The 144,179-nt window shown below is 32.8% G+C and overlaps 1 protein-coding gene across 1 annotated transcript; it reads left to right on the top strand.

Moving 5' to 3' along the window:
• The first annotated feature begins 47,189 nt into the window (after positions 1-47,189).
• LOC138340243 (uncharacterized) lies at positions 47,190-116,709 on the top strand. Its single transcript, XM_069291955.1, has 2 exons — positions 47,190-47,382; positions 116,453-116,709. Exons 1-2 carry the CDS (start codon positions 47,190-47,192, stop codon positions 116,707-116,709), a joined length of 450 nt encoding a protein of 149 aa, XP_069148056.1.
• The last annotated feature ends 27,470 nt before the right edge of the window (positions 116,710-144,179 follow it).

Below are 144,179 nucleotides of genomic sequence, written 5' to 3'. Positions count from 1 at the left end.
ACCCAGACGTTTCAAACATTATTATATACCTTAAACAGTGTTAGACCTTACACATAAATATAATCCAAAAAAAACACCTACAAGACGTCCAAGTAGGCCAAGCCCCAACAAGATACATGTTTAAAGTCTTAAGAGCTATCTTTCGAATGCCTTGAACGTCTTAAGGGATATAATTATAACTCATTTAGAGGGTTAAAAAGATCATGAAAAAAAATATAAGAATACATAGACACCTGAGGAACATAGGTGACTAGTCGTCGAACTTTTTAGTCGTCCCTTGATGTTCGACTTCCAAATCACTTCAAACTTTACACATTGCCTCGAAACCATATTATAAGTTATTTCAGGATCTTATAACCTTAATACAATAATTTTAGGATCTATAAACCCTATATAAATTAATGGTATTACAACCACACCCCATAAGTGGGCTTACGCTTATGTCCCTTTATTGATGTATATATGATTATGAATATGTTATATATTGAATTAGGTGTTAAAAATGAAGTATTTGGTGTCTTGACTTGGTTCACTTGTGTCCCTTTATTGATGTATATATGATTATGAATATGTTATATATTGAATTAGGTGTTAAAAATCTTAGAGTTTAATGTATGAGTAACATGTGACCTTAATGAACTTAGGAGAGTCTTTTATGTGAAAACCTTTACTTAGTGAAAATGTTGAGATTGTTAAAGTTGTAAGCCGTAATGGTATCCTCAAAGTAAAGGAATGATAGAATTAAGGTTTATCGGATTGAACGGTATCATATTATTCTTTTGGAAATTCATCATGAGCTTCTTATCGCCATTGTGAGGTAGCCCTAGTGGACCTTCTTTTTGGGGTAAATGTGATTGGTTTATGAATTTGTTATGGAACCCATTTATGTGAACCTAATGTGTGAACTACTCTATCAGAAAGAAGGCTAGCACCGAGTTAGTATGGTAAGGCAAGTAGATCTTGTTAAGTATGATACTAGAATACAAATAAGCCTCTCGTATTCCATAACATTATTACTATAGGGATATGTCTAGGTTCTACCCTTGGCATGTAGAACAACCTCATCTGATTTCGATAAAACTCCGGATTCCTTGTCTTTCTATCATTTTCTATATCGGTTATTGCCTATCTCATAATATTGAATACTCATTATCATTTGAGAAGTTTATGAGGTTTAGATGTTTGTAAGAGACGCTATCTAGACATCGCATAATAGACTTTGAAGATGTTATTGTGAGTTTCTAGGTCTTGTCCAAGACCATTATTTTCATGTCCTTTATGTGATGTATGATCCTTAATGAACTAAAACTAATGAATTATGTTAAGAAGTAGGTAAATGAATAATTACCTAATCTAATGTGACTTAAGGATTCCATAGCTAAAGTGTGAAGAGAGCATAAGAGATGATCTTTTCATGTATTATCTTTGGAAGTTATTATGATGAATCCAGTTAGGGAAGCTGTTTGGTTTTGTGGATATTATCCAAGCCTTCGGTAATCTTAAGGCCTATATAGGTAATCTTGAAGAGGTAACTATGACGTTAAGTTCTTGATTTACTTATGTAGGTATTTTGATAGCCTTTGCAAGGAGAATGTCATCTCATCTATGTGTTGGTCTGTTAAGTGAGAATGATTCTATTCTGAGGAGTCTATAGAATCTCATAAGTGTATGTGTAAGAAATTATATCTGCGCTCGCTTCAAATCTCACTCATGTGACCCTTAGAGTCACCTTTAGTAGAGGAATCTTACATTAACGTTCTAATACTTTTAAGTGTGTATAATATTCATTATAATTAATCTTAAGAGTAGTTTAGGCACATCTAGAGAGGGTGTATGGGAAGTCTCTCTTTGTGTGACTTAAGTTAATCTTAGGATAACATTTAGTGAGGGAATCACATGCTAAATGTAAGTTAAGAAGAAGGTATAGTATTTCACTATAATAGTGAATTAATTCATTGTACAGTAAATATAGCTTACTTGAAAGTGAGTTATAAAAATGTGATATTTTGTTTAATAAATTTCATATGTGTTTCTCAGTTTTTAAATGTTGTTCTTATGATTATAATATGATTTTTAAATGAAAAGATGCATATTTCCAATTAAAGTTTGTTTTCATGATTTTTATGCATAATGTCATACTTAAAACATGTGGTGGTACTAACCCCATGCTTTTATTTATCTATATATTTCTTGGTGGTGAAGAGCTTTTTGCAGACTACTTGGACTTAGAATATTGTTCAAGAGAAGTTGAAGTATGTCCTCACTTGACTAGAGGGTATATATGTCTTTTATGTGTTCATTCAGAGTATTGTAAAATACTAACTATTTCTATGATCGTATTTTAAAGTATGGGCCGTGTCCCAAATATTGTTATGTGATAAGATTATGAGATTGAGATTTAGAACTTCCTATTACTTTTACATGAAAGACATTTTTAAAACTACATTATGTTTTTGAAAACATTTATTTCCACACTACTTTTCACTATGTTTATGTGATGAATTATATGAAAGAACTTGTCTAAGACCTCCGAGAGGTCGAATATGCTTGTTACAATATGAGATTGTACCCTATATTCTAGGGTGTGGTTTTGGGATGTGAAATCTATAATCTTGTAAAAATAATAAATAAGTTTTTTAAAACATATATGATTGATTTTAAGTCATTTGGAAGTAAAACCTCCAAGAAAGTCCACGATGTTTGAAACTTATTCCTTGAGACGTGCATATGTGTCGTGGGGTGTCTTTACATCTTTTACGTGTTTGTTTTTGTTGAAACTGAGCTGGAAGGTCTCTTACTTGGTAATGAGTATATTATATTGGAAATATCCTGGTGTAACTCCCCAAGGGCCCCGCAAAAGGCCATCTAGGCGGCTCAAATAGCTGCCTAGATAGTTCCTTTACAATGTCAATTTATGAGCCTAGAACAACGCCTCCTAAGTGCTTCTACGCCCCGACGATGGGGTGGAGCGTCCTACACTTACCCTGCGAGCCTAATCACCCAAAATTGCAGCTACAGTTGCAAACAACTGAGGTGAATGAAAGGTTGTCGTTGCACCAAAGTTACGTCGACTACTGTTCGTCGATGTACTTTGCAAACTTAGGGCACACACTGTTTGATTGAAGGAGTGAATGGGAAATTCACCCATGACCGTAAATTTATATAGAATGTTTATTTTGCTATTGTTAGTTATATTTAGTTTGTTATTAAGATAAAATACCCATTCCCAAATTCATTGCTTCAAAATTAGACTTCCCTCCAAAAATATCCTCTCTATGAACCTTCATTAGGGATGGAGCTAAAGAACATCTTGGAACTTGGATTCTCATGGATTATTCATTAAATTTTGGTGGCTTTCTTCAACAATGAGGTATGGTGATCCTTAATCTCTTTGTAACCTTTCATCTATAGAGCTCTTTTGAAAGATTTCTAAGAGAATTCATGATGAATTTACCTATCTTTAAATCTAGCCATGGTTCTTTATCATATTGATTTCAAAAGCATGCTTATTATTAAATTATGATTATATGTTTATTCCAAAGTAAATTTTAATCCAATTCCATGTTAAACCCATGATCCCTCCTAATCTCGGTTTATCCTCAGTATTGGTTACTATGGTATTAATGTTAGGAGAATTTTAATATGATTTAATTATGTTAAATTGATGGTTAGTTACTACCTATGATCAAATGTTATGATTAATTATGTGTTTTTGATCCAATGTAGATTGAGGGTTGAGGATTTAATAAGGCTTAGCCTATATTACTCTATAATCTATAGGTTAGTAGTTTCAATGTGATCTCGATTCTATGGCTAATTGAACTAGAATTTCGTTAGGTTATGATCTATTTAGCTACTGCCTCATCTTGATATTATTTATGAATTGTGTGTATTGATGTGATATTCCAAAAAATTACATTCCTAGTGAAGAGCCCAATAGGTCTTTAAGAATGCGTATTCGGGATAAATAGGCATTCCAACGGCCAATATTGAGAAATATTGGGCATAGTTTAGAAAAGTGGCTAAGGGGTATTAGCCACTTTTTATATAATACCTAAATATTCAAAATGTTGGGCATACTAGAAAATATTGGATTATTTTTCTATGTATTAATGAGCTTGTTTAAGAAATGTACTTGCAATAAAGATCCTAAGCTAAAAACATATGTTTCATTGTATATGCATTATATATATGAGGCATCCATGTGTTCAGACTTTTCATCAGAGAACATAACGACTTAAAATTGTCAGTTAGTTAGGAAAGTACAAGCAACACATGTGCTAGCACACATGAAGGAATGGCCAAGAGAGGGAACCACCCTAACTGAATTCAGTTACGGTAGTTAGGGGGCAAGCATGTGCTAGGGTCCCCGCATGTGGGGCCTAAATCTCTAACCAGCTGTAGACTCTGACAATCTGACCTAACCATATAACTAACCTAGGAAAAACAAATATAAACCATCTAGTGTACCAGAAAACCTAAGATTTATTTGGATGACACTAACCTACTAAATAGTGAAAGAGACAACCTAGTACTTAACCTAGGATGGTCCAAAAGGATAAGTTATGGTACCAAAGATATAGGGGTAATCACCCTAGGTTCCTTAATTAATTAAATTAAGCAAATAATTAATTAAAAGAAAAATTCACTAGCTAGGACGAGACACTTAGGAAAAATTTCGGTATTGTTTTAATCAAATTATGTCTAGTCAATTTAGGAAGGGATTTTAATAATTAGCTAATAAATTTATTTAATTTACTTAATTAGACTTATTTGAATGAGTCAATATCAAGTCCTACAACTTAGACTAACGTTCAAACACGAAGAAAGTCACAACATAAAACTAAAAAGGAACGAGACAAAAAAAGGAAAGTTTGTCTTGATTTCTCTTAAACGATTTCAAGGTTTTCTTCAAGGTTTCGTTCAAGGTGATATTTAAAGATTTCATTAAACATAAGGTATGGGTTTTATTTCATAAAAAACATTGTCCAAGACACCTTTCATACGTTTGAATTTATGAATTTCGAAACTAGGGTTGTTCCGCAATGATATTGTTGAACGTCCATCTCCGTAGTTATCCTTGTTCTCGATCCTTAAAGTATATCGATGTAATCATGAGCATGTTGTTGGTATGTGGTGCTAACGGATGATTAAATATAGGTTCTTGATTGCTTAATCACTAATGAGGCATGTATATACTTGATTAATGTGATTAAGGTATTAGTTATATGAAATAATGAATGACGTAATTCTTAATTGTGCTCGAGAACATGAAGTGTGTTAAAAGTCGACTATAAAAATATGTTGAATTCCACTTTCTGAATATTTTAGAGATTTTTATAATACATTTATGTGATTAATTTATGTGGTTAGTGATAAAATAATGAAATTTTTTGAAGTTAAAGTTTGGTTTATGCCAATAAAATTGTTAACAATGTCTTGTCCAAAAAGATGAATGAAATTTGTTTACAATATTGCTTTAAAAGTATGATAGGAAGATTGGATAATGGTTAATGTTAACCTAATTAAGCATGACTAGTGTAATTTTTAATTCATACCAATGGTATGTCAATCATTTGTGCAAGTACCAACATACCCTTCCAAAATGAATTATGAACATAGTGACTACATTGAACAAAGTTCTTAACGTTTATAAAGAATGGTATAAATCTACCAAAAGATAATGAAATGAGTTAAGGTGAGTAAAAACATAATTAAAATTGTATAAATTATGAAGGCGACCAGAATTCAGTTTTAAAGGAAGTGATACAAGTTTCACCTACACCTAAGACAACTATGTTAAAGATACTCACAAAAGATGGGTTAATATTCGTGAGACAATTCTTATTAACACCAAGATGATACTGTAAGTTTAAAATTTAAAATTTAATCAAGTAAAGAAAGGGATGACCGGTTATCCGAATAGTTAAGTAAACCTCATAACTAGAAGCAAGCTTCCATAATGTTTGAGATAACTATAAAATATGTAAAGAAAAAGAACTTGAGCAAAGCACCGATAAACTAGCAATGAGCTTGTTCCAGAACATGTAAGCCTCATGAGTTGACGCTACCACTAAGGTGAATAAGTAGTCTCCTTATCTCTCCAAGTCTTCAAAATATGTTGCCAGGATAGGAACTAGCCAGCGGATTTCACCTAACCGAGCTAGGTATGAAGCTATTTCACTTTCCCCGGTGATTCCAACTTTTTTTGGTGTGGGGAAGACATCAAATTTAATTATTAGATCACATGATCTATGTCGGTTAAATGTTCAAAGAAAGTATTCAGTTCACTTTAGCCATGAACCACCTCTTTTTAGTGTGGGGAGAACACTGAACTTGGTTTGACTTTAGCCGATGAACTACCCCTTTTCAGTGTGGGGCAGACACTAGATTTCTTGTTAGCTCACATGATCTATATTAACTTTTATCGGTTAATAACCCCTTTTCGGTGTGGGGCAGACACTGGATTTCATGTTAGCTTGCACGATCTTAATTCTAAAGATGTTCTTAAGAAAGCAATAAAGAAAGAAGAAGAGATGTATTTTCAATGTGAGCTACTAAAGTAAGAGACTAAGAATATCAATCATCAGTGTTTGATAAGAATGAAGTTTTCAGCAAATAATAAGCATAGCCAACAATGACTTCTTTTGTCATAAAAATGGGCATATCCAAATAAAATTATATTCTAATAACTTCTTATATTATGCCAATAAAGGAGAGCAAAATGTAAAGGAAAATCAATGGCACACAATCGCCATGGTGTGAAATTATGAATTAACTTGTCTAGCAATTAAATATTGGCTTATGAAGATTCAACACCAAATCTAACAAGAATGGAAAGAATAACTTGTTGTAAGGATTGACATATGATTTCCTTAGTATTTTGTATTACTTACTTAATTCATTGTAGGTATGGTACTACAATGAATCAATGCACTTGCAAGTAAAATATATGATCAAAGGTGATAATTAAATTACACTACAACAAGAAGAAAAAGAATGAAAAAAAAACTAAGTCAAAAAATGAGCTCTCGGGTTAGGGAGTATCAAATTTAATAATTTTAGCTTGACTAATTCGAAAATTATGTTCATGAATCTAAAGTATTGTGTTCATATAGAAAATGAGTTGTGTGCTTTTACTGCATTAAAATAAGTCATATTCATACCAAATTCACAAAAAACGAATTAGGAAAGTCTAGTGATGTCACTTTTCAAAAATGACATGTTATAGGAAGTAGTTTCCTTGATCATGCATAGTCCTAATGTGCATGTGTGAATACACCCATACTTATTACAAGTGTATACTAACCCTATACTTTTATTATATTTATAGTAGCATGTCAAAGACAAGGTTGAAGACTCATCGAAGCTCTTTGGATTGTCGATCTCCAGTCTTTCGTAGGTCCTCTTGATGTTCAAGGATGCTACATTTATCATCTATTTTAGTTGTTTATACATAAAAAGTGAGTTGACGCTTTGTATTTAGACCATTATGGCAAACTATTACATTATATATTGATCTTTGATTTGAATTGATTCATCAATTGTAGATTGTTCTTTTAATTTGATCTTTGTTGAATATTAATCTATGTAGATAATATATGGATTCTATGCAAACTTCATTAGGTTTTATAAGTTATAAATTTTCCGTAAATTTACCTATATGAATGTGATGAAAGCTAAGAGGAGGCTTGTTTGCGACCTCTGGGTGTGACAATTGATAATTGATGATCATGCATTAGTTATTGGTAAGTAATATATAGTTCTTTACACTATGGAATTATTGACGTAGTGTACATGTTAGTATCATGATCTTGTTGTGGTTCATATATGATGTCATCCATGTTAATATACTTTTAGCTAATGTCGTATATATTATTTTTTGATGATAAAAGATTATTTATTAATAATGATCAAAGGTTGAGAAATTGGTAAGATTGCCTATCTTCTTTACTTTTTTATATATTGTTTATAGAATTTTCCTTGTATGGCATTGTGTGGTATGGTCCACTTACGGTGCCTGTTTTTACTTTATTGTCATTCTATATGGGATGTGATATTGGACTTGAAGGAAATTTTATAATGAATGTGTGGTGGTGATGATTACCCAATGGTGAAGTCGCATACCTAGTGTCCTGTCTAGTTTATGGCCTAAGTTGTGTTACCAATCTTATGAGTATGTGGGAGTGTTAGGCGTACTCTATTCTTAAAATGATGAAGTATAAATTATGAGTTAGCCCTTACCTACACACACCTATATGAAATTTTTTTTAGCTACTATTAGGTGTCTTAAATGCAGGTGCTGTAGTTACCTTGTCTCCTGTTATAGTATTTGTTCTGTTGTCTATCTTGGTTGTACATTGTGTTCCTAAGATTGTGGATGCCTTAAGGTGATGTTAATAGCAATTATGTGATCATTTTTACCAATGTACTCACACCCACTCTTCATTCATGCTTACAAGTAGTATAGCTGCATGGTGTATAAAGAAAGGACATTCTCATATCCACTTGTGTCTGCTCTTTTGCATGTAAAGTTTATGTCCATTAAGTGTGTTATGTATCCTTTAACTAGGATTACTTGATTGGTGTACTAGTATGGAAAAATGTATTTTAGACCTTCTCCATGCATTGCACATTTGTGCCTTGATAGGATAGTCCCTAGGTTTTTCATCTATTTACGTGAACATGAATGTATGAGTATGTTATGAATATGCGTTGTGTCTAAATGTAATTATGTGAAAGGATTGCTAATGTAGTTACATATATACCCTTATGCATGAATAAAATAAAGTATGAATATGTGTTGTAGAAAGAAGTTATGTAAAAGGTTTGCTCACATGTATGTACACACATGTATGATGATCTATTTAATCGATTGGACATTAAAGGTATTCTTAAGTGTACCCTAAAGTACATGGTGCTTTATATATTCTATGTCCATGTGAAATGACTCATCACATGATATAGGTTGATGAACTATCATCTATGATCTACGAGCTAAGAATATGAATATTAAAATATTCTTATCCTACATTTTATAAAGTAGGTATAATAATGAATTTTCAATAATGGGGACTTAGATTAGAACCAAATGAACTTGAAGATGATGCATGTCCCTTCCTATGGTATGAAGGTAGGTTCATCATAGTCCTCACAAAGTGGTTAGACTCATAGTCAAAAGGGCATAAAGTGATGTTTCTATAAGAGGATCTAGCAAGTGATATGACTTAGTATGCTAGCATGTGTTAATGTTCTACTTAGTATAAGAAGAGAAACTTCCCTTGGTGTAAGTTTCCACAAAATAAAATTCCATTTTAGCACCAATGATCTTAGAGCCAGTTAAGGATATAGTTTCCCTATAGTAAAATGAAAACAAAAGTAAATCTAGGACCCTAACTAGTATATTGTAAGATCCTTAAAATTATTTATGTGAAGCTAGAGCCTTACATCGTTATAATGATGGTATAAAGTCCTAAAATAGTCTATAACGTGGTTTAGAAGGCAGTTTCTAAGAGTGTAGGTGCATTGGAAGTCAAATGTCAAGGGACGACCAAGACGTTCTATGACTAAGTCACCTATCTTCCTCCTATGTGGTTTTATGTGTTTATGTGTCATTAATGAGGTTATAAGGTCCTTTAATTATTTATCATTTTGTATGTAGGCAGTGTGTCATATTTCATGAAGTTTGGAGGTAAAATGTCCAAGAACATCCATGACGTTAGAAAAAGGTTGACCTTGAAATGACCTTGTGTGTCTATGCATGTTTTGTCGAGTTTTACGTGTTTGTTTTGGATGAAACTCTTATGGTAGGTCCTAAAATTTTATACAAATATATTTAGGTTGGAAAAATCGAGGTACGACTCCACATAAGACCCACAAGCGGCCGTGGAAGAGGACCCCAACTTAGAGCTCAACACTTCTATGCAGTGCCAAACTATGACCCAAACGACGGTTAGTCGACCAGGCGATGACCTGTTGATGAATCCACAAATATCAAAGGTTGAGGAGCATTAGGATCAAACCACGACACCCCATTGACGGGGCATGGTCTCACCCATGAATTATTGATGGTAGAACGTCTATGGTGCTGTGAAGTTTCCTGCCAGTTTTCAGTTAGGACTTGGTGTTTTTTTAAAATTAACCCCAAGTTTTATATAACGTGAGGACGGTTTTTTTTATTTTTATGGGTATTTTATGAGTATATAAGTGATTAGACTCTCAATATAACCCTAAAACCTAAATCAAAACACTTTCCCTCCCAAAGTTTCTTCAAAAACCATCAAAGAGTTCAAGGTGAAGATTGAGCTTGAAGATGGTTCGTCAATGAAGTTTCTTCTTCAATTTTAAATGATTTATCCTAATAAGGTATGAGAATTCATCATATAAGGCTTGATATCACTTTAGAGACAATTTCAAAGAAGATTTTCAAGGATTTAAAAAATATGAAATTTCCAATTTCTACTCTAAGTCTATGGGTTCTTGCATGAAACAATTTCAAATGTTAAGATATGATGTTATTGATGTTTTACAACTAAATTATCCATAGACCCTTAACATTCACAAATCTCTAAATTTGACAAAAATATAAGTTTTATGATCATGGTTTAATATTGATGAGTTCATGTGTAGATCGTTATGGGCTTTTGATTTATGTATAGATTATATTTAATTGGTTTATAGGATTTTTGAATTCGATCAATTCAATATTGTACATTCTTAGATCTTTTGAATATTAGGCTAATTTAAATGATATTGACTTAATGTGTATGAATTCTAATATAGTTTTGTAGAGCCTTTTGATTGATATAATGATTATAATAAATTGATATCGAAGTTACATTAAATTGATGAATATTGACTAAATTGAGATATTTTCATGAATGTTATATTATTATGTTGAATTATTGGTTATGACCATGGGTAAGGGACTTGTGATATCGAATTCGGTGATTTTGCATTGGTTTGAGGTATTAAGAAGGGAGTTGTTGTAAGATTCCCTATTTCTTTATTTTATGTTGATTACACTTCAAATATCTTGTTACTAGTATGTTCCACTTGTGGTAGCGGTGTTATGGGCATTACGTGCAAATGATGTGACCTTGTCGATGTTACTTTATGAAATATGATGAAAATGACCTTGTCCGCACTACTTGAAGCATCATGATGAATTGTGTAGTTGATTTATGTGAATTATAAGCATATATATCTATATGTGAAGTAATGTGAAAGTATATATTCTTTCAATCTATGTTTGGAAATTATGTAGACTATGACCATTTGATTCTTTGTGTAGTCTTAGGGTTGATGCATGGTTGTTACTACTTTACTGTATGAGTCTATAATGGTTATATTGATGATTATATGATAGTGTATAGGATTAATTTCAGATGATAATTGTTATTCCTAAGTGACTTAAAGAATGACTTGTATAATGAGTTAAAGTGAAGTATGAGGTGTCTTGTCTTGGTTGACTTGTGTCCCTTGATTGATGTATATATGAAAGCTAATATGTGATGTCTTGAATTAGGTTGTTTAATGCTTTTAGTGTTCAATGTATGAATGATATGTGACCTTAAATGAAGTTAAGAAGGTCTTTATGTGAAACCATGAACCTAGTGGTAAGGTTATGCATGTTGAAGTCGAAAGTCATAATGGTATCCTTCAAGTAATGAAATGATGGAGTTAAGAATGATTGGCTTGAATTTCATCATATCAAACCTTAGAAAGTCATCATGAGCTTCATGTTTCCGTTGGAAGGTATCCCTACGAGGACCTCTTTTGTAGTGTAAATGTGATTGGATTATGAACTTTATATGGAAACCTTTTATATGAACCTTAAATGTGAATTACTCTATGAGAACAAAGTCTAGCACTGAGTTACTATGGTAATGGAAGTAATTCTAGTTAAAGGATTAGACTAGATTAAAAAGAATGCCCTTTATATTCCTTAACCATGTCCCTACATTAGATGTATCTAAGTTCTACCATTGGAAAGTAGAACACCCTCATATGAGTAGGTTAGAACTCTGGATTCCATGGTTTGCTACCATGGTCTATATCTGTTATTGCCTATTGTCACCATATGTTATATCTAGTAGTATTAGATAAGTTCTATGAAGTTGAGGTGGTGGTATGGGATGCTATCTAGACATTGCAAAATCGTCTTTGAAGGTGTTAATGAGAGTCCCTAGGTATTTTCCAATACCATTTCTTTAGTGCCCTTTATGTGATTTGTGAGTGTTAAATGAACTAATTAGTTAAGTTAAGAAAGTATGTTAAAATGAATAAATACTTATCTAGAGTAGTTAAGGATTGTCTAGTTAAGGATTGTCTAGTTAAGGTGTGAAGGGGGCATACGAATGGTCACTTATTATCTAACCTCGATAAGTCTTAAGAATAACTCTAGTTAGGGAAGACGATTGTTTATGTGGACATGATCCAAACATAGGTATTCCTAAGGATTACTTCGGTAATCTTGTAGAGGTCCATCATCGATGTTATCTTCTTGAATTAATTGAGTAAGTATTTTGATAGCCTTTGGTAGGAGAATGTCACTTTCATATGTTTGATGGCTTATATATGTATGTTGATCTCATTATGGGTGGTCTTAGAGATCATTTTTCTGTGCTTAGAGAGGGTGTGTCAGCAGTCTCTCTTTGTCTTAATTATGTAAGTCTAAGGATAATTTTTAGTAAGGAATTATATGGTAAAAAAGGTGTGCAAATTGAAGTTAAGGAACTTTACTGTAATAGTGAATTGAGTTCACCATACAATGAAGTTAATTCACTGTAATGTTTCACAAAATGTGATCATTTTTTGAAATGATTTCTTATGTGTTTCTAAGTTGTTAAATGTTTTTCTTATGCTTATAGTATAATGGTTTAATTGAAATGCATGAAAATCATGTTATTTACTTAATGTCCCTTTTTCATTGTTTTTGCATGGCTTCCATACTTAGTACATATAATGTGCTAACGCCTTATTTTACCTTTTTGACTAAAGTATAGGTAATTGTAAGTATTGATGTTCCATGGAGGATGGATAGGCTTTTAACGCTTGAAGATTAAGTATTGGTGAGTCTTCATCGAATCGACGACAATATTCACATGTCCTTTATGTCATAGTTCTTATTTTATTGTCTTTAATGTGATTAGTCTCACGTGTTGTATACTCTAAATTTTAAATGATTCAATTAGATGTTGTAAAGATTTAATGTTCTAATGAAAGTCTTTTGCTTGTGTAATGCTTGTGAAAGAGTTCTTCTTGTATGAAGAAAGTTTTAAATTCTTACTGATTTTAGTATGTTTAGTATGCAATGAATGATAGGAGAGGCTTAGATGACACTTCTTGAAGTCTCATTTGCCTTGTGATTACACATGGATACGCTAACTTCTAGGGTATTCTTGTGGGTCGCGACAAGCTTTGTATTAGAGCATAAGGTTTAAGGAGTATCTTAGTTGTCTTATGAACTTTTTTTGTAGTGTCTTTTTTAAAATGTGAAGAGCGACACATTATAAAAAGGAGGCTATTGGGTGCTAGGAAAAGTTTACTTATTCTTTCATCTAATCGTGCCTAAGAGCTTTCTATATGGTTTCTTTACCTTGTTTCCCTTATGTGTTGGTCCTATGAAGGTTATGTTATGAAGGTTGGGTTGAGGAAAAGAAAAAATGTGATGTGACTTGTGAGATGAGGTGTGATAGACAGTCTTTTTACCTTAGATTGGCATGGTTACTTTTTGAAGGGTAGTAATGTTTGAGAAGAATAGTAAGATGTGTTTTTAGAAATGTGAAAGTACGGTTCTTAAGATAAGTTGAAGTTTGTTAAGACCCCAACCATAAAAAAGTAGGTGATGAGATTTAAAAGTGTAACAGTGAGTTCTTTTAATGGGGGGGACATAGAGGTTAGATGATGTGTCCTTTGAGATTCTTTAGTCTGTATGAGGTAGACCTTTCTAAGAATGTATTAGTAAGGTTTGAGGTTCCTTGTGGTAGTTCCTTATAGTAGATTTTATGTTGAACTTATAATGGGTTTCTCCTATGTGGGTAGTATGGTGTAGAGCATTGTTGTGGGTAGTGAAGTACCCTTAACTTTTCTTTGTGTTTATTCAAGCCTAAAACAAAAAGTTCTTAGTAACTTATTTCATATGAGTCTTTTGCTAAAGGTGAGTTCCAAATTTTCTCCTTATGATATGCATGTTGGATTGAAGTTTTGTTGAATGAGAAAATGAGTTTTCATGCATGGTATCTTCCTCCTGATTCATGTCCATCTAGTGAAGGTTGCTAATTGTTTCATTAATTAAATGTTGAGCATGTCTAAATAATTTTATATGATTGAATTTTTTGATCATTTAGAAGGAATTTCTTAAGTGTTGCATTTTTAGATTGTGTAACATTTTCCACTATGAAAATTCTGTTGAATATAAAATGAATTTTAGTTATTTGGAATGAAGCATATGAGTTTTGTAGCATGATGAGTTATAGAATGTTTTCAAATTTCTTGTTGTGTTATGATTCTCTAGGTTATGTGATAATGATGTTCTCTTAGATGTTTGTATTGTATGAGATGTTCTATGGAATGTTAATGAGTTTCTAATTGAGTCTCTGCACTTGGAAGTGTTGAAGAATGGAAAATGTCATTCGCGGATGAATGTTGTCCAAGTGGGTGAGAATGTAAGATCCCGAAAAATGACATAGGTGAATCTACAAAGTAATATGGTTGTCATGATGGTATAAGGTCCTAAAATTTTCTATAATGTTGTCAAGAGGAAATTTCTAAGAGTTTAGGTGTATTGGAATTGAAACGTCAAGGGACGACCATGACGTTCGACGACTAAGTCACCTATGTGCCTCATGTGTGGTTTTATGTTTTTATGTGTGATTCATGAGTTTATGATGTCCTTTAAGGAGTTATTGTAGTGTATATATTCAATTTATCAAGTTTTGTGATGTTTGGAGGTCAAACGTCCATGATGTTCGAAGGATTTACCTTGAAACGACATTGTGTGTATATGCATGTTTCATCGAGTTTTACGTGTTCATTTTTTTATGAATGTTATGTAATTATTAATAAAATCTTTTGCAAACATATTTGGGTTGGAAACATCCAGGTACCACTCCTAATAGGACCCACAAGGGTCCCTGAAAGAGGACCTTAACTTGGAGCTCAACACTGCCAGACAGTGCCAAATGACGACCCAAACGAAGACCAATCAACAACGTGATGGTCTATCTATTATTGGAGTCAATGGATCATGATTTATTGAATATAAAGGAAAAGCATGAGCAAACCATGAGATCCCATCGATCTGTCATGGTCTCACCCACGGAAGTTGCCTTTCAGTTTTCTGTTGGGACTTGGGGTTATTGAGATATTCACCCAAGTCATATAAAATATGAGGACAATTGTTTTGAGTGTTTATGGGTATATTAAGAGTATATAAGTTTTTAGACTCTCATGATAACCCTAACACAAAAAACAAATAACTTTCCCTCCCAATGTGTCTTATAAAAACTCCATGAGGGTTCAAGGTGAAAATGGAGGTTGAAGATTGTTCTTCAATGGAGTTTCTTCTTCAATTTTAATTAGGTTGTTCAACTAAGGTATACGATTTCTTCACCTAATCCTTGCTATCACCTTATAGCCAATTTCATAGATGATTTTCAAAGATTTAAAAAAAGATTAAAAGTCCAATTTCTACTACAAATCTTGAGTTCTTGCATGAGTTGTTTGCAAACGTTAAAACATGATGTTATTGATGTTTATTTGATTTTTTCCAATAAAATTCTCCATGAATCCTTGACATTTACAAATCTCTCAATTTGACAAAAACATGGGTTATATGATCATGCTTTGATATTGATGAATTGATGTGTAGATCGTTATGGGCTTTTGATTCATGTATAGATTATGGGTAACTTGTTTATAGTTTGTTTGAATTTGATCAATTGAATATTGTACATGCTTAAATCTATTGAATATTAGTCCTATTGAATTGGTATTGACTTCAGGTTTATGAATTCTAATGTAGTTTGATAGAGACTTTTGATTAATGTAATGTATATAGTAAATTGATATATAGGTTATATTAGATTGGTTAATATTTAGTAAATTGACATATTTTTGAAAAATGTTGGATGATTATTTTTAATTGATGGTTATGGCCATGGTTATGGTCCTTTTGATATTAAATTATTTGATTTGTTTTGGCTTGAGGTATTGAGAAGGGAGTGATGGTATGATGCCCTATAGAAAATATTGGACATAATACATGTTTAGACTCTAAGTCTCTTTGTCATCATAGACTCAACAACATTAAAATACATTAGGGACACAACCCTTAAAACCAAAAAATAATTACAACCTTATATACTTTACAATAAAGTCATAAGTAGGATATCCTTGTACTTAAGGATTCTTTTCTTTGAGCTTGGGGATCATCTATCAAGATCTTCACCTATAACGTTCCAAAATTAACTAAGCTAAACTAGAGTCTCGTTGTTGTCTGATAAGTTGATTTTAATTTAAATAAGTTATTTCAATTTCCTGTCTGTGAAGTTTAGTTATTTGAGTTCAATCAACCAAGAACGTGCATGATGTTTGGAAGGTATGCCTTAGAATGTACATTTGTGTCTTGTTCTTTTTGGATGAAATTTAATTGTTCATTTTCCTTGAAACTAAGGTGGGATGTTCCTATAACCTTGATGAATTATTAAGGCTTTAATGTATGCCCAACATAGTATCCACAAGGGACCCTAGAGGAAGGGACCAAGACTTGGGAAAAAACTGCAAAAAAAAGTAGTGGCCATCGACGACCTTAAGGACAGTAAGTTGGTCCATCAACAGTCCTTCAACATAGGGCTTCGATAGGAACCTAAGTTTTTGGTGTCCAGGATCCATTTTGGAGCTATCTATACACCCACGAGACCCTACTAATTGTTCGTTGATGCATAGACGGTTTGTTCGTTAATGCCTCGTCTATGACATCCTAAAAGTCTTTTAAGTGGCTGCCTTAGCTTGAGGTGTTTGGTAAATTCACACCAAATCCTTTAAGACTCTAGGAGGATATTTTTTGTGTTTTATGGTTATAATAAATTAGTTTTAAACCCTATACCTAGACAAGAACCTCACATCAAAAATTCAAACTCTATCTAAGGACAAATTTTTTCAAGACACCATTTAAAGCTAGAGGTCAAGGAGGGAAAGGAGGGCTGCTTGGGACGTTTTTATTCACAAAATATAGTGGTTTATTTCTAATAAAGGTATTTTATCCATTTTTAATATCTTTTTATTCAAGTATCCAACTTCAAAAAAGTTTTTCAAAAGAGTCTCTAAACTAAAACTTCTTCAAACTTTGATTTCTAGTATGGGTCTTCCTTTATTTATGTTCTAATGATTTAAATGAATTTATTTTTGGTTGAATGGATGATTTTTATGTTAAAACTTTAATGAAACTCTTTTTTATGCATACTTTAACTTTTGACTTGAAAATGGGTTATATGAGCATGATTTGAGAAGGATATGAGGTTGGGTCTTCTTGTATTTGTCATGTTGGTGTAGGTACTTCCCTAAAGTCCTTAATATTTTTAAATATTGATAAATTCATAATGATTGATGAGGTTTTCATTTGATGTTGAGTTGCTTTAATTATATAGTTAATTTTATGAATTGTATTTAGTGGTATGGTCCATCTTATGGATAGCGGCGCCACCTGATGAACTCGATTTATTTAGTCTGTTTTGAATATATAATCTTCAAGGTCTAATATGTTAAATGAAGAGATTTTGTAAATGGATCTTGTATTGTATTTGGTGTAGCTTTAATTGCATGTTTGACCTAGTTTATGTCTAAATGATGTATATGATTATGAGAAGCATGTAGAGTGTGTAACTTCTCACGTTGAAAGTTTTTTTAGAACTTGATGAGAATGAAATTATTCTAATATTCAAGGTGGTAACATGTAAACACACACACTTTAAAGAATGTTTTATGCTAAGTTGAGTAGAAAGGGGAATGTTGAGGTGGACACACTTCCTGAGTTTAGATATAGTGTCTAGTATCAACCTCTCCATTCCTGGTGAGCTTTCAACTATAGACTATTATGTTGAAAAATCCTTGGGGAGTTTGGTCTAGAACCAAGAGGATATAAAGGGGAGGTGGATTACTCTTTGCAAGTTTAGATGATGTAGTCCAAATTACCTCTTTGGATGAGTAATCCTCGTTAGTAGAGAGTGAGTTACCTAGTATTTATCTCTGTATCCCTTAACTCTTTTCCCACATGTGTTTAGATACTGTAAAAGACATGTAAGCACTAAGAACCATGAGATTACACTAGTCCAGTAAGGATCACTCATCCGATAGGGGTTAATATCGAGATTCCATGTCTACCTTTTATAGTCTTTGTCGTTTAAGATAACTCCCACAAAAGAATTGATTATAAAGTAATTTACTTGTATATCATTTATATTGTGTATGTATGTCATGAAGTGCTAAATTCACATTAGTTTATTGGTAGGAGAACTAAGTAGGAGTAGTATTTGGGATGATATTCTCACATTGCACTAGGTGTGACCTATACCTACTATGGGAGAATAGTATTTTTATGAAATCCATGTAAATGATTATTATAATGTTTTGTTATGGATGATTATTGTGGAGCAATTGAGTAAGTTTAATCCATTCGGAGAACTAAGTGGAAGAGGTGGTATGCGATGCTACGCTCACATTTCACTTAGTGTGAATATATATCCATGAATATTTTGCATATGTTATCCAAGGGAGTGGATACAATCTCCAACAATGTAAGCCTAAGATTTGTGGTTTTAAGGATCACTTTGGTGTGCTTTGAAGGGAGGTTTAATGAAGATCCCTTCTTGTCTCACCTTAAGGAGTCTTAGGATAACCTTAGGTTATGGAAACTCTTCAAAGGAAAAAGAGTTCATATAAATTTGACCGTGCCATTTACTATAAAGTCTTCGTTGTTAAAAATCAAAATGTTCACTTTAATGCCTATTAAATTTTACAGTATGTTTTTGTAGGTTCACTCTAATGCCCTTTTTAGTTTACTATATGTTTTGGTAAAGTTATTGTAAAGTGTTCTGTGGTTCAAAATTATGTGAGCTATTCCTTTAGTGCCAAATGGTGGTACTTATGTTGATTTGCTTCTAAATTTATAAATGTTATATTTAAATTGTATGGAAGGTTATTTTACAAAATGTCCCTTTTTGCATGTTTTTATAAATTCCATATTTAGTACATTGTTGTACTAACCCCATAGTTTAATATACCTTATGAGTATACGTTGGAAGCCTTTTGGAGGATCAGAGTTGAAGCTTGGGAATTCTATCTCTCAAGAATTGGGTATGTCCTCATATATTCGAGATCATAGTTTATGTTTCCTAGTTTCTTTATCTACACTTAATTTGTATATCCCCTTTATTTTAGAGGGTCGTGTCCCTGAGATTCTAAGTGGTGTCTTTAAGTTAACTTGAAACAATACGATTTCCTAGTATTTATGAAAGACTTATTTTATTATTATTATCGTGAAAAGTTATAATTCTTCACTAATTTTCATGCATTATGTTATGAATTCTATTTAGAAGGTTTGTACAAGACCCCAAAGGGTCAAGTACACCATGTCAGGATTCGAAGGTTTTTCCTAACTTCTATAGGGTTCTCTCGTGTCATGACGGATTTGGTATGGCAGCATAAGATTTTAGGAAATATTTTAAGGTCTAAAAGTCTTACAAGACACATCTAGAAGTATATTGGTCATTAGTGTGAGTCGCGACACATCCATGGAAAAGAGGCCATACGATGCTAGAAGTTTAACTTTCTTATCTATCCTAGTATTGTTCCTTAAAGTTGAGTTTATAAGGTGTATTTTCTTATTATCTTCTCTTTGTGTTTTTAGGACATGAATACAATGAGATCGACCGCTAGAACGAAGGAGCGTTGTGCAGCTAATAAGAAGATCCCTCTCCGTTACCAAGTTCTTATTGTTGGCCTAGAAGAGGAAGAAAATGTGGAGGTTCCTCTTCAAGAACCTCAAGTATCTCTGAAACCTCCAAGACATCAAGTGCCTCCTATGCGTGAAGATCCTTTTATTGAGGGTGATATAACTAAGGCGGATTTGAGGGCTACCCTAATGAACATGACCCAACTTATGACGGCTTAAGATCATGTTGTCAACAATGACTTTGTGGGCAAAGCTAACAATGGATATAGGCCCCAACCAAATGCCGATAAACTGGCCTCTAGAATTCAGTATTTCATGAGGATGAACCCTCCAACCATTCATGGACCTAAGGTTGATAAAGATCCACAAGGCCTCATTGATGAGGTTTTCAAGGTTGTACATGTTATGGGTGTGACTCCTAGGGAAAAAGCGGAGTTAGTTGCTTACCAACTAAAACAGATGGCTCAATTATTGTATGAGAAATGGAGGGGTAAGATACCCTTAGAAAGAGGTCCGGATGATAAGGAGGAATTCAAAGAGTCTAGCATTATTTAGAGTAGAGTAAGATGAAGATGGTTGAATCATGAACCTTCGTCAAGTGGGAATGATTGTGCAAGAGTATTGTCTCGAATTCACTCTCTCTTAGTATGCCCCAACCATAGTACCCAACCGTAGGGCTAGGATGAACAAGTTTGTGATGGGAGTGTCTAGCATTATGAATAAGGAGTGTCGTACGACAATTCTTCTTAATGATATGGATATCTATATGTTCATGGTTTATGCACAACAATTTGAGGAGTCCAAAATTAGAGAGATAAGTGAAAAGGTAAGAGACCAAGGTCGAATGAAATTTATTTAGTATCGAGTTCTAAGTCGATACCAAAGTAAATCCGTCAAGCAGGAGGAACTCCACGCAAATAATCAAGATATACATAAGGTAATATCTAAAAATCTGAGAGCAAGAAAAGGAGTTGCAAAGGAAAGCATACACCAGGAACATGTAAAACATATACATATGTTTAGAGTACTTGCAGCATACCAGTGAGAACATCAGCGGACTTCTCCTGCTACTCCCTGCCCTTCAAGTCATAGAACTTGTTCCTTTAAGGAGGCTCGGCTGCTGCTGAACCCTATGAATTAGGCCTAGGCTGAGCATTACCTCCAGTCTTACCTCTTTTCTATGTGTAGTCTCTAACCATGTCGCACTCTTACCACAACCGAAGGAGGCATTAGTGCCCTATCTGCACTCTCCACTATGAGCACAGCCGCAATTAGAAGAGTCCTTTTTGGGACGCTGCATCTCACCTCCATTTCCCTATTTGGGATAAGGTATGCCTCCTTTAGGGTTTTTACTCTTTTGAGAATTCAATTTCCATGTAGTCTATTTCCCTTTTATAAATCTTGGCTGCTCACGGACACCAGAATTTTTTCTGTGGCCTCTATGTTTGGGACCTGCCTGATATTGAGGCTTAGGCCTCCTAGCATCACGAATGCCTCATTTCTTGCGGCTATCCTCTACGTGTTGTACATGCACCATAAACCTTGAGAGGTCCATGTTATCATGGATCATTGCAGACATACACTCCTCCTCTAGGTCTTTGTTAATACCTTTGAGGAACATGCTCATTTCATCAATGCTAGTTGATACAAGGGAAGTAGTATACCTAGATTTTTTAACAAACTTTAGGGAATATTCCCTGAATATAATTGATCCATGCTTAAGATGGATAAGCTCCTCAATCGTTGCTTCCCTCTCCCTAGAAGAGAATCTCTTAAGGAAGGCTATCTTAAATAGCTACCAAGTGATCCGTACTTCGCCAATTGCTCGGCTATCCTGCCACATCTTACACCAAGTCTGTGCAACATCCTTGAGTTCATAGGAAGTCAACTCTTCTTTCTCAGTATCTATGGACCCCATAGCCACAAAAATCTTATGCACCTCATCCACAAACTCCTGAGGATCCTCTACATTATTAGAGATTCTGCATATAAGAGTATTCATACTCGTGAAGTCTCTAAGCCTATAAGTCATACTCGTGAAGTATCTCCCTCTAAACATTTTCTCTCTTGACCTTTGAGTCATGGCCGGGGCCTGCATAGTGATGGCCTATGCAATCTTCACCAGTCAACCCTACAGGGTTAACCGGCATAGAAACTTCTTCAACTAGAGACTGTGGTGGAACCTGATTATCCCAGGCATATGCTACTTCTCTCATCTGGCCAATCGTTCTCGTAGTATTCATTTTTTAAAACAACAAGAATTGATGTTAAACACGCTCATAACAACAAGAAATCAAACATTAGGAAAAGTCACGATGAGATCAAAATAAGGAAATTTTCCTACGCATAATGCAGTCTGTAATTAAGGATAGTGGTGCAATTAACTACCATGACTTAGACACTACTCAATGTTGTTGGTAGGAACTTATTATCCTTAGAATTTAACCTAGTTCTTTGATACCATCTTTGTCACGACTGGAGTCTAGACGCTAGATGATATCGGCGTCGTTGACCTCTTAATGGTCGCAAACAAGCCTACTTACGTCATTCTTACATCATATAGGTTAATCTTATAAAAACATTTGAAACTTTTGTTTCTTAACATGCATAAAGGTCATTCTACTTACATTCATAAAGTTCAAAATCAACCATATATGATAAAGATTAGCAACTAAAAGAAATATTTCAATACTCCATTAAATGTATAATTGCCAAAATTGCACCAATAAAATGTCTTGAAATATAAAACGGAAATAAGTACTAGTAGAACATACTACACTAGCTCAATCCTATAATTAATCTAGATTATAATGGTCAATCATCCTCTAGAGAATAAGGGCCTACCATATCCGGAATAATGTTCCACGTCCGGATAGTTTCAGCGTCAACCTTTAGCTCTACCGTCCACCTGTACCTTTACCTAAAATTGTTGAGTTGTGTAGGGTTAGTACACATTTGTACGAAGTAGGGGAATACTCAATCACATACAAAGGATATGCATGAGTAATAATATATATTGTCTAACAACATGATTATGAAATGTCAAGTCGCTCGACTTTCCAAGTTGGGATTAGGAAAGTTGGTAAGTTTTCCAAATTTGGATTAGGAAAATCATGCCATGAAAGTAACATACAACATCATACTAATATTATTCCACAAATCACATAACATTTTGCATGTCATTAGTTCATATGCCATTAGACCTTGGAATCAGTGACTTGACATCAAGACTTACCAAAAATGAGGGCTCAACATATGTAACCTCAACTAGGGAGCGTTCGTTCACAAACACAAAGTCTGGTTCATTCATACATACGTACATCATTTCATTTCATTCATGGGATAGTATAAAAACCAGCTATACCTACGATGTAGTTTAACACTTTCATTTGGTTCGTTGTACAATGATGAAGAATGACCTAGTGTCATTACTTAAGTCTAGCTCACCTCCTAATTATCCTATCCTAACACATTTGGTATTATTCATTTCATTATGTGCAACATTTGAAGCTGGCTTCAATCATTCATGGGGAACTTTAACTTTAACCGATATAGATGATCTAAGAATCTTGAAATCCAGTGTCTCCTCAACACTAAAAATGGGTGGAATAACCGACAAAACTGACCCAAAACATGCTAGCGTAAATGGGAATTAAATCCCGCCAGATCCCTATATTAGAAGTATAGGTTCGAAGACTAGGAGATATGAGGAGACCCATACCCGTCATGCTGTACAGTCTCATCTCATGACAGTTATGTGAACCTCCACCTTCTTGAAAGAAGGAATCACCGCTAATAGCTAGTCTATCGGTGCTCAGTATAAAGTTCCATTACATTGAACTCATACGTCATAGAAGTTGGCTTCTAGTATGAGGACATCACATCTAAATAGATGATTTCTAATCTCATCATTAGTATTAAGTGTGTTAATCTAAATAATTTCATTAGAGTGTTCATGGAGACTGGTCTCGTCATTAATTTTACACTTTCATAGGAGAGTACGTTTTGGTAACATTTACTTAGGCTCATTTTTTCATTAACCTCATATCATATCGTCACCACATTCATTAACATTAGAATATATGTTCTTCATAATTAGTTACCCCTTTATACATGAACGTTAATTTCATCATATGCCAATGCTCTAAGACATTTAGTGTGTTTCACACTCTTACTCAACCCTTCTAGGGCTTCATCATTTCATTGTTCATTTCATTATTTATTTGTTCATTTCATAGTTCATTTCATCATTTCATTGATCATTTCATCATGTGCCATGCAATTAGACATTTAGTGTGTTTTACACTTTTACTTAACCATTCTAGGGTTACATCATTTCATTAAATACATCTTAGTTTCACTTATTTTTAAACGTAATCTAGACTTATTGGTCTATACAAACCCGCCAAGAGGATTCATTCATCATACATTTAAGCGATTCATATATTCCTAAGAATATGGGCTACAAGAATTATGCATCTTGTATGTATGCCAAAATCTTGATTTTGATCTAAGTAGGGAGCATTATTATTGAATACTTAATTCACGTATGTCTTATGTATCATTACGAAATTTGGGCAAGGGAACCCAATTTCAAATACCTTAGACAACACTAACATTTTTTTTTCTATTATTGTATTTTGGTGCACACGGCTTGGGGACCCAAGATTGAGCCCCAAGACCTTTATTTTAATTTTCCCTTGGTTTTTCTCTTCATTTTTTCTCCAATGGGATTGATAGTATGTTTGATCAAACCCCCACAACTTCATTTTCTTTTAATTTCTTTTCTTTAAACTCTCTCGTTCTTGGGCGAGAGATTTTGGGTTCGAACCCCCAAGCCTCTCTTTAATTTCTTTTAAATTTTATCCCTTTAATTTGTCTAGGAGGTTGTGAGTTCAATTCCCACCCTCCCATTTCATTATATATCATTTTTTCTTTGCCTCTCATTCGCTGCTAGAGGTCATGGGTTCAATTCCCACACCTCAAATTTCTTTTTATTAATTATTTTTTTTGTACTTTACTTTTCAGGGAGCACTGCTGAGATCGAACCCCCTTGACCTCCATTCCCCTTTTTCGATTTTATGACATTATACAGTTGAGATCGCGTATTCGAATCCTTGTGTCTTCACCTCATTTTTAACTCAATTTATTTTCCAGATTTTTTAATATACCTTTCGCCTTTTTAAACTTGTAAGTTGCTGGATATTTGGTAACATTTTAGCTCACTTTCATCAATATTTTCTCTTGAACTCATAAAGTAATTCATAGACCATTTAACACATTTTGGATGCATTGTTTATTTATTCGTTTATCCAGGAGATTGTTACCTAAATTTTCTCGAATTTATTCGTTTATGAACATCACGATTTACATAGATTTATGCACGAAAATAACAACCATAACGTTACACATTTTGGATCCTCAAGCCGAGACCCTAGTCATAGTTACATTTCTGCACATACATGCACATAGTTGTGAAAACACATAGGTTGTCATTCATACGATTTTCAAATACAAAAACATAAATATATTATTTACAAAAACACAACAAACCCCGAAATCTACCAACAATCATACCCAACCTATGAATCATTGTGAGCTAGTGACAGGGATATGCAAGAGGGAACAACGCTAGTTTTTGGACTGAATAAGTTTAAACTTAAGGGGTCTCTTAGGAAAGGGACCAAGAGAGAAGACCACCCAAAGCTTTTTGACGTTAAACCTTCGGCTTGCTTCTAAAAATCTTCACCCAAGATCACGTCCATGTCCCCTCTATGTCAACACCACTCGACGGACAACCTCTCTTTGCCATAAGTGTTATTAACATTTGTTTTCTTGTGAGTTTGTTTGAGTTCTTCATGTTTGAAGAACTTTGTTTATTTTTCTGTTCTTGAAAGTTACTTTGACAGAGAGAGATCGTGAATAAGAGTGATAGAGATGAGAGAAAGAGAGATGAGCATGGGAGAGAAGAGTTTTCTAAGGCTTAGCTGTCTAGTTTAGAACCTAGTCAAATAAGGATTTACATAATTATTCAAAATATAATTTCGTTTTATTTTAAATCAGATAGTAAACAATAAATATAAATAATTTCGTTAATTTACCAACTTAAATTAAAAACAAATTTATTTCATTGCTTCGACCTAGGTTTCAGCCCGGGTGAAGCAATACTTCACTTCAAGGGACAATATACCCCTACACCTTATTAATTAAATAATTAACTATATATGTAGGTTAATTACGATACTACCCTTATCCTGAAAAATACCATTAAACACCTAGACCCTCCAAACCTAAGATTTTACCTTGTTATGTTCAGAAAGACTTATTCGGGTAAATCTTCGTATTCGAGGGCCCTACATGGCTGGACCCAACCTTTTCTAGCTCAACTAACTCCCGAAGTTAGTTGTCTTTGCTGTAGCAAGGGTTCAGAGGTCTGGTTCTTTGTCATTAATCCTTGTTAGCCTGGTCTAATCATAGACATTTTGGATACATTAAGCATTACTTATCTTAAACACTTTTAGGGTTGATACATTATACTCCCCTTAGGAATATTCGTCCCCAAATGACACTACTAACTATTTCGCGTAATTACAAAAGAATCATAACATAGTTACTACACACAATCAAGCAATAGCAACAAAGAATGAAGGGATAAGGATACGTAGACTTAAGAGTAGGGAGTCTAACCTCATGTTAAACCCTATATGGCTGGACCAAACCTTTTCTACCTCAAATAACACCCCATGTTAGATGGCTTAGCGGTAGAAAGGTTTCAATGGTATGGTTCTACGCGCATCCATCCATGTGAACACGGTCTAATTGTAGGCATTCTAGACACATTAATCATTAATTATCTTATACATTTTTAGGATGGTTACAGCCACCCAGTTTTGGGAAGCGGTTGTGCATCGTGCAGCAGACACTGTCACATCCCTAAACCACACCCTAGAAGATATGACATTTTGTAGAATGCAACCGACCTATTTGACCTCTCGCACGTCTTGTACATATTCCATATCGTTCATCGCATATAACATATGAAGAGTAGTGCGGAATAAAAACTTTTCACACAAATATCTTAAAACATCTTTTCATAGTAAAAGCATAGAAATTCTGAGTCTCAACATATTCCATTCTTAGACTCAAGAATGCTTGGTACACAACCCATACAATACAAACATAAAAATACTTAGTCTATTACAATATTTTTATTAAAAGACATATATAACCCCTCGAGTCAGTTGAGGACATACTTCAACTTTTCGTGAACAACTCTAGAATCCAAGATTTCCTTTACGATCCTTCTCATTTTCACCTACACATTTTGAGATAATAATATGTATGAAATTCGTAAAAAAAACTTGTACTTAGTATGGATTAATGCATAAAATCATGAAAACGTACATTTACTAGAAACATGATCTATTTCATTAATACATCATATCATAATCATAAGAATAACATTTAACACCATAGAAACACATAAGAAATCAAATAGCAGTTATACTCTTTTTTAGGAGGCATTAAATTATGTTCATGTCACTTTACAACGACAAATTCTTACTGTTACTGTGAAGCTTCCCAACTCCACAAGTAACACCCTCTAGGACCACCTAAATGGTCCTTAAGACCACATATAATGAGACATATACATTTACAATACATAAAACACATGAACATGAGATCTTCCTGTCAAAGGTGATTCTATATCTCGCTTGAGTGGGTTGTGAAGAGACCGCCCATACGATTCCTTTCACACACACTTGAAATATCCTTTAATCAACCTAAGATAAAACCATTTTCACTTAATACAACATATATAAATAATATGACATTCTCTTTCCAATGGCTATCGAAAGTCATACTTAAGTAAATAAAGAAGATAATGTCCATGATTGACCTCTTCAAGGTTACCTAAATAACTCTTTAGACTACCTAAGACTTAGATCATTTCTACATAATGAACCCTCATCCCTAACTAGATTCATTCTTAGGACTTTTCTAGGTATGATAGGGACTCGAACTAACATATTAAAAGACCATGTGCAATGTGTAGACAGTGTCTCATACCACCAACTAAACTTCATATAATTTATCTAATGCTAGTAGGTATCCCATATGATGAGAATATGCAATAACTGACATAGACCATAAAAGCTAAACATGAAATCGGTATTTATAACCTACTCCAATAAGGGTTTTCTACATGCCAAGGATAGAACAAGGACACATCCCATGCAGGCACATGTTTAACGAATATAAGGGATTTGATGAACTATAGTATTATTCTCAAGTAGAGATACATTATACTCTAGTCTCCTTCTCTAGTAGAGATAATTCCCATTATACAATCACTCAGCGATAGCTTTACTCTTATAGAGTATTTAACATTAAATGATCACATGAAGAGGTTCCATATCTAGTTCATAACCCATTCATATTAACCCTACCGAAGAGGTCCACTAGGCTAACTTTACTAAGGACGATATGATGTCGTTTTAGCCAATCAACCCTCCATCATTAATAAAAAGAAGGATACCATTATGACTCTAGACAACGGGTTCGTAATATCACCTTAAAACTAGGTTTAAGGTTCCACGTACATGATATAATGTAAGGCCCACAACTCTACCAAAAATAGGACACAACATACCTTACTTTATAGCATATAACATATCATTCTTTGAAGAACTTAGGAATAACTCTCATCACCTTTATATCATCGTATTAATAACTTTAACATATCAATTTAACCTTCATAGAATCACATTGTAAGTAGGGATAATCATGCATCAACTCTAAGACTAGACACATAAGGCATAGTCATAATCGAACGTGATCACCTAACAACAATAAAAGAAATCATACCTTCACTTAATCATATGTAGATAGATATTGTCATACTATACATAAATCAACTACACAAATCATGATACTACTTCAAGTAGTACCAACAAGGCCATGATCATCATAATGTGTATAGTAACGCCGACAAGGCCACATCAATCGTAGGTAAAGAACATAGCACTGCCACCATAAGTGGACCATACCAATCGCAATATAATTCAAGTCTAATTAAAATGAAATAAATCGAATAAGAGTAGTGTACCATCAATCCATTCTCATTACTTTATTCCATAGCCAAATAGTCTAATTCAATATAATAATGCCCTTACCCATGACTAAGAAAATCAATTCAATACATCAAAGTATAATACTCAATGAATTTACGTCAGCTCAATATAGAATTATAAATCTAAGACCAATTATACATCAATTAAATATAATTATTACGTCATTCAATAATCCATAGAAAACAACACTAGAATTCGTAAGCATTAAATCAATATCACTTAGCCCATAAAGTAGTCAAAAACTAGGGTTCATCAATTACATGGTTGATAGGTTAATTGTGTTAGAATTATAAAATTAATACCAATTTGGTAAATATTCAATGCTTTAAAACATTTAATAGGAGAACCCATGGGTAGATTATACTTTTAAAAACTCGTCTTTTTATTAACCTTTTAAAAACACGTTGAATATTAATGCCCTGAAAGGATAAAAAATCATACCTTATTGAAGATAATCCACGATATTTGAGAGAAATTGGTGGAGAAATAAACCTTAAAGTTTCAATGGAGTTCTATAGAGATCTTTAGAGGTTTTAGTATATCATTTTTGAAGAATGAATTCTCCTTAGTGTTTAACACTCATAAACAAAAAAATACCAAAAAGAACCTTAGGAAACCTCCCAAACTCTTATTTGGATATGGAGTGAATTTACACAATTTACCCCTTGAACTTGTATTGAATTATGCAGGAACACAACTTCATAGACGAATACCACTCATTGTGGCGTTATTCCACAAATGGAATGTCATGTCCTTGGTCAATGGGTTCAGAGAAAGAAAATGGGATATTAGCTCCCTGTTCTAATTACTCATTGAATCCCTCCACCTACGGGGCATCGACTAGGGCACGAGCCATTAATGTCCATTCGTAGGTGGGACTGCCTTGAATAGTTTTGGCCACTAACATGGGCTCTTCCTCGAGACCCTTAGATGGTCCTTGGGATGTTTGACCTGACTTTTTAAACCCAAATATGTTAGTATGTGAGTTTAGAACATCCCACATGAATTACATCAAAACAAACACGTAAAACTCGACGAACAATGCCAAGACATAGAAGGTCATCTCAAAGAAAACCTTTCGAAAGTCATGGACATTCTTTGATGTTCCACCTCTAAACCTCATAAAACTGAACACACTAACTATAAACACTATAATAAATCATATAAGAGTCTCATAAGCTCATTAAACACACAATTAGGCACATTACCTAACATGAGGAACATGTGTAACTTAATCATCGAACGTCTTAGTCTTCCCTTGACGTTTTACTTAAAAATCACCTAATACTCTAGAAACTGCTTTAGTAGCACATTATAAACTATTTTTGGATATTATAACCTTATTAAGAACATGTTATGCTCTAGATTAATCTACGTCATTTTTGAGGTATTACAATATCCCCCACATGGACAACATTTGTCCCCGAATGACACTTGCCACTCTCCGAATACTTCCAGGAATGAAGACTAAATTTGAAGATCATGACCATACCATATAAAACTTTATAAAATACAAAAAATCTAGTAAAATATCAATTTCATATAATCAAGAGCATCACAACATAACAAGAAACTGGAATAAATTCTACAACCCATTATGTCATACAACTCACATTCATCATTGCAAATAGAAAAAACACATTTTATATTCAGTAAAATTCTCATATAAATCATTTCTAATAACCATAAAAAAATTTTAGTCCAAAGAATGAAATAGTAAATTTTTTAAAAATCTCACGGTAAGCCAATATATTAAAAAATGCACCTTTTGGGAACTTCATGATGGAAACATGCTAATATGAAAGATAAGACCATATAAACAAACTTTACAATGTAATCATAACTTTATTAAATAAAATTCTGTTTCAACTGGACTTCTAAACATCAAGAACATGCAACATGCTTCTAGGAATTTCTACTCTCAAGATTGAGTTCAATAGAAGGTATGAGACAATCAATCAAGTCTCCTTTAGTCACCATACTTACCCACTTAGAAGGAACTGATACTACTAAATATGTAAAGGACTTACAAACATCATCCTCATACAGCTTTGCTCCTCTAGTTTGGAGTGCATTGAAACGCCTATTATTTGGAAGATTATCTTTTGGAACATTAGGAGCAACTTGTTTACCCTCTTTTACTATAGAATAAATGGTAGGACAATCTCTCACCTTGTGATCATCCTTCTAACAACAAAACCAACCACTATTATCGGCTATACACTTCCCATAAGGGTTCTTTTCATAAGTAGCACAATTAGGCTTGTCATCTTGAGAACCACCTCCCTTCTAAATTTCACCTTAGGAGAACTAGGTCCATCTTATGTTTGAGCCCTCTTCTTAACCTTGGTTGATCTTGCTCACTTTGTCCTTTCCTCTTCAACTTTCTATAAATCCTCTTAAGTTTGTACTCATCTAAGTATTGAGCATACACCATAAGCACAGAAAAGGTCATAACATCATGTATCATGGCCGTAAGACATTATTCATTCACAAGCTTTGCAACACCCATCAAAAACCTACCTTTATTATTCATATGGTTACACAGCAAGGATGGAGCATATTTAGACAACATAGTGATCTTCAAAGAACACTCTTCCATACTCATTTTGTGTTGTTTGAGATTAAGGAATTCTTAATCTTTTACTTCCCTCCTCTTATAGAGAAAGTACTTTCCCATGAAAGCCTCCTTGAATTCCTCCCACACTATAGGACTCAACCCAACAAGCTTATTGCCTTTCCATTGTTTGTATCGCACTTGAGCAATGTCTTTCAGTTTATACGAAACCAACTCCGCTTTATCGTTACAAGTCAGTCCGGTAGAATGTTCTATATTATACACCTCATCTACGAACTATTGGAGATCCTCCCACCTTAGAGACACGAAAGATAGTAGGATTCATCCTCACAAAATCTCTCAATCTAGCTGTCATATTTTTCTCCACAAGATCACTTGAGGTGAAATACCCATATTAACAAGGGTAATCAAAGATTAGTCTATAGAAAGTAAAACCTATCTAATCTCACCATTGATAATCTCTCACGGAACCAGCGGAATGTTATTACCTTGACCTGCATTAGGGACTTGATCACCTTAATAACCATGAGCACCTTTAGCAACTTGCTCAACTTGAGGAGGCACTTCCATTTCTACCCTTCCTTATCCCCACCTTTTAGCAGCAATTCTTGTAGTATTAATCTCCTATAAACACAAGAGAGATATTAAGAAAGACTCTAACAAAATAAACTCTATAGGCACGATACAAGATCAATGAAGAATGTGAAACTCTATCGTCCTATATCTTCACGGCTATAGATGTGTTGGGATTCACACCGATGGTCAAGTCTCTAAAAGACGTGGATTTTATGAGACTTTTTGATTCCTAGGACCACATTCATAAACTATGCTCTGATACTAAGCTTTTCGAATCTCGAAAGCACACCATTATAGATATGGTATTCTCGGAATTATTCCGGCATACTTCACCTCTCGAATGTGTTTTACAATCCCTTACATATCATTTATCGCATATAAACATATCAAAAGTAGTGTGGAAATTAAAATTTTTCACATGAATATCTTAAAATTTCATTTCGTATTAAAATCATAGAAATGCTAAGTCTCCATATATGCCATTCTTAGACTCATGAATTCTTGGGACACCGCCCATACATTACGAATATAGAGATACTTAGTCTATTACAATAATTAGATATAAAAAACATTTATGCCCTCGAGTAAACTGAGGACATACTTCAACATTGCTTGAATGACTCTAGAATCTAAGATTTCCTTCACGATCTTTCTGACCTTTCACGTACACCTTTAGAGTTAATAAAATGTATGGAATTAGTACAAATAGTTGTACGAAGCATGTCTTAATGTATAAAATTATGAAAACAGACATTTATACGAAATATGATATTTGTCATTAAAAAACATATAATCATCATAAGAATAACATTAACACCTTAGAAACACATAAGAAATGACATAAGCAATTATTCACATTTTTAGAAAACATTATAGTGCGTTCATGTCACATTAAAGGGACTAATTCTCACTTTCACGTTGAAGTTTCTCAGCTTCACAAGGAACACCTTCTAGCTTGCAATCCTCTCACTAAAAGCTATCCTAAGACCCACTTAATAAGACAAAGAGAGATCCCACATACACCCTCTCCAGACACACCTAAATGATCCTTAAGACCACCTATAATGAGATATATACACTTACAATACATCATACACATTAATATTATAGCCTCCTATCAAAGGTGATTCTAAGGATCACTTAAGTATGTTGTGAAGCGACCGCCCATAAAATTCCTTTCACAAACACTTAAGAGATCCTTTAGACTACCAAAGATAGAATCATTCTCACTTAATACAACAACATATAGATAATGTTACATTCTCTTTCCAAAGACTATCAAAAGACTTACTTTAGTAAATCAAGAAGATAACGTCAATGATTGACCTCTTCAACATAACCTAAATAATCCTTAAGACTACCAAAGGCTTAGATCATGTATAATAATAAACTATATTCCATAACTAGGGTAATTTTTAAGACTTATTTAATTAAGATACGAAGTGACCATTTCTATCCCCCCCTTTACACCTTTACTAGACAACCCTTAACTACTGTAAATAAGTACTTATTCATTTAACATGCTCTCGAAAGTAGGTTATTATATCAATTAGTTCATTTAATATTCATTCATCACATAAGGACATTCAAGAAATGGTCTTGGATAAGTCTTAGGGGCTCTATCTAGCACCTTCAAAGCCTATTGTGCAGTGTCTAGATAGCGTCCCATACAACCACCTAAACTTCATATAATTTTTGTATGGTTCGAAGGTATCCCGTGTTATGAGAATAGGCTATATCCGACATAGACCATGATAGCTAAACATGGAATCCAGAGTTTTAACCTACTCCGATAATGGTGTTCTACTTATAAAGGGTAGAACAAGGACAGATCTGATGTAGGCACATAGTTAAGTAATATTATAAGCTTTTATTTACTCTAGTCTTATTCTCAAGTAGAGTGACATTGTACTCTAGTCGCATTCTTAAGTCTCGCTACTTCCCTTATAATAATCACTCTGTGTTAGCCTTTGTTCACATAGACTATTTGACATTTAAGGATCACACGAAGAGGTTACTTATCTTGTGCATAACCCAATCACATTCATCCTACCAAAGAGGTCCACTCTTCTGCCTTTTAATGTAGAGTAAGATTAATTTTTAATAATATTCTAAGGATCATATGATGATTTTAAATTCAACTACCCTATGTCCATCATTCATTCCAAGAAGGATACCATTACGGCTCTTGACTCCAAGTTCATAATAGAACCTTACAACTAGGTTTAAGGTTCCACGTACATGACCTTCTTAACATCATTTAAGGTCTCACATATCATTTATTCATATATGACAACGGTGCAGTAAGCCTACCAAGTCGAGACATCTAATATCCACATGTTATTCAAACATGTATTAAAGTAAAGGACACAAGTAAACCAAAAATAAGGCACAACATACTTTACGATATCACATAAAGAATATTATTATTTGAAGCACTTAGGAATAACCCTTATCATCTTTATGTCATCCTATACATTACTATAATAACATCATCGATATAACCTTCATACACTCATATAGTAAAATTGACAAAATCATGCATCATCTCTAAGATTACACACATAAGATATAGTCATAGTCTTACATGATCACCTTACGACAATAGAAGAACTCATACCTTAACTTAATCACATGTAGATAGATATGCTTATACTCCACATAGATCAACTACACAAATAATCATAATATTTCAAGTAGTGCCAGCAAGGTCATGATCATCATAATACATAAAGTAACGCCGACAACGACACATCTATTACAAGTAAAGCACATAGCACCACCACCATAAGTGGACCATACCAATCACAACATAATGAAAGTGAAATTAACTTGAAATAAAGAGAATTAGGGCAGTGTACCACCAATCCATTGTCAGCACTTTATTCGATAGCTAAATCATCCAACTAAATATCATAAGGACCTTATCCATGGCCATGAACATCAATTCAATATATAAACTATAATACTCAATGAATATAGGTCAATTCGACATAAACTTATCAATCAATGACCAATTACACATGAATTGAATATAATTATTACATTATTCAATAGACCATAAAAAATTACAATAGAATTCATAAGCATTAAGTAAATATCACTTAACCGATAAAGTAGTCGAAAATTAGGGTTCATCAATTATATAGATTCATTTGTTAATTGAGTTAAAGTCATCAAATTAACAACAATTCAACAAATATTCAATGCTTTAAAACCTTAATGCAAGAACCCACGGGTATATTTCTATTTAGAAAACTCATATTTTTATTAACCTTTGAAAATTACTTTGAATATCGGATCCTTGATGAATAGAGTTTCAAGGATAAACAACAATGCCTTATTGAAATTAATCCACGAAATTTGAGAGAAATTGGTGGAGAAATAAACCTTCAAGATTAAATCTCACTTTGAGCTTGAATGGAGTTGTGGAGAGATCTTTAGAGGTTTTGGGTTTTTTATTTTTGAATGATAAATTATCCTTAGTGTTTAAGTCTTATTAAAAACATTTAAAATACCCAAAAGACCGTTAGGTCGCCGAAACTCTTGCAAGATGTATTTTTTGTAAACTTGTGTACATAGGAAAATTTAAGAATAATATTAGTTCATACGCATCATATAGACATGCATACTACTCATAATAGCACATAAAGTTATTTATCACACATTGAGGCATATTAAATCCATACAATATATTACTACTCTTTTATGTTATTTCTTTCCTAATTAAACCCTCAAGTGTACTTAGTACAATGCATTACCTTGAGGTCCCCTTACAATAGTCTATCATAGATATTCATCAAAAACATAACGACACATATTCACAAGTTATAAGCACATCATACACATCAACATCACATAAGGACCATCACCTAAGAAAACTACTACATAAGACTAGTGCAATGTCTAGGTAGAATCCCATTATACTATTTTAACCAAGTGTACCAACGTAGTCACCATAGGCTAGGCATAACATAATCAACAAGTCATAAAACCTTCATTTATATTTATTCAAAAGGCCACGTACTTCATAACATCATATAAGGACTCTTTCATTTACTTCTGTCTTAGTGATAATTCACTTAATTTATACCATAGGTAAACCATCATCATAACCCCTTCACAAGCTTACTTTTGCAATGTACACAAGGAGTCCCATATCCCCACATAAACTAAGTAAACTCATTTAGAACCCATAAATGCAAGTCACACACATACACATATATCATGTCTTCAAGTATCAAAGTCACTTAACAATGCATTCATTCAAATAAAACTTACATGCATAACATAAGACTTACTTTCATACATGCACTGATCTTATCCTTTATTTATACTCACTTGAGCAATGAATGGGTAAGGGTCATAATCCTATTAATATTAGTAATCCTCTCAAGGAGTTTTGATTAAAGTCCATAATCTTATCCTATTTGATTTATTACTTTGGAGACTTAACTATAACAATCATAGACTATGGGAGCTACGGGGAATAGACTGTTTAAGTGAGAGTTAACACTTGCCAAAGGTGTAACCAATCCTACATGGTTATATCAGTGGATATCCAAAAGCTATAACTTTTGGGGGAATGTAGTTATCGAACATGGAGATTGTTTTTAGAAACCTTAACTTACTATCATGGAGGTTTCCATGTCATTAGACAACATCTATGTTGGGAACCCAGACTTGCTAAACGTGAAACTTCTCTTTACGGGAAGCAAGATTTTCTAACGTGAAGACCCCACTTTAATTTGGCATGTTCACTCAATGGTGTATCTAAATTCCATTTTAGATATCATTTAATGAATTAGTTTGTAATGAAGGATTTAGGAGCTTGATTGTTCATAATTCATATTGCTTCAAGGATTCTAAGATAAGCATGTACTTTCATAATAGTCCCTACTTCATGTGAGCATGTCCTTTCATCTATTCATACAGTCATACATCATGTGTATTTTCAAATAACATTCTCAAACCTAAACAATACTGAAGGGCATTTACTAGTTCAATTGTATTAGTTTATATACGTCGTATCTTGATGTTTAGGGTATAATACTTCCTACATAATTTCAATACATTATTTTAGGCTTAGAAACACTTTTTAAGTCTTTCTTAATCATATGACACTCTAGAGTAAGTCATGAACTTCCGGAGTGTTAAATTCATAAACCTTAGGCAACATGACATGATTGTTGAAGACAATTCATTGAATTTTCTCTTGTTTTATAGGTATTCTCCATCCTTTTGTCTAACCCAAGGGATGATATGAGTAGGTTTGTGACCAGTGTTGCCGACCTAGTAAAAGAAGAATGCTTTAATAGAACACCTCTAAAATGACTTAGGTGAAACTCGAGGCTAACATGTTTTACAAGAAGTTTTAAAGTCATAAAATGGATTATAATTATGTATTGATTCCAATTATAAAGTTTTGTGATGTTTGGAGTTCAAACGTTCAAGAACGTTCATGACATTCAAAAGATTTGCCTTGACACATGATTTTAGGATTAGGTGTTCCTTTGCATGTTTTGCTTGTTCGTTTTTGTTGAAATTGATGTGAGAAGTATCTAACATGTTTAATACATTATTTGTCTTGAAAACTTGTGGGAAAAACTCCCGCATGAAAAACCAAAGGGTTCATCAAGAGAACCCAACCAACAGAGACAATCGACGCCTAGTAGGTTAGTCGACCCGCCGTCGTTCATGGTTGTAGGTTGACACTTTGTGACACAATCATGATATCCCAAAATTTTTACTCTGATACCATTGATTACTTTCAAGTACGTCCCATCGATGGAACAATGTCACATTATTAGGGAACTATAGATGGCCCTGCAATTCCCTCTAGAGCCTCGTCCAACTCAAGGGTAGTTTAGGTAAATCACCTAGATTTATAAAAATTACTTAGGTGGTTTATTAAGGGTATATTGACTGGTGTAATTGGGTTTATAAGTCTTGAACACTTATATGAATTCATTATTTAAAAATCAAAACCCAAGACATCTAAAGAACTATCTAGAACACCATTGAAGCTTGGGAGGAGATTTAATCTTGGATTTTAATTTCTCATATAAATATTCTAAAATTTTGTTGTTAATTATCAATTAAGGTATGGTTTTATCATTGGATATTTGTTCTTCAACCAGCCAAACATCAAAATTGTTTTCCAAGACTTTCTCAAAATATGGATCTCTAAATTGAAATCTAGCCATAAAACGTTTTAAATCATTGTATTATTATTTAATTGACCTTAATTTAATGATTTTATTCTAAAAACTCCATAAACCCATGGAAACCAAGCAATCCTAGTTTGACCTTATTATGGGTGAATTGATCATGTCTCTATTTTATTGAATTCTTGTGTAGTCCACTTTGGGCTATTGAATTATTAAAGAATCATGTAAGAATTATATGTAAGCTGTCTAAAATTGATAAATCTCATATTGTATTGTCTTGTACCATTGTACATTGTGATGATTCTATGGAATTGGTGACAATGACTATTGGCAAGCCTTCATGTATTGGATTGGTTGAATTGTCTATGCATTGGAATTTTGAGATTGGAATGGTGGTATGTTGACCTAACCTTCTGCATATTTTGTAGTAAAGGTCTTGAATTATTATGATTGTTTATATGGTTCACTTATGGTAGCGGTGAGTAGGTTCTATACTTGTGAATAATGTAGCCTCATCGGCATTACTTTAAGAATTGAGAAACAATGTGTCCTTGTATACATTACCTTATGAATTATGATATTGTCATGTTTTAAATATAATATGTGATTATTGTAAAGGTCTATAGTGTTTATTTGAATATGTGAAGTCAAAGTATGTGTTCTCTAAGGGATGATATGCGATCATCATAGGCTATAGTGATGCCTTATATATGAACATTATAATGAGTTATGTTGATAATTATATATGAGGCTATAGGGGGAGCTACAATATGCTTAGTTGACCTATATGCTACTTGAATGATATGGTACATGTGATTTGATGATAATTAAGTGATTTATTTTTGTAGACATATCTCTCTTACTTGATACATGAATAATGTGAATATAAATCCATGAAATAGTAGGCTAAAACACCTTTTCCAGGAAAGTATTTGTATAGTTTTTAAATTATCTTGAATTTAGTTAAGAAGATCATTTTTGTGGAACTTTTAGAATGAAGGTTATGAAATCCTTTAAATCAAAAGTCGTAATAGTATCGTTTTTGTGGGAATGGTGGTCTTAGGGGTGGTTGATAATAATTGCATGAAATTATACTTAGGAAGGTCATAGATCTATCCTCTGAACAATTTTAAGTAGCCCTAATGGTCCCTCCTTTGTAAGGTGTATTATAATTTTTTATGAGTAATATAGGGTACTTCTTCATATGCTCCTTTATTGAATTACTCTACGATAAAAAAGGCTAGCACTCACTATGTATACATAGGGAGTATCTCTAGTTTAGATGGAGACTAGAGTACAAAGAAACCTTTGACATTCCTTAATTATTTCCTACGTGGATCTTCCTAGTTCTACCATAGGCAAGTAGAATACCCTCCATCGGAGTAGGGAAAACTCTAAATTTCATGCCTACTTTTTATGGTCTATGTCATTTATTTTATGTTCTGATCATGTGGGATACACGTTAGTGTTGGATAAGTTTTACGAACTTTAGCTAGTGGAATGAGATGTTATCTAGACATTGCACGAGTAGACTTTGAAGATGTTGGTATGTAGGTTCCATAGGTCTTCTCCAAGACCATTATGTGAAGGTCCTTAATAGTTGAATGTCTCATAAATGGTCTGATGAACATTGTGACCTAAGATATATGCATTTTAATTAAAAGGTACTAATCTAAGCTAGCTTAGTGAGGCTTGGAGGGTTTATATGTGTGTTCTCTTTATTTCTTACTTGGGTGAGACTTAGATTAATTCTAAGTAGGGCGTCTTATTAATAAAATTAGAATAACGTTTGGTCGGAGGTTCACATGGTATGTGTTTTCAAGTGTTCTAGATATTATATTGTGGATTGTGACTTATATGTGGTGTTGGTTTTATATGTGGTTCTTATACATATGTCATGAAGTTTTACCGAAAAAGTGCATGTTTTATACAAATATCCTTTTATCATGATTTAATGAATTATTCCATACTTAATACATTCTATTGTACTATTCCATATACTTTTTCTATCTCTAAAGGTGTAGGACTCATTTGAGAGGATTACTTGAATGAAGACTAGCTACTAGCATTCCAGTAAAGCAAGTGTTTGTATGTTCTCACTAGATCCGAGTATAATTACCCAAAAGTAGCCCATCGAAGTTAGGGAGAACCCTTGGATCGTTACAAGGCGTAATTGACCCTTTAGGGTCTTGTACAAGCCTTTTAACTATTGTTTATTACATTTGAAATGAAAAGTAGTGCGGAATTTAAAGTTTTCACGAATAAATCTGTAAAAGAAACACCGTTCATAAAATATTAAGGAAGTCTCATTGTCACAATTGAAACATAAGGACAGGACATAATATCTTAGGGACATGATCCTTTTCATTGAATAAAAATACATAACAAGTCATTAAATAACCAAACTAATAAAATAGGACTATGCCCTCGGACATATGAGGACAAACTTTGTCTTGAGAGAATAATTCCCAAGCTTTGGCTTTTAGACTTTAACTTAGTATGGCATATGCATGAATATGCAAAAAGGGACATTTTAGTGTAAATACTTTTTCATGCTAACAAAGTAAAATCCGCATGAATATATAAGTAAAATTACATAAGAATCATCATTTCACACTTAGAAAAAGGATATCTTTAATTTTATCAAAAAGGAAAATTTTACAGTAAGCTCTCAAAAATTACAGGGAGTTCATTTTAACCTTACAGTGAACTATGTTAATCCCAAAACAGTGAACTCCCAAGAAAAGCCAAGAGGAAGTGAACTCATCTCCATAGGAGTTTCCCAATATAAGGTTATCCTAAGAATCATCAAGGTAAGAAATGAAGGAAATACCCATACACCTCCTTCAATATACACCTAGGTGATCCCCAACCTACCCCTTCTAGGCTTACTCGCCTCGGCAGAACAAGTCCCCACTCAATGACAAGACATTAGAAGAACAATCAAATAATACACTAACACTTCCTTTTTGGAATGCCTACCTAGTGCAATGAGTAGATGCCATCCCATTCCACCCCTTACCCTAATCAATACACTCTTTTAGAAGACATACCTCATTCAATTCATACAAGACACACAAAGACTTCCCTTTTAGAATATCTACATAGTGCAATGGATATAGAGAATCCCATACCACCAACTACCCTATGTAGTACGTTCTTTTAGGATACTTAGTTGATAAACTTCATATAAAACACACCAAGACTCCCCTTTCTGAACGTCTAGTTAGTGAAATGGATAGATGTCATCCTATTCCACCACCTACCCTAAGTAGTATGTCTTTTAGGAGACTTAGTTCATTCATTCTTTTGTAGGGGTTTTCTTAACAGATATAGACCATGAGATCTGAACATGGTATCCCAATATTAACCTTTATTAGATGAGGGATCCTCACTTTCATACAAGAAGGTCATTCTCTTTGCGTTTACATAGCTTTCCCTATAGCTACACCTGTGCGGGCGCATAGTTAAGGTATAAGGAGATTCCTACTAAGTAATTTATTCTCTATGAACGAGCATTAGTCATATCAAGAGGTACATTGGAATACATCATCTCAACTCATGAAGTTTAACCACGTCGAAAACAGAATACAAATATGTTCGCTATTTGAAAAAACAATATGGACAAAGAAATTTATAAACAACAATTAATAGAAAAAATAACGGAAAAAATAGCTGAAAAAGAACAAGAATTACAACATAGAAAAAGAAGGATAGAAGAAAATATATTAGCAGGAGCATGTAATAAATCAATACTAGCACAAAGAAAAAATATATTTATGTTAGAATGGGAATTAGATTGTCTTGAATATGAGTTACAACATAATATAATACATAAATTATAATGAATAAAGAAGAATTTGCAGTAGACGAAAAAACATATGAAAATCAAGACGGAATGATAATAAAAATAATATTTTCAAATCTAGGAAGAAGATATAAAAAAATAGGAAATAATCTATACTTGATGTTAGAAAAAGAAACAGCAAAATTAGAGGATAGTTTAACAGCTATGATAAGAATAACAAAAGAAAATGAAGAAATAGACAAATCAAAAGAAATTGAAAAAATAAAAATACAAGCAAAACAAGAAGTATAACAATTAGAAGAAATAAAAAATACAAGAATAAGTGAATTAGAAAAAGAATTAGCTAGGTTAAAATTATTATATGAAAATAAGCAAAAACAAAAGGAAAAAGATAAAGAGCTTAAATTAACTAATGAAATAAAAGAAATGGAACAAAAATTAAATGAAGATATTGAGGTAAATGAAGTAAATGAAATAGATGAAAATGAAAATGACCAAAAATCAGAAATAAGTGACATAAGTGAAACATATACAGAAATCTTAAAACAGACAAATAAAATAAATAAATTGGAAATAAACACAGGAGATATGAATAGACCTAGTACGTCAAGAGTAAAAACCCCAGATAATAGTCCCAGAAATAGTCCTAGAAGTAGTCCTAGGTGGACACCACCAACTCATTATACAGAAAGTTATCAACAATTAGACAGAAATAATGCAATATGGAACAGTGGATTAAATAAAAATTGGATACCGAAACCAATAAGTGAACAATATAATTTCTTAGATTTAGATTGCGTCACAGACATAAATAAAACAATATTACTATGGAAAGGAAATATATCCAAGCAGTTAATAGATAACAAAATAGAAACAACAAAAACACCAAGATATATAGAAAGAACATTCATAGGAACGGCAAAATTATGGATAGAAAATCTACCCCCAGAAAGTTTAGAAGTACTTAGAAATGATAAGAAAATGGATGGATCCCCATCAGCAACAAATATAGATATACTACACAAATATGAATCAACAATAAGAAATGAATTTGGAGGTATGACCACGGATATAAGAGAACAAAATAAGGAAAAAATAATAAATAGACAACTTATGACAAAATTAGCTATATGTAAAATGTGTTATATAGAAGAATATACTTGTGCATTCAAAGAATACTATTACAAAACTAAATACAATTTAGACGAAGCAAAAGAAATAAGAAAACAATATTTTAAAAAATTACCAGAACCATTTAGCACAAAAATAATAAAGGATTGGAATAATGAAGGAATGATAGATACTTTAGGAGATAAAATAAAATTTCTATCTCAATGGTTTACACAATTATGTGAGAACCAAAAAGAAAAATTAAAAATGGAAAAAGTACTAAATAAAAATTTATCATGTTGTAAAAATAAAATGGCACCACAGTTTGGATGTACAAATAAAAAACAAAAATCCAGAAGATATAAAAATTATAGAAAAAATAAAACTAAGTATAAATATAAACAACCAAGACGAAGGTATTATGTAAAAAACTATAAAATAAAAAGACCATATAGACCTAAAAGAAAAATATCTCAATGTACATGTTACAATTGCGGAAAGATAGGACACATAGCTAAAGACTGTAAATTACCTAAAAATCCAAAAAGAAAACAGATTGCAGAAATAGTTATAGATGATGACGAATATATGCAAATAGAATACATAGACTATGAATTAAGTGAAAACGATAGTATATATGAAGTATCAGATATAGAAACCGAAAATGGAGAAGAAGATAATGAAATAGAAGAAGAAGAAATATAATGTCTGAAAACGAAATAATATCTAAAGAGAATTATGAAGATGAAGAATCATCACACCAAAAAATTATATTTGATAATACACTTTTTGAACAAATAAAAGGAAAAGAATTAGATTTAAGTGTTGAAAAAATACTTGACATACCTATACTAAAAAACTGGTTTAAAAGACAGAAAGAAGAATACTATGTAATTAGTCAAAAAGAACACATCATAGACGGAAAATATACAAGCGGAAAAGCATATATACCTATAATAAACAAACGAATAATAAATAAAGAAATATAAAACATAAAAAATAAAGAAGCTATAAAATATGTACATTTAGGAGGAACGGAAATACTAATAAAAGCTTGTTTCAGAGAAGGAATAGATACACCTATTGAAATATATTTAGCAGATGATAGAATAAAACATCCTATAGAAAAAAGTGTAATAAGTGCAGTTAAAGAAAATTAATATACCAAAAATTTAAATTTATAATAAGTGCTAATTATACAGTAGCATTAACAGATACAAATATAGATAAATCATTAGTATTATATTGGAAAATGTCAGGAATAGAGTTAGCACCAGGAAGTAAGGTATTCACAGCAAGATGTAAAAATCTATATATATTAACAACAAAACATAAAATAACGGCAAGAAATAAAATTGATAAAATAAAAATAGAAAATCCTTTTGAAAGAATAATTACGGTAATACATAATAATGACTATAGTTATAAAGAAATGGATACAGAAGAAGAATTGGAGATAGTAAAAGAAAGATTAAGCACCTCAAGCGTACCAAATACATTAACAAGAGCTTCCTCATCAAGAATAAGTTCATCTAAAAGAAAATATGAAATATCACAAGATTTAGGAGAAGTAACACTATATCATTATTTTATAACAGGAATAATGGACCAAAGAAAATATAAAATCTTGATAAACACAGGACAAGAAGAAAATCATATAACAAGAGAATTAGTATTAGAAGAAGAAATTATGAAAACAGGACACATATGCCCTGGATTACCTAGTGAAATAATAAATATAAATGAAGAGACAACAGAAAAAGAAATAATTATAGGAGGAATTCCATTGAAAATACAATTTAAGATATATGAAGGAAATCATAATATCACATTAGGAATAAAATAGTTAGAAAAGGTTAAACCATACAGCATAGAAAATGAACAATTAACAATAACTTGTCAAAATAAGAAAATAAATATAAAAAGAACCAAAAATGATTAATGAAAATATTTATACTTGCAAAAATTATTGTAGAAGGATATCACAACAGATATTATACACCTATGATAGATACAGGAGCAGAAGCGAATATACGTAAATATAATTGCTTACCAGAAGATAAATGGGAAAAATTAAAAACACCTATGGTAGTAACAGGATTTAACAATGAAGGAAGTATGATTAAATATAAAGCAAAAAATATAAAAATACAAATATGGGATAAGATACTAACAATAGAAGAAATGTATAATTTTGAATTTACCACAAAAGATATGTTATTAGGAATGCCATTTTTAGATAAGTTTTACCCACACATAATAACAAAAACACACTGGTGGCTTACTACGCCATGTGGATATAAAATAGGAGCAAAAAGAGTAAAAAATAAACAACGAAAATATATAGAATGGATTAGAGGTAGTGAAAAAATAAACCAGGAAATGGAAAATATAAGTGAAAAACAAATATCACAACTAGAAATCATTATATTTGCAATAGACAAAGTTAAAATAATCAATGAACAGCTAGAACAACTATATAATGAAGACCTATTACAAGGATGGGAAAAACATAAAACAAAAGTAAAAATTGAACTAATAGATGAAAATAGTATATTAACACAAAAACCGTTAAAATATAACTTTGATGATTTACAAGAATTTAAAGTACATATAAATGAATTACTAGAAAAAAATTATATACAAGAAAGTAATAGTAAACATACAAGCCTAGCATTTATAGTAATAAAACATAGTGAACAAAAAAGAGGTAAAAGTAGAATGGTTATTGACTACAGAAATTTAAATGCTTAAACTAAAACATATAACTATCCAATACCTAATAAAATACTTAAAATAAGACAAATACAAGGATACAACTATTTTAGCAAATTTCACTGTAAATCAGGATTTTACCATCTAAAACTAGAAGAAGAATCAAAACAATTAACAGCATTTACAGTACCACAAGGATTTTATGAATGGAATGTATTACCATTTGGATATAAAAATGCACAGGTAGATATCAACATTTTATGGATAACTGTTTTAACCAGCTAGAAAATTGTGTTATATATATAGATGATATATTATTATATTCTAAAACTCAAGATGAACATATAAGATTATTAGAAAGATTTATACATATAATTAAACACTCAGGTATAAGTTTAAGTAAAAGTAAAGCAGAAATTATGAAACCACAGATAGAATTTCTAGGAATACAAATAGATAAAAATGGAATAAAAATGAAAACTCACATAGTACAAAAAATAATTACTATGGATGAAAATATAGATACAAAAAAGAAATTACAATCATTCTTAGGATTAGTAAATCAAGTAAGGGAATATATACCGAAATTAGCAGAACATTTAAAACCATTATACAAAAAACTCAAAAAAAGATATTGAATATCATTTTGACAACAAAGATAAAGAACACATAAAAAATATTAAAAAATTATGCAAAAAATTACAAAAATTATATTTTCCTGATGAAAGTAGAACATTCACATATATAATTGAAATAGATTCAAGTGACCATAGTTATGGAGGAGTACTAAAATATAAATATAATAAAGAAAAGGTAGAACACCATTGCATGTATTGCTCAGGATCATATACTGAGGCTTAAACAAAATGGGAAATAAATAGGAAAGAATTATTTGCATTATATAAATGTTTACTAGCATTCGAACCATACATAGTTTACAATAAATTTATTGTAAGAACAGATAATACACAGGTAAAATGGTGGATAACCAAAAAGATAGATGATTCAGTTACAACAAAGGAAATAAGAAGATTGATATTAAATATATTGAATTTTACATTTACAATTGAAATTATAAAAACTGACGAAAATTTAATTGAAGACTACCTCTCAAGAAAAAGATATGATGAAAGATCTACTGGCGATGATGAAAAATCTATGCCAAAGAGTAGAAAAGATAGAAATAGAAGTAAAGGAGCTTAAAGCTAACGGTCAGCAGCATGACCAAAAACATGCGGAGCTACGTCGTACGGTAGATGGAAAACAGCCAGAGATAGAAGGAGATGATGGGAAACTCCGGAAAACCCATAACAATGTTTGTTCAGATACAGCTGCAGGTACAAGTAAAAGAACTAGTGAAAAACCAAAAAACACAAACTTAAACCAGTTATTTGCAAAACCATTTACCCAAAAACCACAAATGCAGATACCAGCAGAACCACAAACATCAACCTATGCAGTAAGCCTACAAAACGACAAAAAAAAGATATAACTATATTACCCAATCTTACATTGAAAACATATACAAAATCCAAACATACCTAAACCTAAACTCAATATCTACACAAACAAAAAATCCCGAAGAAGATTATATAACCCAGAAACTACAAGGATATAACAAACTTATTGCACAACCTAAGACCAACCCCAACCTAGTAAAAACATGTTATAACTACGGACTACTAAATACAGTATACACATATACGGGAGAATAGATAGTAGGAATACCAGAATTACATAGAGCATTTCTAACATATAAAAGAATTACCAAAGGAAATTTATTCTATATAAAAAGTTATACAGCACCAGCATAGATATTATACGAAGAGATAAAATCACCAATACAGGTGGTAAAGATAGGATTAACAATAGATATGATTATTCCAGAAGAGATAGAAAAACAAAATGAGATACCAAAAGTAGAAATACCTAATTTTTATGCAAATAAAAGAATAATTGGTATAGCTACGATTAAACAAGAGCTAGCAAACAATTATTTAAATGACAATGCTATTTGGAGCTATTATGCAAGAGATCAGGTAATGATATATGCAAACTCCAAAGAATTAAGAAAATCAGATATGGACGAAGTTCAAAGATGGATTTTGTCATTGTTACAACCAGAAGAACAACCATCCACGAGAGCTTTGAAGAAAGGATTTATTTCAGAAGAATTATTAGTAATGTATTGCAAACTTATCAGCAACAAATATCCAGACCACAAATGCTCCAAATGAAATGGAGAAGACAATGTGATACCTACAGTTGATTTAGAATAAAGATAAAAAAAAAGTTATTATTGTTGGCTGAATAACAGCCATATGTATAAAGTATTATATGTATTGTTGTGTCGGCTGAATATCAGCCATATGTATAAAATAAGAGTCTTTTTATTTTTGTCGTCTTGCGTTAGCTGAAAAAAGCCAAATGTACAAAAGTCGTAAAGTAAATAGTTTGTCGGCCAATCATGTAAAATGTTTGTCGGCCAATTATGTAAAGTAAATAGTATGACGGTGTAATTTATGTGTATAAATAGAAGAGCTTTCCTCATAAATAAAACACACCTTCATCCTTACATCTCTCATCTTTCTGAATACTCTCTCTTTACGCTTCCACCCCAAAATTGGTATCAGAGCTAGCTCACATCTCAACTCACAAATGGCACTCATTCTCCAAACGATCTTAGAAATCTCTTAGGATGTAGTGAGGTTGCTACTAACCACTTTATGTCAACTTACGAGGAGTGTTCACCCCAAACTCCCCATTGGACTTAACTTAGCTTCATTCATTCATCCAAGTGTGTGTGTGTGTATACATGTGAACACACCTTGCATATAAGAATTATTTTATTTACATTAAATTCTATACCTTATTAGGCATTCATTCATCATATTAACAAACTTTAACATGCTCAACATTTACACTTACTTCAATTAGGCATAATCTATGCAAAATATGCAATTCAAGCTTCATAATAAACATTACATGAACCAACCTCATTGTTACATAATTTCACATATTAGGACATTAAAGGCGCACTTACAATACATATCATGTATATCCAAATTCATCAAGTAAACATTTCCACCAAGAAGGTGGACTATACCACTCAAGAGCATTTCATAATAAAGCTTAATAAACATAACAACCTTACCATTTATACGAGGCTTACAAAACTATTTAAAATTTACTCAAAAAATTATGATAAAATATTTCTTAGGGTAGTATCTAAATTACAACATTAACACAAGGAAACTAAAGCTCAAAGACTACAAAACCATGCTCATTTAACCAATTCCTTAAGGCAAAATTTTATTAAAAGCTTTAACATGTTTCCTTTGATGTTTTAGCATAAATATCACCTAATAACATTAGAAACATCATATTTGAATCATATAAAATGTTTTAATGCAAGACACATATTTAGATTTAAATATAGAGGAGACTAGGGTTGGAAACACTTGTTGATAATCCATTAGAAATGACTCCCTGAATGGAAGAGATATCAAGGATCGATATCATACCTCAAATAATGAAACCCCAATTATTTGTATGAAAAACTTGACCACCAGCAGCCCTCCTAGCTCCTTCTTGACTTCTAGCATCAATGGAGTTTGAAAGAGAGTTCTAAGAGAGAGGCGTTTTGGGTTTTATGAAATAATGTCTAAAATTAAGTCTTAGGTTTTGGAACTCTTTAATATACTTATATAACCCTAAAATTGAGTTCATAGGTTCCTATAATACTTGAGGTGAGTTTACCTAACACCCGAAGCCATAGAAAAATGACAGTTGTTTCAAGCAACACCAACGGCTCCCTACAAGTGGAATGTGTCCCAATAAACGCCCCTTTGGTGGTGTCCCGTTAATTGGGAAAAACATTCCTTCATGTGCAGGCTTTGCTATCCATATACTCAAAGTGGATGGCGAAGGTCGACGAACTATTTTTTACCAACGAACAGTCCCTTGTTGTCGTGGATGGTCACGGCTTAGCAAAATCCTGCCATAGGGATGGGGTCATCTTGTATGGACCTTCGTGGGTCCTAGACTGGGTCATACCGAGAAGTTCAACGTTTAAACATATTTTTATAGTTATTAGGAACAACACACACAGATTCCAAAACAAAATAAGCACGTAAGACTCACTAAAACACATCAACAAACATTAGCACTTTCTAAAATACACCTTTTGAATGTGATGGACGTTCCTAGTTGTTTGACCTCCAAATGTAACCAAACATTACTCACTGCCTAAGTAAATCAAAATTATTCATTTTAACTCAAAATTAACTCATGAAACATTCATGAAGGTGTATTTCCCCTGCATTCATTGAGGGTTTTAATGAGGACATCTCTATGTTTAGTTTCTTGTTGAGTGTATTGTAATAGACTTAGCTATTTCTTTTTTTGATATATGGATCGTGACCCAAGAAATTCATGTTTCTAAGAAGATGACATTGAGACTTTTCCTTTCCTTATGACTTTTTATAAAGAAACGTTTTGAAGTATAATTATTTTGTGTTAAATGATTTAACTCTACATTAATTTTAATACATTTATGCAATTAATGATGTCAAATGTTTTTACAAAATTTCAAAGAGGTCAAGTACACCATGTTACGATATGAAGGAATGTAATATCTTTTACGATGTGCTCTCAGGTCATGATAAAGTTAGTATCAGAGCAAAGTTTATGACGTAGTCTTTAGGAATCCGAAGTCTCATTAACACCACACGTAGTAGAGTCTTTTTCATTGGTGTGAGTCGTAAAACATCTATGTACAAGAGGCTATAGGATGATAGAGTTTAACATTCTTCATCAATCTTGTGATGTGCCTATAGAGTTGAGGTTGTATGTTTCTATTCCTAATCTCTTGTCTTGTGTTTATAAGAGATGACTACTAGAAGAATGGCCCCAAAAAGGTTGGAAGAGGAAGGAGTGAACGATTTAATTCACAAAGGTGGATTAAGTCCACAAATAGTTCAAGATACCCAAGGTGTCCAAGTTCCGCACAAAGTGATGAAGTCCGTATTGGAGGTGAAGGTGATGAGATTATAGTTGTTTCCCCAAACATGAATAACGGGGAGATTAGAGAGGCTTTACTTGCTTTAGCACGAGCCATGGCAATTCATGTGAATAGCAGGGTTGTGGTTAGGATGAATGCTACAAAGAGTACCATGAGCTTTTTGTTGTAGGGATTTATGAGGATGAATCCTCTTATATTTCTAATCTCTAAGGTTGGATAGGATCCCCAAGAGTTTCTTGATGGTGTGTAGAAGTTTTGGAGTGTCATGGGTGTGACTTCTTAGGATAAGGCGAAATTGGCTTCATACGAATTGAGTGAAGTTTCTCAAGTGTGGTATACTAAATGAAAAGATAATAGGCCGGTTGAGTAAGGTCCTATATAGTGGGAAAAGTTTAAGTAGACTTTCTTTGGAAAGTACTTTCCACGTGAGAAGTGGGAGATGAAGGTTGAGGAGTTCATTAACCTTAGACAAATGAAGATGAGTGTTGAATAGTATTTTTTGAAGTTCACGTTATTGTCTTGGTATGCTCCATCCTTCGTGTTTAACCCTAGCGCTGAGATGAGTAGGTGTTTCATAGAATTATGTTGCGTGTTTGATCGTTTTTAGGAGTCTTCTTTCAATGTAATTCATTTATTTCTTTCACTATGCATTTCATGAGGTTATAATTATGTTGTAAAATGATTTTATATGTTTTTTCCCTCGTATTATCATGTTTCCGTTATAAATTGCTTCAGAGTTAATTTTTTTGAATATTCAAGTATATTTCACTGTGAGTTTGGGCAGTTCAGAGTAATGGCTTTGCAAAAGTGATAAAAAATTGTTCTTTTATTAAAAATGGTTACATTGTGTATAAAATTGATGTATATAAGCATGATCATGTTTGTCAAAGTATTTCCTCCTATATGAAATGAAAAATATGAGTTTTATTGAATGACAACTTGTAGAAGTACTTACTATCTTCATCTTGTGTTTTAGTCTCTTGCTTATGTGAAATTGGTACTTATTCAAATTGTGAATTGTGTATTTTTTGAATGAATATGTACTTATCGTGTCGATTTTTTATATCTTGAAAGGTCCTAAATTGTAACAAGTGTCACTTGAGGACGAATGTGGTCCTAGTAGGGGACAATGTAACACATCTAAAATGACTTAGGATAACCTAGAGCCTAACTCGTATGTCATGACTTTTTTAAGTCATAAAATTGTTTGTAACGATATATTTAGGCCATTTATAATATTTGGTAATGTTTGAAGGTCAAAAAATACAAGAACTTCCATGACGTTCTATAGATTAGACTTGAGACCTGCTTGTATGATTAGGTGTTTCTTTGAATGTTTTAGGTGTTTGTTTTAGTGTATATTGACGTGAGAGTTATCTAAAATATGTACGAATGCATTTATATTAGAAATATCTAGGCGAAAGTCCCCAAGGACAACTGAAAGGGTCATTGGACACTATTTCTAGACAAAAACTTGTTAAAACAAGCCAACCCAACGGAGGAAATCGACTCCCAGTAGGTAAGTCGACACACTTTCATTGGTGGGCTTAAGTTGAAACTTAGTAACAGGATCTTAAGATCCCAAAATATGTCCTATGATCCCATCGATGATTTTCCTGTACGGCTCATTGATGGATCGATGCCTTGTTAATGTGAAACTGTCAATAGGCCTGTAATTTCCTGCAGGGCATCGACCAACTCAAGGTTAGTTTAGATAATTCACCTAGCTTTCTAAAAATTAGCTGGGTCATTTACTAAGGGTATATTAGGTATTTTAAGTGGTTTAATAAATATTGAACACTTAAATGAACTCATTAATTCAAAATCAAAACCCAAGACCCCTGAAGAACTTTCTAGCAATCCATTGAAACTTGAAGGGAGCTTGGAGCTTGAAGAATGATTTCTCCATGAATTATTATACAATTTCGTGTTTTATCATTAATAAATATATGGTTTTCATCCTTGAATATCTTTTCTTAAATAATCAAATCTTCAAAGTAGTTTTCCAACATTTTCTCAAAGGATGAACTTCTAAATTAAAATCTAGCGATGAGATCTTTCTTCAAGCATTTTGAATCATTGTATTATTATTGAATTGATCTTAATTTGATGATTTTAGACTAAAAATTCTATGAACCCATGCAAACCAAACAATCCTAGTTTTAACTTTATTATGAGTGAATTCATTATGTCTCTATACTATTGAATTCTTATATAGTTTACATTGGGCAATTAAATTATGAAATAATTATGTTACAATTACATGTAGAAGGTCCTAAATTAATAAATATCATATTGTATTGTCTTGAATAATTGTATATTGTGATTATTGGATTGAATTACTGACTATGTCTATTTGTAAAAGGCTTTGTGCATTGAATTGGTTGAATTTTCTATGCATTACATTGATAGTATGTTGACCTAACCTTATCCAGAATTTCTAGTATAGGTCTTGAATTATTATGATGGTTGGTATGGTTCACTTATGGTGGCGGTGCTTAAGTGTCATACTTGTGAATAACGTGGCCTCGTCGGCGTTATATTAGGAATTGTGAAACATTATGGCCTTGTCTGCATTACATTATGAATTATGATATTGTAATATTTTAAATTGAATATGTGAGTATTGTTAAGGTCTATAAGGTTTATGTGTATATGTGAAATAAAATCATGTGTTCTCTAAGGGATTAATATGCGATCATCATTTGATATAGTTATACCTTATATATGAACATTATAATTAGTTATGATGATGATTATATGGGAGTGTGTAGTGTGATTGCAAATATGCTTAGTTGACCCTATGTGCTATTTGAATGATATGGTACATGTGATAAGATTATAATTGAGTGTGTCTTGTGTTGGTATACCTATGTCTCTTCCTTGATATATGGAAAATGTTTATATGAATCATTTATTTAGTAGATTAAAGAACGTTTATCATGCAAGCATATATATGAGTGGGATATAATATTGAATCTAGTTAAGACGGTCATTTGCGTGGAACCTTTTAAAAAGAATTTTATGATATCCTTGAAGTCAAAAATCGTAATACTGTCCTTGTTGTGTAAATGGTGGACTTAGGGGTTGTTGACTGGACTCACATGAAGTCCTCCTTAGGAAGGTAATAGAGCTATCGTATTAACCATTTTAGGTATCCCTAGTGGACCTTCCTTGGTAAGGTGTATTATGATTTTTTATGAGTAAGATGTGCTACCAATTAAAATACTTCTTTTATTGAATTAGTCTATGATAAAAAAAAGGCTAAAACCGAGCAACTATAGTTGCGGAGTAGCTCTAGTTTTGACAAAGACAAGAGTAAATAGTACCCCCTGATATTCCTTAACCATTTACCCACATGGGATGAATCCTTGTTCTTCCATTGACAAGTACAACACCCTCTATCACATTAAGGAAAACATCAGATTTCATGCTAAGCTAGTATAGTCTATGTCGGTTATTACATATTTTGATCATGTGGCATACATGCTAGTGCTGGATAGTTTCTATGAAGTTTAGGTTGTGGAATGGGACTTTAGAGAAGCATTGCACGAGTAAGCTTTAAAGATATTAGTATGTAGGTTTCCTAGTTCGTCTCCAAGATCATTAAGTGAAGGTCGTTAATTTATAAATTTCTCTTAAATGGTCTATTGAACATAGTGACCTAATCTAGAAATATGTTAATGAAAAGGTTCTTATGAAGAGTACAGTTGAGGATTGTAGGTAGGCATGGAGGTGGTGTATTTGTGTTCACTTTACATCTTACTTAGTTGAGTCTTAAAGAAATTATAATTGGAATGTCTATCTAATGATATTAGAATAACCTTTGGTAGGAGGGTGTCATTTTATGTGCTTTAAAGTGTTCTTGATATCATATTGTAGATTCTGACTTATATGTGGTGTTGGTGTTATATGTGGTTCTTTTACTTATATCATGAAGTTTTACTCTAAAAAGAGCATGTTTTCTTTTATCATGATTTAATGCATTATGTCATACTTTGTACACTCTAATATGTTAATTCCATATATTTTGTCTATCTCTAAAGATGTAGGTTGCATTTGAGAAGACTTCTTGAATGAAAGCTTGTACACTAGCATTCAATTCAAGCAACTGTTGGTACGTCCTTACTAGTTCTGAGGACATATCTATGTTTAGCTTCTTTGTTAGAAGTATTGTAATAGACTAAGATAATTATATTTTTTGATGTATGGTCCTGCGCCATTGAAATTAGTGTGTCTAAGATGGTGATATTGAGACTTACCCTTTCCTTATTATATTCTATAAAGAGACATTTGAAGTATTATTATTTCATGTTAAAAGATTTAATTTTGCACTACTTTTCATACATGTATATAGTGAATTATGTAATCGTCTTGTAAAAGACCTCAGAGAGGTCAAGTACATTTTGTTACGATATGAGTGAATGTCATATCTTCTAGGATATTGTCTCATGTCGTGAAAAAGTTGGTATCTTAGGAAAGGTTATTAAGTATTCTTTAAGAATACAAAGTATCGTTAAACCCGCGCCTAATCTCTTCTCTTGTATTTATAGGAGATTACTACTAGAATGATGGCCGCAAGAAGGTTGGAAGAGGAAATAGTACAAGAGGGAATTCGCCAAGGTTGATTATCTTCACAAAGTTTTAAAGATCCTCAAGATGTCCAAGTTCCTCCACAAGGTGATGAATTCCCTATTAGAGGTGAAGGTCATGAGGTTCTGATGGTTCACCCTAATATGATTAATGGGGAGATTAGAGAGGCTTTAGTTCCTTTTTCCAGAGCCATGACAACTCATTTTAATAGGGGTGTTGAGCATAGGGTGAATGCTATAGAGAGAATGAGGACCTCTAGGATATGGTATTTTGTGAGGATGAATCCTCCTATATTTCTTGTCTCTATTGTTGGATAGGACAACCAAGAGATTCTTGATTTTGTGTACAAGGTATTTAGTGCCGTTGTGGTTACTTTTAAGGAGAAGGAGGCGCTGGCTTTATACCAATTAAGGGAAGTTTCTCAAGTGTGGTACACTAAATTAAAAGATAATAGGTTGGTTGAGTCTTGTCTTATAGAGTTGGAGGAGATTAAGGGCACTTTCATAGGAAATTACTTTCCGTATGATAGGGGGAAGGTGAAGGTTTAGGAGTTCATTAACCTTAGACTAGAGAATAATTTGTGTGGAAGAGTATTCTTTGAAGTTCACCATGTTTTCTAGGTATGCTCCATCCTTTGTTTCTAACCCTATGTATTTGATGAATATGTTTGTGACCGGTGTTGTGGACCTTTTGAAAGAAGTGTATTGTACGACTATGCAGCACGATGATATAAAAGTGTCTAGGCTTATGGTGTATGCACAATCTGTTGAGGAGTCCAAGATTTGTAGGATTTTAAGGAATTTCAAAAGGGGTAGAGTTTACGAGAAAAACCAACCTAGGTTAAGAAGTCTGCTCCAAACCAAGATGTAACTAGTGCTCTTAATGATAAAAGTGAGGGCAGTAGTGGTTCTCAAGAAAGTAACCTACTTTTTCTACTGGTGGGAAGAATCACATTGGGAAATGTCTAGTAGGTACTACTATAGGTTTATGTGGTTGTGGTAAGGATGGTCATAAGGTGAGGGATTTTCACACTATTGTAGGTAAGGGAAAGGATACCCAACAAGCTACTCTAAGTGTTCCAAAAGGTGGTTATCAAAAGAGGATCGCTTCTATGCTCTTTGAACTAAAGCGGTGATTTGGATGATGAGGTTGGTAAGTTAGAGTTTCTCTTTTCTGTAGTAATGAATTCCTTCTACGTTGGATCGTATGTTGAGTAGAAGAGTTGTGATTTTTTTTCTCCTCTCTTCTTTTGAATTCAAGATTGAGAGATGGAAATTCATAGAAACATGTCGCATTTTATATTGTGTATATGAGTCTTGTTGAAATTGAATTTCATTGATTTCTTTCATTGTGTATTTCATGAAGTTAAGTTTATGTTGTAAAATGAGTTTTTGGTTTTATCCCTCATACTTTCATGTTTTAATCATAAATTTCTTAAGAGTTGCTTTTTTGAATATTAATTCATATTTCGCTATAAGGTTGCACCATTTAAAGTTGAGATTTTGCTAAAGTGATTTAATTTTTTTTACTGAAAATTGTTATAATATGTATAGAATTTATTTATATGAGCATGATAATCTGTGGATAATTATTTCCTACTATATGAAATGAAGAATGTGAGCCTTATTGCATGAATAGTTGTAGAAGTAGTTTACATCTTCTTGTTGTGTTTTGAGTCACTTATCTATGTGAAATTGGTACTCCTCCAAATTTTTTATTTTGTATTTGTGTGGAGTGATTATGGGCTGCTATTCATGAGTTTCGTATATCTTGAAAGTACCTAAAGTGGGGGAGAATGTAACACCTCTAAAAAGACTTAGTTGAAACTAGAGTCTAACTCGTGTTTCATATGTGTTTAAAGTCCTAAAATGGTTTATGATGAGGTTTTGATGCAGTTTCTAAAGTTTGGTGTTGTTTTGAGATCAAACGTTCAAAAACGTCTATGACTTTAGAAAGATTTGCCTTGAGACCTGCTTGTACAATTAGGTGTGCCTTTGCATGTTTTATACGTTTGTTTTTGTTGAAATTGATCTAATTGTTGTCTAACATGTGTAAGAGTGCATTTGTGTTGAAATTTTTTTGGAAAAACTCCCCAACGAACAACCAAATAGTCCTTGAGGAGGACTAAACTTCTAGCCATAAAGCTATCAAAACAAGCCCAACCAAAAGAGACAATTGACGCACACTAGGTCAGTCGACGTCGCGACATTGGTGGGCGTAGGTTAAATTTTTTTGGCAAGATCTGAAGTTCCCAAAATATGACCTCTGATATTATCGATGATTTAAAATTATGACTCATCAATGGATCGACTCCCCGTTAGAGAGAAACCATCGATATGCCTGCAATTTCCTGCAGGGCCTAGGCCAACTAAAGGGTAGTTTAGGTAATTCACCTAATTTTCTAAAACAATTTTTGTGGTTCCCTAAAGGTATATTTGTTATTTTAAAAGGTTTCATAACTCTTGAACACTTAAATGAATTCCTTATTTCAAAATCAAAACCCAATACCCCTAAATAACTATCTAGAATTTCATTGAAGCTTGAAGGGAGATTGGAGGTTGGAGCTTGGAGCTTGATTTCTCTATCATATCTGGTCAAATTTAGTGTTTTAGAAAGAATTAAGGTATGGTTTTCATCTTTGAATCTCTTTTCTTTAGGGAGCCAATCTTAAAATTGTCTTTCCAAGACATTCTCAAAAGATGAACTTCTAAATTTAAATTTAGACATGGGTTCTTGCATAAAATGTTCTTAATCATGGTATTATGATTTAATTGATGTTGATTTGATTATTTTCGGGTAAAAAATCCACGAACCCATGCAAAGCAAGCAATTGTAGTTTTAACTATATTATGGGTGAATTAATTAGATTTGTTTACTATTGAATTGTTGTGTAACGTTGGGCTATTTAATTTTGAAATAAACATGTTAGAATTATGTGTAGTATGTATTAGATTGATAAATCTCATATTTTATTGTCTATTATATTGTGGTTATTGGATTGAATTGGTTACTATGGCCATTTGTTAGTGTAAGACCTCTGAAATGAGTAAGGGTGTCTAGAGACTAACATCTTATTCTAAAGATTCTAAGATCCTAAAATGAATTATAATATTTTTTAAAGTCAAAGTATAAAGTTTGAGGCGATTTGGAAGTCAAACTTCAAGGGATGACCAAGACGTTCGACGACTAGTCGCCAAAGGGGCCTTAATAGCTTTTCTGTGTTTTTAATGTGTCATAAGATTATGAAGTATTAAAATGAGTTATAATAATATTTATTGTGATTATATAGAGTTTCATAAAGTTTTGATGTCAAACATCAAAGAATGTCTTCGACATTCGAAACTTAGTCTTTGAGACGCTCAAGAATGTCTTGATGGGCCCTAACATCATTGTAGGTGTTTTATGTGTGCATTTTTGGTGAAACTTTCATGGGAGGTCTAAAACTTATTAATACTAGTATTTAAGTTTAAAAATATGGGGTACAACTTCCCAAGGGACCCACAAAATGGCCTATGAAGAGGAACCAAGGGTTGTTGAGACACAGCCTTGGCTGTGTCAATTGACGAGGCAAAACGATGACCCATTAGGGCAATGAATTCCCGTAAATGGAAAGGCGTTGATGGGTAGTTAGCATGGGTAAGTTTTTGAAACATGACATCCTCAGACCCAATTGATGGAGGGTACAAAACGGCCCTTCGATCGATCAAAGCCCCCTCGTTAGGTCCGTCTATGCAGGCTGGTGCATCACTAACTAACTGCTTATAAAGGTGTGAATGGGTAATTTACCCAATGGACTAAACTGATCCTAATATTTTTATTTTGCTATTTTTGGGTGCATATAAGTGATTAAAAACGTGATCAACCCATTCTCAATCCCATTCACGATAAATAACCTTCCCCTCCAACAATCTTCTCCCTAGAAGCCTCCACTGTTTGTAAAGCTCAACAACAGATTGGAGATTGTATTTTTATGATTTCATAATAATTTTTTTAAGGTTTTAATGAATAAAAGGTATGGTGATCCTTCATCTCTAAGTATCCTTTAACTTGGAGAGTTTATCTCAAAGTTTTCAAAGATATTTCATTATCAAACTTTCAATCTTTTAGTCTAGCTATGAGTTCCTTCTCAAAACATCATCAAATGATTAATCATGATTTATTGATTATAATTTGATGGTTTTAACATGATTTTAATCTAATTGCATTATTAAACCATGTCCATCGCAATATTAATTTGGCCCTTGCATGAGCATTATGATCAGGATTTGTTAAAGGTTGAATGATTATTCTCTTATGTTGAATTGCATATATATACTATTATTATGTTATTTAATGGTGAATTGATGATGAAGGATACATGTGGATCAATATATGACGATTTGAACATGACTAGTATATGCCTTTGTATGATCACTATAATATGAACCTTTTAATAAGTAATAGTGGAATTCAAATATGTTGTGGTTCTTGTAGCTACTTAGTAGTCTTAATATTATGATTAAATTGTAAGTATAAATCTTGTATGAACAAATTAAAGAAGGAAGAATTGATGCTAATTGATCTAGTCTCTTCTATTCTATTGATTGATAATGATTTGTATTTGATGTGATCTCGATTGTAGGTTAGACGAAGCATGATTATTTTTGAGTAGTGATTTAATTATATACTTCCTAACATTTCCATTAATTTTCAAATATGATTTAGGATCAAGACCTTAGGGAATTAGATATATTGCGTATTTCCTGTACTTAGTCTTGAATGGATAGTTTAGTGCTTGTGTTGGTATCTTGATCCTGTAGGGTTTTAAGCATGATTTCGTTATGTTAAGTGTATTATAAGGTACTTTATTTGATTCATTTTATTGATGAAATATGACAAATAATAAATGTAAGTTAAATTGGTTAATGGTCTATGTCCTTCTACATTCTAGCATTTAATAATGGGTTTTACTAGTTTGTAGCATGTCCTTGTAGTATCTTATGCATGACTTCATATATGATTATAATGTTTTAGATACTTCCCTATACATGACTTGTTGATGAAAGATTAGTAATGGTCAATGATTACCAAAGTCTGAAGGATTGGTAAGAATTGCTCTACTCTTCTACTTCTCTACTTCCTTATCGCATCGATTATCATGCTTTTTTATGGAATTATCTGGTATGGTCCACTTATTATGGCGGTTTTTATTTAATTTACATTATATATGTGTTGAAAATGGACTTGAAGGAAAATTGATGAATATCGTGTTATGACAATCACCTTATGTTTAACTTGTGCATAGTCTTCTACTTTAATTATGAATCTATGTTATGTTACTATGGTCATGAGCATGTAACTGTGTATGTTAAAATAATCCATAGGTGCTTCCATTTATGAAGTATTAAGGATTGATGATTCCTATAAATTTACCCCTATGTGAATGTGTAAATATGTAAGGTTGGGAGCCTTGAATATATGTGAAGATTGTCTTGCCTCCTATGCTTATTGTTGTTGTGTGGTCTATTCTTGAAAATGTAATGATTTCTTAAGAGGGTGGCTGCCTCTGTATGTTATTAATACCAATCTGTGATCATTTTTTTTCCTTTTATCCAAAATTTTAGGATTCGGTCATTGAAGTGTTATCGAAGGTGACTTTGACCCTTTGATCATCCATGTAGGGTTGGTCTTCATGTTCCAAGGGCGATTCCAATATCAAGATTATGTTTTTGCTTTCGTTCTAAGACTACTATATTCTATCTCCTTTTATTTGAGTACGGATTGTATAAAGCCTATATGATGGTCTGTTTAAGTTTTTTATGGGCTATGCCCAAATTGCTAATCGTCTTAGATGGTTATAAGATGAGACAATCTTTGCAGACTATGTTCTATCTTATATATAAATTTATGTGCAATAAAAGTACAAAGTTATGTAATCTTCCTATACAGAGGATCTATGTATACTCAATACATACATATATATATATATATACATATATATATATATATATATAATGTGTATGTAGAGGTCTATGTAAACCTCCAAGTAGAAATATTGAAAATCAATAATTTTTTTGGGTTTTTGACCTATTAATTTAATGATGAAAACTACGAGGCTAATGTTAGTCCTAAAAGTGGACGACGATGCCTATTATGTGTAGTGGGTAAACTCAGACGTGACAGTGGTTTCAAAGCATGAGTTTTTAAAATAGTTTGAGGTCCAAGTAGTATCATATTGCCACGTCTAGTAGAGTCTTGTAGCATTGGTGGTGAGTAGCGACACATTAAATGGTGTGGGAGGCTATAGGACGATAGAGTTTGCCTTCTTCAACATTCTCAAATCGTGCCATCTAAGTTAACTCTATAAGATCTCTCTTTGATGATTCTTATGCAATTGTATTTTAGATGGGTTGCTTGGATGAAATTGTTCTCTATGCTTGACGGAGAAAAAAGGTGAGTTTAAATGCTTGTCTTGGTTTTACTATTTGATGAGTATGAATGAAGGTGACTTTTGACATATTTAATGATCTGATTCCGTTCATGGATAAGTATGAGATTTTATATGAAATAGTATGTTATATTGAGAAATTTATGTACGGATAGGATTAAAGAATTCTAGAAGTTATTATTGCTAAAATGAGTTCCTTTTTGAATGATGAGTTACTATATGGTTTTACCAGATGGTAGCCTAATATTATGATTTGATGTTGAATTTATTAGTGACTATCTATGGAAGTATGCTACCCTAAGAATATGTGCTTAAAAGTGTCCAATGTTGCCTTTGTTATATGTGTGAACCTTCAAGATTGCTTTACATGCATTGTACTACTTTGTATAGACTTGATTCTAGGTGTGAAGGTAGTATGCATGTTATATAAGACTAGTTGGTAAAGTTTTTATCTCATATTGTCATGTTTTTCCCATCAATTGCCTAAATTTTGCATTTTTTGAATTTTGAAGCATGTTAACTGTAATGCTTGGCAACTTATTGTAAGATTTTTGGGAAATCAACTAAATTGTTCTTGGATTGGATGTTAGTGAAATGTATATAGAATTGATGCATTTGACAATAATTATGAATGTAAAAAGGAGATTTTCTATTTGGAATTAAGAAGGAGAGTCTAATGGCATGATGAGTCGTAGATTTATTTCTAACTTCTTATTGTGTTTTGAGTCCCTTCATTTTTTGTAACTGTTGTTTCTCCTAAAATTGAGGGTAGTATTCTTGTATTTGTAGGGTTTTGATGTGGTTTTGATTGACCTGGAAGTAACCTTAATTTAATGTTTAAAGAAAAGAAAGAGTCCTTATGGGTAATCTCCTTGTTATTTTCCCCTAATGATGTATGACCTTGGTGTCTATTGTATTATTGAAAAACATAAGTGGTTAAATAGTACGACCTAATTTGATAATTGGGGGATAATTTTCCATAAATGACAAGGTTTGTAATACCTTCGTGTTCCTATGTGTATTTAATATAATCCCTTCTGAAGTGGTAATTACTTTTATGTGATAAAATGAAGGGTGTTAAGTTAATATCCTCTTAAGGATGGGTTAAGTTGCTCAAATTGGGTTTACCCTAAGAGGGAGATGGTGATGAAGTAGTAAGGTTGTAGATACTTTCTACCTTGTCCTTATATTTTTACTTGAGCTTGGCGCTAATGAATTCTTTGTAAGATTGTTCATGAATAGAGTTTTGCATGAAGTATGAACTGTAAGAACTTATATGTTTGGTATGTGTTGATTGACATTACCTTAAGGATAGTATGAAGATTCTAAAGTGTATGAACGAAATTTTTTGATAAAATTGATGTTTTTTCATATGTATTATGAATCTTAACATGGTAATTGTGAATTTAACTTTCTGAAGTAAGATCAGTTTTTTACTTTTGATTTATCAAGTTGAGTCTCTTCATAAGGAGAAGTGTTGAGTCTCTTTGAAAACTATGTGACTTTTATTATTTGGAAAACATGATTGTAAGCTCACCCTTGAAAACAAGAATATTTTAACAAAGTGTTCATGTGTGTGCGTATGATTTGTGTTATTTTTTCCAAATGATGCTTACTGTGAGGGTGACTACTATGTTCAAAATTGACATTTTAAGAAATGGATTCCTATTTTTTGTGATTTTCTTGATGTGACCTATCATTTAGACTTCACTAGGAAGGAAACATGAACATGCGTTGATTTAAAAAGATGAGAATTTCTCATTTGAAAAAGGAAATTGACCTTGTATTTTCCTTAGGTGTGAACTCATGATACATGTAGGTGTGTTGAGGAGAAGGAGATTCCTCCATGGACACCACTAAGAATGGTATGGTTGAGTATTACTTTCATGACACTAGTACTAACTTATAAAGATCTTTGTTGACTCAATCAACTAAAGTCTATGTGCATTGAAGTATAAGTGACTAATTAATTTCTTGAGTTTTGTTGAAATCTGCCTAGGTATGACCTAACGAAGTCTTTATGATTATATCTTAAATAAAATTAAATAGTGACTTAACTATAACTAGGAGAAGGGTGTTCCTCCTTTAAACAAGATAAGAGCTTTTATGTTTGATGCATTAAAGAGAGAATGAATGAAAGCTTTCCTTGCTTGTGTACATTGAGTGATAATATGATTTGAATTTGTGTTCCTTGTATTGTGGTGCATTAAATTCTATTTAATGATGTTATGAATCTGATGAACTTATTTATTATTAAGTGAACTCCTTGTTGTGATTAAAGTATTTAGAGTGTCTTTCGAGGACGAATGTGTTCCTAAAAGGGGGATATTGTAAGACCCACAAAGTGAAGTAGGGTGTCTAGAAACTAACATGTTTCTATTAAGTTTCAAAGATCATAAAATGACTTAAAATATAGTTTAGAGGTTGCGCATAAAGTTTGAGGATATTTTACTATCAAACATCAAGGGACGATCAAGACGTTCGATGACTAGTCGCCAAAGGGGCCTTAGAGGCTTATATGTGTTTCTGAATGTTTCATGAGATTACAAAGTATTAAAATGAGTGATAATGATTTTTAAATGCAGTTTATAGAGTTTCATAAAGTTGGAGGTCAAACATCCAAGAACGTCTAAGACATTTGAAAGTTACCCCTTGAGACATTCAAGAATGTCTTGATGGGTCCTAGCATTTTTGGATGTTTTTGTGTGCGCATTTCGGGTGAAACTATCATGGGAGGTCTAAAACATGTTAGTTCTTGTATTTAAGTTACGAAATCCCGGGAACAACTTCCCAAGGGCCCCATAAAAGGACTCATATGAAGGACCCAAGGGCTGTCGACACACTGCCTTGGAAGTGTCAATAGACTAGCAAAAATGATGCCCCGTTTGTGGACTCACGCCCCGTTGTTGCGGAGGCGGTGTATGATAACTTAAACTGGGTAAGTATTTCCCACGTGATAGCCTCATACCTAATCGACGGAGGGCATAGAACGGCCCATCGATGGTCCAACATCAGTTGTTGTGTGCATCGATGCAAGCTAGTGCATCACTTCTTGTGCACTGCTTATTAAAGGGGTGAATGGTAAATTCACCCCAAATCAAAACCTTACTTTTATAGGTTTATTAATCTATTTTTTGTTTACATAAGTTATAAAAAACGTGATCAAGCCATTCCCCATCCAATTCACACCAAATAAGCTTCCCTTCCAAAAATATTCTCCCTAGAAACATCCATTTTTGGTAAAGCTCAAGATCATCTTGGAGCTTGGATTTCGATGATTTCTTCATCATTTTTTTAAAGGTTTTCATGAATATAAAAGTATGGTTGTACTTCATTTTTAAGAAACCTTGCACTGTGAGAGTTCTTCTCAATGTTTTCAAAGAGATTACATGATTAAACTTTCAAACTAGCCATGAGTACCTTCTCAAAACGTTTTCAAAGGATTAATCATGACTAATTGATGATACTGTGATTGTTTTAATGTGATTTTAATCCAATTTCATTATGAAACCATGTCTTTTCCCAAAAACTATTTAGCCCTTGCATGGGCATTGTTATCATGGTTTTTTAATGGTTGAATTTTAATTCATTTTTATTGAATTATCTATATCTACTGTTATTTACGTGAATTAATGATTAATTGATGATGAATAATCCATGTGGATCAATATGTGACGATTTGAACATTACTAGTATATCCCTTTATATGATCATTGTAATATGGACTTTTTAATAAGTAATAGTGGAATTTCATTATGTTGTAGTTCTTGTAGATATTGCCTTACATTAACATTATGATTGAATTGTAAGTGTAAATCTTCTATGATCAAAGTAAAGAAGGATTTTCACTAATTGATCTAGTTTGTTCTAGTCTATCGATTGATGATACTATGTTTTTGTTGTGATCCTGATTGTAGGTTGGATGAAGTAGGATTCGTTTGAGTAATGATTTAATTTTCCACTGCCTAACATGTACATAACTGTTAATGTAAAGGCCTTAGGGAATTAGTATTATTGCCTATTTCTTGTACTCTCTCTTGAATGGATAGTATAGTGCCTATGTTTGTGTCTTAATCTTGTAGGTTTTTAAGAATAATTTAGTTATGTTAAGTGTATGATTAGCTACTGCCCTAGATTGATATTATTTAGGAAATACTACCTATCATCTATGTAAGTGAAATTGGTTACTAGTTTGTTTGATGGTCTTGTAGTAGCTTATGCAGGACTTCGTATATGATTATTACGTTTTTGATACTGGCCTATACTTTAATTATTGAATAAATATTATTAATGTTCAATGATGATCAAAGGATAGAGGATTGGTATGAATTGCTCTACTATTTTGCTTCTCTACTACCTTGTAGTATTGGTAATGAAGCCTTGTATTCCATTGTGGGGTATGGTCCACTTATGGTAGTGGTGTTTACTTTATTGTAATTACATATGTGTTGACCATAGACTTGAAGGAAAATTGATGAATATGTGGTTATGATGATCACCATATGTGTAACTTGTGCTCAATTTTCTACGTTAATTGTGAATCTAGGTTATGTTACTATTGTCATGAGCATGTAAATGTGTATGTTAAGATGTGTAGATTCTTCCAGTAATAAAGTATTGAGTATTGATGACCCCTACCATGTACCCTTATGTGAATGTATGAATAGCTAACATTGGGAGTATTGAATATAATATGAAGATTGTATTACCTCCTATGCTAAATATTGGTGTGTTGTCTATGGTTGAAACTGTAATGTGGTCTTAAGAGGGTGGCTGCCTCAATACGTTTTTATTAGCCATTATGTGTGTCACGACCCGAAAGTAACCCCTAGAAGTTCGAGAGAATCCTTGGTTCTTGGAAAGGAGAACTTGACCTTTCGGGTCATCTACAAGCCCTTTAACAATCGTTCATTACATAAGACATGAAAAGAAGTGCAGATTTAAAAATTTTCAATACATTTAAGAAGAACTATTCTTTCATAAATATTTAGAGAGTCTCATCTTCACATGCTAACTTAAAGACACAACATAATACCTCTGGGACACAACCTTTTTATATTGGAAGAAAATACATAATAAGTCTTTATCATAAAACAGCGAACATAGACTATGTCCTCTAATATATGAGGACATACCAAATCTTGAGATAGTAGAGTTCCAATGCTTCATCTTCAATCCTTGAAAATCTTCCAACCTATACTTATAGAGTATAGAAAAGTATGGGGTTAGTACAAAACAATGTACTAAGTATGGCATATGAAAAAACATGCAAAAAGGGACATTTTAGTAAGATAAGGTTTCACGCCAAATAATTGTAACATTCATGAATGTAGACATGAAATAGTATAAGGATCAGCATTTAACACATGATGTAGAACTTTCACAATTTTAGAAGAAAGGCGCATATTATAGTAACATTGGGACTTTACAATGAACAAGTTAGTACATTACAGTGAATGACATAGTCCAAGCAATGTAAACCTTTTTCCTATGAAGTTTCCCTAAACATATAATACTAAGGTAAGACAACAAAGCACAGCCGATCGACCCTCTTCATGGTACAGAAAGTTGATTCTTAAGAAGACCAACTATATGCTTACCTCGTATGTACCAAACATTCATTAATACAGACTTCATGTAAGGACATTTTAGTAAAAAAAGCTTTCATGGCAAATGATTATAAAAATTCATGAATTAAGAGTTGAAATAATATAAGGAACATCATTTAACACATAAAGTAGAACTTTCACAATTATAGAAGAAAGCCACATATTACAGTAACAATATGACTTTAGAGTGAAATAGTTACGACACTATAGGGAATGGCATAGTACATGTCATATGAACCTTTTCCTTTGAAGTTTCCCTAACCAATTTATCCTAAGACTTCCTCAGGTAAGACAAGAAGGAACCACCTATACACCCCCTAAAGGAACACCAAAGTGATCCGTAAGACAACCAACCATAGTCTTACCTCGTATGGAATCAAGGCACTCTCTTGGATGAACATATTCTAAACATTCATTAATATGGACTTCATGTAAGTACCTTTATCCAATAGTACTTATAGGTAACACTAAGTACAATGTGAAAGTATCATCCTATACTACCACTACAACATAGTGCTCCTACGGATTCACTTGGATTGAGACCTTTACAATAACTTAACAAAAATTACAGTGAATGATGTAAAAAATTAAATTGAACTAAAGAGACTACAAATATAGTGAACTTCCAAGGTATTTCTAATGAGGAAGTGAGCTCATTTCCGTAGAAGTTTTCTAACCGAGGTTATCTTAATACTCTCACAGGTATGACATGAAGGAAACATCTAAGCACATCCTTAAAAACACACACCAAGGAGATTCTTAAGACTACTCACCAAGAGCTTACCCCACTCGGGAGAACATGTCACAACTCAATCACAAGACATTAGAAGAACACCCAAGGACACACCAAAGAGTTCCCATTCAGAATGCCTACTTAGTGCAATGACTAGATGGCGTCCCATACCACCTACCCTTAGTAGTACACTATTTTTGTAGGTTTGTAACCAAGATTTTCCTTTAGGAAGGTTCTACTTAGTGCAATGGATAGATAGCACCCCATACCACCACCTACCCTAAGTAGTACGTTCTTTTAGAAGACTTCATTCAATCAATTCTTTTGTGGACGTTAGCTTAACAGACATAGACAATGAGAGCAAGACATGGAATTCCGATATTAACCCCTATCAAATGAGAGATTCTCACTTTTCTAGAGTAAGGTCATACTTTTTAGCTTTTACATGGCTTTTCCAATAGCTATGCCTATGCGAGCATATGTTAAGAGATAAGGAGATTGATACTTAAGTAACTCATTCTCTAATAACGAAGAGTACTCATCTCACGAGGTACATTGGGATATAACATCTCAACTCACTAAGTGTAACCACCTCTTCTTCATATCCTCTCGGTGCTAGACATAACCTCACGATTTCTAAGCATTCTATACTATAGATTAAGGATAACAAATGAACACCATGTCTCAAATCACGAACGGCATTCACGTACGACCTATCTTATAAATATCTTAGGATGTAGTATGGTGGATACTAAACACTATATCTCAAATCATGAAAAGCGTCTACTTCGAAATTTTTCTGTTTATTCAACTTAGCTTCATACATTTATTTAAGTGTTTGTGTTCTTGTGAGAACATCTTGCCTATCAGCAGAATTTCATTAATATTAACTTCTATACATGCTTTAGGACTTCATTTATCAAATCACATACCTTTGATTCTTCGCATCATCATATACTTTGTTTAGGCATAATCTAAGTCAACAAAGCAATTCCAGACTCATATGACACAATAAAAGAACCATCTTTTTTATCACTTCATTTCACATAATAGGTATCAAAGCCACACTAACAATCTATACAAAGTATAATCAAATTTATCAAGTAAACACCACCACCAAGAAGGTGGACCATACCAATCAAAAGCAATTCATAGTAAAAATCATACAATATAAGCAAATCACCATATATCCAAGCCATCACCACCTATAAACAATTTCTCAATGCTTCCTCACAATAAGTACCTTAGGGAAGTAGGTAAATCAAAATAAAAACACAAGAAAGAAAGTCCATACCCTACACAAACATATAAATTTAACCCATTACTTAAGTTAAAATTTAAAAATATGCATAATAATGATTTCATTAGGGTTTTGACATTGAAATTATTTATTCATGCTAGACAAAACACATCTGAATCATTAACACTTCAACAAGAAGACCCATGCTTAAAATCAAAGATAGAAGAGAGTAGAGTTTGTAAACACTTTTTGAAATCTTTTGGAAATGACTCCTTGAATGGAAGATGGTTCAAGGATGGATAAAATACCTCAATGATAAGGAAACCCACTTATATTTGGTGAATTAACCGGTACAAACTAGTCCTTCATACACTCCTTGTGTCTTAGCTCCAATGGTGACTTTGAGAGAGATTTCTTTATAGAGGGAGTTTTAATATTTTGTGTGAGGGTTATTTTCTAGGTTTAGGACATAAAAATAATGTAATATAATTTAAAAACATTAAAAATATCATCCTAGGATCCTAAAATACTTGAGGTGAATTTACACAAAATACCCCAAGCTTGGAGTAGGCGAGACATCTTTTGCAAGTCTCATCGACGCCTCTCAATGATGGATCATCGATGCGTCGACATCCCATTGATTAGAGCTAGTGCTTTGGGTATGAAACTCCCAAAACTACAGGCCTTCATTTCAAACCTTTGGACAAGGTCGACGAGCCGTCGCCTGGTCTAGTGGGCGTCAACTGGCTCATCGATTGCCATAGAGTTTGAGTCCTCTTCTAGGGCCCCTCATGTTTCCTAGCTGGAGTATTATCCAAACTTTATGCCCCAAATCATAGTATTCAAGGTCATAGGAACATCCCACATTAATTTGGATTAATATAAACATGTGAAACTCACTCAAACACATAATGACGCAAGAACACTTTCTAAGACACATCTTCAAAACGTCATAGACGTTCTTGGACGTTTGACCTCCAAATTTAAACAAACTTCACACACTGAGAAAAAGTACTAATGTAACTCATTTTAACATAAAAATTAGATCAAAAAAACTTACGAGGCTCTAGTTCAGCTTATTTCATTTTAGGGTGTTACAATGAGATCGTATTGACTAGTGTACATACACCCCACTCTACATGCATTCTTACAAATAGTATAGTTCATTATGTCTAAATGAAAGGTATTTATCATATTCACTAGTATCTACGACTATTCATGTTAAGATTATGCCTATGAAAGTATGATATACATTTTCTTAACTAGGATGAATTGATAGGTGTACTAGTACGGGTAAGGGTATGAGACCTTGCCTGTGCTTGCACATGTGTTCCTTGATATAATAGTTTGTAGTTTTTGTTTCTATGTGTATTAATATGAATGTATGAGCATGTGTGGCTTTTAAGGTTTTTATGCAAAAGGAGTACTCACATATATCTATAAACACACAAATGAATTATTATCTATTCGATTGAGGAGCCTTAAAAGATGTGCACAACTGTATCATAAACTAGATAGTACTAATACATATTATTTCTTTGTTTAAGGATTACTCACATGATTTAGTGTGATCAACTCTAATCTATGACCTATGCATTAAACATATGAGGGGATGACTCTCCTAAGCCAATATTATATAAAGTAATGAAATAATGGTTTTTCAATAAAGGGAACTTAGCTTAACAATGAGTGAACAAATAGATTTAGGGGTAGCACCTTCCCAAGGAGGGAAGGTAGGGTCCACTAGCGGTCCTCACGGCGGTGGATAGCCTCATGACCCATGAAAAGGGTGTAGACAGATGTTTTGATGATGCCCCCAAGTTCCATACTATGCTTGCCACATAAGATCTATCAATGTTATAACAATTAAAATGCTACCATGTGTTAATATTCTACCTTATCTAGGTAAGAACACCTTAAATTGGGGTAAGGCTCTAAAACACCAAATTCCATGTTCAACACCCATGGTCTTAATGTCAATTAAGGCTATAGTTTCCCTAATGTAAAATGGACAATGTAAGTAAATGACTAAGATCCTAACTAGCATGACTTAATGGAGGTTACATAAGATAGGTGTAAGTAATGAACTAATCTAGACATTGCACAAGTAGCTCCTTAGGAAGTTCTAGGAAGGTGTTCTAATGTTTATGATTATGATTATGTCTTTATGCATGGCATGGTGGTATTTTTCTATTTGTCATGAATATGTGCATAGTATGAGTCTATGCGATGTGTTCTTATCCCTATATGCATAATGTTGGTGTTGATGACTATATGATAAAGGTCTTGCTTAGCTTGGATAAAGTTGCCTTTAATTGTTATGTTGATGTATCAAATCTCAAGGTTTGTGGTCTCATGAAGGGTATACTAAATATCCATGAGGTTATGGGGCTTCACATGTGTTTTGCACTAATAGACTATGATTAAGGTCATGAGTGAAGTCTTATAATGATTTATACGAAGGAAAGTGAATGTATGTGCAAATGGATGTAACTTACTGTAAACCCAATAAAGCCTTGAGTCAAATGGGACTATCTAGTGCTATACTTATATGATGATATATGATGACCTGTGTAGTTCATATGTATGTTTTATTTGTGGCTTAAGGTGATGCATTGCACCAAGTATCACTAGAGGTTTACATGGGAGGTTAATAAATAAATTAAAAGAATGCTTATAGTAAAGCAAATGACCTCGCTGTAAAGTGACCTAAAAAATGACTTAAATTCTATATGTGATTTTCTATGATATTGACCTTTGAATATTTCAATATGATGTATGTAAATTATATAAAAGCAATTGTATAATGGTTTTCTGAAGATTTACTCAAAAAGCAATGAAGTGTGATTTAAAAAAAGAGTCCCTTTTAAATTCATGCTTGTCATACTTAGTGCATTCTTGTAGTAATCCCATTCTTCTCCACTTTTTAAACAAATTGTAGGTTATCGATCCTTAAAGGATGTCTTAAATGGTGAGGATCTTTATAGATAATTCCCTAGTTCAACGAAAGGAATCCTTATTTTCAAGGATCTTCCTACTTATGTTTACTGTAAAGTTTTAAAATATGTATAATTACGATTATATGGTGTGGGTTGTGTCCCTAATGTACTCTAATGTTGTTGACTGTAAGATAGAAAAGAGACTTATATTCTAAGTATGTAATATTATATTTTATAAACATATGAAGTAATCTTCTAGCATATGATATGCTGAGAAAATTTTAAATTTTCTGCTAAATTTACTATTACAACACAGTGAATGATAACTACTTGTTTGTAAAAGACCTTTAAGAGGTCAAGTACGCCATGTTACTTCTAGGGGATGCTCCACAGATGTGACATTAAGAGACTTTCTGTATTTAATTAATTAAATGGACTATGGGTTGGAGTTGTATGATTTGAATCGTGGTATGTTGACCTAACCTTCTCTATATTTTGTAGTAAAGGTCTTGACTCATGATGATGGTTTGTATGGTCCACTTATGGCGGTGGCGCTTAGGTGCTATACTTTTGAATAATGTAGTCTTATCAGCATTAATTTATGAATTGAAAAAAATCTGGCCTTGTCGGCATTACATTATAAATTATGATACTGTCTTATTAAAATTTTATTATATGATTATTGTGAAGGTATATATGGCTTATGCATATATGTGAAGTCAAAGCATGTGTTCTCTAAGGGATTATATGTGATCATGATAGGCCATACAGATGCCTTATATGTTTATACTTGATGTTAAACAGTGAATTTTCCTAGTTGACTATATGAACATATAATAAGTTATGTTGATGATTATATAGGATTTTGTACGCTTACTTGAATTATATGGTACATGTGATAAGATGATGATAGAGTGTGTCGTTTTTTGGTAGACTTATGTCCCTTACGTCATATATGAAGAATGTGCATATGAATCCTTGACTTAGATGGTAAAGCACCTTTTATATTAATGTTTATGTATGCTTGGGATATGTTCTTGAATCTACTTAAGAATGACACTTATATGGAACCTTTTAGAATGAATGTTATGATATCCTTGAAGTTGAAAGTCGTAATGGTATTCTTCTTGTGTGAATTGTGGACGTATGGATGGTTTGGTCGAACGACATGGAATCATCTTTAGGACGGTCATTGAGATATCCTCTTAACAATTGTAGGTAACCATAGTGTACCCTCCTTGCTAAGGTGTATTATAATTTGGTTATGACTAAGGTATGATACCTATTCATATGCTCCTTTATTGAATTATGATATGAAAACTAAGGCAAGACCGAGTGAATAGATTAGGAGAGTAAATCTACTTGAGATGGAGACTAGAGAAAGAAGAAACCTTGTATATTCCTTAACCATGTTCTTACATTGGATGTTTCCTTGTTCTACCCTTGACAAGTAGAACACCCTCCATTGGAGTAGGTTAGACTCTGTATTTGTCTATGTCTTATTATGCTTATTCTCATCATGTGGGAAACATTCTAGAGAAGGAGAAGTTTCTACAAGGTTCAGGTAGTTGAATTGGACATTATATAGACATGGCACAAATATCATTTAAAGATGCTAGGATGTGGGTTCCCTAGGACTATTGTAAGAACTTTCTGTTAAGTCTTTATTTGATGAAATATCTGTTAAATGTCTTGATTAATATTGTTTACTTAAGTTAATTAATGTTGAATCGAATAACACCTATCTAGGGTAGCTTCGAGTGTAGCTTAAGTAGGCTTGAAGAGGGTGTATGAGAGGTCTCTTCACGTCATACTCAAGTGAAACTTAGAGTAGCCTTAGGTGGTGAGTAAAATGTTAAAAAGGGAATAATCTTATCTTAGTTAATGTTAATGATTTTTTAGGTATACTTGTAAAGGGTGTATGGGTTGTCTCTCCTTGTCTTACTTATGTAAGTCTTAGGATAACCATTGGTAGGAGGTTTATATCCTCATATGTGTTGTTAATTCTGTATTGTGGAATACTTGAAATGTCTTTGATGTGAAGTTTATGTTGAAAGTGGTTGTTATGCTTATTTTATGAAGTTTCCTCAAAAGAGCATATTTTATACATTTATCCATTTAGCATGGTTCTATTGCATATCACCTACTTAGTACATTCAATAAACTAATTCGATATGTAATTTTTATCTATAAAGGGGTAGGGTGAAATTGAGATGATTCTCTTGGAAGCTAGGATTGGCATTCTCATAAGAAAGTCTTCGTATGTCCTCACATGATTCAAAAATATGGATGTGTTTATTTCTTTGTTTCAAAAAACGTAGTAATTGACTTTAGTATTTCTATTTTGTTGATGTACAGGCTATGATACACGATATTCATATGTCTATGATGGTCACAATGAGACATAGCATTTCCTATGTTTTCTATAAAATAGATTTGAACTTGTTGTGGAAAAATTTAAATCCACACTACTTGTCATATATATATATATATATGCGATGAATGATGTCTAAGAGATTATATAAGATCTACAGAGGATAAATACTTCGTGTGGCGACTTGAGGTTACCATTTCTTCTAGGCTATACCCTCGGGTCATGACAAAAAAATTTCAGAACATAAGGTTATAAAGTAGTCTTTACGAATTTGAAGTCTCATTAAAGCCACGTCTAGTAGAGTTTTGTTCATCGGTGTGAGTCACAACACATCTATGAGTGATACGATATAGGATGATAGAGTTTCCCTTCATCATTACTCTTTTTTCATCCCATAGAGTTGAGGCTATAAGTTTTTTTTTTAATCTATTAGCTTGTGTTCATAGGATATGAATACGAGAAGGACACCCACAGAGAGATTTTATGAGGAAGCGATTGATGGAGTTCCTCCCCAAGGTTTCAGGTTCCTCAATGTGAGGAAGTCCCTATAATGGGTCAAGGGAATAAGTTTCCAGTTTTTCACGGACGTGACTAATGGCGATATTAAAGAGGATCTCTTAACGCTAGCCTGAGCAATGACGGATCAACTGAATAGACATGTTGAGCCTAGGATGAATGATCTTGAGAGTAACATTAACATTACATTGAGGGACTTTATGACAATGAATCATCCAATTTTTCTTTGTTCTGATGTTAGAAAGAGAACTACAACAAATCGATAGAGATGGAGAGGGGGAACTAGTGATCCATAAATTCCTTCCATCTTTTAAATGGGCATGACCGAAGCTTCAACTTTTAGGGCTCATGTCGCTTTAGCAAATGGTAAATATCGATGCATCGCCCAAATTATTTATTTTTCCCCTTGGTGATTTTTTAATTATTATTTCTGTACAATGTATATATTTCCCAGGGAAGTCTAGTTTATTTTCCCTTGCCATTGGATGGATCAATATCTAAATCCCCTGCCTATTTATGGTTTTGAGTGACGACGATATCCAACTTTAAAGCTATGCAAAGCAAACATGTGATGACCTTGGGTGATTAGCAGATCATACTCCGTGTTTAAAAACTACTAGTGGATTTCATTGAGCAAGACTAGTTATCTATACACAATAGCAATCCCAAAATATCAATCATTTTCACTATTATTATTGAACTCTTCCCTGTGTATTGTGCGTAATTTCGTCCTCAAACATGAGGTTTATTAAAGCTTGAACGACCTTCTTCGAAATTGACAATAGGATAATTTTACATTGATGATTGATGCAATTGTTCAACAACCAAAAATTTGACAATGCTATTACAAAAAAGTTATATCATGGTGAAATACTACTTTTTAAGCCTTCTATGAATTTCTTCAATGAAAAACTTCATAAAGAAAAGAACAAACACACAAGATTCATAATAATTTCTTTGTTGTTTGACTTGTTACTAGAAGATTTCAAGCAAAGTTGAAGTTGCAGACACAGTCGCGTTATATGTAGACAACTTTTCTTCTATAGGTTTCATAAATTTCTCAAATGAAATATCCCAAAACTGAGTCTATGTTTTAGACACGCTATCTAAATCATTATAATTTTTGTCAGTATATCATAAGTTTCAAATTAAAGAATACCTAACTAATATTTTCATCAATTCTTCGTGGAACATTATCCAATATTTTGTATCCAATAGCAAGAGATGACTCTTCTCCTTTTCATTAGAATTTCCATTCTTTTATAAAAATAATTCATGTTTGAAGTACTGTCCTCACAAAGTCCTATATTATATTCTTGAATTCAGCTTCGAACCTTGTTCTCTAAAACTGATGTCAAAGCCACATTTTAGTTGTGGGTTCACATGAATCTAATAGCCTTTGCTTGGACTTTATTTCTATCAGGAAATTGAAAATATGTTAAAAAAAAATTTAGTTTGGAATCTAGTTACCAAGAAAAGTTATGGGCTCATTGAGTATGAAATTGGGGAGGAAGTGGGTTGAGGCCAATTTTGGTATACTTTTTATGCTATGGTGAAGAAAGTGTGGTGAAGGGTTAGAATGTTTTTGGTCGACGGTGAATTGAATTACCTACAAAAATAAATGTTTAATTACTTGGTGGGAAATATTGGTCAATTTTATGAGTCCATTTTCTTTCATTTATGTTAAGTTACGTTTTTAGATGTGTGTACTTTGTTTGTCATGAACACCATTAGATTTATGAGTCCATATTCTGCAGTAGATGTTCTTTTTTATTTTTTTACTAACATTTATTTTATATTTAAATGGATTTGAACACTTTGTGGTTGTTGAAATTAAATAAACTATGACATAGGACTAAAAGTTTATTAGTACAGGAAGAAAGTGTTAAAAATCGTGAATGTTAAAGTGAGTCATACGCATATTAAGTAGCTGAGATACATTGAATTATTACTCAAAAGCATTTGAAATAGGATTTATATATCGTGTAAATAGTGCATTCGACTTCTTTTATTCTCCTTTAATTAGGTAATTCCTTGTTTTAACTTTCATTGAACCTCTTTAAGGTTAAATTTTAGCATCAAAAAATTTTCTGTGTCTTGAACTTTGTAAATTCATGTATTGAGGACATGTCCTTATTTGGTAGTTTGTGTAGGAGTAACTATTTCAAAGGGTGTTGCATGTGCCTCATGAATTTTCCCATGTTTCGTGTTTTTCCTGTCAATTATATTGGTGTTACACTAGGATGAATAGGATGACTATTTTGCTGAATTTTTAGACTAGGGGGATGTGTTTTCCAAAAATACCGGAGATTTCAAAAAATGAATTAAGGTAGGTGTTGGGATTAAAATTCCCACAATAAATGCCATGTTGGGCTTGAGTCATTTTCCCCTTTCTCATTGCCTTGCCTCTATTTAGTTTATTTGTGCAGATCATTGTCCCTCTCTTTCTCTGCGGAATAATCCAATCTAAGAGACTTTTTCCTGAAGTATAAAAAGTCTAATTGCCATAACTACTTGAAGATTTATCATTATTACTAAATCTAGATTTAGTAGACTTATCTTTTGTAGTGCCTCCATTATTTTAATCATTGCCTTCTTGTTTTATGAATTATTCATGTTGATCCTGCATTTGATCTATATTAATGGAATTAATTGAATTAACATCTTTATCTAAATTATGTTGTCCCTCCTTGGTTATGATTGTATCAAATGGGTTAAATATAAAGGCGAATTGAGAATTACTCTCAACATTAATGATCGGCATAGTTGTGGGCTTTTTTTGCATCATACTGATTTTTGTAGACTTGCACTAGTCTGTGATGCACATGTTTCGACTGCATTTCCATTTCTTGTTTAACAATTGTGTGAGCAAATTGTTTCAGACCATTAGAAGTTGCATGTTATGTTCATGGGGCCATTGTAGATTATTTTCATTCATTCAAGTGTGAGTGTGTGTACATGTGAGCACACCTTGCAGATAAGCATAATTTCATTTACATTTCATTCTACACATTCTTAGACCTTCTATGATAACATCATACACTTTACACGTAATCATATAGGCCATTTTGACATAATCCTTAGCATACTTTTCATAACAAGCTTAATTAAAAAACATTGACTAGAATAACTTTATTTACATCTTTATTCACATAATATGCCTTCATGGCTTCATTCACAATGTACAAGTAACTACACATTTATAGAATTCAACAAAACACTACCACCAAGAAGGTGGACCATACCACCCAAGAGCATTTTGAAATTAAAGCTAAATAACATAAAAAAAATACACTTTTGTCCAAGCATCCATCACCTATAAAGATTTTATAAATATTTCATCATAATATAGCCCTTAGGGAAGTATCTAAGCAATAATATCAACAATAAGAAACTAAAGCTTAAAGACTAACAATTCATGCTCATTTGACACATTTCTTAAGCCACAATTTGATAAAACACTTTAACATGATTTCATTGAAGTTTTAACATGAAAATCACCAACTAACATTAGAAACATCATATTTGAATCATTTAAAAAGTTTTCATGCAAAACACATGTTTAGAGTTGAAGATAGAAGAAACTAGGGTTGCAGATCTCTGTTTGAAATCAATTATAAAATGGCTCCTCGAATGGAACCGATTTCAAGGATGAATACCATACCTAAATTTTTTTATGAAGATACGTCCACCAAAACCCTCCTAGTTTCTTCTCGACTTCTAGCTTCCATGGTGACTTGATAGAGTCTTTTAAGAGAGAGAGGGTTTGGGTTTTAGAAAATGCAGCCTAAAATGAGGTGTTAGGATTTGAATTACTTTAATATACCTAAATAACACTAAATATTACTCCCTTCGTTCATAAAAGACTTGGGGTAAATTTACCAAACACCCAAAGTCATTACAAGGAATAGACAACTTTTAGGGCAATCTCAAAGACGGACCAACCAACGGCCCGTTGGTCGGGTCTCATTGGTTGGAAATTAGCCTTCTTAAAGGGAAGGATGTTTTAACTTGAAGGTCCAATCAACTATCTATGGTCCGCGGATCTTCAATTGGGCAACAGACCATCCCTTGGGTCGTCGTTTGATTAATGTTTACTAGTTTCTTAACAAGAGGTGAGGTCTTCTTCTAGGACCCTCAGGGGTTCTACATGGGGTATTACAAGGAAGTTAAACCCCTAAACATACTCGTATAGGTCTTAGGAACATGCCACACAAATGTAAAGCAAAACGAACACGTAAACTCACATAAACACATCAAGACGCATAAGCACAACCTAAGGTACACTTTGTGAATGTCATGGACGTTCTCAAACGTTTGACCTACAAACTTATTCAAACATCACACAATGGCTTATAACATAAATATAACTCATTTTAACTTAAAATTAACTTATGAAACATTCATGAAGATCTAGTTAACCTTAGTTTGTTTTAGAGCGTTACATTCTCCCCCACTTGGAAAATCATTTGTCCTCAAATGACACTAAACACTTTAAAACCATCAAGGGATCACATAACTTCACATAACTCATTATAATTATGATCAAATATCATGTTTAGCTCACCAACTAACAAGGACAACAGTTTAACACTTTGAAAAACATTGCAACACAAGCACTTTGTAACAAATTTCACATTCAAAATTTTCTCGAATCCTTCACTTATGGAGGAACTACCTTCTCCAATATTCGATATTATCATATACCTCACTTAAACACACATTGTTACTACATTTTAATACAAAGCAATTTTTCAAAAATTAATATTTTCATAGTGAGCATCACTGTAACACAGGCAACTTTGCAAAACATCATGAATTCTATCTCACTTTATTTCTGCACTTATCGAGGAACTACCGTCTTTAACATTCAACGTGCTCATAAATATCATTTCATAACACATTGAAACCATTGATATTAAAAAACATATTTTCTCAAATTTTTTACTTCTCTACAGTGAATTCAAAACATCAATGTGACACATGCTTAAATTTCAATAATGCACCTTTCAAGAAACATTAACAAGAAAGCATGATAATATGAGTCATAAAACAATACTAACTTACTCCAAAGAGACTTGGTAAGTTACACTAAGTGAAATGTCAAAGTAGCATCCCATACAAGCACTCCCACTTAGTGAACCTTGAGGATTCTCTAGGACTAAGTACACTACATCCAATTCTACTTAACATTCACTATACAAAACTAAGCATGAAATTATATGGATTTGGTTTTAAGCATGAATTCTATTCAGTCATCCCACCCGCCACCCCCCACTAAGGGTAAATCCATTTTCAAGGACTCATACATCAATGTCCCACTCAAAAGATAGGAACTTATACTACTCTTAATGCATGATTATCAAGACTAAACATGATCCTTGCAAATGAATTATAACACTTTCCTCTTAGTATTCAAGTGTAGACAATCTTTCTTAACACCACCTCATTCTCTTGTTAGGAACAACTTATCTCAACTTCATGGAACAGAACTCCATTTCTACATATTCATACGACATTTCCTCTTTAGAATAAACCTACGCAAGAATCTCCACCCAATCATAAGACCAACTATGAAACATTATCCATATAAGAGGGTTGCCCCAAAATCTTATAAAATCCCCACATCCTCTCAACATTTCTCAAATTCACTTTATAGAATTCCTACCATCATTGAACATAATCACAAGATAAGTCATTTTCTCTCAAAGGCACATTGTTCAATTATTATAATTCTTACTATGCTTAAAAATACATCACCATAAGTTTCTCATTACAATATTCCAACCCCATAAGTCACACATAGACATAAATGTCTTCATATCACAATTCTCAAATCTAACCTTCACATTTACTCTTGTGGCCACAAAACTATCATAACATAAACACTCACGTATTTTTTCTCCTTCCAAATTGGGAACGTCTCCCTTCAAAGCCATCACACCTAGAAGAGCATCGGAAAAAGAAAACTTCAGGGAGAGAGAGGCCTTAAAGAATTAAGTTTTATCGCACGATTCAAGATTAATGAAGAAAATGAAAATCTATCATCCTATAGACTCTTCTTCATCGATGTGTCGCGACTCACACCAAGGAAAAAGAGACTACTAGACGTTTCTTGTGAAAATATTAGATTTTAATCTATTTCCCCTAACCTTATGCTCTGATACAAATTATGTCATGAGTCTATAGCACCCCCTAGAGGTTATGGAGATCCAAGGGTCATAAATGGGCGTACTTGACCCTTTCGCTTCTTGTACAAGCCCTTAAACTATCGTTCATTAAATAAGACAAGAAAAGTAGAGCAAAATTAAATCTTTTCACGAAAAATTTAATAAAGGAAACATTTTTCATAAAATACGAAAGAAGTATCATCCTCACAAGCAAATATTAATGATACTACATAAATAAGTTAGGGACACGACCCTTTACATTTGAGGAAATACATAATAAGAACTTATAAAAAACTAAAAGAACTAAAGACTATGCCCTCGAATATGTAAGGTCATACATTTAATTAAGAGAATCAAATCCCATGCTTTGCCTTCTAGACTTCAACCTTGATTCCAAAACCTACACTTATATAGTATAAAATAGTATGGGGTTAGCACACATTTTCATGTCAATTAAGAAAAATATTCAATAATATAGAAGTGAAAAAACATAATAAGCATCATTTAACACTTAGAGAAGAATTTCCATAATTTTAACAAAAAGGGAAACTTTAAAGTGAATTTACCAAGATGTTATAGTAAGTTCATTTTGGCTTTTATAGTGAAATATCGAGTTTATATCTTAAAATGTCACTCAACGTTTAAAAACTATCTAGCAAATTCACTAATCTTTGTATTATATCTTCAAAATCACTTAACTTAGGCCTATATATCAATAAAATCACTCAACTTAGACATTTATACCAATAAAATCATTCCACAAAATGTATCATTAAAAAACAAAATGAGTTTTTTTAAGTATCTTATCACAATTAAAATAATAATGTATCACTTAAAATTACTATTTTATTATATATTATAAATAAAATAATTTAAGATTTCATTGGATATACTACTATTGCTTATGTCGAACTTACTCCGGTATTTTAATCAATTATGATAATTCATTGGTAAATTACTACTACCTTAATCGATGGTAACCACCCTTTCTTTGTGGTTTACTCAATTTTTTTGTGTGTATCTTTTTTTTAATTGTTTTAAAAATAAAGAAATGTGAGGTTCCATGTATCAATGGTAGTATGGAGAATTTTAGGTTCAATGTTTGATAAATTTAACTTTTATTTTGAATTTAAATTATTTTATAATGAAATAGTAATTTTGAGTAATGTATTTAGTAGGGTAATCATGAACATAATGAAAAAAATAATTTATTTGTGCTGTGAATTGTTTTTAATAAGGAATTGATTGAGTGATTTTATTGATATAAAGATATAAGTTGAGTGATTTTATTGACACAAAATAAAGTTTAGTGACTTAAAAAGATAAATTTCAAATGTTGAGTGACATTTTGAGCTATTAACTCTGAACTATCCAATTCTAATGAAGTGAACTTCCAAGGCCAAGCAAAGATGAAGAGAACTCATTTACATAGGAGTTTCCCTCACTTAGGATTATCCTAACACTCACAAAGGTAAGAGATGAAAAAAGTGCCGATATGCATCCTTCAATAAACACCAAAGATATCCTCAAGACTACCCCTTTTAGGCTTACTTACCTCGGGAGAACAAGCCCCTACTCAATGACATGACATTATAAGAAACCCCAAGGAACCCAATAAGACTTCCCTTTCGGAATGCCTACTTAGTGCAATTAGTAGATAGTGTCACATAGAACGACTTAACATAAGTAGTACAATCTATTATAAGGTTTGGCACCAAGACTCCCCTCTCGGAAGGTGTAGTTAGCTCCATGGATAGATAACGTCCCATTTCACTACCTACCCTAAGTGATATGTTATTTTAGGAGACTTAGATCATTAAATTCACATAAGGCTCACCAAGACTCCCCTTTAGGAATGCCTACCTAGTGCAATGGATAAATAGGGACTCTTTCCACTACCTACCCTTAGTAGTAAACTCTTTTACGATACTTAGATTTCATTACATTTGTGGTAGGTTGGCATAACCTAGATAGAACATGAGATATAGACATGGAATCTAGATACGAACCCCTATTGGATGAGGGATCCTTACTTTTGTAGAGTAAGGTCCTTCACTTAGCTTTTACATGCCTTGACCAATAGCTACACCTATGTAGGCGCATAGTAAAGGGATAAGGAGATTGCTACAATGTAACTCATTCTTTACAAACGAGGATTACTCATCTCAAAAGGTACATTCGAATACGTTATCTGAACTCACAGAGTATAACCACCTCTTTAACATATCCTCTCGGTGCTAGTCATAACTTCCCACACATTATAAAAATTATGTACCATAGGTTAAGTATAACTAGTGAACACCACATCTCAACTAAGAAGGGAATTCATCCTCCAGTCTATCTTAGAAAGCTCTTAGGATGTAGTGATTTTGCAACTAAACAAGTCATCGCAACTCACAAAGAGTTTTCACAAAAAAACTCCTCTTTTTGACTTTGCTTCATTCATTTATTCAAGTGTGAGTGTGTGTACATGTTACCAAACCCTGCACATAAACATCATTTCATTTACATATCATTATCCAGATTCTTAGACCTTCTTTAAATGCATCACACATTTATAATTCTTCACATAATCACATAGGTCATTCAGACATAATCCTTAGCATATTTTTCATAACAAGCTTCATAAAAACACATTAGCGATAATCACTTAATTTCCATCTTTCTTGACGTAATATGCCTTCATGACCTCATTCGAAATACAAAAGTAACTACAGATTCATACAATTCAAGTAAACACCTCCACCAAAAAGATAGACCACACCACTCAAGAGCCTTTAGAGATTAAAGCTAAACGACATAACTAGCATACTCTTTTCTCAAAAGTTTGATAACCTATAAGTATTAATTAAAAATTTCATCATAATATAGCCCTTAGGGAAGTATCTAAACAACAATATCAACCAGTAGGAAACCAAATCGTAAAGACTAACAATTTATACTCATTTTACGCATTTTTAAGCCACAATTTTATATAAAGCTTTAACATTATTTTATTGATGTTTTAATAATAAAATAACAAACTAACATTATAAAAATCATATTTGAATAATTTAAAATGTTTTCATGCAAAACCCATGTCTAGAGTTTAAGATAGAAGAAATTAGGGTTAAAGAACTCCATTTGTTATCTATTGGAAAGGAAACCTTGAATGGAGGAGAGTTCAAGGATTACTACCATATATCAAATTGAAGAAACCTCAATGATTTTTGATGAATAAACTTCCATCAAAAGACATCCTTATTCCTTCTTGACGTCTAGCTTCCATGGTGACTTGAGAGAGTCTTTTATGAAGAAGGGCTTTTGGGATTTAGGAAATGAAGTCTAAAATGATGTCTTAGGGTTTGAAACACTTTAATATTCCTAACTAAACTTAAAATGACTCCCTAGGTTCATAAAATACATGGGGTGAATTTACCAAGCACCCCAAGTCATTATAGGGAATAGACAACTTTAGGGGCAGTCTCACAGATGGAACAACAAACAGACTGTTTATCAACGAATGGCCCGTTTGTGGGTCTCTTTGAATGGGACATAGAATCCTTCATGGGAAGGCTATTCTTTCTTACATGTACAATCAACTCCCTATGGTGGACGTACGGTTAGTTCACAAATGGACCGTCCCTTGGGTCGTCGTTTGGTCAATGTTTTGAAGTTTCGTTCCAAGAGGTAGGGTCCTTTTCTAGGGCCCCTCGTGGGCCCTAGGTTTGTTTGGGATGTTAAACTTCTTAAAATAGTCTTCTAGATCCTAGGAACATCACACACTTATTTCAAGTAAAATGAATACGTAAATTTCACTCAAACACATCAAGACAAACAACAACTACCTAAGGTACACATTGTGAACATCATGGACGTTCGCAAATGTTTGCCCTCCAAAATAACAAAAATTCAGACTACCCAATAACATCAATATATCTAATTTTAACTTAAAATTGACTAAACAAACATACTCAAAGCTCTAGTTAACCTTAGGTTCATTTTAGGATGTTCAAAGGATGCCCAAGACGTTCGACGACTAAGTTACCTATGTGCCTCAACGGTGTGGTTATGTTCCTATATACGTGTTTTATGACATTATAAGGTCCTTATATAATTTATTATAGTTTCATAGGAAGTGTGCCAAGTTTAATGAAGTTTGGAGGTCAAATGTCCAAGAACATCCACGACTCTTGAAAGGTTTTCCATGAAATAACCTTGTCTGTCTTGGAATATTTTGTAGAGTTTTATGAGTTCATTTTCAATGAAATTTATAAGGTAGTTCCTAAACTCGTATATGATTATATTCATCTTTCAAACTTTTGGGTAAAATTCCCCAAGGACAAATAAATGATTCTTGAGGAAGGACCCTTCCTAGAGCTAAAAGTTGTCTTGACTAGTCCCAAATGATGGAGGCAAACAACAACTCGTTAGATAGCTGACACCCCTTCCATTGAAGGCGCGGTCTAAGAATTATCCTAGGGATGTCAAACTCCAAATGGAAAGTCTCTGCATCCATCAACGGACAGCCAAGACTGTCCGTTTGTGGACCAAAGGACCATTAATAGGCAGGTCGTTGGTTGGATTGTCACCTACGCAGCCTCACTGTTAAGTGAAGGGTGAACTGGTAAATTTGTCCAACGTCAAAATAAGAGTTTTGCCAGTTACATAGGGGTATTTACGGTATATTAAGTAGATATATAATTCCAAAATACCTTGATGAATTCATTCTTGCAAATTAAAACCCCTAAATCTCTAAGAAATTATGTACAACTCTATCAAAGCCAAAACTCAAGGAAGAGCTTAGATTAGAGATTTGAGTATGAATCTTCATAAATTTCATGTATTAACATAATTGAGGTATGATTTTTTATCCTTGAATTTTTATTCATCAAGGATCCCAAAATTCAAATAGATATCTATGCTTTCTTAAGATGAACTTGTCCAATTTTATGCTTTATCCATCGGTTGTTGCATTAAAGGTTTTAAGACATTGTATATTGATTTAATTGTTGTTAGTTAGATTATTTTAACTTAATTGACCTATGAACCAATGTAATTTATGAACAATAGCTTTTGACTACTTTATGGGTTTATTGATATTGTCTTAATGATTGTAAAACCAAGTGTAATTTTCATTGGGCTATTTGTAATGTACCAAATGTATTAAATAGGTGTATACATTGTCTTAGATTGATAATCTATAATTAATTAAACTATTATAATTATGTTTTATAGTTTTTGTAATGAATTGATGTCCATGGCCGTGGGTAAGGGCTTGGGTATTGTATTGGACTATTTCGCTATGGAGTGAAGTGGTGAGAATGGATTGGTGATAAGATGATGCAATTATATTTATTTTATGTAATTTATCTCTTTAATCATGTTTTGATTGGTAGTATCCACTTATGGTGGCGGTGCTATGTGCTCTTTAATCATGTTTTGATTGGTTGTATCCACCTATGGTGGTGGTGCTATGTGCTTTACTTGCAATTGATGTGGCCTCGTCAGCGCTAAATTATGTATTATAGTTATGATGGACTTGTCTCCATTACTTGATATATTGTTATTATGTGTGTAGTTGAATATTTGAGTATGATCATATCCATCTACATGTAATTAATATTGAAAGTATGTTTTCTTTTATTGATACTAGGTGATCATGTTAGACTATGACTATGTCATTATGTGTGTAGTTTTAGAGTTGATGCATGATTCTTCCTACATTTCTATATGAGTCTATGATGGTTATATTAATTATGTTATATTAGTGTATATTAATAACTATGTGATAATGGTTATTCCTATGTGCTTCAAAAATGACATGTTATATGTGCTAAGTGAAGTATTGTTGTGTCTTGTGTGGCAGACTTATATCCCATACTATATATATATCTATATATATACATACATATATATATACATACATATACATACATATATATACATACATATATATACATACATATATATATACATACATATACATACATATATATACATATATATGCATACATATATATATATATATATATATATATATGCACATATATATACATACATATATATATATATATATGCACACATATATATATATACATACATACATATATATATATATATATACATACATACATACATACATACATAGATATATATATATATATATATACATATATACACACACAAACATATATATATATATACATACATATATATATACATACATATACATATATATATACATATATATATACATACATATATATAAATACATACATACATATATATATATATACATACATATATATATATACATACATATATCTATACATACATATATATATATATACACATACATACATATATATATATAGGAAAGTGAATAAGATATATCTGTGCATAGGATGCTAAAACCTCTTAGTCAGGTATGTATGAATGACATGAAGACATTGATAATACTAACAAATTCCTTTATGTGGAACCTTAAACCTAGTGGTAAGGTCATGAACCTTTAAGTTGAAATCCATAATGGTATCCTTCTTATATGAATGATGGACTTAAGATTTTTTTGTCTTGGAACGACATGCTATAATCCTTAGGAATGGCATTAATCTATCCTGTTTGCTATTGAAAGGCATCCCTAGGTGACATTTTTGTTAGGGTGAACGTGATTGTGTTATTAACAACATATGGAACCCTATCGTATGATCCTTTAATATAAATTACTCAATGAGAACAAAGTGTAGCATTGAGTGAGTATTGTTTGGGAAGTAGCTCTAGTAAAGGATAAGAGAAGAGTACATAAATGTTCTTCATATTCCTTAACTATGTTCCTACTTTGGATGTGTCCTAGTTCGACCCTTTGCAAGTAGATAACCCTCGTCACAGTAGGTTATAACTCCGGATTCTATGTTTAGATAACATGGTCTATTTTGGTTATATCCTATTTTTATCTTGTTAGATACCTACTAGAATTAGAGAAATTGTATGAAGTTTTGTTGGTGGTATGGGATGCTATCTAGATACTCCAGAATAGGCTTTGAAGGTGTTAGTTAGAGTCCCTAGGTCTTGTCAAAGACCATTACTTGAATCTCATTATGTGATGAATAAATATTAAATGAACCAATGAATGTAATGACTTGATTTAAGAACACATGTTAAATAAATAACCACTTATCTAGAGTAGTTAAGAGTTGTCTACTTAAGGTGTGAAGGATGCACATGAATGTTCACTTTGTATCTTACTTAGATAAGACTTAAGAATGAATCTAGTTGGTAATATTGGTTGATTATGTATACATGATCCATACTTAGGTAGTCTTAAGTGTTACTTAGGTAATCTTGGAGAGGTAAAACATGGACATTATCTTCTTGAATTACTTAAGTAAGTCTATTAATAACCTTTGGAAGGAGAATGTCATATTATATGTATGTTGTTCTATTAAGTTATAATGATCTTATCCTAGGTACTATAAAGGATCTCTTATGTGTGTGTGAAAGGGTTGTATGGGTGATTGCATTACAACTAACTCAAGTGAACCTTAGAATCACATTTGGTCGGATGATCTCATGTATATGTGTTCGTTGTATTGTGAGTGAGTATATCCCATTATAAGTTGTCTTAAGGATAATTTAAGTTTTTCTAGAGAGGGTATATGGGTGGTCTATATTTTTCTTACTTAAGTGAGTCTTAGGATAACTTTTTGTGAGGGAATTGCATGAAAATTGGGCTCAGTGTAAGGTTTAAGCAATTAACTATAACTTTTCTGAGATTAGTGTAATGTTCCTTCAAGTATGATAAAATACTTATGTTACTTCTTATGTGTTTCTAAGATGTTAAATGTTGGTCTTATTCTTATACTATGATGTTTTAATCAAAAAAAGCCTATTTCCAATAAATGTTTTTTTTCATGATTTTATGCATTATGCCATACTTAGTACATGTGTTTTTACCAATTCCATGCAATTAGTACATGTGTTTTTACCAATTCCAAGCTTTTACCTATCTATAATGTGATTCATAGGTAAAGGTGCTTTTGGGAGCTAAGCATCGATTATAGGATCCTTCAAGCAAGTAGAAGTATATCCTGATTCGACTCGAGGACATAAATGTCTTTAAATTATTTTATTGAAGTATTGTAATAGACTTAGTAGTACTATATTTACTTGTATGGATCGTATCTCATGTATTCTTGTGTCTAAGATTTGATGGAATGAGACTTTGTATTTTCTATATTTTTTTATGAAAAGATATTTTTAAAGACTATTACAATGTTGTGAAAAGTTTTCATTCCACACTACTTTTCATATATATATATATATATGCAAAGAGCGATACTAAGGGCTTGAACAATACCTCTGATAGATCAATTACACCATGCCACGACCTAAGGAATGCCCTATATTCTAAGGTATTGTTGAGGTCGTGACATTGATGATAATGATGCAAAATTACCCATAAACACCTAAACTAACCGTCCTCCTACTTTATAAGACTTGTGAATTTTCAAAAACCCAGGCCTTAATAGTGAAATTGCAGGCAGGGCACATCTAAACTACGTCTTACCAACAAATACAGTCCATTGGCATGAACACGCCCCGTCGATGTGGTTCTCGTGGTATTGTTCAGAGGTCCAAAACCTTCAAAATTGCAGTCTCCATCCATGCCTCATGTCAACGAGTCGTCATTCCATCGACTGGATGTCATTTGGCACTGCATGAAAGCTGCCATGATGCTTCATGTCTTAAGTTGGGTAATTTTTAGGGCCCCTTGTGGGTCCTAGGTGGATTCGAACCCAAACTTTAAACCTCTAAACATGCACGTCCAGCATAGAAACATCTCCAAAATATACAACATCAACCAATCCACACAACATGCTAAAATATATATAAAAAATTAGAAGGATGTCAAATATCTACCTTTCGAACGTCATCAGACTTTCTTGGACGTTTGACCTCAAAACCTTACCAAACTCAACATTATGACTCTAAGAACATTATAAAAAATATAAAGACCTCATAGAATCATTAATCACTTGTAAGAACCTAAAAACACGTAAGGCACATTGGTGACTAGTTGTCGAACGTCATGGTCGTCCCTTGAGGGTTGACATCAAACATAACCGAAATCGTGAGACACTGCCTAAAACAACATTTACATCCATCATAGGATTTCAATATTTCTTGACACACACATTAGTACATAGTTTCACGTAAGTCATTTACGCAGGTGTTATATTCTCCCCCACTTGGACAACATTCTTCCTCAAATGATACATACCACTCTCCGAACACTTCCAAGAATGGAGACGCACTAACCAGTTCATGAAATAACATAAGAAAATTATATGACACATAATCAAGAGGAATATCAATTTCACATAATTAAGAGAATCGCGACCCAACTAGAAACTAGAATAAATTCTAGAACTCATTATTCCATAAGACTCACATCCTTCATTCCAAATAGAAAACAATAATTTTATATTCATTTCATGCTCATATAGAGAAATTCTAACAAAATTTTAAAATATTTCCATCAAAGAATGAATTAGTCAATTTTTGCAAAATCATAAAATGAATAGAAATCCCTCGCACTTTTCAGCGAACATGTTTCACAATCTAAAAATGCAACACTTACGAAATTACTTAAAAAAAACCCAAAAAAATAATCTCATATAATCATTAAGACATTCTCACTATTCATCTTTATGAAACAATTAGCAACCTACACTAGATGCACATGAACAATGAGGAAAATATCATGCATGAAAACTCATTTTCTCATTCAACAAAATATGAATGAAAACATGCATATCATAAGGAGAATGTTTGAAATTATTTTTTCACAAAAGACTCCAAAATAAATCAATTTACTTAAAAATCTTTGTTTTAGGATTCAATAAACATATAAAGAAAGGTTAAGGGTAACTCATGTAACTCTCCGGAAAAAACTAAGGTGATCTAGGGACTCATTAGTATTTCTTAAGTTAATTTTGTTTTAAAATGAGTTTCTTTAATGTTATTATATGTGTGTGATGTTTGGTTAAATTTAGAGGTTAAACATCTAAGAAGGCCCATGACGTTCAGAAGATATGCCTTAGAAAGTACTTGTTTGTCTTGATATGTTTCAGTGAGTTTTACGTGTTGTTTTAATTAAAATAGATGTGGATTTTTACTAAGACCTAGACAAATTATTTTAGGGATTTAATTTCCTGGTACAACTCCATCTAGGAACCACGAGGGTCGCTAGAAGAGTACACAATATATAGCACCAAGCTGCCAAACCACTACTCCATCGACGGAGGGAAATCGATTGGTCATAGACTCAACGATGCCCCGTTGTTCGGGGATGTAATCCCATACATAGTGAGAGACTGTCCTCCCATGAGGAATTCTCTAATTCTATCTATTTCCAAGCAGAACAGGCCGTTGACCAAACAATGCCTAGTAGCTTGGGGTCATTGGTTTGCACCAACAAAATATGTTAAACATTTGCTCCCAGCTTGGGATCTTTTGTGTAAATTCACCCGAAGAATTTTATGACCCTAGTATTAAATTTTTAGGGTTTTTAAGTTATATTATATTGTTTTTAAGTCCTAGACCTAGACAAGACCTCTCACTTAAAATATTCAAACTCCCTCTTTAAAGAAAACTGTTTCAAAGTCACCATTCGAGCTAAGACTCAAGGAGGGAAAAAGGGTCTTGATTGGACATGTTTATTAACCAAAAGTTAGTGGGTTTACTTGTCATTCAGGTATGGACACAAAGTGAGGGATTGTCCTACTAGATATGGTAAGCAAGTTGCTATTAATATTTTGAAAGATGATGCTCGAAAGAAGAGGGTTTCTATGAACTCCGGACTAGAAGAGCAAAGCTGGATGAGGGGGATGATTATGATGGTAAGTTTTTGGATTTACTAAATGTTATAAGTTCCTTATAAGTGGGAAATTATGTTAGTAGATGGATCAAATGGTTATAGTAGTATGTTGTATATGCATGGTGTTTAGGATTCTTGTGGCATCAAATTTCATTAATTCCTTGCATTTGGCATTGCATGAAGTTAGTATTATGTTGTAAAATATGTTTATATGATTTTATCTTGCATATTAGCATGATTCAATCATTAATATACTAGAAATTGCATCTTTTTAAATTTATGGCATAACTCAATGTAAAACTGCTAGTTCACTATAAGATTTTTTTTAAATTGACTTATCAATTCTTTGGTTAAAAAATGTTGTAATGTTTATTGAAATGATTTATATTAGTATTATAATGAATATAAATGTATCTTTTGATATTTGTAATGAAGGAGGTGAGTCTTATTGGATAATCTCTTATAGATTTGTTTCTATCATTTTATTGTGTTGTGAGTCTCTTCATTATGTGAAATTGAAATTTCTTATTCATTTTTGTATTGTATACTGTGCTATGTGGTATCAATATCATCTTGTAGTTAATTCTCTATTCTTTTAAGTGTTCAGAGAGTGGCAAGTGTCATTCGAGGACAAATGTTGTCCAAGTGGGGATGATTGTAATACCTCGAAACTGACATATGTGAAGCTAGAGCCAAATATGTTTTTCATGAGGTTAGAAGGTCCTAAAAATGATTTATAATATTTTATTTTGGAAGTGTCTAAAGGTTTAGGTTTATTGGAAGTCAAATCTCAAAAGACTGTCAAGACCCGAAAGCACCCCCTAGAAGTTATGGAGAACCATAGGGTCATGATAGAGCGTACTTTATCCTTTGGGGTCTTGTACAATCCCTTTAACTATGGTTCATTACATACGAAATAAAAGGTAGTGCGAAATTAAACTTTTCACGAAATTTAATAAAGGAAACATTTTTCATAAAATACTAAAGAAGTATCATCGTAACAGGCATATCTTAAAGACACGACATATATAACATAGGTACACGACCCTTTACATTTAAATAAATACACAATAAGAACTTATACAAAACTAAAAGAATTAAAAACTATGCCCTCGAATATGTGAATACATACTTTGTGTTGAGAGAATAAAGTCCCATGCTTTGCCTTCTAGATTAAAACATGCTTCTAGAACCTATACTTATAAAGTATAGAAAAGTGTGGGGTTAGTACAAAATAATGTAACAAGTATGGCACATGAAAAAACATGTAAAAATGGGCATTTTAGTATAAACCCATTTTCATGTCAAATAAGTAAAAAACTCAAGAGTATAAACGTGAAACAAATAACCATTTTTTATAACATAGAGAAGAATTTCCATAATTTTAACAAAAAGGGTCGCTTTACTGTTAAGTTACAAAATAATTACAGTAAGTTTATTTGGACTATTAAAGTGAACTATCATATTCTAAAGGAGTGAACTTCCAAGGCCAAGAAAAAAGGAAGTAAACATGTTTCGTTAGGAGTTTCCCCAACTAAGGATTATCAAAAGACACACCAAGGTAAGAGATGAAGGAAGTGCGCATATGCATCCTTCAATACACTCCTAAGCGATCCTCAAGAATACCCCTTTTCGACTTACTCACCTCGGGAGAACAAGCTCCCCTCAATGACATGACATTAGAAGAACTCTCAAATAACAGACCAAGACTTCTCTTTTGGAATTCCTACTTAGTGCAATGAGTATATAGAGTCCATACCACATCCTACTCTAAGTAGTACACTCTTTTAGAAGGCTTTCCACCAAGACTCCCCTTGCGGAAGGTCTACTTAGTGTAATGGATAGTTAGTGTCCCATTCAACTACAAACCCTAAGTTGTACATTCTTTTAGGAAACTTTCTTCATTCAATTCACATAAGGCTCACCAAAACTCCCCTTCATAAATGCCTACCCAGTGAAATAGATAAATAGCCTCCCATACCACTACGTATCCTATGTAGTAAACTATTTTAGGAACTTAGAATTTTTATTAATTTTATGAGAGTTTAGCATAGCCGACATCGACCATGAGACAAAGAAATTGAATCCCCATATTAACCCATATCGGATGAGGGATCCTAACTTTCCTAGCGGAAGGTGATAATCTTAGATTTTACATGGCTTACACAAAAGCTACACCTATGCGGGCTAATAGTTAAGCGATAATGAGATTGCTACTATGTAAATCATTCTCCACTAAAAATGAGTACTTGTCTCAGGAGGTACATTAGAATACATCATCTCAACTCACGAAGTGTAGCCACCTATTCTTTATATCCTCTTAGTGCTAGGCATAACTTCCACAAATTCTCAAAATTATATACTATAGGTAAAGATAATTAGTGAACACCACACTTAACTCACAAAGGGCATTCATCCTCCAAATTATCTTAGATATCTGTTACAATGTACAAGGTTTGTACTAAACACTTAATCTAAAATCACGAAGAGTGTTCAACCCAAAACATCTCTTTTTGTCTAAATTATCTTCATTCATTCATTCATTGAAGTTTGAGTGTGTGTACATGTGACCACACCTTTCAGATAAGCATCATTTCGTTTACATTTCATTCTACACATTCTTAGACCTTCTATCATAAGATCATACACTTTAACATGCTTCACATAATCATATAGGCCATTTTGACATAATCCTTAGCATGCTTTTTATGACAAGCTTCATTAAAACACAATAACTAGAATAACTTTATTTACATCTTTCTTCACATAATATGCCTTCATGGCCTCATTCACAATGCACAAGTAACTACACATTTATACAACTCAACTAAACACTACCACCAAGAAGGTGGACCATACCACCCAAGAGCATTTTTAAATTAAAGTTAAACAACATAAAAACATACACTTTTGTCCAAACTTCAATCACCTATAACAATTTTATAAATATTTCATCATAATATAGCGCAATCCTTTTACTTTAGTCACATTATTAAGTTAGTTAACCTTTCACTTTAACACTTCATTATAATAATGATAACTACCTTCGAATTATGTAATCCACCTTACATAATATACATTCATACTTCATATATAATTCAAGAGTATAAGGTTAAGGATGAGGGAACTTTGTCATCAACATCCCAACAGCATATTAGTTACAACAACTGTAGCATCTAAGTAATTCCTCTTACATATTTGAGTTTAAGAAAGAACAAACACTCATACCTTCTTTCCCTTTTCATGGGACTTCATAATTCATTAACCCATAAATGCATAATCAATGAACAAAATAAGGTAATTTAAGAAGAAATTACATAATTAACATCAACGTAGTAAATCAACATATTCATCATCTTTCCAATTCACCATATCAATTCAAGGTTTTGATGAAATTGGGGAAAGACATGGGTACATGGGAATATAGAGTGAATAACAAGCATTCACCATCAATACATACAAAAAATAATATTAATTTACAATAATTCATCACAATAAATTCTTAATTTTATTTTTCAAAGAAAACCGATGTGTAGGGAAAAACACTAGTTTTCGGGAAGTTAAAAATCTCTTTGAAAGGACCTCTAGGGGAATGGAATCGCAAGAGTAAAAGAAAACATATCTTAGTGAGACTTTATCAACGATATTTTAGTAAAAAAATTGGAGATTTGTGTTTTCCTCTTGATCATCAGTGTGTCTTCAATGAGGGTTGATGTAGAGAGAGAATGTAGAGAGAAGTGGGAGTATTTGGGATTTGATTTTTAAGTGTTAAATATGTGATAAATAACCTAAATAAATAGGTAGGCAACCCCCAAAATACCTAAAATACCCCTCATTAAGTTTGGCTTTTATAAAGGAAGTACAACTTGACCTTGACTGTGAGAACCCGTCCAACCTTCACGCCCAACTTCACAAGCCGTGAAGAGCTCAACGTCCTATGGTGGTTCTCGTGAAGTGTTGGGTAGCAGAGACACCCAACGTTACATCTTAAAAGGTTCCAAGTAACCTTCACGACCAAGGTCTCCTACCTGTGTACATGCAGCACAACCCGTCTAGTTGTGTTTTCGGGCAGTAACCTCTCCAAACTCTCAACTTCCCAAATTGGCTAAGGAAACACCATGACCAAACCTTCCCATCTGTCAAGTGCACCATGAGTTGTGAAGTGGATCGTGGTTCTTTGAATAGTATTTAATCAAAGATGGAATCCGTCTTTCATGGACTAGGCATCTTCACGTGCCCCCCACTTGGCCTTGGTCATGCTCTTGAAGGTTGAGGCAGTAGCCATCTGTCTTTGGCTTGACCCTCATGGGTCGGAACTCCTCCCTTGTCCTTGATCCTTGGGACCCTTGTTAAGCATTTACATCTACTCCCATCATCATTTCATGATCAAGTCCATAGACACCTCTTTTTAACTATCCTACTACCACCGACTTCATTGTCGTCCGTTGACGTTTAGGCTGTAATACTTTTTCAAATCGAGTTAAATATTTATTTAGGTTTAGAATCATAATTATTCATCATGAGAGTCTCTATTCTAGGTCATCAAATTTATGGGGTTATACAACCTACAATTACTTTACTATGAATTAAGAAAGTTAGATAGGGGATAACTTAAGGATATCACATCTCATTATAGAATAAGTAACTAAGCCCAAATGACTATACGTTTGCACGCAAACCTGTTACAAGGCATTGAAATACCTTTTTCTTTCTTGAGTGAACTGAATTGAAGGTGAATAAGAAAATAAGGGCAAACATATGGGTAAAGTGTTCATCTTTTTGAGTGTGAGTGCTGCTTAAGATTCCTAATACTAAGTTGATAAATATATGTGTGTGAAATGGAATTATTCTTTGTTTGACGACATATAGATACCTTTGTTGAGCTTGAATTTGCATTAGTAGCAAGTATTGTGAGCTCAAGAATCTTTGGTAATGGTGTGTCTCAACTTCAATCTTTGAGCATAGAATTGAGCTATGTATAAGTAGTTTTAGTTTTGTTGTATAAATTCATAATTGAGTCTTGTGAACCACGATTTGAGATATCTTATTTGAACTGCTGAACTTAAATTTTACGTTATGACAAGCAAAAGTTTAAGTTGGGGTGTTTCTAAGTCCTCAAATTGGACACTTCAAGGGCCATATTCAAATGCAAATATTGTCCTCGATTGTGCATTTTATCTCAATGAATAATAAAAACATCTAATTTTCATGTATTTGGGGATTTGGTAGTAGCATGGAGACTTAGGCATAATACGAAAACAAAGATCTGAAGATTCAAAGTGTGCATCACATAACACACTGGCTGATAGGTCGTAAAGTTCTGCATTCTATTACAACAAGTGAGCCTTAAAGGAAGTGGATCAAAAAGTAATTTAAAGCAGCAGCTGGCGCTTCACTAAATAGTTCCGTGAAGCAGAGTTATTCCCCCCAAAGATATAACGTGCATGAATGTTAAGCGAAGTCACAAATAGAGATGAACGAGAGAAAGGGCGAGTTGCCAAATCACTCTGTTATTCACGACTAAAGACGATGAATGGATACACCAACACTAAATCTAAGTCTATTAAAACTTAACACTTATGATTATTTAGAAGAATTTTAGAGATAAAAAAGAGACACTTTATATTTTATTTTAGAAACATTTTCCTTATCTTTTCTGTCAAGTTTGGAGAGGGTTTTGAGGAAGCTTGAAGAAAGAAGTTCTTCTTTCAATCTTGGAAGTGGGTCTTCTCCATTAACTTCCTTTGCTTTTTCTATCTCTTATACCCATTAAATTCCTTTATCATTTTAGGTATAGTTTATTATTGCTTGATATGTGGCTAAAATCCCCCATAAATGGGATGTGATTTAGAACATATGTTTTGATATTATTAAAGTTGGTTCTTACTTGCTAATAGGATCAAATGCATTTTAAGTGTGATTTAACCTAGTGGTTGTGGTTTAATTTAATGGGTTTTGAATTTCAAATAAAAATCTACCCATGTGTTTTTGATTGGCCTAAAAGGGAGGTGGCGAATCGCAGATCACTAGACTGATGGCCTAAGGAGTGGGTCAACATGTGATTCAACTCGAGAGGGTGATCCCAAAGCCCATATCAAAGCACCTTTTATGGAATGGTCTGGGTGTGGGTAAGGCATAGGCTGGTTAGTTTAGACAAGTGGGTGTCCGAGAGGAACACATTTAATATGGTGTAAGTTTCTTGTTAGGGAACTTACTTTAACCTAAATCTTAGTCTAGTTACCATTTCCTTGCTAATTTTCATATCAAAATAATGTACCTATTAATGTCAACATATAATTTGGTCATACCCTAGGAACTCCCTCTAACACTTTTTTTCTCCTTTATTTTTGCTATTCTACTACTTGTTACAATACCCTTTCCTTGATATTTGACAATTTGGTGACACAAATTGAATTTAATTTGTGGTTAACTTGAAAATGTCTTGAGCGATATCTATTTAAAACAGAATTCATAGTAGCTACTACTTTCACTACCACTGCCTTGGGACACGACTCCAACCCTAGGTTGTGTTACTTTACTAGCTTTTATTCGTAGATACTCAAATTGTAGGTAAGTGACGTTGATTACGAAATATAAAAGATACATATTGAAGCATCAGTAGGCTAGTATATAGATGCATTAGCTTTCTCTGGAATAACTATTGCTATTCAAGAGAGTTCTGTAGAACCTCGATAAGCTTAATAATATAAAATACCCTAAAATTGAATTTATATACTCAGGTAGGATGAAATAAATATTATATCTCTCGAGTTGAACTGATGACAACCCATTTGGCAACCCTGGTTTGAGAACCTCTCTCTCAAGCAAGCTTAAAATACTAACCTAAAATTGCAGTTGCAACTTTAATTTATGAGTTAATACACAACTATCAATCAAACCTACTTTAAAACAACATATAAATTAGTAAAAAAATAATATCCATAGGCTAATTAGATGAAATAAACACTTGATCACAAACTAAGAATCGGGGTTTTAGCTACACACATCATAAAAAGAAATAAAACAATACTAATTAGGTTCTCTATAATCTAGGTATTGCAATTCACATATTAACACTGATCCACAATGCATAATATCAAATACCCCACTCAAAATCTACTAGAAACCTCCTAAAACTAAGTAACCAATGAAAGTTCAAAATTCTAGAATGGTGAAATTACTAAACCTAAGTAACCAATGAAAGTTTCAAGTTCTACAATGGAAAAATTACTCAACTAAAGACTAGATTTGAGATGGGACCCTTTTTCTGACTTTTGAGATTCAATTTATACTTTCTCAAATTTCGAAATTCAGGATAACAAGGCAAGGTTAGTTGAGTATCTCCGACATGGTCGGGTATGTGGCGATGGCTCCATGCCATCTCCAGCTCGTCATGGCTTCTTAATGTAAGGGTTTTGTTACTTTAGGCGATCAAAGTTTGTGTTGCCGAAGATTTAAATCCATAGCCAATTTGGCTTTTCCCTAGGGCTGGCAGGTTGAAACTTTATGTCAGATGTTGTGTGTCGACAGGTGATTTTGGCGATTTTCTGTTTTTTCTATCTTCAACCTCTTTAATCCTTTTTGACTCCTTTTTTCACACTAATGTCCTTTTCTTGCTTCTTTGCGTTCTTTGGATGCAAATAACAATTTAACATCAGTTTATAGAATATATTAGTCACTGAGGACAATAAAGCTATGAAAACCAAGACCTAAATGAGTCGAATCTCGTCCTCATCAACCTCCCAATATTATCAAAGTTGCCTTACTTCTTTGTTGTAGAAATAATTCATCTTGTTAAGATGAAGTCACTAATTTCTTATACAATTGACATTCTCATTATTGACAGTCTATATTATAAGTATATTTTTATAGTTGAATTTGTGTGCTTCAACTTCCCCTGTCTACATTTGCCTCACTCACTATATTCGTGAAGTCTTCTCCATGCAACACCCTTAACTTCTTCTTTAGTAGCTTTAATTTTCTCACTACCTGGTACATCATACAATTTTCTATATGTGCCTCCCATCCTTCTTGCGCAACAAGTAGAAACTTTGAGTGCTTGATTAGGTTCAAATATACTTCTTGAAAAGAAATATAAACGATCGTATGCAATATAATTATCCAACTATGAGTAAGGGTCAATCCCACAGAGAATATCGAGGAATATTATCAATAGAAAATATTTAACTTTATAGTAGTTATATAAAATGCGGGATTTTAAATTGAAATAAAAATTAAAAAAAAATGAAAAATAGCTTTAAACTAAGTATCTATTTATATCCAAATTAATAAATTATATTTAGGAATGTGTTCCCCAAAAGCTCATAATGCGGTAATCCTAGTAACAACAATTGTTCTTTAGGGTTATGCATGTAGTTATGTTTATCTAAATTCTTGGTCAAGCATCGAGAGAATTTCACCCCGTACCTTGGTCCGGCTACGTGTGTATAATTTACTAAACCTTACCTTTACCTCATATTAAGCATCATATTCAATGTATGTCTAAGTTACTACTTCGCACCAATTGAAACTAGCCTATTAGATAGTACATACTAAATCTACATTGATAATTCTTTTTTATTAACTACTTTCTTGGTCCGGCAAGTAGCAATAAGGCAAGTTCTAACGTTGGCCACCGTTAAAAAGACTTCTAAACAAAAGAATTATAAATACATGCAATAACCTATTTGATTATTGCTTAATTACTATTCTTTTTTTAATTGCTCCAGGTTACCACAAACCTAGTTGCTAAGTTTAGCTACTCATTATCGCAAAAACACAATCAAAATTTAATAAAAATAAATTTATTTGTGTTAATCATAAAAAGATAAGAACAATAGAAAAATTATATTTTTCATAATCACGAAAACAAATAAATAATAAAGGAGAAGAAAGAATAAACCACAATTCTCACGCCTCCACGACCGCTCTCACAAAGCTCCAAATCTAGAAAAATATTATATTATGTCTTTTTTCTTCTCTCTTGGCTTCCTAAATAATAATTTTCCATGCCTTATTTATAAATGTAAAAAACCCTAAATAAAATAATTGAGTCCAAATAAATTAGGAATCAAAAATCAAAAAGAATTGGAGTGCTTTTTTTCCTTTTCTTTTTCCGCGTGGTGCCGGGTGAATGTATTTGCCAGTGCATTGAGAGAATGCCACTTCGCAGGCTGTAACTTTTTTGTGAATTGTTTTGCAATTCGCAGCAGCAATATGCACTCATATATTAATATATTATTTTATTAATTTAAATCCATTAAGCTGTCTGCTTGATTTCCTTCGTCAACCTTATATTTTAAATTTGATTTAGGTTCAAATTTCTTCATTTCTCTACCAATTTAATCCTACAAATAAAATACACAATTTAGGACGATCCACTTATATATAAATATATTATTTTATTAACTTTAATCCATTAAGTTGTCTGCTTGATTTCCTTCTACAACCTTCCATTTTTAATTTGTTTTAGCTTCAAATTTATTAATATTTCTACCAATTTATTCCTGCAAATAAAATACACAATTTAGCACAATCCATAAATTTTATGCTCAAAACAAAAAAAAATTAAATAAAAACATAAATAATAATTAAATAATTGTTTATTTTAGCCTCATATCAACAACCCTAAGTTAAACTTTTGTTCGTCCTCGAGCAAGCATTAAAGCTCATCTGAAAAATTATACTAGCAATGGCATCACTTTGATTAATACAAACAATTAGTCCATATACCAATTTTAAATTACCAAGTAGACTTCTCAATCATTAAGCAAGACATTTAAGTAAACAAGAAACCTCTAACCTCCTAACTTGAAGGACTTTGAACTCATAAAATTTATGTTCATTCACCTACTCTCATCAAAAAAATTAATAACATCACCTATCTATTATGAAACAAGTGACCCCACAAAACAAAATAGTCTGCACACTCAATTCAAAAGATTGAATATAAATTAAGGACTTCATTTGAAGAATAACTCTCACAGTCAGATATAAAATTTGCATGTATCCACAAAGAACCATATGCTTACCTAATATGTACATCTCCACTAATTAAGATTGCTTGAATAGAATCAAACAGGACCTTAACGGGTATAATTTAGGATAAGGGACGGGTAGAAAAAAAAATATATATAATAGCGACTTTCACTTCCTTAAGCACTTTTCAATTTTTAGACTTCATCACCCATATTTTCTTCTCTTAATTTTCATGCATTCATCCCTCTCTTCAACAATTATTTCACAAATAATTCTCATCATCACAAGAATGTTTAAGACAATATTCTCTTCTTTTTTTCCCTTCATAATAGCAACCCTCGACTTGTGTATTTTACATAAGTTAAGGTGCACGATGTCATTTGATGGACCTGGGCCATCATCAAGGTAATTAATTTTTTTTGCTTTGTTTTTATGTCACATTCAAATTATATATATTTTTTCACATTCTTTCAAAAAGGGATTTTAAGAAATTTGTAGCTATCATTGCTTCCCATTTCACTCATCCATCCCTTTTTCATAGAATTGATAATTAAAATAAGTTTATACTATGATGCTGAAGGAAGCATTGTGCAAAATCTAGGGATTCAACAAAAATAGTCATGAGAAAAATGAAAGACTGCAAGCTCAAAGGGGTGACTAGTGATAAAATATTTTAAAAGGCTAAAATTTATAAGACAAATTAAAGAAAGCCTATTATCATCTCCTAAACAAGGTAACACTTTTTTATTTTGCTTCAATAACATGAAGGACAAGTTCTAGATTATGATGCAAAACATGAAATAAACAAAATCTCACAACACATGGCACAAGTATGATTCAAGATCGATCAATTCTACTTCTAACAGAGACAGGATCATAATAAACTACAAAATAAATAAGCTATATACAATGTCACAACCATGAGCATGGATGTCAAAAAGTTTGCAATTTCACTAGTAATTAATTATTCACAAGAAAATATTACTTAAAATTAGTCCCAAATAGTAAGTGTCATATAACTTACAAGGGGCTCTGTTTTGTCTCCAAAATAAAAAAATCCCAAAATAAATAAATAAAAAACACTCAGTTCAAAAGGGACTATCCTCATAAAAAGAACCGAAAAGAAATGCCAAGGAACCTATCCTAAAAAAAGACTCAATAAAACAGTATGCTATGTCCCAAATTATTGAATAAAATATAAAACAAGGGTTAAACATGGTCATTTTTTTTTGGGTACTCATACTTCCCCTAATTTGCAAAAATAATATTCAAAAAGTGATAATAATAATATAATAAAATAGTAATGAAATTAAAAAAAAAGTTGCACTACTAATTGGGTTACCTCCCAACAAGCACTTAATTTAACGTTGCGACATGACACTTTCAATTTTACTATTTTTCCTTCCAGTTTGAAGATATGAATTGCAGCCTCAATTTTCAACCAATTTTTATATTATGCTCAAGGGATGGTGGTACAAAAAGAAAGGTCCCAAAAAAATATATCGCATTCTGCACTTGTTAGATCGTAAGTGAGGAATGTAATTTTTTGATGTCGGAACAATATATTCAAGAATATAAACACAATTTTCCGTCTCCATAAGCTTTTCTATAGGCTCAGATAATTCGATGGTAATAATAATAAGAAATTAAACCTAATCATAAGAAACAAAAAAAAATTACAAGTTAAAATAAATACAACATACAATTTCTAAGCCATATTCCCTGGCAGCGGCACCATTATTGATAACGTTCAAATATACTTCTTTAAAAGAAATATAGACAATCATATGCAATATTTCACCCAACTATGAGTCGGGATCGATCCCACAGAGAATATGGATGAATATTATCAATATCAAATATTTAACTTTATAGTCGTTATATAAAAATAGGGGATTTTAAATTGAAATAAAAGTAAAAAACTAAAACTAACTTTAAACAAAGTATTTATTTATATCTAAATTAATAAAAATAACCAGGAATGTGTTCCTCATAAGCTCTTAATGCGGTAATCCTAATAATAACAATTCTTCTCTAGTGTTATGCATGCAAAGTGGTAAGTTATGTATCTCTAAATCCTTGGTAAGGCATCTAGAGAATTTCAGCCCATAGCTTGGTCCTGCTACGTGTGTATAATTTACTAAACCATACCTTTACCTCATATTAAGCATCATATTAAATATATGCTAAGTTACTACTTCGCACCAATTGAAACTAGCCTATTAGATAGTATATACTAAATCCGTGTTGATTATTCTTTTCTGATTAACTACGTCCTTGGTCCGGCAAGTAGCAACAAGGCAAGTTCTAACGTTGTCCACCGTTAAAAAGAATCTAAACGAAAAAATCATCAATACATGCAATAACGTATTTTATAATTGCTTAATTACTATTCATACTTTGTAAATCACTCATTGTTCACACAAACCTAGTTTTTAAGCTTAGCTACTCGTTATCGCAAAAATAACAATAGCTGACTTATATTTTTATTGATCACGAATACAAATAAATAATAAAGGAGAAGAAAGAATAAACCACAATTCTCCGGCCTCCACGACGGCTCTACAAATCTCCAAAGCTAAAAAAATTTATATTATGTCGTATATCTTCTTTCTTGGCTTCCTAAATAACAATTTTTCATGCCTTATTTATAGATGTAGAAAACCCTAGATAAAATAATTGAGTCCAAAAAAATTAGGAATTCAAAACCAAAAAGAATTGGAGTGCTTTTTTTTTCTTCTGCATGTAGTGCCGCGTGAATGGATTGGCCAATGCATTGAGGGTACACCACGTGGCAGGCTGCAACTTTTTCGTGAATTGTGTAGCAATACGTAGCATCAATATGCACTTATATATAAATATATAATTTTATTTAGTTTAATCCATTAAGCTACATGCCTTATTCTTTCCTCAACCTTCCATTTTAAATTTGTTTTAGCTTCAAATTTCTTCATTTTTCCACCAATTTAATCCTACAAATAAAATACACAATTTAGCACAATTCATAAAATTTATTCTCAAAACAGACAAATTTAAATAACAAATGTGAGGTAAATAATGATAAAAATATGTATTATGGCCTCACATCAGTGCTTTGTCTATATTTTACAAATTTGAAAAACTTTTCTGGTTTTATACTCATTAAAAGCTACTTTTTTCCGGGTAATGGTCACTTAAACCCTTTGGAAATAATAATGCTTTGATACTAGAAGTTGTCCATATTTCTCTGTTGATTAATATCCAGTCTATTTTTGAAAAATACCAATCATTACATCACCCAATATGAACAAAAGAACTCATACATACCTAATGCTCCATCCACTTTGGGAATAGTAGCAACAATGGGGCCGTTAGTCAGAGGTTGAGCAACTTGCTATATGTGAAGGCAGTCTAGTCTGGCAAACCACTTAAGAAAAGTCATGAGATTCTCAGCATACACTAGTCCTAATAGAGGAAATAATATATTCTTAGACTAGATCCTTCCTTGGTCCAACGTCCTCGCTATCTTCGATATCTACATTATCTTCCACCTCTTCTTAGGTTGCATGAGTGGCATTTTCTCTCAAAATATTTACAACTAGGGAACCACCCCTTGCGGGTGCTACCCCTCCTTCTGCGTCAGCCTTTGCCTCAACCGACGCCTCTTGTTATAGTCTATTCTACGACCTTATTGATTGGAGCTACAGGCCTGACGTTGTTGTATCGGGTATAAACCATCTTTAGATAAAAGACTTGTGGAGATTAGGTATCAATTTGAATCCCCAAATACAAATTGGGGTCAAGTCATTGCACCAAAAAAGAAGAAGCTAGAGAGATTTCCTGAAGTCTTGTAGGCTCTAACAAAATATTGACGTCTCCATATCATTCCACAAGACTCTACTAGAATCATTTTATTACAATGAGATCAACAAACCTAGGGATATGGTATAATGTTTCTCACGATCCTGACCTCCACGAATATGACCCACCCTAACCTTCCGGTAGGAAAACAACTACTACCACCCGAGTAAGAAACATAAAGAATACTAAACAATTTAAAGTTACAAATAAAATTTAAATGACAAAATAAATAAGTAGTTCCATTAAACTCAAAATGTCTAACAAAAAACTATCATAAAAATTAAACTCCTACAACTTAAAGTCCTTTTAGCAAAACTCTACTAGTTAACAAGTCTTAAAAAAAAGGGTCCAACACTTAATAAAAGCATAAACAAAGTTTTAATATATAGACGGATGGACTAAACTAATAATGGATCCATTTTGTCTTGAAAGAACTAGATCATCCTTAAATTTGTTCTCAGTCAATGGTCTCCTAACGAAGGTATGTGAATAGCTGCCTTAGGATGCATGTACTCAACAAAGACAGAGAAATTGCAATATAAGTACATGAAGCCACTTTATATTGGTAGGATCATGCGGTTGCTCCGGTAAGCGCAATATAAGAAAGTAATTACAACACAAGAAACAAACATATAAAAAATATATAATTCAACTATCCTTTAAAGATCAACATACAGTTTCCCAACATCAATGACTGGTAAATATAAATGTAAGAATCACATGCGGTTCTCTCACTGAACTCACACAAAAAAATTTACTATGTCGGAGTGTGACACTCGGTCCGATATATATGTGTATGAATGTTTCACCCGGTCAAATATAGTCAGAACGTGACACCCAATACTATACACGTGTAAAACTATGATACCTGATCTAGTTAAAACAATCACAATCATGGTCACACCCATAATGAACACTAAACATAGTCACACAATCTAGTAAGAAGTTCATGCCATGTAATTGTTCATACTCAATAATTTTATCATGCTTGATTCATGTTTCCTACCTAACATACATTAATTCATATAATGAAGCAATTAAAAAGCATATATAATGCAACAGGAAGACAAACAATCACCTACCTCGAAACAAAGCACGAATACTCGTCGTACACTTTAGACTTCCCATTCCGCAATCTTTCTTTTTCTTCTTGGAATAAAAAAAGTAATTATATCGAAATATCAACCCAAGGCAAAGAAAATGATCCTAATGTTCAACTATGGCTTCTCCACTATATTACTTTAGCAAAAACCGTCCTCCAATAATAATTACAAGGATTTTAAGTTCTAAGAATCAAAATACATATTAGCAGAGCAAATAACTTACTTTTAGTGAGAGAATTTGTGGGAATCAGATAGGAAACTGCCATGGGTTGCCACATAGATTTTAAAAATAGATTTTGCAGAAAATAATATTATTGACGTGCCCAAATTTATGTAGCGACTGACCAATAAAGGAGGGCCCCATCCTACAATAACTGCTCCAAAGCAGCGGGATAAATCACGCCTCAACGGCATGGACAGATAAAAAAGCTCCGAATTTTATTTCCATGAACCAATATATTACAACAGGTCATCAAACCTAGACGTTCTAAAAATATCTTTTCATGCCAAGATTAGTTTCATGAGGTCTACTTGCCTGAATTTAATTCGGTAAAGCCGTAAATGCCCTTTATTGTCTTGGATATGTAATCACATGATCAAACTCATAATTAAATCCCTCATCCACTGCCGGATCGCCGTAGACCTCACCTGACTCAAAATTCATCCATATCAGGCTTAGCAAAGAAATTACCAAGTTACTACTTAGAACTTTTATGGCCCAAATTTCTTTACATAATGACGGAAACAGGTCCTTACACAATATATATCTTTCATTGTCATTTGAAGTTACTTTTTTATTTCATTATTATTGTTAATATTCTTTTTAGAATTTATTGGTTTTAACTATGCAGGAAAATAGGCCTTGTTTTTTTTTAATAAAAAAAAATATATTGATATAAAATGAGAAAAACAGTTGGACTTATTTATTGCTACTTGTCATGCATGATTACAACATTGGACTCAAATCCTTTTGATATAAGATGTCCAAAATGGAGAGCCACTTTGTGTTGTGGGTTCTACAATGATAATGAGGAATATACCCCTCTTGCCAAGACTGATTAAAGATAGTTTGGGAGACTCATATAGGACTGAGAGTCTCTAAGAAAAAAGTGATCTCTAAGATCATGGCTCGTAACTGGACAAACTAAATTCAAGGTTATTGAGTAGTTTACTTTGCCATTTTTATTGGGGGAAAAGTTAACACGATTTAATTAAAATATTGATATATTCAATATTAGTTTTTGAGATGGTCACAAATACATGAGGATACATTATCAAAGTTACTTTTTTAAGAGTATAATGTCATAAAAATATTTTCTTTATTTTTTCTAGGCATATTTTTTCCCATCAAGCCGTTATAGTTATTGATTGCTTCATTTTCCAAGGAGATTGAGTTGGGATAGGAATCCTGGATTACAAATTAATCCCTTTTACATATTTTCTCCTTTTATTCTTCATCATCCTCTTCTTGATCAATGCCATTACGACTCAATAATTGTTCACCCGCCCTCTCATCTTTGGTAACTCATTCCTTTTTCACCCAACTTGTTTACCTTCCACTAAGAAAATACCTTTGCTCTTATAAGCAAAGTTTAGGTAGATAGGAAGAAATAAATTGAAGTGGTTTTTAATCCTTTTTAGTATGTAAGCTCTAGTCTCCATGATCGTTACTCACTTCATTGCTCGCTAGATCACAACATTGAGTACATTGAGGTTGACTTACCTCTAAAGTCTCTGGTAAAATGTTGTCAAAGGTGTTCTTAAAGACCCAACGAATTTTGAAGCCGCAAGAGTTGAGTTGCGAAATTTGGAATGATTGTTCTTTTGGCCTGTCCCAATGCGAGTAAAAATAATAACGAGAGATAAAACAAATAAGATTTTTTGTGTATGTTGAAATTGCACCTAACCTTTTATTTCTTTGATCTTAGTTGCATTGTTTCATTGTTTGACTGAGTAATGAGTCATTTGACTCTTTCGTGAAGTTATGCGATGTAGAACAAGGGAATCTTCACAACTTCAACAGTGACATAGGTGATGAATGTGACCTCATTATCTCTACTTGAAATGATATATTAAGGAACTGCCAATGAAATTAGATTTTCAACTGTTAGTCTGCGCCACCTTGTAAGTTACTAAATAATAACATCTGAATGCACATTTAAATTAATAATTAATATTTTTGTTCATGTGTGTAAATACATGATATTATGCTACTACTTTACAGAGACATTATTGTCAGAGATTTAAAAACATATAGGAATAAAAATGGCAACCCAAACAAATGCCTAACATCATATTAATTATAACTAGTTCTTAATGTTATAGATAATAATATTACGTGAAATTCTTAGTGTATTTGAAAATATAAACAGCAAAAAAGTAGTATATAAAAATAAAAAAAGCAACTCTAAATTGAACTATCTCTATCCTAGTTTATATGAATTACTTCCGTTTTTAGTAAGTCTAAAAAAGAATTACATATTACTATATAAAGTAATAATTTTAAATTTAAAATGTTCATTTTACCCTTAATTAAATTATTTATGGCCACAAAAATTGTTGTCACTAATTTTAGATCACATGTTTTAGAAGTATTCCTTCCTTTTAGGGGGAGTAATAATTTTTTTCACGTATATAAATTTTTAATGCCTCTTGTTATAATTTTGTTTAAGGCTACTAATTTCATTGATATATGCTTTGAAATTTCAAAAATCATATAAACATAATAAAGACAATACAAACAAATGTCTAACCTTATAAACAAGAACATGTTCTTAGTTTTATATATAACTAGTCTTACGTCATATGCGTTGCACATGCATATAATATTATATAGTATAAATTATTTTAAAATAGAATCAATATTACAAAATTAATGTTGTTAAGTAAATAATTATAAATTTGAAGAATAGTATTCAAGTGCTTTAAAATGATTAATACAGATTGTCATAGAGTTAATGATATTTTTTTAAAAAAATGACCATATTTCAATGATTTGAAAATACATTGAAAATATTATTATAAGGATAAAATGAGATTTCTTTAGTACATTTTTTGTTTACTTTACTCAATTTAGTAAATAAACTTAACCAACCAAATAGAAAAATTATCAATAAATAAAGTTCACCAATTGTCGTTTCTCTTTTAAGTTATTACTATATATGATGAACACAATTGAAGTACAATTTTTCTCTTATATACTAGTAATACTTTGAATTTGATAGGTGCATGAGAATACTAACGGATATCATAAGTTTTGTGATATTTTATATTTACACATACTATATCTTCTACAAATGTTAGTGCTACTCAATACTAAATTAAGGTTATATTACCCACTGAACTCATTTTATATATTATACTGTACACCTTTTGGCTTATGACACCACGTGACTCAAAAACTTGAGGCGTGTGGGAGATATTTGGATGCTAGGTAATTTGACCTAAGTTTAAGTAGGTATGTTTTCGAGATTTTTTTCATAGTCTATGGAGGTAGTTCTACCTTTTCTCGAAATGTTATTACTAAATAATATTAGAATAATGCTATTATAGAGAGGTAATTTTACAAAAAGTTAACTTGTTTAAATAAATTCAGCACAGTTACAAGTACAGTGTTATAGAGAGCAAAAAATATAATGTCAAAAATTAGTTCAATAGAAAATGAGGATGTTACAATGATATATATATATATATATATATATATGTATAGATATGTGTATATATATATATATATTACCACCACACTATTTTTTAAAATAATGTAATAATTATTAGATAAATAATTAGCAACCCTTAATATTTCTTAGTTAAACCTCTTAAAAATACTTTCTCTTCCCTTCTCCATAAATTATACATTTGCAGAAACTGCTCTTTTAATAGTCAACAAAGGATAGTGTATGAGACACTTTGGTTTGTGCCTAATAGAAAAGAAATCAAAAAAATCCTTTATAAAAGTCACAACTATTCAAAAAGGTTATAACTCATCGAAAAAGTTATAACTCTTCGGTGAAGTCCCCACCCTTCAGAAAAGTCAAAACTCTTTGGAGAAGTTGCAACTTTTTGGAAAATTCATAGCCAAAAGGTCATAATTCATCAAAAAGTCTGAATGATTTAAAAATTTCACAACTCTTTAATATGAATAGATGATTGCGTTTAATATAATATTATATAATATAATACACATAAATAAATATGATACAATATAAAATATAGAAGATCTACTACATTTGCAGTTTTAAGATTGGTGTATTATAATAATTTAACATTTAACTTAAGTAATTCATTATTTTAAGGTAGTATAGAAGGTATATCGAAAAAAAGATAGATATACATTGGTATAATTTTATTTTGACATTAATTTTTTTAAAAAAGAAGACCTCCTACACACCCAACGTGGTTGATACTCGAGAATCATTGTTTTATCCAAGAGAACCCTTGTCTTTTCTCAACTCGTGAATAACTTAACTCAATATAAAGCAATAAAACATATGAAATAAATGTAAAACTTGCAAACAATGGAAAACAACTTAGTTCCTTAAAGAAAATGCAATAAAAAAAAACTCAAATTCCCTTATATAATAAAGCAATATAGTTTATTTGGGAGATTATCTTGCAGACAACCATCACTATGAGCCTAAGTGGTAATACAATGTGTTGCCCATGTCGTCATATAAAATGTATTATATAAGTGGATGCACTATTCTATACTAAAATCCACACTTAAGGATTCATCTAAAAAGTATGATTTTGTACTACCCTTGATGGCTACATCGATTATGGAGACCAAGTTAATATTAACTCGTATCCACATATTAGTGATCTATACTAATACCAGTATATAATTAGCTCATGTGTGTTTGATACAAACATCTTTAATTGGATTGAGATAATTACTGAAAATATAGCGTAAAAGCTCTCTTAAAATAATTGTTCCCTCTCTTGATCAAATTTGAAAACATTTATAAACTCTTTGGGAATACATAGTCCCCATATACCTCATTAAAGAAAAAAATTAAATCTTTACTCTTTACTCTTTATTATAATTGAACGTTATGTCTTAAAATAAAGTTAAAATATTTGAAATAGACTTTTGGAAAATTGTTAGAACTCTTCTTGACTTGATTGTTACTTCACGTGACATTGATATTAACTTTCCTTGAATATGATTATGGATTAAAATATCATTATCTCATGTTTATGGATGATTTCATTATGTTTAGATGTACCTTAGAGTGTTTGAATCAACAAGAAAACATAGGTACGATGTCGAGGAACTAGTACGAAATGATGGGAAACAAATGGGAAGAACTGACATCCGAGGCACTTTGAGAGGCACCAGCCCTTGAAAATAAGAAAATGACTTAGGGCTCTCTGGATGGCGTGACACCCTTGAGTTAAAAATTGAGGGATCCCTTCTTGGTGCTCTAAGAGTGGCTATGCCCCAGGATCCTCCTTAAGTGCTCCCTGAATTTTTTACCTTCGTTTTTCATCTCTTATACCTTTAATTTGACTTGGTTCTTTCCCAAAACCCTTAAAATCAATTAAATGTTCAATGTATTAAATATTCAACTTGACATCACACCTAAATACATTAATTGAGATAAAAAAACTCTCAATGAATTAACGAATCAAGATCTCAAAGGAACTTCAACAAACCCATCAATAATTCTATTACTCTAACAACTTAAATTCTCTTAAATAAGTCATGATTGGTGTGTTGGTTAACTAACCAAAACATGTGTTATCTGAATTAACTCTTATGGATCATCCTTTCACCAAAGCCACATGGAATTCTCCCAGAAATCAAAGAATCTTGAACTTTATTCTCTTTTCTCCTTTTTTTCCCTCTTTTCGCCAAGCCCCAACGTGAACTTAATCTTTTTTTAAGTTGACTAAAATTTCATTTTACCTCTATTAAACTCCTATAAACGAATTAAAACAATTTGGTAAGTAAAAGACTAAAATACCCTTCAAAAATCCGGATTGGATTTTCCATATTCGAACAATCAAATTTCTAAAGGGCATATTTTACTCATACAAACTCGGAATCCTGCAAACTCAAAGGCATTGGGAAGAATATTATAAGAGATTTCTGATTTTTATAATCACCAATGACAATAACCTACGTATGAGTGTCTACAAGCATTGATTATTTAGCAACCCAACCAAGGGTTGGGGTCGTATCCCAAGGTAGCGGTTTCTAGAAGATGTAGTCAATAAGAATTTCATTCTAATTAGTCTTAGATAAATATATTAAAAATTAAAACATTATAAATATAAGGGGTTTAGACCAAAGTATATAATATCGATGGGGGTTTGTCACAAGTATAATAGAAACGGTAAAAATTAAGAAAAGTCAAGTATGTGAAGAAGTTCTTGGGGTGTGAGTCCAATACAAATTGATATAAATCATTGGTACATATTATCAATAGGAACTTTTCAAGATACTATTGACTAGGATAACCTTTAGGTGGAAATAAGTTTTGTCTCGACTCACTCTTTAGGCCATCAGTCTACCAGTCTTGGTTTCACGACCTCCCCCTCAGGCAAGACGAAAACACATGGAGAAGTTTGTATTTGCAATTACAAACTCATTTAATGGGTGTAAAAACATGTGAATGGAGAATGAAAAGTTGTGACTTTTATGAAAAGTGACGACTTAAATGTCAAATTGCTACTTTTAATAAAAGTAATACATTACGACTATTATGAAAAGTTATGAATTTAATGAAAGGTTATTATTTTTGAGAAAGACTGTGATTTTTTCAAAGGTATTGATATTTTGGGTAAGGAACAATAAAATGTTTTCACACTACTCTTTCTTTTCTATAAATTGAGGGATTTCCTCTCATTTTAAAAGAAAATATTTGGACTTCTTCTAGTATTTTAAGTGTACTTTACTACCGTTGAATGAATCATTGACACCACTATTTTGGGTATCAGTTTTTTGGTTATTGATATCATTCTATACTAGGAGGAAATTTTCCAAATGAAACCTTGGATTCTAGAGGGGAATAATTTCTTTTGGAGACACTGTGCATTAATTGGTCTTGATCTTCTTTCTCTTTTTCTAGATTATAGTATGTGTTACGGATTTTAGATTTGTGAATTAATTTCTGATCTTCTGTTGTTCAATTTTCATTAAAATTTGGTAACTCTGTGCTTCTGCAAAGTTTGTTGGAATTAGTTAGATTCTTCAATAGAGGTTTGTTATACTTACAATAACCTATATTTATAAGGTTAATAAATCGAAATAGAAATAAGATGAAGCAGAAAAAAAAATACAAGAAATAATCCGAGTCCACGGAAACTACTGTGTGTCCTTAAGAAATTTAATCCCCTCACTGTACCCAAGGTTATGGATTAATTTCTCCCAAGATAAAACGGATTAAACCTGTTAAAGAAATAGCGGTACCTCAAATTTCTTTAACTTCAACGAACTTAAGAACAGCAAGAAATTACACAGACTCAGTCGATCGACACTTTGATTTTTATTTGAGAGAAAAACAAATGTAGAGAAGAAAAAATTTTCAGTGTTTGAAAAATCAAAAATTGACTTCCTTTTATATCCATTTTCAGCAAGGAACATGTCTGTTAGGTGAAATCTGTTCAGACCCATTTTATCCAGAAAGTTGTATCTTTTGGAAAAAATAACAACTTTTCGAAAAAATGTGTCTGTTAGGAAAATAACTACTTTTTGGAAAGTAACGACGTTTCAGAAAAGTAACAACTTTTCGGAATGTTACCGTTACCCGCAAATTTATAAGAGATAATATTAACAGGATTTATTTGATTTAACAAAAACTGATTAAAAAATTTTGTCCAAAAAATTTATCAATCAATCACATCATTTGCAAAATCCAAATTCAAAGCCAAAGCAAAAGTTAAAGCCGAGCCGAGCGACGACGACGACGACGGCGCGAGGGGGCATCTTCTTCTTATCTCTTTTAAGAAGTAATCGAAGTGTTTCCTTCTATAAGGACAACAATTTCCATTTCTTTTGCCGATATGGGAGAAATGACTTTTCATTTGCATTTTGCAAATGACTTTTCATTTTCATTTTGCAAATGACTTTTCATTTTCCCTCCAAAGTAGTTCTCTCACTTTTCATATTGTCTCTTTTCTTTTCCCATTCACACTTGCTAAAACCCAACAATCCCTTACATGAATGGGGAAGGCTATTGTTAAAACATATGCATGGAAAAAAAACTTGTGTGTCTTGTAGGTAAAGGTTAATCGCATCTGGATAAGTAGGTTTCCCTTTAAACTTTCCGTAGTGAACATATATCGGATATACTCGGTCAATCGGTAGATTTTATATCTTTGAACCGTCTAGCTTTGGTGTATACCTAGACAACACATGTCACACAATCAACCCTTGAACTATTCTCAGTTCTCATTGTTTTGTTCGTTTCAGCCATGAACACATCTTGGATAGTAAGTGCTTAAAGAACTGGCCTTACCGTATTCTCCTTGAAGCGACTTACACTTCACACTTACATAGGTGATTTCTAAATGTGTTATCCCATAGATACACCATTTGATGTTCGCTGTATCAAACATAGAAACAATTAAAAAGTTCTTATGTCTTTATCCTGGTTACTAAACATTGTCTCATCATGAGAATGGACCATAAAATAATAATAATAATTTTTTTTCTATTTGACAATGTTGAACCGTCATCAATGACTTTGTTTTATCTCCTTGATCCTAGATCTTGGGATCTCCAGTCTTCTAGGTAGAGTTACCGCCACGATGACTTGTTCTTGGCCATAGTCCCATTCCCGCCGATGATTTCTCAACTCCCTCTCTATTTAGGCCTTCTGTATGTGGATCCGACACATTATCTTTTGACTTCACATAGTCAATTGTGATAATTCAACTAGAGAGTAGTTGTCTCACAGAGTTATGTCTTCATCTTATGTGACGAGACTTGCCGTTATACATAATGCTTCCAACCCTTCCTATGGCAGCTTTTGACTATCACAATGTATGCATATAGGGGCCATTGGTTTGGGCCAAAATGGAATATCTTCTAAGAAATTCTGGAGCCATTCAGTTTCTTCACCTGCCTTGTCTAAAGCAATGAATTCAGACTCCATTGTAGAGCGAGCTATGCATGTTTGTTTGGATGATTTCCCAGATATTTCTCCTCCACTAATAGTAAAAACGTATCCACTTGTGGATTTTGTTTCAGTTGACCCAGTTATCCAATTTGCATCACTATATCCTTCAAGAACGGCTGGATATCTGTTGTAATGTAAAGCATAGTATTAAGTGTCTTTTTAGTATCCCAAAACTCTCTTCATTGCCAACCAATGATTATGAATAGGATTACTTGTGTGTCGACTCAGTTTACTGATAGCGCAAGCTATGTCTGGTCTTGTACAATTCATGACATACATTAAGCTTCCCAATACGCTAGCATAGTCCAATTGAGACTGACTTTCGCCTTTATTCTTTGCAAGATGAAGATTTACATCAATTGGAGTCTTTGGCCCTTTTAAAATTCAAAATTTGAATTTAATTCCTAATATCCCATCAGCAACTCCTAAATCTTTCATATCAAACTTACTAGAAAGCATATGCTTTGTAGCTTTTATATGAGCAATGTCTTTGGTCATTATAAGCATATCATCTACATATAGGCATAAAATAACTTCCTGATTTGGAGTATCTTTAATGTAAACACATTTATCACATTCATTGATGTTATATCCATTCGACAACATGGTTTGATCAATCATTGCATGCCATTGTTTTGGTGCTTGTTTTAGCCCATAAAGTGACTTAATAAGTTTGCACACTTTCTTTTCTTTACCAGGAACTACAAAGCCTCAGGTTGTTCTATGTAAATTTCCTCTTCAAGCTCTCCATTTAAGAAGGCTATTTTCACATCCATTTGATAAATTTCAAGACCGTATACTGCAGCTAGTGCAATTAACATCCGAATTGATGTAATCCTAGTCACTGGCGAATATGTCTCAAAATAATCAAGACCTTCTTATTGTCTAAAACCTTTGACAACAAGTCTTGCTTTATATTTGTCAATAGTTCCATCATGTTTTATCTTTCTTTTAAAGATCCATTTTGAACCCAAGGGTTTGTTCCCTGGAGGAAGATCAACCAACTCCCAAGTATGATTGCTTAAAATTGATTCAATTTCACTATTAACAACCTCCTTCCAAGAGGTTGAGTCTCTAGACAACATTGCTTCCTTGAATGTTTGAGGCTCACTTTCAAGAAGAAATGTTAAAAAATCTGATCCAAATGAAGTAGATGTCTTTTGACGTTTACTGCGTCATGGACTTTCTTCATTTTGTTCATTCTCTTTTGGTTCTTCTCTGGGTTGTTTAGATCCCCCACTAGATGACTCAAGTCTAGTTTTATACGGATAGATATGTTCAAAAAATTCGGCACTATCTGATTCCATTACCATATTATCATGAATATCCGGATGTTTAGACTTATGATCCAAAAATCGACATGCCTTACTATTTGTGGCATATCCAATGAATACACAATCCACAGTCTTAGGTCTTATTTTTACCCTCTTAGGTATAGGAACTTGGACTTTGGCTAGGCACCCCCACACTTTAAAATATTTCAAATTTGGTTTTCTACCTTTCCATTTCTCATATGGAATTACATTTGTCTTTGAGTGAGGCACTCTGTTAAGTATCTGATTTGCTGTAAGGATAACTTCCCCCACATGTTCTGTGGTAAACCTGAACTTATAAGTAATGCATTCATCATTTCTTTTAAAGTTCGATTTTTTCTTTCTGCAATTCCATTAGACTGAGGAGTGTAGGGAGAAGTAGTTTGATGGATTATTCCATTTTCTAAACATATTTCTGCAAATAGAGATTCATATTCTCCACCTCTATCACTTCTGATCATTTTTATCTTTTTATCTAACTAATTTTCAACTTCAGTTTTATATTGCCTAAATGCATCTATTGTTTCATCCTTACTATTTAGCAAATAGACATAACAATATCTAGTGCAATCGTCAATAAGAGTTATGAAATACCTTTTCCCACCAGTTATGGTGTTGACTTCATGTCACAAATATCAGTGTGAATCAATTCTAAAGGATTTGAATTCCTTTCAACAGATTTATAAGAATGCTTAGCATACTTAGATTCAACACAAATTTAACATTTTGATTTATTGCACTCAAATTTTGGCAAAATATTTATGTTAATCAGTTTTCGCAAGGTTTTGTTATTAACCTATCCCAAACAGTCATGACATAAACATTTAGACTCAAGCAAGTAAGAAGAAGAAAAATCATTATTCATATCAATTGCAATTACATTGAGTTTGAAAAGGCCATCACTAAGGTAGCCTTTTCCTACATACATATCATTTTTTCTTGCTACTACTTTATCAGAAAAAAATACACATTTAAATGCATTCTTGGTCAGAACTGGAATTGAAACTAAATTCTTTCTCAATTCTGGAACATATGAGACCCTATTCAAAGTCACCACCTTGCCTGATTTCATCTTTAATAGGACTTTGCCAGTTCCTTCCACCTTTGCAATAGCGGAGTTTGCCATAAACAATTTTTCATCTGTAAGTGCTGGAGAATATGATGAAAATAATTCTTTTTTGGCACAAACATGACATGAGGCAGCAGAATCTATCCACCATTCTCTTGGATTTCCAACCAAGTTACATTCTGAAAGAATTGCACAGAGATCATCCATTTCTCCTTTGGATTCAGCAAAGTTTGCTTGATTTTTCTTTTTCTTGTCCTTCTTAGGACCCCGGCATTCATTAGCCCTATGACAATGTTTACCACAATTAAAGCAGTTTCCATTGAATTTCTTCTTAGGAGGATTGCTTTTTGGACTAGATGCTTTCTTTCTTTTCTTTAATTTTGTGGAATCTTCTTCAACAAAATTTACTCCAGATATTGCTGAATTACCACGTGACCTCTTTTCTGCAGCCTTATTATCCTCTTCGATTCTCAACCTTACTATGAGATATTCAACAGTCATCTCATTGCGTTTGTGTTTCAAGTAGTTTTTAAAGTCCTTCCACAATGGAGGTAACTTTTCAATAATTGCAGCCACTTGAAAAACATCATTCAGAATCAATCCTACATTAAAGGTTATATGAGTATTAAGGGAGAACTTAATATTTCTAACATAGACATTAAGTAAATTTATACCTTCAGCAAGGAGATCATGGATTATGACCTGCAACTCTTGAACTTGGGTGACGACAGTCTTACTATCTATCATCTTATAGTCCAGAAATTTTGCCATAATGAATTTCTTTATTCCGGCATCTTCTGTTTTGTACTTCTTTTCTAAAGCATCCCAGAGTTCTTTTGAGGTTTTGGCATTGTTGTACACATTGTACAGATCATCTTGCAGAACACTCAAAATATAATTTTTACCCAAAAAATCTGAGTGTGTCCATGCTTATGTTACCAAGAATCGTTCATCAGCCGTAGTTTCATCTGACATAACAGGAACATTCTCATTGATGAACTTCTGCAGACACAACGTAGTGAGATAGGAGAACATCTTTTGCTGCCATCTCTTAAAGTCGACTCCAGAAAACTTTGCAAGTTTCTCAGCCGGTGCTAAGGCAGCATTTGAACGATTATGTGCAACCGTTGTTGCTGCAGCATTTACTGTTCAAGCATTTGTTTGACTTGAATTAGTCATTTTTTTCTGTCACAAATGGCAGATAAATTAAGTGTTTAAAATACTAACAGTAAAGAACAAATCTTTACACAAACCGTTTCTGATTTAACGATAAAGTTTTTATGTTTTTTTAATCGTTAATCGAATGAATTTTAAAAATTCAAGCAGAGTACAAAACCATAAATGTTTTAATCTCCAGAAACCTCAAATACAGAAACTATTTAAATTTCTTAAGATTATTATACTTATAATAACCTGTATTTATAAGGTTAATAAATAGAAATAGAAATAAGATGAAGCAGAAAAAAAATATAAAATAGAAGAAATAATCCGAGTCCACAGAAACTACTGTGTGTCCTTAAGAAATTTAATCCCCTCACTGTACCCAATGTTATGGATTAATTTCTCCCAAGATAAAACGGATTAAACCTGTTAAAGAAATAGCGGTACCTCAAATTTCTTTAACTTCAACGAACTTAAGAACAGCAAGAAATCACACAGACTCAGTTGATCGACACTTTGATTTTTATTTGAGAGAAAAATAAATAAAGAGAAGAAAAAATTTTCAGTGTTTGAAAAATAAAAATTTGACTTCCTTTTATAGCGATTTTCAGCAAGGAACATGTCTGTTCAGTGAAATCTTTTCAGACCCATTTTATCCAGAAAGTTGTGTCTTTTGGAAAATATAACAACTTTTCGAAAAAATGTGTCTGTTAGGAAAATAACTACTTTTTTGTCAAGTAACGACTTTTCGGAAAAGTAACAACTTTTCGGAATGTTACCGTTACCCGCAAATTTATAAGTGATAATATTAACAGGATTTATTTGATTTAACAAAAACATATTAAATAAATTTTGTCCAAAAAATTTATCAATCAATCACATCATTTGCCAAATACAAATCCAAATCCAAATCCAAATCCAAATCTAAAGCCAAAGCCAAATCAAAAGCCAAAGCCGAGCGAGCGACGAAGACGACGATGCGAGGGGGCATCATCTTCTTATCTCTTTTAAGACGTAGTGGAAGTGTTTCCTTCTATAAGGACAACAATTTCCATTTCTTTTGCCGATATGGGAGAAATGACTTTTCATTTGCATTTTGCAAATGACTTTTCATTTTCCCTCCAAAGTACATCCCTCACTTTTCATATTCTCTCTTTTCTTTTCCCATTCACACTTTCTAAAACCCAACAAGGTTAACAACAATTCTCATTTATGAAAAATATTTCGTATTTATTAATCTGTTTCTGAATGTAGTTTCTCTATTAGTTTTAATTTTCTAGTTATGAAAATGTTCTTAAACTTTGTTGTGTCGTACCAAGTTCTTCAATTTTTTGTTCTAAGTATGCTAGGAATACAAGATGAATAACATTCTTAAGGAAATTATTATTCTGTTATTATTTGTTGTATTCTACTATTTGAGATAATCTGCTCATAAAAGTAAAAGATAAATACATTACTTCTCCTTAATTCGTTGCTTTGTTCAGCAAGGTCGAAATGAGAATGTAACAGAAATATTGGTGGTAATTATGTTAAAGATTACACCAGGTAACTTTCATATTATTAATATAAGGATGAAAATAGTTTCTAAGGGTTAACAATTCATGTGTTTCTCTGGAAAAAGTTGTGAAAATCATATGTTTTTCAATGAATTTTAGTTCGTAAATAGTGTTTCCTTTAAAAGTCACTAATTAGTAGAATGAGATATGCATACTTTTATGTGATAAAATAGAATGTCATAAATGTTATAATTTGAAGACAATTAAAAAAGAAAAAAAAATCTACGTGATAATCTAAGAATATGTTTTATTTTGTCTGGAGAATTTTTGTTTTATACTTTTGTACTCCTTGTGAATTTGACTGTCTATTTGTTGTTGACTTTGTAGTTTTCTACGCTGAATAAATTATGCTATCCAATTGATTTGAAGAATATGAAAACTTCATATACTAAGTCTGTGTTGTATTTTGATTTTCTATAAATTTCATTGTTATATTGAAACAATCTAAATACTAAGTGGCATGTTTATTTGTTATTGAATAGAAAGATCAGTGACTTGGAGTTTGTAAGTTTTTGTCTGTATGGAATGATCTTTAACATTGAAGCTTATAATATTTTTAAAAAGAGATTTCATAATGTCAATGACATTTTTATAGTCTGGTAAAATATGTGGAAAAACAAATTTCAAATACGTGAAAAAATATTTTTGAGATCATATTTAATATGTGGGGTTAATTGCTTATGATTAAGATAAAACTATACATGGTGTCTAATTTAATTTTGGAGAAAAAGGTGTGAAACTCGTTGTTACCTTTGTATTATGTTGGACCAATAAAACTCTTTGGAGTATTTTTGATATTGTGGTTGTTGAGTTTTTCTATTATTAGTATATGGGTTGAGTAGTATGAAACTACCAAATAGTATATATACTTGTTCAAAACTAATTGTGTTGTTTTATAAAAAATTGTCACTAAAAATGTTGTGCTTTTTCATGAAAACGTATGCCTATTATAATAAAAGTATTTGCATAGACATGAACATTGGTGAATATTCATTTGTTATGTTTTTAAAAAGAAACATTTAGACTACATTGTTTTTATTAGACTTAAAGAAACATTGTTCACGGGTAGTTCTATAACAATCAAATTGAAAGTTATGGAATGGTCCTTCTGAAAAGATAATCTAGTGAGGTGATAAATCTATAGAATGTTCTCATTACACTAAATTTTAAGAATAAATAACTAAACATTTGTAAGCAAAATGCTATTTCTCAAAGTGATTTGAACTCAAATTTTTATTTGTTCTTACTTGCTTGAGTTAGAATTTGTGACATTAACACTTGGAGCATGTCAATTACAAAATCTTGTAAGTAAAATTGCAACTTAGAAGTTTGTCCATCTTTGAGTGCAATAAATAAAAATGTCATGTTTGTGTGGAATCTAAGTATGATCAGCATTCTTATAAATCTTTAGAAAGAATTCTAATCCCTTAGAGTTGATTTACAGTGATATTTGTGGTATGAAGTCAACACCATCTCGTGATGGAAAAAAGTATCTCAAAACATTCATTGACAATTGCATTAGAAATGACTGTCTATTTGATGAATAGTTAGGATAAAAAAAACAGAAAATATCTAGAAAATACAATATAAAAGTTAAAAAAAAGTACGCAAAAGGATAAGAATTTATAAGATTGGAATGTCTAACCCTCCTTGTGAAAAAATATGATTGGAAAGTAGAATTATCCGTCAAACTGCTTTCCTATTCAGCTCAATCTAATGAAAAAGCGAATGTTGAAAGTAATGATGGATGCATTATTTATAAATTCGGATTTACCATAAAACTTGTGTAAAGGAACAATCCATAATGCAAAAGGGAAAAACAAAGTTTTTTCTTTTTAGAAAGAAAGAAATTTTGTTTGTTCAGGACACAATCTATTCCACATGAGAATTGGAAAGGAAGGAAATTGAACGTGAAATATTTCAAAGTATGTGTATGTGGGGGGGGGGGGAGGAGGGGGTGTCTATCGAAAGTCCAAGTTCCTATTTGTAAAATGATTAAAATAAAACCTAAGATTGTGGACTCTAAACTTACACTTGAATAGTCTAGTGAAAGGTGTAAACGATCTTTGTAAGAACAAGAGGAGAATACATTTAATAAAAAGATTCAGAGGTGTAGTAAATTCTAACGTATATGTACATTCATCGAATATGATTTTGTCACATTTCTTGTGTCTTCTGTAGAGTCATCCTTTTTGACATATGGTATTAATAGTGAGGTTATTTAAATCTTCAACAATCTTATTTGATGTTGGTTGATCTTCCTCCAGGAAATAAATCTTTGGGTTGAAAGTGAATCCTCCGAAGGAAAATGAATGCAATGGAACTATTTAGAAATATAAGTAAAGACTTCTTCAAAGGCTTTAGACAAAAACAAGGTCTTTATTTGCACACTCGTCTGTATCTAGAATTACATTCATTTGGATGTTAGTTGTGTTAGCTATATATGTTATATGATCTTTAAATTCATACAATGAATGTAAAAATAACTCTCCTTAATGGAGAATTAGAGGAATAAATATAGATGGAACAACCCAAGGGTTTTGTGGTTCCTCGTATATAAAATAAAGTGTACGAACTTGTAAAGTCACATTATGGAATAAAACAAACACCGAAACAATGACATAAAAATTTGACCAAACCATGTTAGCAAAGGGATTCAGGAATGATGGAAGTGATAATTGTGTTCACATTAAAATCACAAGGTCATTGTTTGTGTGTATATTGGTTATCTGTTGATCATCTATAGAGATACTAATGACATAAATGCTACTAAACATATGGTAGAAAGCAAGTTTGGAATAAAAAGAAATATTAGAGTTGCCGATGCGATCTTAGGTATAATAATCCTTAAAAACTCAGTAATTTTTAGCATTTTCGAGGACTCGTTGCACTTAAAGGTACTTGAATAGTTACAATATTTGAATTTCAACATTGTAAAGTCTCCAATAAATGTGAGCGTTACATTTCAAAAGAGTGAAGACAATAGTGACTCACAATTGGATTCTGCTAGAGTATTACGAAGTATGATGTATATAAAAAAGAGTGTGCTACCAGATATAACATTTTTTAATTAATGAACCTATTTGGTTCATGAGGGATACCAATCAAACTCATTAGATGACAATAAATAAAGTTTTTGAGTATTTGAAAATTTCTTAAAACTATGTCTTGCATTACAACAATATCCAGCAGTATTGAAACGATATAGTGATGCCAACTGAATAACCAGACAAATGAAGTAAAATCGACAAGTGGATATGTATTTACTCTTGGTAGAGGAGCATACTCATGGAAATATTTCAAAAGACACATGTATCTCTAATTCTACAATGATCATTGACGTAGGTGCTCTAGATAAGATCGGTGAATCTGTTGAAAGACTCTGTCATTTCTTGATAGATATTCTTTTTTGTCCCATTAATTTGGCATCATTATACATGCACTTTGATAATAAAGATTTAATAGGTAAGGCATGGAGCATGATGTATAACGAAAAGTCTCGCAGTATATAACATGTAACACCCTAAAATGAACTAAGGTGAACTAGAGATTCGTAAATATTTAATTAGTAAATTTTATTGTTAAAATGAGTTATATTTGATGTAATTAGTCATTTTGTGAAGTTTTGAGGTTAACCTTCCATGAACGTCCATGACGTTTGGAAGATATGCCTTAGATTGTGCTTGTGTGACTTCATGCGTTTTAGAGAGTTTTACGTGTTCGTTTTATTCGAAATTGGTGTGGGATGTTGCTAAGACCTAGAAGACTATGTTTAGGGGTTTAATTTCTGGGTATTATCCTACTTAGTACCCACGAGGGGCCCTAGAGAAGGGCCCAAGACATAGATCCAAAACATACTAGTCAATGTCCATAAACAGAACCTGTCAACGGCCAGTTGACCAATCGATGGCTCATCGACTTGGTCCTTAAATTTAACCTGAAGGAATGCATGTTTTGAAGGTTGCAAAACCAACCAACGAACCACCACCAATGGGGCGTCGATGGAAAACAGTCTGTTGGTTGGAGTCGTTGGTGCTACTACCAAAAGCTATCAAAATTCTATTTTGGCTTGGGGTGTTTGGTAATTTCACCCCAAGTCTTTTAGGGACCTTTGAAGATATTTTTAGGTTATTTTAGGTATATTAAGGTGTTTCAAAGCCTAATACGTGATTTTAGAATTCATTTCCTAAAACCCAAAACCCTTCCCTCAAGAATACTCTCTCAAACCTCAATAGAAGCTATGTCAAGAAAGAGCTAGGAGGGCTATTGTTGGTGGTTTGATTCATCAAAGATTAGTGGGGTTTCTTCTATTTTAGTTATTGTATTAATCCATGATCTACATTCCATTCAAGGAGTCCTTTCTAATAGATTTTCAAAATGGGTTTCTAACCCTAACTTCTTCTATCTTTAACTCTAAATATGGGTCTTGCCTGAAAACGTTTTAAATGATTCAAATTTTATGTTTATAATATTTTTTGGTGATTTAAATGCTAAAACTTCAATAAAAACATGTTAAGGCTTTATATCAAATTTTGTCTTAAGGAATGTGTTAAATGAGCATGGTTTTTGTGGTCTTTGAGCTTTCATTTCCTTGTGTGATATTGTTTTTTAGATACTTCTATAAGGAAAATACTATGATGAATTGTAAAAATAAATTGTACATAGGTGTGAAAGCTTCTTAAGAATGGTAAGTTTGTCTTATTTTAAACTCTCTTTATAAAATGCTATTGAGTGGTATGATCTACCTTCTTAGTGGGGGTGTTTATTTGATGAATTTGGATATAATTTGTTTGTATTGTAAGTGTGAATTTTAAATCCTAATGTTTGAAATGAAGTGACCATGAAGATGGTTCTTGTAATGTGTATTATGAAGCTTTAATTGTATCTCTTACTCAGAGTATGCCTAAATGAAGTAAGTGTACACGTTGAGCATGCTAGTGTGTACGACATAATGAATGAAGTTCTAAGAATGTATAGAATTTAATGGAAATGAAATTATTCTTATGTGCAAGGTGTGTTCACATGTACACACACACACACTTGAATAAATGAATGAAGCTAAGTTAAGTCAAAAGGAGAGTTTTGCTGAACACTTTTTGTGAGATGAGATGAAGTGTTTAGTAGAAACCTCACTATATCCTAAGAGCTTTCTAATATAGGTCGGGGGATGAATCCCCTTTATCAGTTGATATATGGTGTTCACTAGTTATCCTAACTTATAGTATATAATGTTTAGAATCCGTGGGGAATTATGCTTAGCACCCGGAGGATATAAAGAAGGGGTGGTTATATTTTTGTGAGTTGAGATGTTGTATTCCACTGTACCTCTTGATATGAGTAATCCTCGTTACTAATGAATGATTTACTTGGTAGCAATCTCCTTATCCCTTAACTATGAGCCCACATAGGTATTACTATTGGGAAAACCATGAGAAAATAGGGATCAATTCTAGATATCATGTTCTATGTTGGTTAATCTAACCCCTATATATGTAATGAAAGTATTAAATCTTCCAAAAGAGTGCACTACTTAGGGTAGGTGGAAGAATGGGACGATATCTATCCATTGCACTAGGTAGGCATTCCGAAAGGGATTTCTTTGTTTGTATTGTATGAATTTAATGAACTAAGTCTTCTTAAAGAGTGTACTACTTAGGGTATGTGGTATAATGGGACACCATCTACTCATTGCACTAATTAGGCAATCCGAAAGTGAAGTCTTGGTGTGTCATATGTGAAGTGTTTGATTGTTCTTCTAATGTCTTGTCATTTGGTGGGAACCTGTTCTCATGAGTTGAGTAAGCCAAGAATAGGTAGTCTTGGGGATCACCTAGGTGTGTATTGAAGGAGGTGTATGGGCATTTTCATTTAGATCTTACCTTGGTGAGTCATAGGATAATCTTAGCTAGGGAAACTCCTACGGAAATGAGTTCACTTCCTCTTGGCTTCACTTTGGGGGTTCACTTTTTTGGGATTAAAATTATTCACTGTACTACTAAAACTGTAATATTTGGGTACTTTACTATAAAATGATCTTTTTTTGTTAAAATTATGGAAATAATTCTCGAAGTGTTATTAGATGATTCTTATGTTTTTTTACTCCCATATTCATGAAGGTTTTACTTATTTTGCATGAAAGTGTATTTATACTAAAATATTCCTTTTTTACAAGTTCTTGGATATGCCATACTTAGTACACTAGTTTTAATAATCCCATACTTTTTTATACTTAATAACTATAGGTTTGGAAGCAAGGAGAATTAGAGAGGGCAAAGGTTGGGATTACTCTCTCAAGACTTGGTATGTTCTCATATATTAGAGGACATAGTCTATGTTCTTAGTTTGTTTAATTCGTACTTATTATGTACTTCTTTTAATGTTAAGGGCAATTTTCCTAAGATATTATGACGTGTCTTTAAGTTGACTTATGACGATGTGATTTTCTTAGTATTTATGAATGAATTACTTTTTATATTAAATATCATGAAATTTTTTAATCTGCACTACTTTTAATGTCTTATGGAATGAATGAAAGTTAAAAGGCTTGTAGAAGACCCCAAAGGGTTAAGTACACCTTATGACGATGCAGGGGTTCTCCCTAACTTCTAGGGGTACTCTCGGGTTGTTACTGTAACGACCTGTTTAGTCGTTTTGAACAGCAGATTTTATTACTGGAAAAACAGGCTGAGGCGACGGACCCCACGACAGACCGTCATGGGCACGACGGACCGTCGCAGGGTCTCGTTTCAAAACACTTAGAAAAATCTGAAATTGGGTACTGAAAATTGACTCTTTGAACTTCGTGACGGAATGGCAGGACGGACCGTCACAGGCGTGACGGACCGTCACAGAGTCTTTAGTGAAAATCCAGTCTCTGAACCTTGCGACGACCTGCAGGACGGACCGTCGCAGGCACGACGGGCCGTCGTAGGCACGACGGGCCGTCGCAGGTTGCGTAATCCCAGTCTGGGTCGGATTTCTTATACGTTTTAAGGGACGTATTTGACTATTCCTGCTTTAGTTATAAATTTAGCGGGTTAATGTTAATAAGTCTAATTACTTTGGGGTTAAAAGAGGTAACCTTAAGTTAATTAGTGGGTTATTATTGCCACCTTTTATTCTTAATTATATGCTAATTAGGGTAAAAGAAAGAGGGTTGGAATAAAGAAAATAGAAAGAACAGAACGAGAGAGAAGTAGGATCGATAGAGAGAGACGAACGAAGAGGAAAAACACAAGGATTTTGGAAATTCTTGCTTGATCACTAGTCTTCGGTGGAGGTAGGTTATGGTTTTTATGCTATTCGTAGTAAACTCTTAATAGCGAATGATATGTATGGGTAGTATTGTAAGCCCTTCTATATGCTTAATCGTATGTTTGCATGAATGTGATTATATGATTGTGATAAAATAAGAATGATGAAGCTATTGAATCCTAAATCATCAAAGATAACCCTAATCTACTTTGTTAATGATGATGCCTTGGTATAAAAGAAGGCTTGATGAACGAAAGTAGTGAGATTAGGGGATCGGGTGCCACGTTCCGGTACCAGTATAGTATATAAGGATCGGAGTGTCACGTTCCGACACCAGGATAGTATATGGATCGGGTGCCACGTTCCGGTACCAGGATAGTATATGAGGATCGGAGTGTCACGTTCTGACACCTGGATAGTATATGGATCAGGTGCCACGTTCCGGTACCAGGATAGAATATAAGGATTATAGTGTCACGTTCTGACACCAGGATAGTATATGGATCAGGTGCCACGTTCTGGTACCAGGATAGAATATGGATCGGGTGTCACGTTCCGACACCAGGATAGAATGAGGATCGGAGTGTCACGTTCCGACACCAGGATAGTATATGAGGAGCGGAGTGTCACGTACCGAAACGAGGGGAATAAAGATAATGAATCTTGAAAGATGATAATATATTAAAATCTAATGAACCTAATTTCCAAATGAGTATGATGAGGAGGCGTGAGTCCTCATTGATGTGCTTGGTGTTGTAACCAAGGGTTATGGTAACTGTAAATGCTGCATGCTAAGGGTATTAGTTGATTTTATGATATTGCTTAATATATACTCTTTTCTATTTTGAGTTGGCCGATGATATCTACTCAGTACCCGTGTTTTGTACTGACCCCTACTTTTATTGTTTTCTTCTTTGTTATTTGTGGAGTGCAGCAAACGTGCCATCGTCTTCAACTCAACCCCAACTCTAGCCAGTCTTCATTGTGAGCTAAAGCTTCTATCTTGGACTGGATCTTCTTCTTCATGTCTTGATGCCTTGAAGTTCCGGCATGGACTAGCTTTTTATGTATTTTTAGCTTCTTAGAAACTCTTAGATTTAGTAATTTGATCATAGATGTTCTTGTGATGATGACTTCAAGATTTTGGGGAAAATAATAGTTATTGAATTGGTTTTGATTAATAAGTTTAAGTCTTCCGCAATACTTTATGTTGATATTACAGTGAAATGTTAAGGTTTAGATTGGTTGGTTCGCTCACATAGGAGGGTAAGTGTGGGTGCAAGTCGTGGCCCGGTATGGGGTCGTGACAGTTACAAACTTGGTATCCGAGGATAAGTTTATGGGAAATTGTTTAGGGTCTAAATTGTCACAAGTCACAGCTAGTAGAGTCTTGGTCATTGGTGTGAGTCGCGACACATCCATGGACAAGAGGCTATAAGATGATAGAAGTTTCACTTTCTTCATTATTCTAACGTCGCTCCTTAGAGTGGAGTTCTATAAGATGTCTCTCTCTAGCTCTTCTCTTTGTGTTTATAGGACATGAATACACGGAGATCAACCACTAGAAGGGAGGAAGGAGGTGTCACATCTGGGGAGCACCTCCTAGAAGTAACATGGCGTACTTGACATCATTTATCGCATTTTAGTACATAAATTTAGCGGAAAAATTTAAAACTTTCTTAACACATCATATGCTAAAAACTTTACTTTCATTATATATAAAATATCATAATGCATAGTAAAAGACTCTAGTCTGTTTTTACCATCCTAGATTCAACATCATAAGAGTGCATTAGGGATTCGACCCTTTTAACATAATACATAAGTACAATAATAAAAGACTTTACAATAAACCATTAGCAGGGAATCCTTGTAACTTAAGGACCCTTTTCCTTGAGCTTGGGAATCACATATGAAGCTCCTCATCATTTAAAGACATCTTTTAAGCAATCATAATATACACATCATGTAAAAAGTAAAGAAGAATAGAGTTAGTACAAGAATGCACTAAGTATGACAACCACACATTAAAAAGGTGCATTTTTCTTTAAAACATACTTCATGCCTTTTTTAGAAAACTTCATAAAACCTTGATACAACAACACTTATATTATTCACATACTTCATATAGACATTTTAAAAGACAAACATCACATAAAATCACACATAGGATTTAAGCCACATTTGGGCTCATTTTATAGTGAGCAATTTCCACCTTACAGTGACTAATTCCCTTTTACAATGAACATCTTTTCTTTAACTCCTTAACCTCCTATGTAATCTTATAGTGACACTTGGGGCAATGCATCATTTGAAGACCAAGAGGAATCATTCATGCAACCTACATAAGACATCACATACCATCATAGAAGTATAGTACAACATAGACGCATTTAAGTCAAAAACATAAAGACATTACAGTGAACAACAATTTACTTGCACATATGTTAACTTCATTCACATAGATTAATGATAAGAACTTCGTCACAATTCCAATCTAAGTCCACTAGTGCAATGTACATTTGAAACCCCATATCCTCACACATACTTAGTAAACCTTTGAGGATACCACAAGCCTCAACACTCTATTTCATATATCAACAAGGCCATATCGACAACTTCTTTTATGAAAACAAGGCCTTCATCATATAGAGTCATTAAATATAACTTATGAACACATGGATAAGACCACTTCATATACACTCATACCATGCACATCTTAATACAATTAGAAAAATTCAACAAAATCATGCATAAGGAATATATCGATAGACACATGCATTAAAACACCTTCCTAGGACATCCCTCAAGAGTCCCTTGTGCAATGCATAAGCGAAGTCTCATACCCTCACCTACACTAAGAAACTACCCTTAGGTTATCTTACTTAGCATCCTTGGTTTACTTCGATTGTCTATTTTACATTAGGGACACTATATCCTTAACCGACACTAAGAACATGGGGTGTTACATGGACTTTGGTGTTGTAGAGCCTTACAAGAAGGGATGGTATTCTTACCTAGCAAAGGTAGAACATTATCACATGCTAGCATACTAGTGAAGTCACTTGCTAGATCCTATGTGGCAAAAATAGTTATTAAACTAAGATATGTACATGAACCTCTAGGTGCTCATTTGCATAGGAGTCTCATCTCATGAGAAACCATGGGTGAATCTTCCTCAAGGAAAGTCAAAACCTCAGGTTGGACCATAGGTGAATTTTCCTCCTAGGAAAGTCAACACCTGATGAACAACAAATGGTGAATCTTCCTCCTAGGGAAGCCAACACCTGTCACTTTCAATCTCACTCGGTGCTAAACTAAGTTCCCTTACTTAAAAATCCTTCTGTAACATTACTTATAAAAATATAGGATTAGGATTTTTACTCCTTATATGCTTATAGCATATTCAAGCACCTATCTAGTTTTAGGGTGCACTTGAGCATACAATTCAATGGCCATCTATTGACTAGATTTTCATACATGAGCGTGTATATACTTATATTTGAGCAAACCTTTCACATAAGACATAAATGTCACACATGTTCATATATCAATGCATTAGTCTATAAGTATAACTATATGAGCAATCCCTTCATATCAACACACCAAGACACTATGCAAAATCATACTTCATCATATCATATGCATAACATCATAGCATATAATTCATATTCATTACATATTTATACAATCCTATGTATGTACATAGAAGAACAACCTAGGAACTATCCTATCAAGGCACACATGTACAATGCATAGAAAAGGTTCTATAACCCATCCCATACTAGCACTACTATCAAGTCATCCTATTGAATGATACAATACAGAATATCATAGGATATATAGCATAACACAAGTCTCATATATTCAAGACTTACAACATCTTACAGTAAGATCTAGTCATTATGCAATTATAAAAAGTTTACCTCACATATAGCATTATAGAAACTCATCATTGAAAGCACATATATATAAATTTAACATAACCATTTACATGCTCATGACATTAGAAAAACAATCTACATCATAGCTAGAATAGGAAACTAGTCATAGACTTCACCATATAGGGTGATCATCACCAACACATATTTTTAGTATAATTGCCTTCAAGGCCATGTTCACGACATATATATTTGAAATAAAGTAAATACTGCCACCATTGGTGGACCATACCACATAATGACGGACAAGTCTAATTTTATTAACAATACTATAGAGAAGTAGAGAAGAAAAAAACTAGAGCAATTCTTACCAATCCTTTAACCTTAGTTCATCATTGATCAATACAAGTATTTCATATACAATTCAAGTATGGGACGGTATCTAAATATAAATTGAAATAAATGAAATCATACTTAAATCCCTACAATACCATGATACCAACATATACACCAAACCACAAATTTAAGAGAGAGTAGAAGAATGTGGATCACTCACTAATTTCTCTTGCTTTGATATTAAATAACAATTTATCAACAATATAAATGTAGGAAAGTAGCTAAAGAATTCATTACTTAAACGAAATTATGCTTCATTTGCCCTAGCAATGAGATCACATCATATACATAACATTAGCAATATATAGGCTAGAAGAACTTTGATCAATTCATACAAAACATCTATTACTTTTGTAGTCCAGGATTCATACCCACTATACATCAAGAATATCTACCCAATGAAGTAGAAACAATTATCTTTGCATAATGGAAATCCTACCACAATTGTTATAAAGTCGAGCTAACAATGAACACATAGAAAAACATAGGCTACTCTTGTTCAAACATTCTTATATTTATCCACATGTATCATTCATCGATAATTCATAATCAATATACATAATAAATACTATATATAATCAATTCAACATAATTGAATCACAACTCCATCAATAGAAGTTCACGAACACAATGCCATTCATAGTCTAAATGTAGAGTTGAAGCGAACATGGGTTGATAATGCATTGGATTGTAATGCACGTTAAAAACAATACATTATCATCAATTAATAATGAGAAATACTTTGAATACATTTAGAGAAAGAACCCATACAAATTGAAATGTTGAAGAGATTTGATCATATTTTCTCTTTTGAAAACTTTGAGATTAACTCTCCAGATGGATGGATACCTAGAGATTAAGGATCACCATACCTTAATGTCGAAGAAAACCTGTAAAGGTAGGTGAAGAAACCATTGAAATCCAAGATCCAAGCTGTTCTTGAGCTTTACCTTCAATGGAGGTTCTAGTGAGAATATTCATATAGGGAAAGTCTAATTTGTGAAGAATGGATTGGGAATGGGGTTTTCACGTTTTTGATCACTTATATATACCAAAAAATAACCAAATAGAGCATCTAGGGTCAGGTTAGCACGTGTGGTGAATTTCTCATTCACCCCGTAAATAAAACAGTTGCAGGGATGAAACTAGGGATGTAGTGGCAGGCAATTATCGACGGGCAACATCGACTGGACGTGGACTGGGCGACGGGGCATCCTGGTTCTCCATCGTTGGTTAATGAAGATCCCTCTAAGACAAAATTTTCACCAAGAAAAGTGTTGATCTATTCTTCCCATCGATGGGGCGTCTATTGGGAAACGAGGTGTCAACTTGGATCGTCGATTGACACTACCAAGGTAGTTTCTCGACAGCCTTCGAGTCCTTCTTGAGTGCCTCTTGAGGGGTCTTTGGGAAGTCGTACTCAAACGTTTCAAATGTGATTATACACAATAACATGTTTAATACTTTCTATGAATGTTTAACCAAAAATGAACATGTAAAACACATCCAAGCATGCAAGGCACACTTAAGACACAGATGAACGTCCCAAGTCTAACTTTTGAATTTCTTAGCCGTTATTGGATGTTTGACATCCAAACATCATAAAACTCAACAAAATGACTATAAACATCAATAAAACTAATATAGTAACCTCATAATCTCATGAAACACACATAAGCACAGAAAAACGCATAAGGCTCTTTAGGTGAGTAATCGTCGAATGTCTAGGTCATCCTTTGACGTTTGAACTCCAAAAGACTTCAAGTCACCCAATCATACTTTAAAACAATTAATTAACATGTTTATAAGATTATAGACACATGTGAGGATCTAGACACCATAACTCATTTTGGGGGTCTTACAATACCCCCCACTAGTGAACATTCGTCCTCGAATGACAATTAGAACACTTTAATCACAAGAAGGACTTCAATGAATCATACAACAGCTAACAAAATTCATAACATCATCATATAGAAGTTAATGAACCAAACCTACACGAATTTTGTTGTGATATAGTGTTCTATTCACTCACACTGTAATGCATCAAAGAAATAGGTCTAATCATGTTTACAAGAGGAACATCCTTCTCCTAATCAAAATAATTAAACATCATTTTAGTAAGAGATAATCATTTAAGATTACACATAGGCAGCTTCCAACAACCCTCAAGAAATAATTAGGCACCCATACTTCAATACACATAGACTTGAGTCAATTGAATTAACAAGGATCTTTCTTAGTTAGACCTATTTCCCTCAGGGTCCTGCTCTACCATAAAAAACATAGTTGTGTCCATGGAGGAATATCCTTCTCCTCAACACACTTAAATGTCTCATGAGTTCACACCCAAGCAAGGCACAAAAGTCAATTTTACTGTATCATGAGAATTTCTCAAATTTTAATCATGGCATGACTAAACATCCTTCCTAGTGAAGTCAAAATGGTAAATAACACCACACACATCACAATAATAGGAAGCTATTTCACATAATTTTAAATTATAGCCTAACACTAGCTTCCATAACCATGCATCATTTAGGGAAAGTCTTACATTTTATATGCACACACAAAGATAATAGCTAATCATTCCTTCTTTTTTAAAAAGTTGAGCCTACAATCATACTTTAAAAATCATAAAAGTCATATAGTTTTAAGGGGACTCATCATTTTCATTTCAAATAGACTCAAACTTTTTTTTAATGGCTTAAACACCACACATTATAAATAACTTCAAACATGCTTCTTACCTTATGTTATGAAGTTAGATGCAGAACTATCGTATCAAGATGCACAATCAACATGAGAAAACCATGAATTTAATAAAAATGTCTTTTTATGTACTTTAGAATCTATAAAATACTCTTAAGATAATGTCAATCAAGACTTACCAAATATATATAGGTCATGCAATTCATACTTTAGACAAGTCTCCTATCATGAACAAGCTTCCTAAGAATTCATTAATTTAAAACAAAAGTAAGAATAGAAGGATAAGATGTAAATATCTACAACATTACTACTCACGTCACCATCCCCCACTTAGGGTAAAGTTAATTAAGAGCAACTTAACCAAATCTCAAGAGTATCTCTACTTAACAACCTTCAATTTCATCACTTAAAAATTAGTACCACTTTATAAGAAATTACAGTAACTCAACCAAGGCATTTTAAACTGTATCTTCTAGGCAATTTATCCCCAATCATCAAGTTAGGTCATAACATTCGACCACATATGGTTTTATACAATACAATTGACACCAAGGTAAAACAACATTAGGGGAAACAATAGAGGAGACTTAGCCATAAGGCCACTTTCTTTTCTTTCAACATTAGAGTAAGGTAAATTCTAGGTGAATCATACCCATATGTTCACCCTACAAGGACAACCATGCTACCCTTACTTCTAGGACCAAGCCTATACAAAAGACACGAATCGATATAAAACAATCATGAAGTTTCACACATATTAACAGAGGCAATATTTGAACTATTATACATATACTTAGGCAACATGCTTCCATAGGTAGTCACTAACAATTTAAAGCTCAATTTATAACTTTAGGCTACCATCATGCAATAAAATATATAAATACAACATTACATAAGAGACTCATTTTATCATACTGACTTCCAACATGCTTTAACCATATCATGACATATAATTCTCAACAAAATATGCTATCTCACATAGGTCTCATATATAGCCAAAAAGGACATCATATCAACATAACATATCATTTCTCATATTTCACATACATAGCCACAATTGGCATCACAAAATCAAAGCATGACAAATTCACCTTCACACATACTCATCAAACCATAAAACCTACATTAGCATAGAGAACAATTTTATCCAGGCAATAACATCTAATAGACCATCGGACAAAAAAATATAAAAGAGAGATCATATGGATTTAAGTTCTATGGAAAGACATAAGAATGATAAAGAAGGGAAATTCTATCGTCTTATAGCTTCTCGCTCATAGATGTGTCGCGACAGACTCCCGATGATCGAGACTCTACTAGACGTGTCAATATGAGACTTTTCGTACCTAAAACCACTTTCATAAATCGCGTGCTCTGAAACAACGTTTGTCACATTCGGGGAGCACCTCCTAGAAGTAACACAAGTACTTGGCCGATCGGATGTATTATACAAGCCCATAGTTATAATTCATCGCATTCTCATAGGAAAATTTTGTGGAAAATTTAAAACTTTCTTAGCACATCATATGCTAAAAATTTAACTTTCATTATATATAAAATATCATAATACATAGCTAATGACTCTAGTCTATGGTCTATTTTTTCCATCCTACACTCAACATCGTAAGATAACATTAGGGACTCAGCCCTTGTAACATAATCCATAAGTACAATAACAAAAGACTCTACAGTAAACCATAAGTAGGGAATCCTTGGAACTTAAGGACCCCTTTCTTTGAGCTTGGAAATCACATATCGAGCTCCTCGTCATTTAAAGATATTCTTTAAGCATTCTTTACCTACACTTCATGTAAAAAGTACACAAGAATGGAGTTAGTACAAGAATGAACTAAGTATGAAAACCATGCAAAAAGATGCATTAAAAAGTTACATTTTTCTTTATATCATTCTTCATGCCATTTTGAAAAAAACATCATAAAACCTTGATACAATAACACTTTTATCAGTCACATACTTTCATAAAGACATTTTTAAAGGCCAAATATCATATAAATGTCACATAGGATTCAATCCACATTTACACTCATTTTACAGTGAGCTATTTCCACCTTACAATGACTAATTTCCTTTTATAGTAAACATCTTTTCTTTTACTCCGTAACCTCCCAAGTAACATTCTTGTGACACTTGGGGCAATGCATCACCTTAAGGCCACAAGGAATTATTCATACATCAGACATAAGCCATCACATACAATCATAGAAGTATGGTACAACATTGACACATTAAAGTCAAACCTATAAAAAAGACACTAAAGTGAACTATAGCTTAGTTGCACGTATGTTCATTTCATTCACATAAAACAATTATAAGATCCTACTCACAATCCAAATCAAAGTCCACTACTACAATGTACATGTGAAGCCCCATAACCTCACACATACTTAGTAAACCTTTCATGAGACCACAAGCCTTAACACTCTATTTCACATATCAACAAGGCCATATCGACAACTTCTTTTATTTCAACAAGGCCTTCATCATATAGTCATTAAGAACAACTTTTGCATATAAGGATAAGACCACATCGTACACACTCATACCATGAACATCTTTATAACAAGTAGACAAATACAACAAAATCATGCATAAGGAACATATAGATAGACAAATGCATTAGAAAACCTTCCTAGGACTTCCCTTAAGATCCACTTGTTCAATGCATATGAGAAGTCGCATACCCCCACCTACACTAAGCAACTACTCTTAGGTTATGTTAGTTAGGATACTTACTTTACTACCATTGTCCATTTTACTTTAAGGAAACTATAACGTTAACCGACACTAAGACCATGCGTTGTACATGGAGTTTGGTGTTGTAGAGCCTTACAACAAGGGAAGGTATTCTTACCTAGCAAGGGTAGAACATTAGCACATGCTAGCATACTAGTGAAGTCACTTGCTAGATCCTATGTGGCAATCATAGTTATGGAACTAAGAGATATACATGACCCTCTACATGCTCATTAGAATTGAAGTCTCATCTCATGAGAAAACGTGGTAGAATCTTCCTCAAGGAAACTCAACACCTTATGTGGAACGATAGGTGAATTTTTCTCCAAGGGAAGTCAACAACTTATGAAGACCAAATGGTGTATCTTCCTCCAAAGGAATCCAACACATCTCACTGTCAATCTCACTCAGTGCTAAACTAAGTTCACTTCACTAAAACGTCTTTTATTAACATTACTATAAAAATATAGGCTTATGATATTGACTCCTTATATGCGTATATTATATTCAAGCACCTATCTTTTTTTAGGGTTACACATGGGAACACCTTTGACTAGATCTTCATAAATGAGTGTGTATATACTTTTATGTGAGCAAACCTTTTACTTAACACATGAATGTATCACATGTTCATATATCAATGCATAAGTCTATAGGTATAACTATATGAGCAATCCATTCATATAAACACTCCAAGAAACTATGTACATTCATACTTCATCATATCATATACTTAACATCATAGCATATAAGTCATATTCATAACACGTTCATACAATCCTATGCATGTACTTAGAAGACCAACCTACGAAGAATCCTATCAAGGCACACATCTGCAATGAATAGAAAAGGTTCCATACCCCTGCCATACAAGAACACCTATCAAGTAATCCCAGTGAATGATACATCACAAGACGTTATAGTATAAATAGTATAGAACAAGAGGAATTTATTCAAGACATACAATTTCTTACACTAAGCTCTAGTAATTATGCACTTATATTAACTTTACTTCACATATAGCATTATAGGCAGAACATATATAAAGTTAACATAGCCTTTTACATGCTCATGACATTAGTAACACAACCTTGATCTTAGCTAGAATAGGAAACTAGGCATAGGCTTCATATACTATGATCATCAACGACACTCATTCATAGTATAATTGCCTTTAAGTCCATGTTAATGTCACATATATATTTACAATAATTTAAACACTGCCACGATAAGTGGACCATACCACACAATGTTATACAAGGTCAATTCTATCAACAATTTTATAGAAAAGTAGATAAGAACATAAATAGAGCAATTCATACCAATCCTTTAACCTTAGATCATCATTGATAAAAGAAAGTATTTTATCCATAATGAAAGAATCGGTCAGTATATAAATATATATTAACATAAATGAAATCATACTTATATCCCTACAAGACCATGATACCAATGTATACACCAAACCACCAATTCAATAGAGTAGAGGAATGTAGATCACTCATTAATTTCACTTGCTTCGATCATATATAAAAATTTATCAACAATATAAATTTATAGCATTATCAAAATAGATTATTACTCAAAAGAAATAATTATTCATCTACCATAGCATTGAGATAATATCATATACATTACATTATCAATCTGTAGGCTACAAGAACCTAGATCAATACATACCAAGACTCTATTAACTTGATCATCAAGGATTCATACCCATAATTCATCCATAATATAAACCTATTTATGAATCTACAATTATTTTTGCATAATCGAAATCCTACCACAATCGTCATAAAACTTAGCTTACAGTGAACACATAGAAGAACATAGGCTAGTCTTGTTCAAACATTCATATATTGATCCACATAAATCTTTAATCAATAATTCATCCACAATACACATAATAAATACTAGACAAAATAAATTCAACGTAATAGAGTCACAATTCCATCAATACAAATTCACGTTCACAATGCTCGTGCATAGGCTAAATCGAGAATTGAAGAGAACATGGGTTCATACTGCAATTAGATTGTAATTCACTTTAAAACTAATACAATATAATCAATTAATAATGATTAATCCTTTGAAAATATTTTGAGAAAGAACCCATGACTACATTGAGAGGTTGAAGTGATTTGATCATATTCTCTTTTGAAAACATTGAGATTAACTCTCTAGATGGAAGGATAACTAGAGATAAAAATTTAATGTAGATGAAAACATCAAAAACTTAATGAAAAACCCATATAAATCCAAGATACAATCTGTTCTTGAGCTTCACCTTCAATGGAGGTTCTAAAGAATATTTTTAAAGGTAAAGTGTAATTTGTGAAGAAAGGATCAGGAATGGGGTTTTCACGTTTTTGATCACTTATATACAAAGACAAATGAACAAATAAATCATGTAGGGTAAGTTTAGCACATGGGGTGAATTTCCTATTCACCCCTTAAATAAAACATTTGCAGGCATGCAGTTGCAGGCAACCATTGACAAATAACATCTACTAGGCGTCGACTAGATGATGTGGCATCCTACTACTGCGTCATTGGAGACTGCAGCTCTTTATTTGAAAAACAAGTCTCACTAAACCATGTTTTTGAGATAATCCTCCCATCAACTAGGTTTGTCGATTAACACTGCCAAAGCAATGTCTTGACAGCCTTCGCGTCCTTCTTAAGGGCCTCTTGCGGGGCCCTTTGGAGTCGTAACCAAACATTTCCAATGTGAATATACAACTTAGCATTTTGAATGCCTTCCATATAATTTCAACCCAAAATAAACACGTAAAACAGATCCAAACATTAAAGGCACATGAACGTCTTAAGGGCTAACTTTCGAATGTCTTAGATGTTATTGGACGTTTGACCTCCAAACATCATAAAACCCAACATACTGACTATGAACATCATTATAAATCATATAATTACCTCATAAGATCATGACACACACATAAGCACATAAAACACATAAGGCCCCTTAGGTGACTAGTCCTCGAACGTCTTAGTCGTTTCTTAAAGTTTGAATTTCAAAAGACCTCAAATCATCCAAGGATAATTTAAAACACTTAATTAACATGTTACTAATATTATAGTAACATGTGAGTATATATATACCCAAATTAATTTTGGGGGTCTTCTAAGAGATGTAACTAATGAGTGGATCCCTTCTCATGATGACCAAGTTCGTATAGTCATCCTAGAGGGAAAGAATGAGGAGGTTACCCTTCAGGAAAATCATGTTCTACCAGAATCTCAAGATTCTAAAGTGCCCCAAGTTTCTCCTATGACCCAAGGTCCTCAAGTTCCCTTTGTTGAAGGGGATATGAATAATGCGTAGTTTAGGGCAGCCCTAATGAATTTGACCCAACTAAGGACGGGTCAAGATCATGTCATCAACAATCATTTTTTTGATCAAGCTAACCAAAGAGGTGGACCTAAAGTTAATGCTTGTACTCCATGCTTCTATGATTTGGGACTTCTAGAGAATGAACCCTCCTATTTTTTATGGCAGTAATGTGGATGAAGATCTACAAGGTTTCATAGATGAGGTGTTCAAAGTGGTGGATGCTATGCGTGTGCCTCCTAGGGAGAAAACGGAGCTATCCTCTTACCAACTCGAGGATCTAGCTCAAGTGTGGTTTGAACAATGGAGCGATGAGAGACCGTGATAGATGGTCCAGTTGATTGGGAGATGTTAAAAAAGGGTTTCCTAGAGAGGTTATTTCCCTTAGAGTATAGGGAGAAAAAGATGGTTAAATTCATGAACCTTCATCAAGGGGAAATGTGTGTGAAAGAGTAATCTCTCAAATTCACCCAACTCTCGAAGTATGCAACAACCATGGTAGCTAACCATAGGGCTAGGATGAACAAATTTGTGATGGGAATGTCTAGCTTGCTGGAGAAAGACTGTTGTATGGCAATTTTTATTAATGACATAGATAGATCTAGGCTTATTGTGTATCATCAACAAATTGAGGAGTCCAATATTAGGGAGAAAAGGAAAGAGGGTAAGAGATCTAGGTCTGACGATTCTAGTCACCAAAAACCTAAGAAGAGATTCTTTCACCAAGAGTTTTCCATGGGGAACAAGGATAGAACTCCAAACCAAAATTCCCAAGGAGGTGGCCATACTTTTGAGGGGACTAGGTGTGCTTCCTGTGGAAAGCAACATTTGGGTAAGTATCTTGCAAGAACATATGTCTTTTTGTTGTTGTGGTAGTAAGGTCCACAGGATGAGGGACTGCCCTAGAATCAAGGCAAAGGGTAAAGAGTTAAATCATGCTTATCAAAGTGGTGTAGATCCTCATGTTGCAAGGAAGAATTATCCCTATGGGATGGGAGCTAGGAAAGAGAACTAGTCCAGATTTGAAAGTTCCGGTAAGTATTAACTCTATATGGTTATTGTGGTTATAATATGAGATGAGTTTATATGGTTTTATTTTTCATATTATCATGATTTCTTGATGAATTGCTTAAAGGATGAATTTTTGGACTTTCTAGCATGCTTAACTATGTTGACAATGATGCTCACTATAAAAATTTTACTTTTTGAAAAATAATGCATTATCTTGAATTGTGGTTTCAATGTGTGTAAATTTTTTTATATATGAGAATTTTTAATTTTGGAGAAGGTAGTTCCTCCCTAAATTAAGAATAAAGATGAATTTTGAAATGTGAAAGTTGTTACAAAGTTGCCAGTATGGTGAAGTGTTTGAAAATGTGAAATTGTGCTCCTTGTTAGCTGGTTCCTTGACTATAAAAGTTTTTCTCATTATTTTAATAGGTTATGTGCTTATAATTTATTCCTTGATGGTCTTAAAATTTTTAGTGTCATTCGAGGATGAATGTTATTCTAAGTGGGGGAGAATGTAACACCCTAAAAAAACGAAGGTGAACTAGAACTTCGTGAATAATTACTGATTTAATTTTGTGTTAAAATGAGTTATATTTATGTTCTTAGGAAGTGTGTAAAGTTTGTTTAAGTTTGGAGGTCAAATGTCTGAGAACGTCCATGACGTTCGGAAGATATGCCTTAGCTTGTATTTGTGTGCTTCCATGTGTTTTAGTGAGTTTCATGTGTTTGTTTTAATCGAAATTAGTGTGGGACAATACTAAGACCTATACAACTGTGATTATGGGTTTAAGTTTGGGTATAAACCCACCTAGTACCCACGAGGGGCTCTTGAGAAGGGCCCAAGATACAGACCTAAAACTACCTAGACAGTGTCGACCAATGAAACTAGTCGATATCAAGTTGACCAATTGATGGATCGTCGACATGGTCCGCTGATTAAATGTGCTGGAATGGAAGTTTTGAAGGTTGCATACCCAACCAACGAACCACCACAAACGGGGCGTCGATGGACCAATCGTCCGTTGGTTAGAATTATTGATGTTGTAGCCAAATATTGTCAAACTCTGTTTGGCTTGGGGTGTTTGGTAAATTCACCCCATGTATTTTCGGGAACTTAGAAAATATTTTAGGGTGTTCTAGGTATATT

Source organism: Solanum lycopersicum, chromosome 12, assembly GCF_036512215.1.
Source record: "Solanum lycopersicum chromosome 12, SLM_r2.1".
Taxonomy (NCBI): Eukaryota; Viridiplantae; Streptophyta; class Magnoliopsida; order Solanales; family Solanaceae; genus Solanum; species Solanum lycopersicum.
This window is presented reverse-complemented; position numbering and strand designations above follow the sequence as displayed.

Excerpts from the sequence above, each read along its gene's own strand:
- LOC138340243 (XM_069291955.1), top strand. The coding sequence starts at position 47,190 with ATGATGAAAAATCTATGCCAAAGAGTAGAAAAGATAGAAATAGAAGTA. Across the intron at positions 47,383-116,452 it reads TTGTTCAGATACAGCTGCAG|GGGCCATTGGTTTGGGCCAA; the intron begins GTACAAGTAAAA and ends GTATGCATATAG.